Genomic DNA, 144,179 nt, shown 5'->3' with positions numbered 1-144,179 from the left:
ACAGATAGACATACGGACAGACAAGCAATTTACTTTTGGTTTCTAAGTTGAGAGGCTAATGTAATGATGATCTCTTACCAATACAGAAGTGTCTTTTGACTCTGTTCCATTTTAAATCTGTTGAACAAAAATGTCACAATTTTTATTAGGCTAGTATTTTAGGGAAAGGGGGAGAAATAGAAGCAGAGTGAGAGTGGGAAGGAAGAGACTGATATACACACACAAAGTCTTATCTACAACAGTCTATACTTTTCTCCCCAGCAAACCTTTGCATGATAGTAAATAATGCATCAGTAACATCCCACTGAATACTTTTGTCACAAACCATCCACACAGAAACATTTCCTTTTTGTCTTTAGTATGGATCAATATAGATGAACTCACCCTTATGAGGTGTTGAAGGGTAAATATGCTTGACCGTTAGACATTTGTGCTGCAGCTCACTGGGGCAGTACGTGTAGACAAAGTGACAAATTACTTATTGGGAACATTTCCCTCATTTCTTAGGCACTCTCTGCCACCAGTTATTTCAGGGCTACGCAAGGGCGAGCTGATGCTTCTTTGCCAAATCACCTTGTTTAAATCTCCATAAAACATTGCTGCCATCAGCAGCTAGGAACTTTGGGAACTAATTTAGGGCTGATATAATTTGCAAGTGATTTATCAATGCAAGTGGGTGGTTTTTATTAAATAGCTGCAGAGAACTTGTTTAAAAAGGACAGGAACAGAGAGGCTACATTACCTTTATCTAGCTTCTCTCTGGTCCCTATCCACTCCTTTTATTCCTTGCCTGATGCAGTTATTTAAACTCTATGTTGAAGAACATGAGCCAACACTACCCTGCGAGTCGGTTGATGAACTTCATTAATTTACATATCAGCTGGAAGAAACAGAAAATTCAAGGAGGTTTGGGCAGGATACGAGGGAATTTTTCAATGTACAGGAAAGGAAAAGGCCCGATTTTGGAGGGCTGCAGCCAAGTTGTGTAAGGAGTGCTTCCTGTTGAGTTTCATAATTTTATTTAACACTGAGCATGTGAAATGGGTATATCGGTAATTTTGAATAAATGTATATGTTTATGTCCAAGTCACCTCAAATTCCCAAGACATAACCAGGTTGCTAGTATGTCCTCACTACTAGGGAGGTAGGAGGAATGTAAGCTTGAACCAATCTGTGTCTTTCAAGGAGGGCACAATCAGTCAGGGTAGAGGTTATTCTGAGAAACACAGCAAGACTCAAAAGGTTGAGGACATAGTTCAGGGGAAGAGTTCTTTTACAGCATACATTACACCCTATATTCAAATACCAAGACTGGAAATAAACCCAAAGGCTAATACTTGTTCATTTTTCCAACCATCATAGATATAAGCACCAATATTTTAAGCAGCTTGTTAAAGATTCGTAATACAAAGAAGACTACATCAAAGCCTTGCAGAGGCGAACTGCATGATATTTAACATATTACTGGAAACTAGTGACATAGTTGTAATGGAGTTTTGTGTGGAAGTTTTATGTGGGTCGAAAGTCTGAGGAGTCTTGACAAATAGGTATCATTTTAGGCTAAAATCAGGGTATTGCATCCTCATCCATGACTTCACCTTTCAAATACCAACACTCCAGGTAAAATTGCTTAAGAAAGTAGGGAGGATGGAATCAGCTTGATGGAGCCAAAGAAGCTTCCAGGAGCAATGAAGGCTTTAAATGTCACCAAGTTAGTGCATGCGGAATGATGATCATCTTCTGGGAACATGTTCTTTACTGTTCACATCAACTCAAGGAGATTTTTCTATGGTTGAATTCATGAGCTTCATAGAAGCACATTTTCATCATAAGTGATTACTTTGGTTAATCATGGTAAATTTTTAAAAAGTCACATTTTTTTGGAATGAGCCATTTAGCGCTTCACTTTTAGCACCCAGGCTTATGTAGGACTGTTATCTTTTAATACCCTCAGATGACTGGGCATTATGGTAGTAATCTTAATATTCAGAAGGCATGGATATCATGTTTCCAAGGTTGGTTTTGACTACAGAGCAAGTTCAAGCTCAACCTATATTATATGAGACCCTGTCTAAAAAGAAACAAGAAACCAATAAAGGAAACAACATAATGAAAAACCAAGCGAGTAAAATTCTCAGATGGACACTGTAATGAATAAGATAGAGTCCAAATTAAAGTCAATTGGGAATTATTGATCCTGCTATCATGTTAAGTCATGAACTCTGTGATGTATGAACTGGATCATGGGAAGAAAGCAAAGAAAGGAATATAGAAAGTATTTTAAAATGTTTTCATTCTATCAGAGATTGTGTTAACAGCTGGCAGGGAGTATATTAAACCCATATTAACTTGCTCTTTAAATTTGGAGTTATAATAGCAATCTGGTAGGAAACACCATCAAGAGAAGAGTTGTGACTATAATTTCTGATCTTTAATTGCTTTGAGATTCAAGTCAGAACTTAGGTATCTGGCCATTTTTAATTTCTTTCTGTGGTCAGTGAAAGTAAGATTTCAGTTCAATAGAAAATGGATTTAGCATTGATTCTCTGTACATTTAAGTCTATGATAAAGCACATAAACAGAGAAGCTGCTTTCAATAGCAGAAATTAATATGAATTATAAAGCAACTGAGTAGGAACTAAATAAGTAGATTTCTCATTTGGAAAGAAAAATGTTAGATGTTTGTTCCATAGAGTTTACTGATTAAAAATTGGCTCTATGATCAGATAGCTAAAAACTCTAATGGGAACCACTCTAGCTTATCAGAAACAACTTCTCTGACCTTAAATTTTCACATCTTAAAGTAGATATTATTCTAGAGTCTATCTTGTTATTGTAATGAGAATCGGAGGGATGCTACCCCCACACAGAGCTTAGTCTCTGCCATTGTATTCTAATCCCTTTAGTGATTTTTTTTTATCACTGTGAATACCATTGAGCCAGTGCATAAAAGATAACAACATATTTGAACAATTCAAACTGAGACACTTTTCCACTGTGCTTTAAACACATTCATATACCATGAAAAGTTGTATAATGGAAAGGCTTTTTAAAATAAGAAGTCTTCCATGTTCACTTTATATTAACCTTAAATAATAGTACAATTACCGACTCTCTTATTCAACAGCTTTTTCCCAGGAATATGTCATCAAGACATACTTAATAAACTGAGTGGATTTTTCTTTGTATTTTTGCTCTCATGGAAAAATAGGTAAGATTCAAAACGGACGGCACAAGATGCACAACTGGGACTTGTGGTCCTTAGATATCTGCAAATTATTGTCATAAAACTATTTAATGCAATGACAATGATTATATTTTATCAAATGTTGGCACTCCCATAAAGTTTTAATGTGTCAGAATGGATGTCCTGGCATTGTTTTATGACTGAATGTTCATACTAGAATCAAGGAATGCAGCATTAATATGCTGTTCAAAATGTCAGGGCAGAAGTAGACCAGATGTCCCAAAGTTTTGTTACCCCTGGAACAGAAGGCAGCTATTTCTTATTTGACAAGTACCTATTGAGCCTTTCCTGTATAACAGAGAATGTTCCAGATATATGATTATAGAGATAGAAATTTATACTATATTTTCACTCTCTGGACTTACATTCTGCTAAGCACAATTGGAATAAAATAAGCAAATAGTCTACAGAGTAAATCATGTCATAAAGAAAGTAAAATGGAAAATGCTACTAGATAGTGACCATGATGAATCATGTCTTATCATGAGAACTTGTCTGTGTAATAGCTAATTGCTCTTGAAATTGCCTCAATTCACATAAAGAGCAGAGGAGCAGAGGAATACTAAGAAGTAAAATAAAAGACTTGTGTTTGGGGTGTAGAACACCTTCAAACAACTGGATTTACTGTACGATTTGAGTAGACATCATAGCCTTGAAATTCCCTGTACTTCCTTGCCTGGATGCATCCAATTCTTTGATTGTGTTTGTTCCCTAAAACTTAGATGGTACATCATCTAACCTAGGAGACATCCCTGGTCTCCCAAATATAATTTCATAATCCCTATGTGTGCTACCCTAGCATGTCTGCATACCTCTCCTTTGTAATACCATAGTAAAGAGGATTATTTATTACTCATACATAAAATGGTAAGCTTTTTTTCCTTTTTAATGAAAGGCCTCGTTTTAGAACTCATGTGATCACAACGTGGCACAAGGACCACTTGTCTTATGCTTTCCTAAGGATCGCTTACCCCATATGAAAGGGAGAAAAAGAAAATATATGATATTTAAATTTCATTGCTGCTAGGGCACTTACTAAGCATCTCCCCTTCTTATTTATATATTTTCTTATTTCCATTGCTTTTTTTTTAAAAAAAAACTACCTCATTGAATTTCAGAAACAACATTTTGTTGTTGAACCACCTTTTCCTTCCTTCCTTCCTTCCTTCCTTCCTTCCTTCCTTCCTTCCTTCCTTCCTTCCTCCCTCCCTTCCTTTCTTTCTCCCTCCCTTCCTTCCATCCTTCCTTTTTTGGTTCCATTATTTCTTTCTTTCAATCTTTGGGATTTCAAACTAATCATGAATGTCTAGCAGAATTATTTAACCATTAAGTGTTCACCTGAGAAATATAGTTGATCAATATTTATTAAAAGTGACTCATAGTTACTAAACAGAAAACCTACCTTTTAGCATTTCCCCACCATCCTTTGTATCAAACCAGTTAACAGTTCTTTTTGTTACTGATCCTAGCATTGATTCTTCACTCAAAATAATTATTCCTTTCTTCCTTAGCTCATATTTGAGTCTTCTTGTGAAAAGTGTCTTGCTTTGCATGTTTGCAATCACAGAAAACTATCTCTGGGGCAGGTGTGCTTCAACAGGTAGAGCTGGTGCAGGAGAGTTGGTTGGCAAAAATCAAATTAAAAAAAAACAAACAAAATAAAAACCCCCAAAAACCTATCAGGGTGGATTTAATTTACCAACAAGAAAGTGACTTATTGCCAGTATTTCTAGTATGCTCTCAAATGGAAATGTTAAGTGAAATCTTTAAATATGTTCAGCTCAGAGGGCTTCAAAAATCTTTTACATCAAAGGTATTCATGACAATTTTGAATTTTGAACATTTTTGTTCAAAGCTCCAGTGCTATAAAATTCATGTGCAGATTCAAGGAAAAAGTATCTCTTTGAGGAAATTTGAGGGGAGTTCTGAAGTTTTACAGAGATATTCTCATGGTGCTATATAAATTATTAACTATGTATGCTTTTACAATAGAGGTGTGCTGTTTGCTGCTTTCTGATTTTCTATGAGAATACAGCAGCAGGGTTAAGTCTTCACATATATGAGGTCCCAATAACTGTTAGTTACCAGTTGGCCAAGTGTAAGCTACAACCAGGTGTTGTGAAGGATATAAATGTAACCGGTCTATACTCTGACTGAGGCTAACTCACAGGTTGTGTAGCGAATCCCTTAAAAATTAAAATAGAGCTTCCTGGAGGGAAAAAGATTTCTCATGACAGTCAGGAAGTATACAAAACTCACAAACCTGGGAAAACTCAAACTTAACAATTTCACAATGCCCCTCTCCAAAGTTTGGAAGCATATCTCAGAGAGCTCTGGAGTTGTAGACTCCAAGAATTGTTGCCTGCGCTGGGGTGTGTTTTGTGTGATGTAGCTTCCCATGAGGCTTCTTGCTCCTTTATTTAGGCTCTTCCTCATGCATACTCCTGTAAGTAATGACAACAAACTAGTTGGTTTGTCAAGACGGACTTTGGTAGAATCAAATCATTGCTTTGTTGTGTCAATGGTTTCTTATCTAGGGTTATTAGATGTCTGCTTCAGATCACCAGGAAATGTAGCCCTCAACATCATAATGCTAGTTTCCTTGCATGTTAGCTTTTTACCAAGACAAAAGACTGTGATGCAGCTGCACAGGACTTCTGCATCTATGTCATCAGCATCATAGTAGAGGGGGTGGAAATATTGAGAGAGCCAGCATATCAGACAGTCTGCTGTGAATGTATCCTAAAAATGACTAAATGAACAAAATAATAATCAAATAAAAGAAGATATCAAATTGAGGGTGGGAGGCATGGGAGGAATTAGAGGGAGGCTAGCTGGGAGGGCCTGGAGAGATGGAAAGAGGAAGAAAAGTGATGTAATTCTCTTCTAATGAAAAATATCTTTAAGGAATTAAAATGTAAGGGAAATTCTGAAATGACAATTTTAAGCATACACACTCACACCCATAGACACAGTTAATTAGTTTACAGTACAGCAATTCCTTTTCCTAAAGATTTTAAACTTTCCATAATCAAGCTTGCCCTATGCTATAGGTAAAACATTGATCAATCATCATAAATCTACTGAGGACATAGTGTATGACTCTAATTCCCTAATTCAATCAACTGTTAATTCCGCTGATTCTGCCCACGTCTTCTGTGTGCTTTTCCACTTACCTTCAGTGAGTTTTAAATCCTCCACAGTAGAAAACATGTAGCCAATACTTTATAGTTTATATTTTTTCAATTTTTAAAAAAGCTTATGTATTTTTATTTTTAATTTATTTAATATGAAAATTACATATTTAATAATATTTAAAATAAATGTTTGATGTGGGATTCCCCTCCATATGCTATGATTATGTTTATTACCATTGATTGTTTTTTTTATTTATTTATTTATTTATTTTTTTATTTATTTATTTTTTTTTTGGTTTTTCGAGACAGGGTTTCTCTGTGGCTTTGGAGCCTGTCCTGGAACTAGCTCTTGTAGACCAGGCTGGTCTCGAACTCACAGAGATCCGCCTGCCTCTGCCTCCCAAGTGCTGGGATTAAAGGCGTGCACCACCACCGCCCGGCTTTACCATTGATTGTTAAAGAAGCTGTTTTGACCAGTGGCTTAGTAAATAAAGCCAGGCAGGAAATACAAACAGAGATAGAAAGTAGGCAGAATCAGTGAGACCCTGTGTTGCTGTCAACAGAGATGCCAGATCCTTACCAGTAAGCCATAGCCACAGCCATGTGCTAATATTCAGATTAATAGAAATGGGTTAAAGATGTAAGAGTTAGTCCATAAGAAGCCTAAACTATTGGCCACGCAGTGTTGTAATTAATATAGCTTCTGTGTGATTATTTCAGGTCTGGGTGGCTGGGACATAAACAAACAATCTCCACCTACAAAATGCTGCTCATCGTATAGAGGCATAGATCCACATAAGACCTAAAACAAAGGTTAGAGAAAAAAGAGGGTTTCTAGACCCATCAAAATGGAAACCAAGCAGTTTCTTGGAACCTGTTTTTATTTTATTTTCTTTTTTTCAGATAGGCTCTGCTTGCTGACAGTGAGCAGAGGCTCAGTTACTCTAAGAGATTGCTGACACCTGAACTGCAGGGCAATTTAGGGAAGACCAGGGTTCCCAGTCAGCCTGTGTGGCATCTGGAAGTCTCATGCCTCATTAGTGCCCATGAAAGGGTAAGTCAGATACCGTCTTAGGCTTCTGTTTTGAACCCATTGTCACTGGGAGTGTAAGAGGGAATTTTATTATCTCCACACATTTTTTGTAATGGTGGTTTTGTCATATGCCCAAGACTGTTACACACACATACTACATTCACACTACCATCATTTCACACTGACACTGCCGTCATCATATTCAAAAGAACAAAAATAACAACTCAATAAAAGAATTCTTAGAGAAAACACTGGCCTACATCAGGATAAAAAAAGGGGATGTGTGAGCAGGGAGAAGATTAGTAGCTAATAGCCAATATTATCTTATTTTATATAAAATAGAAGATGGAGAGACATATCAGCATGTAAAAGCATGTATTGCTTTTCCAAATCACTTGGGCTAAATTCCCAACACTCTAATGAAGAAACTGACAACTACCTATAATTTCAGCTCCAGAAAACCCAAAATCTTCTGGCCTGTGTGGGAAACTGTACACACACACACACACACACACACACACACACAGAGAGAGAGAGAGAGAGAGAGAGAGAGAGAGAGAGAGAGAGAGAGAGAGAGAGAAAGGGAGGCAAGAACACACACAATAAAACAAATGTTTCAAAAATGAAGTAGAATCCACATGAAAGGAAGGTACATGACAAATAGATACAGTTGACAGTACCTGAGACATTTCTGATCATCCAAATAAATAATAACAACAATTTTAACATTTTAATTAAGAATTTTAGGTCTTTCTTCCTGAAACATGAGAGAGAAACAGAGTATAAAGAGAGAAAGAAAGAGACGGGGTATAAGGAGGAAGCGAAAACAGGGAAGTTAGAGCTCTTATAACAAAATCATAACATATACGGAAATGAAAAAATAAATGGCAATGAAAAAGTTTAGTGTAATAAGGAGCACAAGATTTAGCTATTTCAAAATTTCTTGCATTGTTTTTTATTACAAAGAGGGAAAGAGTAACTTTGCAGTGAACAACCTAGTACACAACACTTTCATTAAATAATGACAGCAGGAAATCCCCATGCCAAGGCAGCATGGCCTTTGTCAGATGATAAGTTATGGATGTTCTCAGATAAATCCATAGCTCTGACCTAATTCTGAGGGATAGTTATACACATCACCTAAACTGAAAGGTGGTTGGCTAAATAACTGCCATAGAGATTAAAAATACTATTTATTTTTATACTTACATCATTTGCCCCTCCCTTACCTCCCTCCAAACTTTCCCATATATTCCCTTTATGACCCGTTTTTCATTAATTATTGCTATACATATGTATTTATGAAAGTTGGGAAAGAGACAAAGAGAAGCTGAGGAACTATTTACTTGTTGCAGAGCCTGAGTAATCACTAAAACCAAATGTGATATATTCTAGAGTGTTTCCTTACTGGGGGAAATATCAACAATGAATGTCAGCAGGAAGAGTTGGTAAAACACGAGCTGTGGATGGTGGTTTGTCCAGGGACTGGATACAATAGGGCAGGAGCTAAACGCACTCCAGAGTATGTTTTTTAAAGATGTCTTTTAAATGATTTTTTAAAACAATAAACACAAATAAATAAAATTTTAAGCCCATCAAAGCCTAAAAATACTTATTATCTGGTTCATTTTTACTGAATTCTGGACTAAGCCACTAGTTCAGATGTCTCTTATTTGTACTCTTAGGTCCAGCAAAATAGATGGATTTTCACCTTTTCTTGCCCATGAGGTGGCTACCCCCCTTTGTTCTTTAACCCTGTATATTGGAGTTCCTACACCTGCACACCGAGGTTTGGCCTTACACCAATGGGACCACAACAGCTTGCTTCTGCATTCCTCTGCTTGTTTTCAGGAAAAGATTGGGAGGCCAGCTTGGAAATTCCCCCTTTATCTTTTTCTTCCTTTGCAGAACTAATAAAGAAGGGAACTGTCAAACAGCCAGTGCTTTTATGTTCTCTAGGTGAGTCTGACTATTAATTACCACTCTGCTCTTGAGTCTACCTGCTAGCACAGACACTGCTTAAGCTTGCGAGGTCCTTTCTAGAACTTACCAGTAACTCAGATCCTGCCTGTTATGGCTGCATGTGTAGCCATTTTCCATTTGATCTGGTGCATATGTTTCTGCAAATGCCATTATACACTCCTCTCTTCTCAGAAGAAGTATCGATGGAATGTGTCCAGTGTAATTAAAAATGGATTCAAAATGAAAATGCCAATTCAATGAACATAACTAATAACACTGAGAGTTCATATAATTACTTTTTAAATGGCCTAAAGATCAGATAAGAAAAAAGTCTCCACCATCATATTGCATTATTTCATAAATTTACATTTATAGAAAATTCATAAAGCAATCCTTGTGGGAGGACAGAGCTGAGGGAGATAAAAAGAAATCACCAAAATGGTCTAGAGATATGAGCTTCTGCCTTTTAGATTTTGTCTCAGTGTGTGTGTTAGCTTTCTGTTGTAATATATAAATACATATATGAGATAATTAACTTAAAGGGAGAGGGTTCATTTTGGTTCACAGGCTTATAACTTTTAGTTCATTATCTGCTGAAACCAGAGCATTGAGCATTGAGCCAAGGCTGCATGCATATCTTTGTCAGGAGGCTGCATTCATCTTGTGCCTGCATTAGGAAAGAGAGGAAGGGCTAAGACCCTAGCATTCCCTTCAAGGGCTGGTTACCAGAGACAAAGGGCCTTGCACAAGGCCCTACATTGTGTGTCCTACCCTCTTCCGATTGTGCCACTCTGAAGGACAAGCCTTTGATGCATGCTTTAGGGGGCCCTTCCAGGCGCACACACACTGTAAATTGTCAGTTCTCCCTTCCACACATTTCAGCAAGGATATGCAGTGTGTATTGTACACTGTACTGTGGCAGGTGCCACAGAGAAATGTCATAATACAGCACAGCCTCTGCCTTTGAGGTAATCACAAGTAGTAGGAGCAATCTCACGCTACTCAGTGGCCTCTAATGAAATAAGAAAGGCTGCTGGGGATGGTGGTCCCTACTTCCTGCTGATGGGATTGGATGGAAATCACTGTGGCTACTGTGGATGTGAATATAAAGGCTTTAAAAATTAAAAATAGAATTCAGACACCTGACTTCTGGATATTTACCTGGAAGAGCCAGTCAGCTTGTTAGAGAGGTACCTGCAAACTCAGGTTCATTGCAGCGTTGGTCACAGTGGTCAGTTTCTAGAAGTAACCTATGTGCTGAGTAAGGAATATATAAAATGTGGGCACATGTACTCAGTTCAGTTTTTAGTAGTTTCCTTTGCTGTTGATTTCTAGTTTTATTCCACTAGACCCTGATAAGTAAGATACAAGAACTATCCTAATACAGTGTGTTTGTTGCTCTTTGATCTAAAATGCCATCACCTCTATTTTTAGAGAAGGATCTAAGTTCTGTTGAAAAGAATGCGTAGTTTCATTTCTGTTACACAAAATATTTTGTATACATCTGTAAAGTTCATCATTTATGCCTGAAGTTTCTTAATTGATTTTTCATTCAAATGGATATCTAAACATAGGAGTCGAATATAGACATCACACTCTATCACAGTATCAGGAATGATCAGGTACTTTATTTCCATTAGTGTTGCTTTATTGGAGCCCCCCATGTTCAGCACATAAATATTTGTAATCCCTGTGTCTTCTTGATAAATTTTTCTGTGTCTTAGTATAAAGTGGTCTTCCTTATTTTTTTCTGACTGATTTTGATATGAATTTGGTTTTTTTGGTTTGTTTTTGTTTTGCTTTTTTAATCAGAGATCATATTACCTGCCCCTGTTCGTTTCAGCTTCCATTCATTTAGTTGATTCCCATGCCTTGACTCTTAGTCTGTAAGTGTTTTCTTCAGTGCTGCATGTTTCTTGGAAAGGGCACTGTGTTTGTCTTTCTCCCTTGTGCTCTCTCTCTCTCTCTCTCTCTCTCTCTCTCTCTCTCTCTCTCCCTCTCTCTCTCTTTCTCTGTATGCATGGTGTGTACATGAATGTGTGTGACCGCGCACGTGCGTGCGTGTGTGTGTGTGTGTGTGTGTATACACGGTGTGTGAGGTCCATAGATGTGTATTTGTGTTTTGTTGTGGGTGGTGAGTATGTATGTGGGTGGGTGTGGGTGAGTAGATGGTGTAGTGGATGTATGTGTATAAGCACATACATGCATTCAGAGTCAACATGTTGTACAAAGCCTTCTTCCATTGCTCTCCACCTTATTCCTCTGAGCAGGGTCTCTCAGTGAGCTGAAGCTCACCACTTAAGCTAGGCTGGATGACAAGAGATCTCTTGTAATCTACCTGTTTCCATTTCCCAATGCTGAGCTAGAGGCACATGGAATCATACTCAAATTTTTACGTAGACTCTGGACACTGACACTCGGGTTCTCATGCTTTCAGAACAAGTGTGGTTACACACTAACCGTCTCCTCTACCCGTGAATCTATTTTTAAAATTTACCCCACCTGTCTGTCTGTCTTCTCTCTCTCTCTCTCTCTCTCTCTCTCTCTCTCTCTCTCTCTCTCTCTCTCTCTCTCTTTTTACTTTTTGGTTTTTGTTGTTGTTGTTGTTTTGTTTGTTTGTTTTTGTTTTTTCGAGACAGGGTTTCTCTGTAGCTTTAGAGCTTGTCCTGGAACTCACTCTGTAGACCAGGCTGACCTCGAACTCATAGATATTTGCCTGCCTTTTCCTCCCGAGTGCTGGGATTAAAGGCCACCACGGCCACCCAGCTCAATCTGACTCTTTTTTATAAATTGAGATTACTTATATTTAAGACTCTCATTGGCTATTTTTCTAGTTGCATGGACTATTATTTGTTCTTTATCTTCCTCAGTACCATTAGACTTTTGTTGGATTTCTGTGTCAGACATGGTAGATTCCTCATTCGCTCACATAATCTTTTGAAGTTTATTCTTTCCCAGCTCATAATTAGAACCGTGTTTTTTCCTCCACTGTGTGCAGAATTCCTTTAGTGTCTTCTGCAATGTGGACTTGGTATTGTGATCTTCCTTAGTTTACAATCATCTTGATATGTTTTAGCTTACTGTAACGTTAAGAAGACAGTTTTGCTATAGATCACCATCTTGACAGTTACATTGAATTCTTGAAACACGATGTTTTATCTTCTCATAGCTCTTAGGGCTGTTCAGTGGCAGGTCTTATGTCATATTGGTATATTTGCCTTTACAAATATCATGACACCTTGACTTGCAGCATTAACAGTGTTATTTTACCTTGTGGTTTAAAATTTTTATTTATTTTTCCAAAGACTTATTTTTCATTTTTAAAGCTATATGTATATATGTACAAGTTCAATGTCCTAAAAGTCTGGGAGAGAGTGTTAGAGACTCAGAGTCCCAGGAACTAGAGTTATCAGTCATTCTAAGCCCCCTGCTGTGGATACCAGGCATTGAACTTGAGTCTTCTAAGAGAAGAGTGTATGCTTTTTACTGCTGAGCCACCTTTGTCCTTTGTTACCTACAATATGTCATGGCATGATTTGTTTATATATATATATATATATATATATATATATATATATATATATATATGGACTTATGCTATAATTTAATTCATTAAACTATATGCCTTTAGTTTTCTTGCAACTACTATCCCGTGTATGATTAGGTAGGTCCTTTTGATAGTGCTCCAGAATTTTTGGATGCTGTAGCCGCACACAGTTTGTTTTTCTTGTGTTTGGCTGGAGCCAAACATAGACCTCATGCACCATCTCTGATAGTATTAGTAATGCTTTATTGACTCTTTTGGTAATGCTTTCTGCAATGTTATTAAATATTGTTATTTTAATTTTTAATTTCCAAAATTTTTAATTTTGTGGTCTCTTGGGGAAGTCGGGTTTTCCTGTTATTCGATAGTTTGTCTGATCCTCTGATGCATTGTGCACACCTGTGGGTTTAGATATCTACCCCACTTCTATTTTCAGATCTTATTCAGTAACCGATTCCCGGGGACTCAATCTCCAATACCATTGACTGAGCACAAAGCAAACTCTTCTAATAGCAACAGTACCAATCTATGTAAGATACAGAAATTCACTTCAAATCAGTTAAAGTCCATTCATACATCACCAGTGACCATTGGCCAGAAAATGAGAAAACTATTACAGACTGTTCTGTGGAGTTAAAAATTACTTAGGGATACGAAATGGCAAATGAATGAGCAGAAGGACAGAGACTGATAAAGGAGAAGGAAGGTCAGATAACTGGAAAGAAGACTTCAGCAGCATGCATCTCCAAGATTCAAGGGCGTTTTACTGGGTACAGATTGCCAAGTTAGACATTTAGGTTATTTATGTTCTTCATTTATTTACTTGCCGTCCAATTAATTTATTGGCTAAAAATGTCACTCAGTTAATTGATTGTTTACATTTTTGTTCCCTAACAAGCTGCCGACTTCATGACTTTCTTTCAAATAAATTCTATTGTGTATATTTGAAACTTATAGCATGATATTATGGGAGATATACAGATAGTAAAATGGTTGATATATGCATACATATATATGTAGCTATACATTTTATCTATATATGTATGTATAATAAAAGTTGGCAAATCAACACATTTCATCTCATATAGTTGTGTTTTTATGTGGTGACAGAGGCAGCCAAAATCTACTTATTTGACGAAAGTCTCCAGCTTGAAACAATTTTATTGTGATTTTTATTTCATAAACATTCTAAACTTGTTTATTCTACATGTATGCTATAATATTCAGAATTCTCAAAAAAAGAGGACTCATTTATTAGAAATTAGACTGACTTACAGGCTGTGTTCCAGCTAATCCAGCAATGTTTGTTGCTGGATGGAAAGTTCAAGGAATCAATAGTTGTTCAGTCCACAAGGCTGAATGTCTCTGAGGGTCTTCAGCACTGGTTGTCATTCCTCAGTATCATTTGTATTTTGAGGATTTCTGTGTGCCTGATTACGCTAGTCTGGTTGGCCAATAAACACCAGGGAACCAACTGTGTCCACATCCATGGTGGTACATCTTTATAATCCCTGAACCATGGATAAACATAGGATCTGGGATATCAAACTTGGATATGTATGCTTATGAGACAAACACTTTATAGTCTATGTTATCACCCCTGCCCTTTCCCAGTCCTTTCCTGTCCTACTTGGCCCAAATTCCACCTAGAACTGTGGAGTATGAAAGTAAGGATTACTATAAGAACACGTCATGTAATGGATTCTCTTAAGAACAAGATCTTCCTGGAAGCTGGCTCTGGGAAAAATTTCCCTCGGTTCTAAAGAGGCAACAATTCCTCTCTAGCAGTAAAGGTGACTCAGGTGACAGGAGATACAGGGAGATTGAAGCTATCAGAAATGAATGTGATGATGTCCAGTGAATCTAGAGAGCTATGTATTCTAGGAATGGTGCAGGAGGTCCTTCTGTCTATGTGTTGCTTTTATTAGTCAATGACTAAAGAAACCGACTTGGCCTGTTGATAGGGAAGAATTTAGATAGGTGGGGAAAACTGGACTGAATGCTGGGAGAAGGAAGTCAGAGAGAGAGAGATGACTAAATCTATGTACAACCTAAAAGCTTGAAAAGGAGCTGTAGACACAGAAAAGCAAAGTTTAACCTCATTTTTTTTACCTGGTGGCATGCTGCAGCTGCCTTACTGGAGGCTTTCCAGATTCACTGGTAGTATAAAAAAAGATTCACCTTTTAAAAAACAAGCTTCCTGGGCCATGCTGCCAGCACAAACTGTGGCTGCGGAGCATTTGAATGGCATTTATGGGCCCAGGTGTTTGTGTGCCCCCTCAGGCTAGGAGGAAAGTATCTGGTACCAGCTTAGCGCCCCTCAGAGTTAAAGGGGAAATGGTGTGGGAGAGCTTTCTTTCTCTGCATTGCTTTTATTGGTTAATGACTAAAAAACTGCCTCAGCCTTTTGATAGGGCAGAACTTAGGTAGGCAGGGAAAACTGGACTGAATGCTGGGAGAAGGAAGGCAGAGAGAAAGAGACACCATGGATCTGCTGTTGGAGATAGACATGCTGAAACTTTGCTGGTAGGCGATGACTTTGTAGTGATATACAGATTAATAGAAATGGGTTAAATTAATATGTAAGAGTTAGCTAATAAGAAGTTAGAGCTAATGGGCTAAGCAGTGATTTAACTAATACCATTTCTGTGTGATTATTTCTGGTCTAAGCTAGCCAGACAGCTGGAAACCAACAAGCGGCTCTCCCACTATTTAGGAATTCTTAAAGGAGGTCAAATTATAATGTATTCTTTTTTTTTCATTATGAATCTGTTGCAGAAAAAATGATTTTTCAGAAAATTTTCTTAAATGGATACTAGAGGATGAGTCATAATTGTTATTTGGAAAAAATAAATCTTGACATATTATGGAGGAAACAATATTTTTAACTGTTTTCCTTTGTAGTTAGCTAGACTAAATAACCTGAATAATAGTATGTGAGGGACCTCATATTTTTGCTTTTGTAGTTTACTCAAAAATTTTATAAAAATCTTATTTTTTTATTTTTGTTTATATATCTGAGCAGTGCTTTCATTTTATGAAATAAATAGACAAAGTTATCCTAAAACAAGAAGTTTGATCATTTCTAGTTTAAAAAAATGTTTGTATGACTTCCAAACCATATCATCTTAATTCCTTTATCGCTCTCAACATTAGTGTTGAGAGTTCATCGTCTGACTTAGATAGCTTTGGGTCTCTAGGCTATGGTGACATATGCTGCAGCCTTCTCAAGCAGGAGGACTTGATATGTTACTGAGGTCTCAGAAAAGTTCAAAACTGGACTCAGCTAGGAATTCACTGTGTGCTGAAGCTTGAACCTACTTGGGTTTTGGTACTTAATGGACCATTCTGTTCTCAAACTGGTTCTTATTGTGGATGCTCTGGGCTACTGTTTCTGGAGGGAGTTTCCCTTCCTCAGGTAACTGACCAGACAATGCCTTTCCATAGTCCTGTTTTGCACTTTAGTGAAGGATTAGTTTAAATCCATAAAGCACCCGTTCCCAAATACTTAATATAGACAGGTGCTAGCTAAACCATTTATAAAGTCAAGACGATTTCCCCATTACAGTTAGAGCCTGATGGCCACTGTGAAACTTGTAGGACCTGAGTTTGACTTCCTGTTCAGATCAGGGCTGGAAATATTCTAACAGACCCAGGGTAGAGGAATCTGCAGGCACTCAAGTATATTCTGTTAGAAGGCATTTTCACCAAAATCCAGACTCATACCTTTAACACAAGATGCTACGAAGAAAAAGATGTAGCTTCATCCACATTTCCTTTTGTGCACACACATGCTCAGTCACTTTCTTAAGCATGGACTAAAATAAATACTGGGTTTATTTGCTTATTAGAGTTTATAAGTGTTTTGCCAGAATTTATGTATGTGTGCCTGGTGTCTGTTGAGGTCAGAAGAGGGTATAAGGTCCCTGGAACTAGAGTTATGGGTAGCTGTGAGCCACCATGTAAGTCCTGGGAATCAAACCCAAGGTCCTCTGGAAAGAGAAGCAACTGCTCTAAGGCACCAAGCCATCTCTACAGCTCCTTCATTTTATTTTTTTTAATTTTTATTTAATTAAAATACAATTACATATTTCCCCCCTCCTTCCTCCAATCCCATGTCCCTGCCCCACCTTACTACGTCTCAATTTTATGGCCTCTTACTTTTAGTATCTTCTCTGTCTCTCTCTCTCTGTGTTTGTGTGTGTGTGTGTGTGTGCGTGCATGTATGTGTGTGCATTATAAGTATATGAATGCAATCTGGCAAGTTTGTTTGGTTGTATGTTTGCTTGTGTGTATGTTTCTAAGACTGACCTCTTGAGATTGGATAATGATTTGGGGGCTCATCTCTGGGAAAGACTAACTTTCCTTTTTTCAGTAGTCTTTAGATGTCTGTAGCTGATAATTAGGGGTGGGGCCTAATGTGTCTTCACTTATCTACCTTGATATGTAAACTTGTGCTTATTCTTTTTTTTTTTTTTTTTTTTTTTTTTTTTTTTTTTTGGTTTTTCGAGACAGGGTTTCTCTGTGGTTTTGGAGCCTGTCCTGGAACTAGCTCTTGTAGACCAGGCTGGTCTCGAACTCACAGAGATCCGCCTGCCTCTGCCTCCCAAGTGCTGGGATTAAAGGCGTGCGCCACCACCGCCCGGCACTTGTGCTTATTCTTAAAACCAAATAGTGGTTGTACTATTTTCTTTTTTTTTTTTTCTCTCATTTTGATGTAGCATTAACTTTATAGGCCACTATAGACTCAGTGGCTTTGTTCTGTTTTGTTTTTCTTTACTTTCTGCATGATTTAAGTAAGTATTCCTTTGACCACTACCTTTTAACATCCATGAGGAAAATTGTATATTTTCTTTTTCGGAGTTAACGTAAGAAGACTTTTGTGACATTAGAAGTGCACAGAACTTACAGTTGCTTTAACAGGGAAATTACTGAGGTATAGACTTAGCTTTTTGCGTTCCCTTATCTTGGGGAGGTTGGCACTTCACACAGGAACATCTTTGGCAATGTCAAAATTTGATTTTATCTCCATAATACTTTACCAATGTTTCTACATCAGCCTCTTGCTTTTGTCTGCTCAACCACTCTTCTTTTGCCAAAATTGGAATATTTCTACATAAAAAAGCTGGTATTCTGTCCATATCAGTAAGTGGCACTGTTGTAAATTGTCCTCATGAATCATAGCTGTGATTTTGTTTTTAAACTGTCTTCAAACCCCCCCCCGTGTGTGTGTGTGTGCGCGCGCGCGCGCGTGTGTGTGTGTGTGTGTGTGCATGCACGTGCACACACACTCCCATGCTTGCTTAGGGGGCTGGAGAAATTAGTTGCCATGGAGAACCACCACTCTATTATACCTTAGATCAAAACTATTTCTACCCATACATTATTTTCAGCATTGGCATGAATGTCTAAATTCATATTATACATCAGCTTCAGAGTTTTAAGCTTTTTCCTTTCAGTTAAGCATGTTTCCTCTAATGCACAGGCACCCTTCTCCACTCCATTGCTCCAGCTTGGGTCATTCCTGTCTCCTACTTGCCCTCTGGAATCATTTATCTTTCAACGGTTACAGCATACTATAGAATAATATGTTCTCGGTCTCCATGTAACAGTGGAAGAAAGCACTCTCAATGGAAATAAAAGAAATTTTATTTGACCCAAATCAATTTATATAATAGAAAATTTCCAGTATAGGCAAGACACATCTATAAAATATTATAAATACATTAAGTGACTGCTATGCAACATAGTTGTAGCGAGGGATTTTAACTGGCTAAAAATTAGACTAGCTACATGCTCTTGGGCACAATAATTGAACTAACTGCTGCTATAATGGTTTAAATCATAAAAGTAAATATAATCTCAGCTTTATAATTTTTCAGTTATTCTCTCACTCACTCAATACTTACTGCAAAGCTACTCCTTTCTAGACATGTAAAATCAGTGGTAAATTTTTATTTTAGTAGAGTGCTAAATGAAGAGAGAAACACTTAAGTGGTAGATAATCTTAAGAACTTATTGTAGGTATGACAATGCCTCCAGAGATCTCCATGTCCCAGTAACTTTAGTCTGTGACTTTCTTACTTTATATAATAAATAGAAGATTATAGCTGCCAGTAAAGTTAAGAAGTTTGAAAGTGAAAGAAATCCACGCGAAGATCTTGAGTCCAAATCTGGCTATTTAAAACCTCAGAAATTTAATGAGTACCATGAGGTAGATAAAGATTAACTTATATTGCTGAATTTTAAGATGTAGGAAAGGGGTCAAGATCTAATGACTACAGATGATCATGAGAAATTAAAATTACTGGAGTCTCCTCTAAAGCCTTGGAAAGAAACACACCATGCTTGCCCATTGGTTTTATTGCTCCTAGCTGAATAACGTACTTGAACTTTGGTCCACAGAATTGTAATACAGTCCAATTGTGCAGCCATAAACTGAGAGATTTATAGTAATTTTTAGAATAGCAATATCAAGTTAATAACATTATGAATAGAATAATACAGATTAGTGAGATGCAAAGTGGTGTTGGTAGTAGGGTGACTCCAGGCATTGGAACATCTAAGGAAATGTCCACAACAGAAACATGGTGACTAAGCCAATACAATGCTGGGAACATTTGTCATGTGAGCACCCCAAAGAATGTTAACTGAAGGCTAATTAAGAAGCAAGATATGTGACTGGGGGACAAGAGTAGAAGACCAGGGATGGATAAGTCACAATACTTGCAAAGGAACTAGGTGCTGAAAAATATGAGACATCCTGGGTCCTAAGTGGGAGCCCAGGATGTGGATTCATTCCACCTTGACCAAAGGTCAGAGAGTTCAGGCCTATTCTTGCTCCTTCAAGGTTATGACAGGAGGTTTGACCCAAGGTGTGACTACAAGTCGTGTTTTGATCTAGAGTATTGTTACTTGATGATTTGGGTATTGACAGGTGATTATTTTGTTTGTTCTTTGCATCTTGGTAAAGAAGTCTTTTGTCTTCCCCCTCCTCTTTGAATTGGGTCAAATAAAACCTATGAGAAATAATCATGGGCAGTATTCACTGGGTAGCCCTCTGGACTCTATTTTCTCTGTCTCTCTGTCTCTCTGTCTCTGTGTCTCTATCTGTCTCTCTCTCTGTGTCTCTGTCTGTCTCTCTGTCTCTCTGTCTCTGTCTCTTTCTTTCTCTTTTGTATTTATGTCTTTTCTATCTGCTGTTTCTTAATCTTCACATTTCCCTCCAAGCATAGACAAATAAGCCAGATAGGACCCAGCTGATGTTGTTTTCCAGACACATAATATGGCAGTCTTGAAAGGTTTAGGTTTTATTCATTATCTTCAGAGGGAAATTCAAAGAAGAATATTGTGATTTTATGTGAATTCTTGAGTGCATGCCTAGAGAAACCGGTTTATTAGGCTTATGAAGGACTGTGAGGATCTATATTTAAATAACCATCCCAAGCAGCTCATTTTTGTGATGAAAACTGCTCAGTGTCTGTACCACTTTTGATAATTTTACTCCTGATTATTTAATTATGTTCATATGTATCCAAATCCCACCCTTTTCTTTCTTGATGACACTCTTCAAATGTATCAACTCCAAAAGCATAGTGTGTATATATATATATATATATATATATATATATATATATATATATATAATATATGATATGGATATAGATATATATTTTCCCATGTTGTTGAACCTAATTAAGAACACAAGAAAGTCATCTCAGTGCAAATTTATTTAATTGAATAGAGCAGTAATGGTGTAACATAAATTCTAAGTCACCACTTTTCCATGCTAAATATACATGTGTATGCATTGAGTGTGTATCTTTAATGACTCTGTGAAAATTTAACCTTTTTATATCTTCTCACTGTGTCTTTTAGTATGATATTTTCTCAATTCTTTAACGTAAAGAAAATCTCTTTCTTTAAGGAACAAATGAATTCCATGTTTTAATTTGGTATAAAATTTGAGAACCATAAGAATGGAGAGTTAGGGCAAGGGAAAAATACATAACCCACATAACCCAAAAGTATAAGTAGGGTTTAGAAAAAATGCACCATATTTTGGTCACCATGAAATCTGAAGATGTTTTTACAAGCAAGCAAAAGTTTAGATATTTTCTTCTGAAGAAGGAACTTGATTGGACTTCTTCCTCTTCAAAAACAACTTCTCAGAACTCTCATTTTTATTTGATGCAAACATCCTTATTACAAGTCCTAGAACCAGGAAGAAAGCATAGAGAGGAAGTCTTTCATTTTTAACCTCAGTTAAAAATTGTTACTTTATTTCATTTTTTGAGATCTAATATAATCACATTATTGGCCCTTTCCCTTCCTCCAAAGAGTCTCATACGTTACTCTTTGCTCTCATTCAAATTCATTGTCTCTTTTTTCACTAATTGTTGTCTCACACAGACACATGTACACATACAAATACATATATATTCCTAAATAGCTAAGTACATTCTGCAGAGCCTTATAATGTTTCTTCTACATATGTTTTTAAGGTTATGCACTTTGTATTGGATTACCAATTGGTGTGCTCCTTCCTTGGGAAGACTCTATCTCTCACTTTTATCTCTAAATTCATGTTTTGTGGTATGATTGAAATCCAGCAATCTTTCTTTCAAATTGGGAATCTTCCTTGTGTCATAACTGCATGAGTTTGTGACAACTGATCACCTCCTGGCAAGCTTCCCATTCTACTAGACTTCTTTCCAGGTTGCAAATTGTCTTTGATGTCAGGCATAACTCAGCAGGTACATGTGGGATTATTTCCTGACTTCTCAATTAATCCTGTCTTTCATCTCTAGCACTTTTGGATTGTGTTTGTAATTTTTTTAAAGAAATTACTTTTGGGTGACACCATTAAAAATAGATGAATGTTCTTAGGTAACTTTCTTGAAGATGTGACTAGCCAGGGGATAACTGGGGTAATTGTTCAGATAATTCCAGGTTTCTGAACATTTTCTCTCTTGAATTGAATTAACCTTAATCTGTTTTGATGGCCCCCTTTTATGAGTAATAGCTACTTGATTAGAGTATTTACAGTCAAAATCTCCATTTCTAGCCTATCTGCAAACTTACTAGTTAATATGTATTGCCTGCCACTCAGTTCACACATCCCCACACCTTCTTTCACTGTGTTTTAGTGTCCATCCCAGCACTAGACAGACTGTACTTTCCCAGCTAACTCTGGTACTGTAAAGTGTATCTGTGGGTTAGCTGTGGAGTACATTCACATTCATGGTTAGAGTCTACATGTTTGCATGGTTACAAAGAAGAGGACTTGAGCAAAGAAAATCACTCTGAAAAGTCTCTAGGTGCATTGTGAGGTGGTTTCCCATCCTTCATAATTCTAGTGGTATCCCAGAGGAGGATCCTCTCTCTCTTTCTCTCTCTCTTTCTCTTTCTCTCTCTTTTCCTTCCTTCCTTCCTTCCTTCCTTCCTTCCTTCCTTCCTTCCTTCCTTCCTTCCTTCCTTCCTTCCTTCCTTCCTTCTTCCCTCCTTCCCTCCCTCTCTCTCTCTTTCTCTCTCTCTCTCCCTCTTTCTTTCTTTTGGTTTGTTTGAGACAGGGTTTCTCTACAGCTTTGTAGCCTGTCCTGGAACTAGCTCTTGTAAACCAGACTGGCCTCAAATTCCCAGAGATCCACCTTCCTCTGCCTCCTGAGTGCTGGGATTAAAGGTGTGCACCAGCACCACCCGACTGCATTCTTTTTTTTATTGCTCTTTGAGTACTGGCTATGTCTATTTTACATCATATGAAATCCCTTTGAGATACTAATTTATAATTGTTTCCTCACCAATTTGTCCAGTTTCAGTGTTTTTTGAAGTTTGTGGATAACAAATTCTTATTCAAATCTAATGAATAATTTGTCCTATCAAAATCTGTGTAATATACTAATAATCTGAACTTGACCCCTACTATTAGGCTAAGGGGTTCAGGGCTCATACTTTGATATGTGATTGTTTTGTCTGTGTTGGCAGATTAACATCAGATTCTTGTTATCATTCTCCTGTCCTAGTAACTCAATAAAACAGACTCTCCCCTTGGGAATGAAAACCTAGTTAAACACATACCTGCTGCTAAGATTATCATCTTGACTTCTAGACAGAGCCCTATCACTGCCAGTGCGAAGGTCACTGAACCTCAAATTGGCCATCTTTCATCTTTGAAATGAAAAAAAAAATCCTAAGTTGCCTTCTAACTGAAATTCTAAAACTCTATAATTGTTTAAAAATGAATCACCTTATCTTTCAGGGAGCAATTAATATTGGGAAAGTGTCTGGACAAAATAGTTTACTTTAACAAGATAAATTCTTATTTTGATTTGTTTCTTTTTACAATTAGCATACAAAACAATAGATTTTTTTATGGTATGTTCAAGCTGTTTCAGGGAGATTGTTTCCCCCTTCTGTTCTCCTGTCCCATTGTCCAGCTTCCTGCCACTGTTCTGCTTGCATCTTTCTGACCCAAGTAGACCCCATTTTTATCATGCCATATACATTATTTTTAAGTTTTTTTTTAAAATTATAATCACCTTCCCTTTCCTTTATCCAACCTTTCCATGCACACCACTCTCTTGTCCTCTCTCAAATTTATTTATTGCTTTTCTTTAATTATATGATATATACATATATAATTATATCACAATTAATTATAATTATATATCATATATTCTTTAATTATATGTGTGTGTGTTCTGTAATGCAACTCTTAGTCTTGTTGACTTTTCTATTGCTCTCCTGATCTCCTTTTGGTTGCTATCTATTTTGGTTTTGATTTTACTTCTCCATGTAGTATCTTCAGGTTTAATTTTGTCTTTGTTTTCTAGTTTCTAGTCTATCTGCTTTAGCTGTAGCTGCTAAGTATCAATACCTTATGTAATCACTTTCATTTGTCTCCAAGTATTTTTGTATTGCTTGTTTGATTTCTTCATCCACAGAGACAATTAGAATTGAGGAGTATTTGATTGTTAGGATGGAAACTGAGAGCAAGGTTCTATTGTTGAGAACAACACCTACACAAGTCATTAAGCCTGGAGAAATTGAGCTTACTTCTATAATCCTTCAGCCCCATCTTCTATTGTCTTTGGTAATGGAAGGTACTCTACATGCTACCAATAGAGAAACTTAAACACCAAGCCAGACATAAAATCTTTGATGTATGACGCTGTCCTGACTGCCACACGTGTTAGGACAATGGCAGCACAAAGCTTATGGAAGCAATCAACCGATGTCTGATTTGACTTAAGGTCCACCCATGAGACACAAACCATACATTACACTTCTTGAGTGACCGAGAACCAGAGACTAGACAGACCAGAGACCTAAGGCAAAATGAACTACTACTGGGGGAAAAAAGTAGTGATAAAATGACCCCTAATGCTATTCTGCTGTATTTTAGATCAGTGCCTTATTGAGCCAAGGTCAGAAAAACTTCCTTCTACAACAGATAGGAACAAATATAGAGAGCCACAGCCACACATTGTGTAGACAGAGAGACCTTGGAACACACACTCTGAATGGGCTGTCTCCACCAAATCTTTCCTCTCAGAGCTCAGGGAACTGCACAGAAAAAGTATAAGAGCCAGAGGTACAGAGATCACCAGGAAAACAAGGCTCTCTAAAACAACCCAGCAAGATTTGCATGAACTCAGAAAGACTGAAGTAACAAACACAGGGCTGACCTGGATCTGCACTGCATCCCTATGTATTTATTATAACTTTCAGTGTAGTAATTTTATGGGATTCCTGCATATGTGAATGAGTGGGTGTCTGACTCTTGTGCCTGCTCTTGGGCCTCTTTTGCTTCTGTTGGTTTGCTTTGATGTGAAGTTTTGATGTGAAGGCTTTTGTTTTCTCTTGTGAAGTTTTATTTTGTTATGTTTTGTTGTTATCTCTTAGAACTCTGTTCTTTTCTAATGAGAGACAGAAAGGGAGTAGTGGATCTGGATAGGAGGGGAGGGGAAGAGGAACTAGAAATAACAGACGAAGAGGAAACTGTAATCAGGACATACTGTATGAGAAAAGAATCTATTTTCAATAAAAGGGAAAATTAATATAAAAACATGTCTTAGTCTTTCTTTCTGAAGGAAAACTCAGTGATGTTCTGAGCCAGGGAGATTGGTTACAGCAGGCATGTGGGCGAACAGTTCTCCTGGATCAGATGTGGCTTTTCACATTCATCTGGATACAGGAGTCTCTTAAGGCTTAAATCTTTCTAGATTTCCCACAAAGGAAATCAGTCCTTATACTGTTGCTATTTTATTTTACACCTAGTCAGTGAAAATAAAGTGGATAATTTATGTTGACCCTGATGCACCTCCTAAATCCCCAGTTGTGTGTGTTCTTAAAGGCTGGGACTGCATATAATTTCCTTCTATGTCTTGCAGTTCCCACATAGTTAATCCATATCATATTTGATGGATGGATGAGAAGAAGGATCAAACTAGTGAACAAATAGTAATAAATACTTCTAGAACCCATTGCTTATTTAGGCAACAAGAGGCTTGGCTTGAATAATTTCAGAAAGACACTTCCATTGATCTGCTATTTTGTCAAAGTTCAATTCATGAAAGAAACAAAACAGAAGAAATGTTGAAGTTCCCAGGTTTATAGAGCAGGATCGACTTAAAAGGGGGTTGAATTTTTACATACCCATGTCACTGACTTCTTTTTCAGTGAAGAAGCCACAGTATTGTTTTGTCAGGAATGCATATCTCTCCAGCTCCTCCCTCCTTTTATTTTATGCTCAAAACATGCTCCACCCTGGGAATTTAAGAGTCGTTCAGAAATCTTGCTGCTAATTAGAAGAGTAACAGATCTGAGAAATAACATGACCTTGGGTGCAACTCCTTCTACTGTAACAACCTATGTCTCCAGTCCAGAATAATTAGGAAGTGTGAGAAATGCCTCCGAATGTTTGAGTACAAAATGTACTTCAAAGGTAAATTTTGTATTCAGAGATCATTATTTCTGATCTCCAGCTGTGAGAGAACAAGGCTGCCTCCAACTCCAGTGTTAACAGATGTCTGCTAAATACTTACTACCAATAATTGAAATAGTAACCACAGTATTGAAATTACTCTGTAAGAAGGACCACATGCAAATTTTTCTGTCCTCATTTGTTTCAAGCATCTTAATGGGTCTGTGTAACACCTAGAATGGATGTTCTTAATGAAAACATTGAGAGTCAGAAAGCTTAAAATAGAGCACCTAATCTGCTGGGAGATTAGTTTTTGCCACTTAAAAATCACTATCTGTACTGTGCATCTAAGTCAAGGACTTGGGGAAAATATACTTTTGAGAGCAAACAAATAGAGCAAAGGTAACTTCTTTAGTTTTTTACTTGCATTGAAAAAAAATGACATAAGATCATGAGAGAGTATCTTCATGAGGAGCTCTCCTGACCTCTTCTTCACTATCAAGTATGACTGGGGATAGACTGACTCATGTCTGAGCTTGATTAAGGTTAGATATCTAGAAAAAATTATTTTCTACTTACATATTAGTAAACTAAATGAATGATTTGATTCCATGGAAACTTTAAAATATGAATAAAAGTAACATGAATTTTTCATTATATACAAAAAATTTAAGTTTTTTGTTATGGTATTTATTGTAAATGGTACTATGTTATCTAAGGCTATTTTTGTACAGGTATGCATTTGAGACTTTAAAACTACCTAATAATATGTCTGAGGAAGTGATTCAGTGGTTAAGAACACATACTGCTCTTGAGAGGACACAGAACCCATATCAAGTGACTACCAACCACCTGTAACTCTAGCTGTAAGGCACGCTACACTTCTGGCCTCCACAAGGCACCTGAACTTACACATGCATACACATAATTTAATGTAACTTGTCTTTAAAGATGAACAAAAAGGGGTTGTTGGGATGACTCAGTGGGTAAATATGGCTGCTGCCAGGCATGAGGGTCTGAGTTTGATCATGGAAATCTATGTGACAGAAACAAACAACAGACTCCTGCAAACTGTCCTCTTTCATTACATCTGTGTGTGCACACATGCACACACAATAAATAAATCAAGTGTTAAAAGGATTAAAACAGCAACATCATAAAAATCTGATAATTATTTTAAATTTCTATTTTAGTGAGAGTAAGGGGTTAGAAACCAGGAAACAAGAAAGAGCACAAAAGAGAGGAAAAGGACATTTTAATGGGGCATTGGGAATGAAACAGTGGACATGAAAAAGGAAAGGGATTACTGGGGACAGAAAAGCACAGAAGGGAAAGAGGGAACATGAAGACAATGTTGAGGTGGGGATACCATCCAGACAGATCGCATGCTGACAGTTCTCTTATCATTTCCTCAACATCACATTTACAGAACATATACATTTTAATAGATATCTCAGATAATAAAACACTAAGAGAACTGACCTACAAATAAATTATATAACTTGCACAAGGTCAGAAAAAAATCTATATTTTGAAGAGTAAGACTGATATCTAAGAATCTGGCTAGGGAAATGTACTCTTGCTTTCTATAATATGCAGCCTCCATCCCATGAACTACATAGAAAAACTTGAGAAGTTAGGAAAATAAAACAGTTGCCCTTTCACCCACTAAAATCATAGTAATGCAAAAATTACTGTAATGTTTCATGAGGTTTTGAAAAACAGCAAAGACCTTTAATGAGAAGAGGAATCCCTGAGATCTGAGGTTAAGGCCATCTGGTAAAGAGAAGTTCCTTTGTCGCTGTTGTTTCAACTTTGTTCTTCTACATGGAGAAGTAGAAACACTATAAACCTACACATTCCTCGAAAGGTCACTTACAGACACAGACCAACACACAGCACTAGAATACATCTAATTAAACAGAAACCTTTGTTTGTAGGAGCAGTGTTAGACCCAGATCTCTGGAAGGATGAAGTGAACTCAGTTTAAATCTGCAGTCAGGAATTGCCAGGTTCCTTGAAAAAGAGAACTAGTGCATGAAAATTACTTTGATATTAATGTGTTTCTAGTACTTGCTTTATATATTACAGTGATTTCAACATATTATGAAATCAATGTTAGTATAAATATTTGAATAATACTAATTGCTCCTGTTCAACTTTAATTATAAATAACCTAGGTTCAATAAATTCCCATCTTTCCACTTAGTTTTGCAGAGGGAAATAATTCTAAAACTTCTCCTAACCCTGAAAATAACCTATAGATCTGTTGTTCAAATAAGAGCTCAAAAAGAAACTCTGAACTTTTTGTCTGTAAATTAACCTGTGAGTATATTATTTATCATGACATTAAGGGACTTTTGAAGACCTTGAAAGAAAATCTGTAAATTCTGACATTAATACACAGAAAAATCAATTTGATGAATGCAGGCTTTGGATTCATTTTATTTTAGGGTGAAAAATATGTGTGAGATATAAGTTTGAGAGTTTTATTAATCCTTTGATCCTTGGGTTGCAAAGGCTGACACTCCTCCATTAGACAGTTTTGGAATTACAGTGATGGACAATCTGTCAGTAAGCCTCTGGCCATGGACCTTTCCAGCAGCCTAGTGGCCCAGTAATCGATAATATGACCTAGTGGAAGGCTCCTGCTGGAGCTGTCCTCATACCAAAACTGGAAAAGAATACAAATATAGCTTGTCAGTTTTGCTGTGATTTTTAACCTGATTTGTTCTAAGATTTTATGTTCTTGGAGCACCCCGTCATTCTTTAGCTATGTCAGGACCTTATTTTGCCATTTTATTTATTTATTCTGTATAATACTAAGTTATAGTGATTAAACAATTCAAATATCTCTATGATCACAGAGATTAGGAATGAAATGAGTCATGTTTAGCTTGTTGGAGTCTAAGCAAACAAAGAACCAGACTACTTCTACAATTCCTATGTGTACAACGCTTCTTCCTCTCAAAAAATAAGAAAGCTTGTGCATCTTGTGAAGTGGACCTTTTCTCAGTATTTGGAATATTGTTTTTTTGTAGTGTGAGATTAATTTAATGATGCTCATAGATGCAGCAATGACTTGTTAATGAGATATTGATTCTTAGAATTAGAGTGTGTCTAGTGCCACATTTTCAATCCATATTAATGCTTCATTAGCCTAATTAATATCATAACAGTGACAACTATTTCTATAGACAATAATTAATCATGATCAACACTGTTCCCATAGTGCCCCATAGGTATCATGTGATCTTTTATAAACCAGAGGAGCTGTCCACACCAAAAGTAGGCTGTTTCTTGTTGTTTGGTGTTGTGTCATCTCTGCAGCATGGTTAGAACTGGTGAAATATTCAGACAGGGCTACATTTCATTTGTGTAGAAGATCTCTCCCCTTCCTTTTTCCATCCCTTCATTACTTTCTCCTGACTCCTCTTTTCTATCTCCTTACTTTTCTTTTCATCCCCTGATTTTCCTTGCCTACGCAGTCTTTAACAAACTGCTACCTCTGGCATAACAGTTCACTTCATTGAGAAACAGAAGAGTTCTAAGAAATCCTCTAATATCCTTTATATTTATAAATGCTCTTATTTTTAAAGATTGTCAGAAAGAAGGTGATTTTATATATAACCTTTGATCTGTTTATCAATCACATACTTAGAACTTTAGTTTTATCTTGATTTCATTCCACTTATTCAGCCTTTTTGTAAAGTTATCACTTGGACATTCCAACGTAGACGGGTATTGGGGCCCAAGGGGAAAGTTGGCTCCCACTGAACTCTTCATTCTCCTGATCAAATATATTCCTTCTGAGCATCTCAGATGAGTCAATTATGCCCCAATTCATTCACTCAAGTAAAAATGCACGGTGATTATAGCCCACTCAGAGCTGTAAGTCACAGGTCCCAGCTATCTCCATAATATGTGACCTTCCTCCTCATTGCCTGGGATCAAGTGCTTCTACCTGGGCTAAATCCATCTCACTTCCTTCTCTGCCCTCTGTGATCATGCATTTACATTTCTTCTGTTCACTCTCTTCCAAGTAGGCCTTCTGAAAGGCACATGCTCTTATATGAGTGTTCAGATTAAGTTCCTTCTCAAATTTACCAATCTGTAGGAGCCCCAAACATTTTTGCTTTCCTTCCAAGTCACCATGACTTCCTCTGGATGCTGATTGAGCTCAATTATATATTTTACCAGTTTCATAGTTTTCTGCTACTTTGATCCACGACTCTTTGTCTGGGCCTAACAAGGTAGATTTCTTAGTTCAATTATATAGCGTTAAATGAACATGTATTGGTGCTCATTTAGGGCAAGTGTTAGCAAATGTAGGATTAGCTATTAGGGAAGGATTTATACAAAGCATTCAGAACAAGAGAGGATAATGTGGCTCGGGTACCAGCATTTCTCCTTTCATTGTCTCAGTTGTAGCAGAGGCAATTTACAGCCCATCGCAAGCTCAGAGAAGTCCCTCTCAACGCCCTCCACAAGCCAGCTTGTGAGATGACCCATTTCCAGGTCTGTGACTGTCTTTCACAAGGAAAATGCACTGCCAAGCATACTCTGACATTCTGGGTCAGCAATCTCATTTTCATCTTTCTTTCGTATTTTAATTCCACTGTATTTTACATTCATCTCCATGGGCCACTTGCCATAGTGATATTGGACAATGAGATGCTGTTGTTCACTGCAGATTAGAGCTATGGCTGTAAATACAGAGGTCAGTCCCTTCATGATGAGGATACTTATATTCAATGATTTGTGCTATAGATTTGGGATGATTAAGAATGACCCTGCAATTAAGATATGATTATTTTAGCATGGTTCAATGTCCATGTGGCCTGTATACTTAATCAATTCACCTGATCTTGCAATATTGTGGTTTCTCTCTGATGAGTCTAAACGCATAAGGCTTCTGCCTCTGAACAGCATGTTTACCGTATTGTTGCCTTGTGCCTGGACTTTCCCCCTCATCCATAAATTGCCTCTTTCATCCTCATCCTATTGAGGAAAAGGGGCAAACAACTGAACTCCTAAGTATACTTCCTAAGTGGCATGTTAAATTGCATGTGGACCTATTCTCTGTACATAATTGTTTAGGACAGATAATGCAGTTTCATATTATTGATTCAGGAGCTTGGGCTTTTAAAGGACAATAAGAAAAACAAAGTGTATAAAAGCCAATTGCTTTGGAAAAAGAAAAAAAATGCATCATCATTAAAAAAAAAAATCTTGATGGTACTGAAAATTAAAAGGGTTTTCCAGACTGAGATAAAATATTTCTGGGAAAAAGATTTACCTCTAAAAAACAAATTTATTGCATAAAGATCACGTCTGTGGAGTGAAGAAAGCCTCCGTGGAAGCTCTTCACTTCCTCCTCCAAGTCAGACAGTGATGTTCTACTCAGGAAAGCAGGTGACCGTGGCCTATATTCCCCAAGGCACACGTGGCCTCTCTAAGGGGAACAAATTCAGGAATCATTTTTGGGGGAACTGTAGGCAGGATAGTGATGTGGGATTCTTGTTTGCTATGTATTTGTTTTATTATCATTGGTTAATAAAGAAGCTGCTTTGGCCTATGGCAGGGCAGACTATAGCTAGGAAGGACAACTAAACTGAATGCAGGGAAAAGAATGTGGAGTCAGGCAGATGCCATGTAGCTGCCCAAGAAACAAGAGGTAACAAACCCCAGGCCTTGTGATAAAATATTTAATAATAGAAATGGGTTAATTTAAGATGTAAGAGTTAGTTAATAAAAAAAACCTGAGCTAATAGGTCAAAGAGTATGTAATTAATTCTAAGCCTCAGAGTGGTTATTTCATAAGCAGCTGTAGGAGCTAGTGAGTGGGACCCAGGGGTGGAGAGAAACCAGTTTAGGGGTGAAAGACCTGGATAACTCCGGGTATCCCCAAAGAAAGCCCTGGATAAATCCAGGTTTCCCCACCCCACCCCCAGCAGGAAGAAAATAGCCAAAAATCCAAGCAGGAAAAGTCTAGGATTTAGCTGAAGATAAAGTTAGATTGTGATCTTGAGAAATGGAGTTTCCCCCTTGTGATTGTCATTGTACTGTGTTTTAGGAACTAGCTGATTATGACCTTGGGAGTGGTCCTGAGAGGCAGGGAGTTGCCCCCTTGTGATCTTCACTGGTATTTTCAGAATTTTCTGTGACACACTCCCTGCCAATTCCGGATCACTGGGCTGTGGTTTCTTCTCTTAAAAATCGGTTCTCCCGGTCACTGGGGTCGAACTCTCCCCCTGCGTGGGTTATGAGTCTCGGCCCCAGTGCACTGGTTCCCATCTCATCTCATCATTAAAGCCTCGTGTGATTGCAGCAAGGACGGTCTTTCGTGAGTTACTGGGGGGTCGTGTTATCCCGAGACTTGAGTGAGAGTCTCCCCAGCACTGGGGGTCTTTCAGGGGGACCAGCTGAATGGAGAATATTTTTAGCTACAGGGCAGGGGGAGCTGCACTGAAGAGTGTTTGGGGAAAGCCAGAATGCTACCAGTTAAATAGACTTGTAAGGCAAGATCAGCAAGACCTAATTGAATCCTTCTGTGACTCGAGGTGCTCAAGGTACGTGAACTAGAAACACATTCAGCTAAGAATGACACACACACACACACACACACACACACACACAAAAAAAAAAAACCATACACTTTCAAGTTGAAAGAAAGGGAAGAAGGAACGGAGGGTTCCATATATAGAACACAAAACAAAGGGGTTGGGGAGAGCTAGAGCAGAACATACTGTCCTGGGAGTTTGGAGCCTTCAAACCTGGCTTTTAGTCTCTCATCAGATTCAGGTTTTGTTGTTGTTTGCCTGCGTTATTTGTCCCCCCCCCCCCCTTAGGCCAGTATTTTTACCCTGAGTCTCAGTTTTCCCTTTAGAACTGAGACTATGAATTTCACTATCCTTTACATGTGTCTTTACATATGTCATCAGACATATGTTTGTGTATTCAGGCTCTTGGGAAGAACAGTATTCCTGGCAAAAGGGCGTCCTAGCGTTTTTTTTTTTGTTTTTTTTTTTTTAAATAAATTGTTACAGCAACCTTTCCCTTGTAGTCCTGTTATCACTCACACTACACATTTGGAATACAGCTTCGCCAGGCTCTCTTATCTGATCAATGTCATTTTATTATCAGGGAGCATAAGGGAATTTAAATGGCACATGTCTTCTGTAAGATGGTGTTTTCAACCACAGCATAATTTTATCCCCTCTAAGATTTAAGATTTTCATACTACTGTTGTTCTTTCTTTCTTTCTTTCTTTCTTTCTTTCTTTCTTTCTTTCTTTCTTTCTTTCTTCCTTCCTTCCTTCCTTTCCTTTTCTTTTTTTTTACATAGCTGAAACTACTGAGTGTTCAGTATAACCTAAGGAATGTAATTTGATGTAGATTGATATAGAATATAATTAGATGTAGGTCTATATAACTATGATGCAGAAGATATATGGATTTAGTACTCTATTTGAGTGTCTTAATTAATGAAAAGAACAAGGAAGCAATGTCCATGGTATTCTGTTGCAGTAAGAGTTAATGAAGGGAGTTGTTTCTACTGATCAGAAAAGATTGATCATCAATCATTAAAATGTATAATAAACAATTGAGTATGAAGACACACTTGCTTGTGCCTCTAAACAAGAATATTAAAAGAAAATCTCTCTAAGGTTAATGGTGCTTTAAATAGACAGAGACAGCTATTTTATTAATTTATTTTGACAATTGCATTAGCAATTCAAGACAAATGCAGAAAAAATCTGAGGAAGAGTTGTGTGCTGTGAAGGAAAATACCCACAGCAGTGTTTAGGAACTTTCTCCAAAACGTACACGTCATATCGCAGCACCGTCCCATCATCACCATTATCTTTGTATTCACAGGTGCTTTTCTAACATTCCACTTAGTGTATCAGCTCTAATTTATAACTCATATTAATTTTATTTTTGTCAATGTTATTAAGTACCAGTTAAAGGTGTCTTAATATGAAACATTAAAAGACAAAGAAAAGTGGTCCTATGTTTATTTAGAATGACAAGAGTCCTACTCTTACTGGCTTCAGCAAATCCAAAAAAAGAAAAAAGAAAAGAAAATTAGAGAAAGAGAGAGATAAGGAAAGGTAGAGGAAGGTATGGAGGGAAAGAGAGAGAGACAGAGAGACAAAGAGGTTTTATTCAGAAGCTTCAGAAGTATAGCTATCTTTAGTCCCTGCTAACTCTAGGAAACTGAAGGGTATGGTCTCATCACTTCCTTCTTCTCTGAATCAGTACTGTGTGGTTCTTACTTTATTTAGTTTTATTCTCTGACAATATCCTTCTATGACATGGGAAAGAATCATCAGAAGTCCATAGTATTATTATAGCTTATGATACAAGAACAAAAACTGTTTGTGAGGAATTTTGGGTTACTGATTCTCTGCCAGGGGCACATGCTTTATTATTATTAATATTATTATTAATTATTATTGTCCTAGTGATTGATAACAGGTGGAGAACTACAAAGTGTGGCAGTAGAGTTTGATGCAAAAATGGAAGTGAGTTGACCAAACAAATGGGGTATATCCATTTTATCTATCTATCTATCTATCTATCTATCTATCTATCTATAGATAGATATTATTTGTGAACAGTTTCTGTATTTTCACAAAGCGTTTGATGCATGCGACATGTCATTGAAAGTAAGTAAATTTGGGTAAAGAAAGTAATCAACTGTGAGGAGAACAGAACTTATTTTTAGAAAGTTAAAGCAATAAGAGTGGAAGCTGGGGGAGGGTGGAGCCAGGCGATTTCCTTTCACCTGTGAGCCAACTACCGACTTTAATCTATACTGGAGGGTGTGGCAGAAGACTAACGTCAGCCAAATCATCCAAACAGCAAAGGACAGCACATTCTCTCCATGGAATAAACTCACCCTCCCTCTCACCATCTTTGTCATTTTCATCAAACGTATTCAATCTAGCTGGCCTTGCCAGCATTCACAATGCCGCTTACAGAAACTAATTTCAAGACATGGATACCCCCAAGGAAACATGAAGTGCAAATGGTCCTGGATTAGGATCAAGTTTGTGATTAATATATTGTCACGGTTTGGTTGTAAGTGCAGCCAACCAAGTTCTGCCCTGTCTCCTTGCCGAAGATGATGCTGAGGATAACTATGTCTTGAGGTGATGAAGATCTGGATGCTGATGAAATGTGAAAGGCCGACTGAGTAAAAGGACTGCAGTTTTTCTCATTAAGAAAACAGCTTTAAAGGCCCCATTACTTAAGCAGGTTGCCACTGTTAGTGCTATTGTGTCCTTCTCAGAAATGTTGTTGCTCCTAATTTGAAACAAGTGCTTTCTTTAGGGCTAATTAGAGAGATGAATGTCACCTCCCAGGACCACATGGTTACCATGTTCAGTGTACAACAAATTCAGAACTGCTGGATAAGAGAGCAGGAGATTTGTACCCAAATAAATAATAGTCATCTAAAATTTGTCTTTACTTTATTCATCATACTTGTCTGTTGACTAAGATTTTTAGGTTGAAATTTCTACTTTGTGAACATAGGAAGTGGAAGTTCTGATGGTTCTTTCTCACCTCCCAGGGAAGAGCAGTAAATATCATTTATTTCTAGCAGGGCAAGGGGGAAATGAGATGCCTAATGAAAATCACTCATTGGAATTCTTGGGGCCCAGTGAGCTGTGCTCAGAGGGTTAGTTTTATAAAAAAAAATTGTTTGACTGCTTTCTACATGGAAATCTAAGACACCAAATTTGGGCAGATAACCTGAGCAGGCTGTGTTTCTTGCAAAGTGAGAATGACTTCAGCAATTATTTTCCCTCACAGATAAGTAATGTATTTTCATTCCAGAACAGTAGGAATCTAAAGGATTACAATATTGGTTTTCTCCAAAAAGTGGTGCTGGATTGTGATTCATACAGCTAGAAATCCTCAAGTACCCTTACTGGGGCTGATGTGCCCATAACAGGGCAAAGTTGGTAACAGTATCAGCAAAAGTTGAAAAACTTCTAGATCATAGGCTTTTAAAGAGATCCCTCATGATACTATATTCAAAATTGCATGCATCTTGATTTCTATATCAAGTTCTTTGACAATCCATCTGGTTCTCACAAAATTCCATCAAGACAGAACAGTAGCAAACCACAAAATAGCAACTATTATTAGATCAAAGTGATATTGCATGAAATTAGCATATCTAAAATCCATACCAAAGAGCATAATGCTTAGAGACTTTCCATGTGCTCTTATTACTCATTCCTGTTCCTGTGTGCCTATCTATGTCTAAAAAGCGATTAGGTATGCCTCTTTAATCTGTTTGTGTATCTGTGTGGTTTTACATAGTATTTGTGTCTCACTTATACTCTTTGTGCTACAGATGTTCCTGCAATAATACATTAGGCAAATTGTGCCAATCACACAGTAAAGTTTAAAATGCTTTATTGTTGAACTATGGTCATAACTAAGGAAGCCTAAAATTTTGACTGTGAACTAAATATGTTATAAGTTTAAAGAACTTGCCCTCAGACAACCTCCTTTTCATTCTACAGACTGACAAAGGCCCTACTAAGACATTCAGGAAAATATGTTCTTTCATCCAAAAGAGCCTTCCCACCCAAGGGACTCATTTCTTATCTCTGAATGGTGGAGTTGGACTAAGAGACCTTTAATGTCTCATTTAGGTCCATGCCAGTGTGTTTTAGAGAAAATGAATTTCCTCCCTGAAGACTCATAAAGAAGGAATGATGACTTTTGCTGCTGGAGTCACCCACACTCATCACAACAGGCAAAATATTCCAGGCCTTAGTAGTTAGAGCCAGCCTTCACCTCCAGACACCGTGGGAAAGCTCTAAGTACGTTATTCATGTAAAGGAGCCAGGGAATATTAGCTGTTACCACTCCCTTGGTGCTTGTTCAGTACCCTTTACCTTAACAGGAGCTTACATGTACCATGGATAAAGGATTCCTGTGTGTTTGGCATCATCTAACCTATTTTGTGATGCTAAGCATCATACAAAGAACAAATAGCATGGACACTGCCATAGAGCAGTTTCTGTCTATCTGTTGTTCTCTGTAACCATGTTGTTCTGTGGAGTCTTTTTATTGATTGATTCATCCAGTTCCTTGGTCCTAACCTTCTTCTTGCCCTTGATTTATCAAAGAGAGTATAGGAATTTGTCATGAGATTTCTGACCCAGGCTAAGGATGTTATCTTTGGCTCTTTAGCACTGTCTATGTTGTTTCTGCATTGTGCTCCTCCTGGAATTGGATACCACAATGTTTTCCTTTATTGATACTCTTGAAGCTATTGCTTGAACATAAAGAACTATAGAGTTCTAGGTTAGGTGTACCTTAGCACAGATTCTGAGTTGGTAATTAACTCATTGAAAAAAAAAGTTGGCTGCCACTAGAAGACACAGTGAGTGTCTCTCAATGAAGCAATTTGAAATGTTTCTCTACATGAAACCCATAAATAGTGTGTGGTTTGGGGTGAGTTATATAAGATAAGGATCCCAAGTTCCATCCTCTATAGTTCACCAACACTGCTTTTATTTCACTGTTTTACAATGCACGAGACGCCCCTTGTGTTCATCTCAACCTCTGCCTTTGAACTGACACAGATTGTTTATACTTTGAGTCATTGCATTCTAATATCTGTGAGCACAATTTCTATTTATTCAACAAGAAGTTAGTAAATACAACTGTATGCCAGGCATTGGAAGTGCGATAGCAAGTAAGACAGATTTCTCCCAGCACGAAGATCACATTCAAGAGAAAAGACAGATGGCAAATGAACAGAGAGCCACAGATTTACAACATAGTTTCATTCGGTGACAAAAAGTCGAAAGAGAAATAGAGTCAGGCTGGAGGTTAGACATTCTGTTTAGAAAGAACACTCACTGAAGAAGCCCTTTTTAGAAATATAAAAATTATGAGTCTGATCTGGGGGTAAATATATTTTAGAGTTGCAACAGAGAATCAAGATTTAGTAGGTTAGTTGAGCTTCACCTATATAAGGAATGAGGGGCTCACACAACGGGATGAACAACAGAGGATAAATGAAGCCTGTGTTGAGGATGAGATCACAGAGGACTCTGAGGCTACAGTGTGAAGTTAGAGGAAATTGTTGACTACTGAACACAAACTACATAAGAGACCACGAAGGGTATAAACTAACTGTACAGTTGTAAGCAAACAGCATTGCCTAACCTTTGGAGGATTTGGGTCAGACACAATCACCTATATATGTGCGACTATATAATATTAATTAGTGGTAAGCTGTAAGGAGAAAAGAACAAAAGCAGGAATATGTGTATTGGTAAAAGGCAAAGTAGATTTTAAAAGAATAATAGGATGAAATTAAAGTCAAGAAATAAAATATATAACTCTTCCCCAATGAAAGAGGATGTTTAATGGAAGAACTGCAGAAAGAAACTGAGAGATGAATGGGAAAGCCTGTTTTGCTGGATGTTGGGAACTAGGGGGAGGGAGAGTAGTACGAACTAAGCTTGGATCCAGTAGAGTTCCACAGGTACAGTTCATTATTTGGCTATTATTATAAGCTAGATGGAAGGGTCCACAGACTAGATAGTGAAGAGATGACTGACTAGAAAATGGACTAAAAAATGCTGAGGTGATGGAGAATCCATGACAGTAGTGGCCCAAAGAAAACACAAACCATAAGTGAGCCAGCGTCATATGTAGTTTTATGTTTTTATGGTAGTCACATAAAAGTCAAAACAACTAGGTGATCTTAGCACTAGTAATGGATTCTACTTAGACTAGCAATACACTTTATGATGTTTTCCTATGAAGTATTTCCCACTATGTATTTTACATGTGGCATATCTAATTCTATCTTCCAAGAGCTCTGGAATTACAGACATCTAGGAACTGTCACAACAAACTGACATCTGGAAATGGAAGGTGGATGAATGATGAGAAGGGCTCTATAATACAGAAGCTGCTAGTTAGTTTTCAGCTGCTTAGCCCCAAAATAATTACACAGAAGCTGTATTATTTAAATCAATGCTTGACCCCATATCTTCTTATTTGGCTAACTCTTACATCTTAATTTAACCCATTTCTATTAATCTGTGTATCTCCATGTGGCAGTGGCTTACTGGGTAAAGTTCTGGTGTCTGTCTCCAGTGGGGCTACCTGGCTTCTCTCTGACTACTCTCTTCTTTCTCCCAATATTCTGTTTAATTTTCTTCACCTAGCTCTGTTTCCCTATAGCTCTGCTATATGCCCAAAGCAGTACCTTTATTAACCAATGATATTCACTGCATGCAGAGGGGAATCCCACATCAGGGCTCAGATTCTGGATATATTTCAAAGAGAGGGCAAAAAGTCATGTTTAAGGGTATATAGGAACAAGACTGAATGATTATCAAGAGTAAAATCTTTACAAGGAAATTCAATAGTTACAATAGAGAGTAGCTTGGTGTTAGGAATGGCAGAAGATTGCTTAACTCAGAGGTTGTTGCCAATAATGTCTCTCTAAAAGGAGAAATCCTCATAATTATTTTATAATAATTTAATTTTAATTAGATATAAAGAAGAAATAATGAATCAGGATTCAAATCAGACCATGAAATTTTTCATTCTTTTACTTGTTCATGTGTTCAGGATATTTTTATTGGTTTCTAAACTATGTCCAGGTGGCTAAGATAGCTAATAAGCATCCACTCATCCCTTCATTTGTTCCATATTTCAGACAATGAATTTTGTTGAGCACAAGCACTATAAGAGTTTGCAACAACTAGTGAAGGAAATAAATATTGCGAATGATGACAGCCCAAGGTAAGGGTTTGATAGGTTCAGGTATGATGTTATTAGAAATTCAAACTGATGCTGAGTGTCAAAGTGTCAGTGCTGGCCTAGAACTTGTGAGAGAAAAATTCAGAAGAACTTGGAATTTAGTACTCATCAGCGTAGAGAGTAAAGTGAAGGATTTGGGAAGGAGGGCTTCCCAGAGTGATAAGTGTGAAGGAGTAAAGGATCATTGATTGAGCATGTGAGCCTGTGGAAGGGCCAAGTAGCATTAAAAAAAAAATCAAGGAAGTGTGTTCTTCTGGAATTTACTGGATAAAAATATGGCAAGTTGGTAGAATAATAAAATGTATAAAATGTTGTCATGAAATAAAGTCAAATGAAGACTAAAAACACACTCTAAAGCCAAGTAACATGGAAGTTATATATCGGCTTGCTGTAAGAAGTTTCAGCAAAACCTGGTTGGAGTAGTTTGAAGAGAAAATGAGAAGAGAGTAATTAGAGAAAAAGGTCATGCACACACTTCAATCAGAGATTCTGGAAGACAAAAAAGGGATGGACTGAAGGCTTACAAGAGAAAGTAAGTAAATTCAGACAATGCTATCGTATTTGCATAACAATGAGAATAACGCAGCAGTGAGTTAAAAAATGATAGTGTGTTGAGGGTCAATTTCTGCAGAGATGTTTGCAAGTAGATGGGAAATCTTAAATCTTAAAACAGCAGAACAGTTTGCAAAGGAACTTGAGGAATTTTGTTGATAGATAGCTACCAAACTACTAAAGGCAGACTTTGGATGTTGGTATCAATGGCAAAGTATAAAAAGGACATCCGTGGGAGATTTTTCATCACTTTAATTTTCTCACTGAGGTCATATGCATGGTGAAGGGTCCAGTTTAGTTAAGTAATTCAGTGACATTGGAGGTCGGTATCCTTCTTTGTGAAATGTGAGTGAAATCTTTGTCTCCAGGTACCTAATAATGCTTAATTATGTATTGAAGACAAGAATATTAGCTTGGTGGCTGCACCATCAGTCAACACTGGCCCAGGTAGCAGTACAATTATAGATGGATTACAAGTGAGTATCATACGTCACCTGGACTTTAGAAAGACTTGCTTCAGTGTAGGGAGGTAGCTCTGAGCTAATATCAACCCAATACAAAGAGGAATTAGCTTAATCATGAAGAAGAGCATTTATAAAGAAAAAATGTTACCCTGTTTGCCGTTTGGCCTTTAACCAGAAAGAACTCAGGAAAATGATTTATCTTTAATTTTCTCCCTCCACCTGTTGAACTAATCTTCCCCTCTCGCTTAACACAGCAGTGACTCCTTTGAACAAGGGGAATAAACAAATGTCAGTGTTCAGTCTCCTGTCACAGCCTCAGCGATCCAGGCATGTGAGATATCACCCTGATTAAAGTGTCAAGCGGCCCTTAATCACATTAAAATGAAATGTGACCAGAACGAAACAAGAAATGGGACATTCCTGTCACCTTTTCTCTCTTCCCCATAATGGCAATATCTATCCTCTGTATTCAAGATAATGTGAGTGTCTATTTGCATTGTGGGGACATTGAGATGGCTTGCATTTGACAGATCTTATTATGCTAGAAATCAGAAGTTCCAAAATTAACATAGGCTCTTAGTAAAATGATTATGCAACATTACCCCAGTGCTTAGGATATTTACAAGGCAAATCCCATCCAGTTCCTTCTTCATTTTTTCATTATGCATATATTTTTCAATTGCATAATAATAAGGGAATATAGTATGGGTATATAAATGGCAGACAAGTTAAGCTTTTAGCGTCTTATGAATGCTTGCTCTTAGATATTGCATCCTCATATCAACAGCAGCGTCCACAATAAAACTATGGCACAGACTCTGAGGTTCTTTAAAAAAATAACAGAAAACAAAACAAAATTAAACCTATTTCATTTTCTTATCTTTGGGTCTAGAAAGTAAACTTGTTGGGAATAAAAGTTTAGATCAAGGGTTGGAGACATTTCACCATGATTTAGAGTACTGACTCTATATCATGTAGAGTACAGGAAAATGTTTTGAGTTCTAAATGGAGCATACTGACACAAGCTTTGTCTAAAAGTATACAACTAAAAAAAATCTAAGCAAGCAATACACAAACACACACTTATATGAATTAAACCCAGAATTAATCATTTTATATGACCAAGAGGAAACCAGAAATGAACCAAATAAGACTATTGTAGCAATGAAATTATTTGCTTAGAGAGAAAGAAAAAGAATGTCACATATTCATTCCCCAGACCATGTGTTTTAACTCTCAGGTCTTCTCCTTATGAATGGAGATAAGTTTTGTAAAAGCCCCGAATCCAGAAAGTGTCATTCTTTTGCCCTGAGAGAACCCCATGCCTAGTCACAGACTGCCATGTTAGAAAGTATGTGCTTGTAAAGACATGAATAATGAGGGAAAATGCTCTTAGTGGTAAGACACAGCTAAGTGTCTGGGGTTTGGTGGTAAATGAGAAAGGGGAAGTCAGAAATAGAAACATACAGAGAAAAGATTTATATAAGCTCTCTAAGATTCAACTGCTTCGGGGAGGTATGAAAAAAATAAAACCCTTAGTGGAAGTACATGGGAAGTTATGTGAATACTTTGTTGTATGTTGGAAATATGCAGATGTTTTTAAATGAGACACTTCTTACTTTCCTACACATAGACAATCATGTATGTGTATTAGGGTGGAAATGTTTACACACACATGCATACATACAAAAACATATATACACCACACACACACACACACAACAGCAGTCCTCTTCTAGAAATTTGATCACCTAAATATATTGTAGGTTTCAGTTTTTAAAATGCTCTCAGGGGCAGGCTGGAGAGATGGCTCAGAGCTTAAGAGCATTGCCTGCTCTTCCAAAGGTCCTGAGTTCAATTCCCAGCAACCACATGGTGGCTCACAACCATCTGTAATGGGGTCTGGTGCCCTCTTCTGGACTGCATTCATACACACAGACAGAATATTGTATTCAAAATAAATAAATAAATAAATAACTCACTCCCAGGGGGGCTTTCAATGTAAGTGGTTAAGAAATTTTTACTTAGAAGGCACTTTGAAGGCGTGTGGTTCCCCAAATTGCCTGAGCATCACCTTCCTCCATATTTCAGAAGTAAAAATTAAAGGAAAGCATGAAAAGGGGAGGAATAACCTCGATGGCAATGATGGTGTATTTAGGGATAAAGAAATTGAAACAAGCTTTAAAGTGACTGAAATTATATACTCATGGAATTTAGGAGAAAATAGTGTGTAAACATTTGGAGGAGTAAGACAGGAATTCATCTGTTTATTAAAGAAACACATGGACACATATTATTTTATGTTTACCTATAATATGCATAAGTACACATACATACACACATCTGTACACATATATATAAAATCATATACACATATAAATTATATATACATATACATATATATATATATATAATTTAAGTAGAATTAAACCACATGGGAATCATTACTCTCCCTAAGAGCTACAGATGATCTAACAAAAAGAGTGACAGGCATGGGAAACCTTGCTTCAAGTTGTTAGTGAGGGGAGTCTGAAAGACCCACAAAATAATATAGACTACTGCCTTTGCCCTCGGTTGCCTCCCAGAGCTTGAAGTTAAGATCTGCCTGCTGAAGACCCAACATACTTCAGACACAGGACTCTCCCAAGAGTAGAATTGGAACCTACCTTTCAGCATGCTCCCTGAGTACTAACTCCAATACTATCTGAAGGTGCTATGGAAACTGCCATGGAGGAAAAAGCAATCAAAATCCTATGTACTGTCAAACCTAGAGTTGCAATAAAGACCAGCCTGACAAAATATCCCCAGCGGAACAGCAGTGGCACCTTTATCTTACAAGTAACCAACAACTGTTTAATCAGATTTAAGACCTGTTCAATAGCAGATAGTTCACATCATATACTGTAATTCTAGTTAACTACCTATGCCTGTTGAAGTCATAGACCCCAGAGGAGTAACTACTAGTGCCAATTTCTTAAGCCAGTGTAGTTTCTGTCCATATTCTGAGTCCTTCTCCATATACCAGCAGATAAGTGTAGCTCCCATCTCTTATCAAAGAAGTTTCCTTTTGTGGCAGATGGAAACCATAACACAAATCCGCAAATTGTCAAGATATAGATTTTTTAAAAAGGAATGTAGGGATTTCTGTTCTCAACTGACAGATCTACAGTGTAATTCCGACACCTAAGGCTCCGGGAACATTTTAGAAGACAGATGAAAAGGTTTTAAGAACCAGAGAATCAGGACTTCTGCTGGAAGATAGTGTCTTCTATAGAAGACAAGTAAGATGTACTCATTAAGCCTCAACAACACAGTCACCAAAATAAGGCCTGCATTATGAAAATGCCAGTTGGCATGCCAATGCACATGAGAGAAACCTCACAAAGCCCCAGCATAGATGGAGAGATCTAGATCGCCAGTGACTTCTGAGAGAGGTAAAATTGATGTCCTCTAGGGACATACTTCCTTAACAAGTTCCAGCCATAAACACGTAAACACATGGGCAATACTAAATGGTCTCAGCAAATTATTCATGTATATATATATATATATACATAAATATGCAAATATATATAACAGTGATAATTAAATAAGAGGCCATGAATGTGAACGGGGAACACGAGAAGAATTAGAGCAGAGAGAATATTAAGGAAAGGTTTTAAATTCATTACCCATGTATAGGATTCTCAAAAAATTTAAGGAAAAGAAATTGTACCATAAATAAGAGAAGTTACCTAAAAACCCATTTTAAAGATCCTGGTTGACATAAGGAACTAAGTAAAACTACCATTCAGAAGCAAAAAGCAACAAAAAAGAAATATGTATTTAGACCTAACTTAGATGATGACTGAAGGAATTAAACTTCATATGTTTGAAGCTTCCGTTCTCCATGAAAATGACGAAGAGATTTTGATTTGTGTGCTAATCCTCGTTGGCACTGGCTGCTGGGAACACCACATTGACAGATTGCCCAAGAGACCACTTGGCCTCAGAAGTAAAGCATGTAGCAGTCAGTGCTGCCTGTCATGGAAACAAATAGGAAAGTGTTTGCACTCATGAAATAGACTTTCTCCTCTGAAGACAGTCTAACTTTTATGTTTGGAAAATGGATCGACAAAAATAATGTCTTCATTCTTACCTTCTATGTGTATGCATTTTATTTGTCCTGGCATCCAGAACAATTATACATATTAGAAATGCTAAATAACTTATGTATACTTAAGTTGATTCCTTCATGTTAATACTTTATGGCAACCATAAAATTTCTCCAAGCTCAATCCTGTATTGAAATATTCTGGAGACAGAAATACAGGATTGACAATGCACCTTAAATAGTAAAGGTTTATAAATTGAACAAAGTAGATTTTTTAATACTTAATTGAACATCATTAACATTATGGTAACTTTTAAAAGGATGGTTGAAATAGATGAAGGAGAAAAAGAGAACTAGAGAGATGGAGAGAGACAGACAAACAGAGAGATAGAGACTGAAGTTACTTTTATGATTGAAGGCAAATCATAGATTGGATCCAAAACCACAAAAACAAAGAAAAAGTCTCAGGCAAGCCATTGCCCTTACTACATAGATATGATATGTATTTATAATAGATAAATTTATATTACTATGGTATGCATTATAATTTAATATGAATTTATTATACATATATTATCACCATATTATCCATCAGATCTGTTGCCCAACAAAACTTCTAATCATAGACTGATTGACATTTTCTCTCACATCTCCTGTTGTCAAAGCAGATGTTATTTAACCCTTTGAGTGACTCAGAACTTAATATGTCTGCCATTCAAAAATCTCAGTCTTGTTGCTTGTAGAAATTCAGGAAAATGTTATGCCAGGGTGAAGGGTTATTTCACCTCTGATTATGTTTAATGTATTTTGAACTCTAGGGAAGTAGTTATGCCGCTCTTCTCTAGGTGCTGTCTCACATACCTATTGACTTGTGTTGCATGATGCTGTAACAATTAGGTGTGCGTATTTATACACAAGATTAAGTTGTGTCTTACTGAGTTACAACATTGGATTGGATTTAATCACACTCTCCAGACTCAAAGAGAGGTTTAGTTAGTTAAAAAGATTGCTTTTTAAAACCTTATCTCTTTTTCTCATGATTATATTGTTATTTCAAATTAGTAATAATATTGAATCACTTACAAACTCCTTGATCATATTTTTCAAAGGACAAAAGTCGAAAAGACAGTTTTAAAAAGGTACTCATTCAAGCAGTGCCAACTAAATCCTCTGTGATAATCTCCACTAATTCAGACTCACTGGGAGCCTAGTTTTAAGTATTTTTCAGGGAGATGCAGCTGGGTACCTAGTGTGTTCTTTCTAGCTAGTAAGAAATTCACTTCTCTGTGTGGCACTAGATTACTCTGTGAAGAAAGCCAGGAGAAGCATGTTTCGAACAGGACATTGGCATGTAGCTCATCACTGTCTGTTTCCAACAGGATATATATCTGCTCTGAAAGTCATGCTTAAATGTGAGCAATAGCAACAGAGGACTAAAGAAAGCCCTACACATCATTAGAAGGATCTGTAGCATCTCTTACTTACCAGGGACTAGAATTCAAAACATTGTATCTAGGGAACTTAGAAATGAAAGAATTGGAAACAATTACATAGAAATGTCAAAATTCTATTATAATCATTAATAGATGTTAAACAGTTCAAATAGTAAATCCAGATTGCCAAAAGATTTGAGACTTTCATGCAAAATATCAGTGGAACAAGACAAACCTCAATATCCAGGCACAAAATCTGTGCCTGGATTAGTGATCTGGAAAATTGCTTCTTCCTAGAAGTTCTGAAGACAACAGCACTTGGTATCATTTCTGTGCTGGACCAGAGAATCACCCACAATCACAGTTGACTTCTGAGACAGAGGCTGAGCATCTTTCCAACCAAGAATTCACACAGTGGTCCTTGGACTTCCCACAGGGCAGGGAACCCGGATTACTCTTAGGGATGATGAGGGAGGGGGACTTGATGGGGGAAGGGGAGGGAAATGGGAGGTGGTGGTGGGGAGAAGGCAGAAATCTTTAATAAATAAATAAACAATAAAAAGAAAAAGAAAAAAATAATAAAAAAAAAAGAGTGGTAGAGACTATAAAAGCTAGTTTGAATTGTGTGACACCGGGAGGTGGGTAGCTCCTTTTGATGCCATTGGCTAATTAAAAGGCAAAATGCTTTTCTTTATCTTTCTCAGGGTGACTAATTGGAAAACAGTAAGTATATGATAACATGCCCCTGAAATGTCCCTAATCACCTTCTTTATTATTACAATTAGGTTTATCTTGAATTCAGCATTCAACTTCATCTTAGATCTTACCAAGTTGTTCCTTCTTGAGCTTGGAAATCTTCTCAGAACTCCAGGGATATGCAGTGACTATCTGCCCTGAGTGACGATTTCTGTCTTCTCTTCCCTAACACTTGTAGCTAGTCTTTGCTTCTTTCCTCTTCTGTAGATCTGCCAAATGCTACAAAAATACTAGGACTGGAACAGCCTACTAGTACTAAATTATAATTATTTTAAAAAGACCTAGCTTCAGAACATAACATCTAAGTCCCCTGCACTGATTTCACGTGGCCACAGTATAGATTATTCTGTCAATACCTTATGATAGCACTTTCATTAGGAGTCTTGCTCATACCTACTAGCTGTGAACATCCTGGATGCCATTCCTTAAACTGGACTCTGTTTTAGACTTTCGTTCATTATTCTCATTTGTATTCATACTTTACTGCACTGTCATGAAATTCAAATAGAGACATTAACGTATGCAAGCGAACGTGTAAATTTAAATGTAGGGGGCATCTGAGAGGAGTTTGGGGAAGGGAGGCCATGATCAGATTATATTGCATAAAACATCTATTTTCAATAAAAGAAAAATGGATACAGGAAATGTGGTACATTTGTACAATGGAGTATTACTCAGTTGTTAAAAACAATAGCATCATGAAATTTGCAGACAAATGGATGGAACTGGAAAAAATCATCCTGAGTTAGGTAACCCAGACCCAAAAATACAAACAAGGTATGTACGCAATTATAAGGGGATATTAGCCATTTATTTAATCCACATACCAAGAGTGGCTAGGTAATAAGAAGTGCTCAAGTAAGGACATATGGTTCTCCCTGGGGAGAAGAAATAGAATATATTTCATGGGTACGCTGGATGGGGTGGGTGGGTGAGGGAACAAGAGGGATGAGGTAGGGGTGGTCGGAAGGAGAGAGTACTGGGAGAGGCAACTATAATTGGGGAACAATTTGGTGGTGATGTGGAAACCTAGTCAATGAAAACATCCTGGAATTTATGAGGATCACCTTAATAAAGGCTACTAGTAATGGGAGGTTTAGAACCTGAACCAGCCATCTTCTGTAACCAGGCAAGGCATCCCATGGTGAGACTGGGACAACAACCCAGCCATAAAACCTTCAACCTACAATTTTTCCAGCCTGCAAGATGTGCTGGGATAAAGGTGGCAGAGAACTTGTGGGAGTGGCTAACAAATGTGAGGTTCAAATTAGGACCTTGAAATGAAAGGGAGTCCACACCTGACATTGCCTGCATGGCCAAGAAGCAGAAACTAGATAGCCCAGAGATCTAGAATAGAACCAATACAACTGGCCAAAAAAGGAAGTAAAATCCTCATGATATTCTGCTACATGCCTAGACAAGAATTTAGACCAATTGTCATTAGAAAGGCTTCTTTTAGCAGTTGATGGGAATAGATGTAGAGAAGCACGGTCAAATACTAGTCAGAGCCAGGGGAACTCTGTTGAATAGGGAGAGAAAGGATTGTTTCTACAGTGGGGTCCAGGACATTAGAAGAACTCCAGCCACATAACCAGCTAATTTGACCCCAAAGGGGCTCATGGAGACTGAGGCAATAATAGGGTACGTGTGTGGGTCTCTGTTAAGTCCTTTCTATATATGTTATGGTTGTGTAGCTTAGTGTTCTTGTGGGACTGCCAACAGTGAGAGTAAGTGTTGTCTCTGACTCTTTTGCCTGCTCTTGGGACTCTTTTCCCTCTTGCTAAGTTTCCTTATCTAGTCTTCATATGAGGGTATGTACCTAGTCTTATTGTAACTTGTTATGTTCTTTATGGTTGATATCACTGGAATGCCTGTTCTTTTCTGAAGGAAAATGGGAGTAAGAGTGGAACTGGGGGAAAGGGGAGATGGGGGAAGAGGGATTGAAAGGAGTGGAAGGAGAGGAAACTGAGGTTGGGATGTAATATATGAGAGAAGAATAAACTAAAAATAATCCCTGCAAAGTACATTTGTAAGTAACAAATGAATATATATGTAAGTGTATATTAAAATATAGATGCATGAAAGTTTTTATTTCAATTTGCAACTACTTGTGTCTATCCAAAGTAGAGCCAGAGAACTGATAAGGGGACACGTCCTCATGCTTATATTCCTAGGAAGAGAATTATTCAAATTCTTGGACTGCCTCACACACATATATGCTTGTAGCAGGAACTTTTGTCTATGACCTACATGAGATGCAAGAACCACTGGATGCATGCAGAAAAATCACTCCCATTAACAAACTGCCATTGTCTTCTTGAACATGCCCCTACAGTCAATGTTTTCATCTTATATCTGTACTCATTTTGTTTTTAAAACCCTGCTTCCCTTTGTCTTACTGAATACATCCGTAAGATAAGGGCATCAGCACCTCTGTAAATCTTCCTGAGTAAATGCATTATTTCTGGAGAATCTCCCCCTGTGGCAATCAGGCTGATAGTGGATACATTTTTAGACCTAGTCTCATCACATGTTAACTGTGTGAATTGGGGAACTGTTTTTACCTTTGCCACCACTGTTCCCTTTTCTTGGAAAGATAGATGCACACATTCTATCCTGCTGATCAAACTAAAGGAAAAGGTGATTATTGTCACAGGATTATGTATTAAGATGAACCTCCCTTCTGTGAGTATTGCTCATGTGTGCATTGCTCTGAACACATTCATTTATTTACTTATGTATTTTATTCATTCGATAATACTTATATAAATAAAAGAAAGATGGATTCATTCAAAATCATCCATTAATTTTACTTAACTGGAATGTAATTTTCAAAGAAGTAATTGTAATATTACAGTTTCAAATACATGTAGTTTTATTTATGTGTGGGTTATTTTGCCTGTGTGTACATCTGGCCACCATGTGAATGCTCGGTATATGTGGAGTCTAAAGAGGTTGTCGTATACTTTGGAACTGGAACTACCGAGGGTTGTGAGGTGTCGTGTGGGTGCTGAGAATTGAACCTTGATCTTCTGGAAGAGCAGTTAGTGCTTTTACCCACTAAGCCCTCTCCTCAGGCATGTATTACATTTTTGAAAGGTAGTCAATTGGTAATCTTAAGTAATTTTTCTCACATTATATTTTCACCAGATAGTTGCATTAGATTTATCACCAAATTGTATATATCAAACTTTCACTTTATTTTGAATAGAAAGATTGGATTGTACTAGCAGACCTATCATTGGGAAGAACATTGACCTAAGTGTCTTAGGCATTTTCTCTCTGACTATGGTGTTTTTTTTTTACAAGCAACCACAGTCAATGGGGCTCTATTATTAATACATTGGTGTATGAAGAACTATTCAACATTCTTTCACTTAAGGATTTTCTTTCTAAATAGCATTCATCTCACCCATGATGGTCAGACATGCTCTGACTGTGGTGTAAGTACCATCAGTGATTGGGTCATCATACATTCTTTGGGAAAATTCTAGAACTTCTCTTAGAAGAGCTAGTTTGTACCATTGCATTATCTCACAATGCCTATGGATATTTGTGATTTGAGATATTTCCAAGTTGACAGAATGCTTGTTTTAACAACAACTTAATTGATTATATAATCTGAATGAATGTCTTAGCTCAGAAACTCTTATAAGAAAGGTAGAATCGCTAAGACTTTTTATTATTAAAATAATGAACAGTCTTGTTTTAAGTTACTTAACACTCAAAACATTTTTTCAGTTGAATATTTTTGCTCTCTCTGTTACAATAGCTCAAGTAGCCAGAATCTACCTAAAGTTTCTGAGGCAATTGTCCACTTTTCTTGATTTGACCTCAGAGTATTGAGAAAGTCTTCAGAAACATCTGCTAAAAATGTTTTGGTTGCTCAAAAATGAGATGCCAATAAGGCACATTGCTCTTCTCTCCTATATCTAGTAATTATTGAACAATTATTTAAGCCTACCATCACTATTGTTCTGTATAATAGATGTCAACTCTATTCATTTGAAGAAGTTTTGATTTAGAATGGCAACATAAGACTCTGACACTTGGCAGTCTTTTCTGATGCACACTAATTGTTATAACACCTTAGGAACGACTTGCCTTTCCTCTCTCTCAGATTCCCATTGTCTGAAGTTATGCCAAATCAATAAACCAATAATAAAAACCCTCAGCATTCCTTCTCCCTTTCCAAGTCTTGAATATTTTCATTTTGTAAAGAAAGTCAGTAGCATGTTCACCTAAGTTCATGCTGACTTTAGTACTGTGAAAATCCTGTGTTGCTAAAATCAAGTACCCTATTGGCCTCTATGCATTTACACTACCTCTAAACATTCTTAGAATCCATAGCAATGACAAGCACAGATTTCAACACTGGAAAGACTCTGAAGAAATAAGACCCACACATATAAACAAGTCATTGAAGAATTTGCCCATGTTCCTGATCCTGAAAAATGCTAATTATTTTCCTTAATTAATTATGAATTTATCTAAATATGTATTGTGTCTTCTTAGCTCCTTTTGTTATCTACCTGTTTATCACTTATTTGTGTATCTACACATACATCCATATACATTTACACAAAATTACCTAGTATCCAGCTGAAATATGGACAGAATATTTCTATTGTATCACTCTTATCTTTTCCTAGGATTTATGCGCCTCATTCTTGCCAGAGTAAAACTTGTTCTTTTATGTCTATAATTCATGTTTCTCTAACTTCTACACTTACTTTTTTTAGTTAATATACTGTCTTTCTCAATGTTAAAGCAAAATTCTAAACACTTACTCATTTAAATATCCAAACTTAAATACTTCTATTTTTAGAAGAAACTCTCTGGGGACTCAATAATAAGTGTTAATTGATCTGTAAACTTATATATGATATAAAAATATCATGTATGACACATTTTTTTTAATAACTGGCTTGATTTTTAAAATATTGATTGTAAAATTTAATTTAAGCCATCTTGATCTTTCCCCTTCCATTGAGGAGATTTTCTTCTTTATCATCATCAAGCATTTTTTCATCCTCATAAACTCCCCAGGGGATATATTAGAATTATCTCAATTCCAAATCCAAGGAGTGTACACTGCAGAGACTGAAATAGCCTTCTCTTCATTTGGTTATGCTATAATTCCCAGATATTCTGGATTTAGGTGTTCCATTTAATCATTCCACACTATTATGAAGATACTAATGTATGAGAGTTCCACACATTTGGAACATCCTGTAACCTATACTGATGCTCAGGATGTAATCACTGATGCTATCTGGTCCAAGATTAAGAATTTTCAAAATTTATCATCTCAGTGCTCATCTTAGCTCCAGTAGTGCTTTTCTGTCTCCATATCATTCTTGCCTATCCAGAACAAACTGGTGTCAGCATGACAATGACAAGAATAAACAATTGTGACTCTAAAAATCAGTCTAGAACCAATTAAGAGTCATGTCTCCTCTTATTGTTCCAGTTGGAGGTGTCTACTTAGGAAACAAAGATGTCTTTTTAGAGCTATCGCTTCCAGTTGGAATTTTGTCTTATGAAGTAGATTAAAAGATTTCATGCTCTAGGACTCATCCGTATTATTTCTGTGTGAATTTTCTCACTTCTCATGTATCTCTAAAATGGTTATATTTTTAGGTAATCTCAATTTTCTGATTAGGAACACATTTAATTTGTCTTGTATCTATCAGATATTGGTGATATTATATAGACATTATTCCTTTCCTTGCTTTTCTTTGTCATTGTTTCCCCCCTATTATTTTCCACACTTTCTACAAAAGCCACCCCTTCACTAGATCAATTGAGATAAGTAATAATGTAGCCTTGAGTTACTGCACTTTGGTGAATCTCTGTCCTCGGATACAGCTGCAGTTGCTGGACCCATCACTCTGAGTGAGCCCTGAGACATGGAAATCATTATCTTTATTCGCTCTTGACTTTAACTGAAGGAAATCCGAGTAAAAAACTGCCTCTTAATCAGTCCTTGTCAGGGAGTGTCACAGTCACTAAACACTCTTCTTATTACTCGTCTTATTGAGAAAAACTCAGGGAGGCTTTGAATCGTATCCACATCTGACACATTAGTCCCAGTGTGATTTCAAAAGAACTTCACAAGTTACAGGGATCACAATCCTCAGCATAAAAAAGCATTGAATCCTATCTTTTCAAGGATAAAATGGTTCCCCCATGCAGCTAAATACACCAACATCTCCATCATACTTTAAAACTCATTTGAAAATTCCATTTAACATCTGCTAAAACAAACATCAAAATCACTGGAGGTTCTGGAATTTGAGCAAAAGTCCCCACATGGGATTCCATATGTTCCTAAAAGTTGAATGTAGCTCTGAAATTAGGATTAAGTACTAGCTGAAGTATGGATAGAAAGAGTGCTTTCTGAAACTTATTACTTCAATAGTGTCAAAGATTGATATCACATCAAAACTAAAAAGGTTATGGGGTATTATCAGGTCAGGAAGTACAGCCAACTGTTTAAGAATGTTTTAATCAGATACATTTCATCTTTAGGGCATTGGGCAATATGTTTAATAGTTTTATAAATTTGGTTTCTCAGTCTGTAAAACAGTGCTGTATGATATTACCTTATAATGTCATGTGTTGCATTACACAGTGTTCAGCACAACACCTTCCACGTGGAAAATTTTCTAATGTTTCAGCTGCTTGCTTCAATTCCAACATAATCACCATGGTCATCTCTTCTAGACTGGAGGTCAGAAAATGACACCTTGATTACAATCAACTTTAAAAAGAAACTTTTATTGGACCTCAGTCACATCAAATTGTTTGCATATTGTCTGTGGCTATTTCCTTGAAATAGCAGAGAAATAGTCCCCTACTGTGGGGACCATAGAATGATTGCTTACCCTGACTAGCAAATCTGAAGCCTCTGGGTCATAATGGAAAGGTAACAAAATCAAAATCATGTCCTTACACAGATCATGCATTAGAGTTTGCATGTTTTTTTTTTATTTTGTATAAATATTGAGGAAAAGCAAAAGTAGAAGGACTAAGGTTGAGCAAGTTTGGCTGATACTGAATATTTTTTTTTCTGAAGACAGAAGACAAGTATCTCTGAGCCAGTAAGTTATGGGCAAGGAAAAAGTCAAATGGGTGTGTTTGGCCTGTGACTTATGAGTAGGGCTGAGATGGAGTGTCTGTGTTCTTCCTTGATGAAACAGAAAAGTGTGGAGTTGAAACATTGTAAGATGAATGTGTGAAACCAGTGGAAGTTAGATCATGATTGACAGTGTTTGGTGCTGTCCTAAAGGCTGAGACCTGGAATTGTAGAAAGAGGGAAATTTGAAGAGTGGGAGACAAAAGTGACATTCTAAGTTTTCTTTGAAGTTTTGTTGGCATGAAAGAATATATGAAAAATAATTGACAGCTAAAAAACAAATACAGTAAGTACAGCTGGGAAGGAATATTGATAATGCACATAATATGCATTTGTCACATGTAAATTAGCAATGTATTGACAGAACTGAAAACTTTTGAAAAACTCATGATGGTTATATAGTTGATACAATTTATTTTCAGATTTTAACTAGATCATTTTAATTGTTAAGAACAGCTTCAAATGATAGGAACTGCCATTTTTACAGAGACAGAGTATTCACACACATGTCTATGGATGTCAGGCCCACATAACATTGATAGGAGCTTCCAGCCTGCACTTACTGACCTACAGATCGTGGACAGGTATATGACATCACTTTCCTTCTAAGGATGCTAAGAACATTTCTCATCATTTGTGTTGTTCAGGTCAGGGTACTTAGAGGTAGAAAAATGAAGCAGGGTGCCCAAAGTTTGAGCTGAGATTTTCACAGGTAACACAACTCTCTCATCCATAGAATGAATGATTCAGAAGTACAGCAGACTTTATGTTCTTCTGATCTCAGGTGAGTGATCCTGTTCTGATCCTGTCAAGGACTCAGAACAAACATTTGTTAAATGGTGAATAAAAAATACCTTGCAAATTTATGTCTGTGACCTCTGTGAGATTAGTACCTCTTCTCTGTCATACTATTCAATTTAGTGGCTATGATCAATTATTCAATAAAAGAACTGTATCTTTTCTCTATGTCCATAATTATATCAAATTCTATTAAGTTCACCTAAAATATTTGGGAGCTTTAAACTGTATGGTAAAATGTATTTATAAGACACTATATAAATTGTCAAGAACTTTACCAACAAACATCTCATTTAAACTTGAACACAACTTTATAATTTCTCTATTTTACAGACAAAATCTGAAGTTCAGGGGGGCTATCTGACCAGGGTTACACAAATAATAGTACTGATCTCTGATCTCTGTGTTCAATTGTGTTTCCTTTCCACTGTATTAGATTGCTGCCTATGAAGATGAAAAATATCACAGATATGCAGAAATTTAAAAAATAAGTATAGTTTTCATTTTCATCAAAGTATTGTATATATAATATTCACATTGTAACTCATTATGAATATTAATACATATAAAGCAATTAACAAACCATAAATAATGTAGTAACTTTTCATACATCCATATTGCTACCATGTAGATCAATGACCTAAATAGATCCAGTGTAACAGAATCTTCTGTGTTCCCTGCAAACCCTTCACCTCTCTCTACAAGGATAAAGTATCATATCATTTTCTATTTGAGTTTTTATTTTGATTTTGACTTATAGTGACCATACATATAGGATGCAATATTATGTTCTGCTATATTAATACATTGTTTGATAACCAAACCAGGGTAATTAGCATATTTATTATCATAAACATTCATTATTTCTCAGTAATTATGAATGTTTTTCCAGAGAAGGATGGTTATTATTCTGATTTCTAATAGCATATATTGGTATTACCTATTATGTGATTTATATAAATGGAAGAAACTGGTCTATATGCCTTCCCATCCCAGAAACAAGTTTAAGTGCTTACTTAAACTCGGGAAATGATAGTGTATAAATTTTGCTATCTAGAGCACCTGGTTATGGTCTACATATTCTAGTATGGTTTTGTTCACAACAAATTCTATGTCAGAGTCAAGGCTGAACAGAAACTTTGATCAATAGGATGTTATCTCCATCTTCTAGGAGTAAGGTCCCACTAATACCTAATAGGGCCGTGTTGATGGTAAGTATACCATGTATTCTAGTGATGTCTTTACTACTGTGGACAATATTGAAGATCATACTTGAAGAGAGGAGCCAAAGGGGTTTCCATTTTAGCCCTTTCTATTGATGTTACCATGTTTGTGATGAGTGTGAACCATAAGAACTATGACAACTCCCTCAAGAACACTTAAGATAATTAGTAATGCCTCCTACACCATGAACTGCTTACTGACCCCCTCCCCCAACATCCCTGCATACATCTAAAGTTCACTCATGCCAACTTCAGCACTGTGGAAAGACTCAGGAGCAGAGTCCATGACATTACCACCACTTGGGAAACTGATGCCATAGTAGTGAAGGTTTTAAGAGCATCAACACTGTATCTCCTGGTGCTGACAAGGTTTTGGGCAAGATCATCTCAGAGTTGAACAGGAAGCTCACTGACAGAGTTTTTTACATTCTTACCTCCAAAGTGCCCATCAGGGATCTGTCCTGTGCCTAGAGAAAGCTGACAAATGTGGTGACACCAAGGAATCTGTCATATATCAGAGAGCACTTTAAGAGGCATCCTGGTCTCTACTGGGGACCAGGTTGTCTCATGGGATTCTACCAGCAACAACTACCCTTACACATTTGGTGCTGGTGATGATACTTTCTTTAGTTAACATTTTGTCAAAATGTTTTCCTGATTTTGGTTATGGCAACAGCATGGTGAACTTCATAGTCTACTCAACCTCCAAGGAGTTAGAAACCCTGGATCACCCAAGCCAGAAAGAATGCAAGAGGAAGAAATGTCCTCAGGTGATGGGGAGGCCAACATTCACCTTAGCAGCCAAGACATTTTGCATTCTCCCTCAGAGTTTCCAATCCTCTACATTCAGAAGTAGAAACACTTAGAGAACCCTGTTCTCTTTCTTATCTCATCAATAAAGTTTCCTACATTCATACAGGGCTACAAAAGGACTCAAAAATCAAAAAAAAATCATGGAAAGGATCTCCCTAGGAAGGGGAACTAAACTTAACAGTTATGGATTGATGAGGAATGGAGACTGGAATGGGAGAATCAAACATGGAGTAGGAGGGAAATCAGGGACAAGGCAGAGAATATGAAAAAGGATAGCTAAAAGTAAGGGCTATTTGAGGGTTCCTATGGAAACCAACCATAGTAAATGCCTCCTAGAATATATACATATATGAAGGGGATCTAAATAAAATCACCAAATATACAGGGAACTAGAGCCCCAAATGGACATCTCTTGTCACCAAATAAAGCTTCGAGTATCAGAATGGGTTACATTTAATCAGTTCCCATGGGGATTCCCAGATAGTTTATGCTATTGCCAATACTGTTGGTACCTCTCCACAAATGGACAGTAAGGCCTTATTGCTGATAACCTACATAAATCATTGAACAGAGAGATGTCCAGCCTGCACCCCTACAGGATGGAAGGTACTCTGCATGTTACCAAAGGAAAAAGGGAAACAGCAGCTACAAAGCCTTCGCTCTCTAAGACTGACCCACCTGCAAGGTATACTGAAGAAACAGTGTTACAAAGCTTTTGAAAGTAATCAAAAAATATCTGATTTAAATTAAGGTCCACTCCATAAGATGAACCACATACCAGACATTCCTTTGGACACATACAACTAAGACTAGATAGTTCAGAGACCTAGGGGAAACCCGAACACTACTGTTCTGCTAAAAGAACACACTACAATGACTGTCAGATGCATTCTCCTATATGCATCTATCTGTGCACTGCTCAGTCATCATTGGTGAAGCTTCCTCCTACAGCAGATAGGAACAAATACAGAGACCCAAGGTCGTATAATATTCAGGGAATGAGAGACTTGGAACACTAAGTCCAAAGAAAGGATGTTTCCACCATGTCTTCCCTCTCAGGGCTCAGGAAACTGCAGAACAGGAGGCAAAAGGAGTATAAGAGGCACAGGTAACAGAAGACACCAAGAAAATAAGACCTTCTATATACAGCAGGGCTGCACACATATGAACTCAAAAAGATCATACACAGTGTTTACATGCTCTGCACCAGATGGAGTTCTAGAGCTGAAAGAAGAAGTGGACACACACCTTCACCCCTAACCAGAAGCTATCTCTTATTGATAACTGCTTGCAAATGAGAAATTTGTTTTCTGAAAGGAAGTCTCACTGTGGGAACAATCCACTTTTAAGGATAAGTCCCATGTTCAGTGGTAGATGGACAGCAAAATGAACTCAGTGGCATCTTTGGAAATTCTTTGTCTCATAATGTGAAGTCAGGGCATTTTTGTTTGGGTTTCTTTGTTCTCTATTTTTTCTCCCTGACTTTGGATGTATACTATAGCTTCCAGTTTGTTTGTTTTCTAAGGAGAAGAGAATGGGTGTGAATCTAGATGGGATGGGGAAGAACTGGAAGTCGTGGGGGGAGGGCTACTCTAATCAGAATATACTTATGAAAATAAATCTGTTTTCAATAAAAGAAAAAATTACTTGCCTAGAAGAATGGTTAGGAATATAAGATGTGTGCTACTATTTATGATTAAGTATGAATTTAAAGAAGTTACAAAGGAGTCTTGTGATCAATGAGGAAAAACATCTAGATATCAAAGACATAAAATATGAAATTAAGAGATTAAAAAACAGGAGGTGTAACACTATGCACAATATAATCTCAGTTTCTTAAAACATTTTTTTGTGTGTTCACACATTTGGACATATACACAAATAGGTTACTACAGAAAATATCCAAAAATACATGAGCCAAAGTTCTTATTGGTAGTAATCTGGGGTTATGATCAATTTTAACATTGTTAATACGTTTAACAATATTTAAGGACTTTTCCAACACTTCTGTAGTGTATGAGTTCTGATTATATGTTAATTATCTTATGAAATTATTAAGTCATTCAGTACCCTAAATATCTGATGAATGATTAATGCTAGGGGGTAATGCGATGATAGCAGAATAATAGCACTATGATTAGAAACAATATTAATTAACATCAAGTGTGCTAAGGATGTGGTAAGTATTACATAAACAGCATGTCAGTTGACCCTCATTAAGTCCCTATGAACTGAGTGCTGCTTTCCTTCATATTTTATAGATGGAGAAACTGAAGATCACAGAGGTTGATCAACTTGCCTAGAGACTCCGAGAGCAAGTGGTAGCAAATCTGAGTTAAGCCTGCATCTCTCTGCATGTAAATGATTCTCATTTAATTGCCACATATACTGTCTTATGAACCTCTTAGCAACATCATCGCCTCATTGAAAGTTCTGCTAACACTATCTATGCTGTACAAAATGCATAGATTACTCTACAAGCTACCCAAGTGTCCATTACATTAGGAAATTATTAAACCCATGTGCAGAGAAGTTTGGAAAGTCATGAAAAATTTACGAAGAAATGTCTTGCTTCACTCTCAATCAAGTGAAATTTTATCACTGTAGAGAAAATTCCAATATATTTATTTATTGGAGGATTCAATTTTAGTGTAAGGGTAAACAAATTGAAAACATTTTTTGCAGTACATGACTATTCTAATAAACTTTGTTAAAATATTTAATACCATTTTATACAGATGCTTATATTAATAATGATGAATACTTGTTGGAGAATGAATGTGTAGATAAAAATTTATTAATGTTTTCAGCAGATAAGTAAAAACATGAGCTGGATCTTAATTAAAGACCTTCATAAATATGCAGTAAGTATGCTTAAAAAAATTTCACGTATTCCCTTATGGTTGAAAAGAATTGTTCCAGGAGACACATTTTACAGAATCACATATATTTCATGTATGTGTATAATTTCATTTTAAAGTTCACTGAGATTTATGCCTCAATTAAACTTAATTGAACAAAGTAACAGTATACAGAAAGATCAGCAGATATGGAATGCTAAGGGAAAAATACAATTCACATTAGATACTTTTCTTTAAAACAGAATTAAAATGTTAGTGATTTGTCTTCCACTGAAATAAGGAAAAAAATTACTGTTCATACTGAAATTTTTGGTTCAAGATCAAGTCAGAAATAATTGCTGATGGTGGAGGAAATATTTCAGAAGTATAATAAGGGTGTAGAAAAAGAAGGCCGGTGTTATCTGAAGCTTAGTGTAAACCACAAAATTTTAATATTTTAATATTTCTGACCTTTTTTGAATCATTTAGAGGAGTGGATATGTGGCTTGCCTGTTTGTATTGTATTTTGGTTCTCTCTATCTCTTCCCATCCCCTCACATTCTCTCTCTCTCTCTCTCTCTCTCTCTCTCTCTCTCTCTCTCTCTCTCTCTTTCTCTCTCTTTCTAGATATTCAACTCAAAGCATGTGCATAACAGACATGAGCTGTGTCTCATATCTGAGATTATATTGATTGCAAAGATATGGGAAAAGAGATACAGAACAGAAGTTTTCCACTTAGAGTAGTGTGGGGTCCCCACAGGTGTCATGCAGGGAAGCCTGGGAAGAGAGGAGGATGAAAACCCACTGCAGATTGATTTCAAGAGCCTGCATCAGACTTTGGGGAGTCTAATTCTAGGTGGTTTGTTGTCAGCATATTTAAACCACAGTGCAGTTTTTGAAAAGGTTTCAACAATCAGTACATTTCCAGGTGCACAATAAAGCTTAAGGTGTGACGACATAGAGACTCCTTTACAAAGTCCATGAGGGTGGGGTCTATAGCTCAAAGGCCTAGAATCCAGTGTGGTCTCTGACCAATAGTGTAGAGGTTAGCAGGCTATAAAGTACTTGTGACATCTCCATTAAGAAAGGGTAATGGTCCAGGGAGGAAAGAGTCTGGAATAATCATTCTGGGGAACTAGGGTGAAGTCTGTCCTTCAAACAACCAAGTTCATCAGGTTGTTAAGAACGTTCACTCTGAGCTTTCTGGATGGAATGCTGGATTTTATTTGGGTCTCCTCCATTGAAGAGACACCCCTATGTGATTAACATTCCTAGTTCTCTTAGTGCTTTTCTATGAGTAGGAGGACCTCTGTATCCCTAACAGGTAAAATTGTTTTTCATGTAAGACTCTTTACTGTGTTTCTGAAAGAAACACTGATAAAATTTGGAAAACAATTAAAAATATTTTCACTTGTCTAAATTCACATGCTGTAGAGACTTTCTAAACAAACAAATAAATCCCCCAGCATAGACAGTGCTTTATATTTTGCAGTTTTGTTTTTTTTTTTTTTAGGTTTACAAAATGGTGAGTTTAATTTTAATATTATCAACCAGCTTCTACGAATACAAGCCTTCCCCCATCCATGGTTTGATCAGACCAAGACAGAGTTCATATATGGGGGAAAAAGGCACATTTTGTTCTTTACCGGTTTTCAGAACAATAGCTTCGTCTCTCATCATCTTCTTAAATGATTGTTGAGGTGCCTGCTGCGTTTAGCAGCCTCATGGGGTCATTCGCTCATGCTGCTGGGGCTGGGTGGGAAGCAGAACCCTGGCAGGTGACAGCACTTTCCTGGGGAGGAGATGGAGATGCCGCCTCTTAGCACCCCAGCAAAGGTGAGGTCATGAGGAGGGCGGAGTCATAGGAAATGGACAGTAACTATCGCCTGCGGCTGGAACGTCTGGTCCTTGGCAAGGAGCACATTTCAAAAGGTAAAATGCCTTAAGATAATGGGGACACACAGCCTGGCTGTTGTTTAAAAATAATATTTTCCAAACAAAGAAACTGTTTCATCATTCCTGAAATTTGTCCTTAATAGTTAAAGTTAAAACTGCATTGTATATTTTGCAGTTTTAACTTTAACTATTAAGGACAAATTTCAGGAATGATGAAACAGTTTCTTTTCTTTTCTCTTACCTTCTGAAAATTTTCTTCCTTTCCAACCCTCTCCCTTCCTGATGGGGACAATTCACTGAAAAACAAAACAAAACAAGACAAAAAATCAAACAAACAAACAGTATTACCTTGTTTAACACTAGCAATTCTTTTGAGGCCAAGGGTTCTCCTTTATTTTTGAGATTATAATACGGTTGCAGCATTTCCCCTTCCCTTTCCATCCTCTAGACCATCTCATACACCCACCTTGCTCCATTCAAATCCCTGGCTTTTTTTTTTCGTTGTTATTTAGAAGTTATTTGAAAATAGCAGTGCCTAGGAGTGAGAAATGGAGATATTCAATCCACTCAGTTTCTATGTGTAGTTAACATTCTTAAAGCTAACCCTAATGCTACCCTCAGCTGTCACCCATGAGAGAGAATATCTCCACCATATTTAGGTTTAGCCTTCTGGGCTATTTTCATTAAAAAGAAAACATTGAAAGCATTCCTTTCTCCACATAAAATCATGTTAAAAGTGATGCTGGGACTGAGTGCTACACATTGTGCACTAACGATTCAATGTAGAGTTTCATGTCAAGTTAGTCAATGATGTGGGATTCCCCTCCGTATGCTGTGAATATGTTTCACTACCATTGGTTAATAAGGAAGCTACTTTGGGCCTATGCAAGGCAGAACAGAGCTAGGTAGGGAAAACTAAACTGAATGCTGAGAGAAAGAAGGAGGAGTCAAGGAGAAGCCTTGGAGCTGCCAGAGAAGAAAGATATTATTTGCCAGGTGGGATTGGTCCTTCATGGTAAAATATAAAATAATAGAAATGAGTTAACCAAATATATAAGAGCTAACTAGCAATACTCTTAAGTGATTGGCCAAGCAACGATTATAAATAATATAGTCTCTGTATGATTGTTTTGGGAGTCTGTGTGGCCAGGAAACAAACAAACTGCCTCCAACTACAAGTGAGTGCTGAGTGAATGCAGTCCTGCGGTTGGCAGGTACTTAGTTGGGGGAGGTTGTGCACAGCAAGGAGAACACAATAGTGCAGGTTCCTGAAGTACAATCTGAAAAGTCTACCAGTTTATTTGAAATGGGATATTGGGAAAAATCATTGTGCTTTCTTACTTTACCCTTTAGTATCCATTTTATAGGATTTTAAAAGGATTGAATCAAAATAAAAGCCCTACGAATGATGTGGCAAATGGTATGTATGGTACATCATTGGGTGCTATTTTCACAAATGTTCATCTTTGCTGACACATCGTGTTGCTTTGCTTTGCCAATCACTGTTTTTCTCGGATGATTTCATACACAACTGAATCAGCCCAACTGAATCTGTTAGTCATTCTAGCCTTGTGATAGACCAACAGTATTCAGAAAATAGTGCCAAATTATAACAATGATACTATTTTCTATTTTATGTCTTCTTCTAATTATATCTTAAAACCCTTCGATTATTTTCAAGCACATAATCAGAAATGAAACAACCAACACAGCCCTCAGATCTGAAATTACCCCTTTTAAATTTTAACTAAATGAAAGATAGTATGGTAATAAAATCTTATCATGATGGAAGTAAATGTGCAAGTTCCTATCTCCAGTGAGTCTCCTTAAGCTTATGAAAAGAAATTCCTACTATTGTAGGTATTTTTTTTTCATGATTGAAAGCAGAGAATTTTCTGAAAGAAAGACCTAGGGAAGCATTGATCAGATATATGGTGTGGGGTGTACAGAGATTCAGCTTGATCAGGAACATGAATCCATGAATCCCTGTTCAACTGCTCCACCACTTCAGCAAGCGGGTGATGTTAATGTACAGGGCAAGCTACAGAATGAGCCACTTCTCTGTGTTTGAGAACTTGTTCGGGTAATAGTTCCATGCTTCAGAAAAACAGGGGTATCCCCTCAGAAATATCCAAAGAGGGCAGGATTGATAAAGGACTCCCAGGAGAGATTTTTAGCTAAAGTACTCTAGTTGAGTTATTGAAAATAATTGTTCAGTCAATAGAGAGATGTACACAGATGGGCTAGACAATTGTCTGTCTAGCAAACATTAATGCCAACTCATTGCAGGCCTTCTTGAACTGAAGGATAAGCCTGTGAATTACTAAGGCTGCTTCCTTCAGTGGTGTGACTTCCTCTTCTTTACCTTTCTTGGCCTGGTTTATATGAATTGAATTAAATGGATCAGCAGGAACACATCAATATTCCAGCCAACCATATTGACTGGACAGTAAGAAGTACCATCAGATCACCCCACACCAAATGTTTAAACTGGGTTGTTTTCTAGTACTCTAACTTAATGTAAAAATAATAAAAAATCTTGAAAAAATAGTGTGGTAGTTTGAATGTAATTGGCCCCCATAATAAGGATTTGTACTATTAGGAAGTATGGATGTGTTGGATTGGATACAGCCTTGTGTGTCACTATGGGAGTGGGGTTTCCTATGCTCAGGATACCACCCAGTATCTCAGTCAACTTCCTATAGTCTTAACTACTCCTCCAGCACTATGACTATCTGCTATTGTAGCCTGCATTTGGGTGACACCATCAGCCTGGTCCCACCAGGCTTATTTGTCCATGCTTGAAGGGGAACATAAGAATTAAGAAATGGCAGGTAGAAAAATCAGAAATATGGAAGAAAAGACAGAAACACAGGATAGCATCAGGAAGGAAATTCAGTGAATACTGAAAACTGCCCATATTTATTTTCCATACGCTTATATACCCCAATCCAAAAGGGGGAGCAGAGAAGGAAAAGGATGTTAGCATGATACAAGGAATAAACAGAGAAATTATCTGTTTAAATACTTGAACCTTCAAACAACTATATCCTTAGTTAAGTACTCTGTCCTTTAGACAGGACATGTAGCAACCACACCTGTAGTGGCATCCTGTAGGGAGCCACCCCCTGAGTCAAACCTTCTGTGATCTCTTTGAAGGAGGAGAAATAGGTTTGAATATTCAGACCTTTGGTCACAATGGAGTGAATCCACCTCTACGAGTCATCTTAATACTCAAAAAACCAAGTAACCATACCCAAGGTCAGAAAATCTTGTTTGTAGCCACACCTGTTGTCAATAACTTTGAAAGAGCAAGAATAGCAGAGAAGATCCATATCTCTGGGCCCCCACAGTTTGCATACTGATGTGCTCCCCATTGAGATGATAATGAAGTGAACCTCTGAAACTGTAAGCCATAGCCTTAATTAAATGTTTTCCTTTATAAGGGTTGCTGTGGTCATGGTGTCTCTTCACAGCAATAGAAACCCGAAGTAAGACAGACAATGCCTTCTTTTCCTATGTAAGAAAAGAAAACTCAAGAAAAATATTTCTATACTTGATCTTAGCCAAAGGCCTAGAAGCCATGAGAAAATATTTAGAGCACTCAATTGCTATAGGCAACCATAGTGCTTGAAAATATAGAGGCTAAACCCTAACACAGAGCCCATGGCTCCTATGAAAGTTTATCATCTTACAGGAAAAGATAGCACTAAAAGATTATGTTCATTGTTCTGAAGCTAAAAATAGTGAATTTTTATATTGTACCAAAGCTAAAGGGGAAAGTGCTCTCTGACCAGGAGGTAATTCAGAAATGGTGATTGTTTCTTAGATTAAAAAAAAAAAAAAAATAAGATGCTTTCCTGCTCCCTCTTTTTTGGGAGAGTTCATTTATATTTGTCTGTCTGTATGTATGTAGGTGTGTGTGCATGTGCGTGTGTGTGGTGTGTGTGTGAATACAGATAGCTGAAAGAAAACAGTGATAATATAAAACTAAAAACTGGCAGATTCTTTCCTGAGAACGTAAGCTAAAGAGCAAGAATATGCCCCCAGCTCTTCCTGGAACAGTCTCCATTTTAAACAAATTCTTGAGAGGTCACCCCCACGTACATACCTGGTGTTTAGAATTACTCCTAGCACTAGAACGTACTATTTGTAAGTAAGTAGCCAGCTCAAAGTGGTTCTTTTACCATCATCTTGTTGTTCAACCCAAATTTAATTTGGCTTTTGAAAAAAAAAAGCCTCTATTCTGAATACTTGGAACACAGAGGTTACAGTAATTAGTCTTTACTTGCAGTCTTTGAGTGAGGAATTTGTGTTAATCTGCCTTTGAAGATGTGGGAAAACAGTATCTTCACCCAAACCTTGTTATATTGCTTTAATACTAGGCTGGGCTAAACGGAGGAGCCTAAAGCAGTTGAGTCTGAAGAAAACAGAGAGAGAATGCATTCAGTTGCTAAGAGACCTCTGGGTTATCTAATTCTGATAACCCCTCTTCTGCGTTCAGCTGCAGTTAAGATTACTTTTCTATTCATTTTAAGTTTCCCTGAATTCTTAATATACAGAGCTGAGTGCCAGGGAGGTGGCTCAGTAAGCAAAATTGCTTCTCATGTCAGACTAACAACCTGTGTTCAGATCCCTTGAACACATGTAAATGGACAGATGTAGTAGGTAAGAAGGTTTAGCAGGTAAAGGCATTTTCTGCCAAGCTGATGAGCTGACTTTACCTCTGAGATCCACTTGGTACCCAGAAACAACCACCGCATGCAAATTGCAGGTTATCCTCTGACAGCCACCTCTGTGCCATGGGTTGTCCCTATCATTGCCACCGTACTCACATGCTCACATGCATATATACACACACAGAAAATAAATACATAAAGCAATTTTTGCTTCTTAAAGAAATGGAATGAGTTGGCACCCATCTGTCGTCTTTAAGCTCTTATGCTGAGATAGGAAGTGGAAACAAGAGAATTGCTCAGAAGCTTAGGTGCTAGCTAGCCTGGGCTACATGACACAGCAGTAAAAATAAAAGAGACCCCCACTCAACAAGAATTGATGACTGCAAGTGGTAACCTCCATATATTCAACACGGCATGAGCATACAGCACTTACACACACATGCACACACACACACACACACACACACATACAAACACACCTCACATTCAGATACACGATATTAAACTAAATTCAAAATTAAAAAAAATGCTCAGAGAAAACTCCTTTATCATCTGTTTCTTACAATCGTTTTGTGCCCTCTTTTGCAATTATCTTGAATACTTGTCAGTTAATTCTGATAGCTCTTGTGGCTACGTCAACTAAGTTACTATAGGCATAAGCCACAGATAGGAAGTCAGCACCCCAAGTTAGTATGTCTTTATGTTTATAGTATAACACAAAACAAAGAATTAAGGCTAGTCATCCAGAGGCAGGATCAACAACGTAAGAATATATTCATGTCACTTTTGAATGCACAAGTTACTAATGTCCCAGAATGTCAGTGATGACATGGTTCACACAACTGTATTCTCTGCTTATTTAACCTGGGTTTCAAGGTCTCTGAAGAGAAAGAGCCCAACTAGTTTCATGTAAGCATGATGCCAAGTGCTGACTAATCCTGGCAAAACTGCAGTCAGCCCTTTTTAATTGACTCAAAGGATTTCAGTCAACTTTTACTAGAAGTATGTATGTGGATATGGGGAATTAGTAAAACATATCCATTGACAACCATCTCTGCAACGTATTTGTTCATTAATCAGAGCATCTATAAGAGATGCTTAAATCAGCACATATTCTGTTACTCCTTCTGGCAAGACCCAAAGCCAAGTCTTGGTGCCCATGCTTTTCTTATTGTGGTTTGACTATGGCCTCTGATAGTAGATTACTAGGATAGACACTACTCTAAGTCTTCGGTCTAAATGTCTGTTCTTCGTGAAGCTACAATGAGATGAATAGGTGAAGCCTACTCATTTGAAATGGCCTAGATCAAGTAATATTTCTCTCCATCTTTTATTTCTTTTTCAATTTTAATTTTCATTTAATGTTTGAAAACTTCATACAATGTATCTTGATTATATCCACCCATCATTTCTGCCTCCAATTGCCCACAGGCCCTACCATCAATCTCCCTCTCAACTCCATACCCTCACTGTATAACTTCACACTCATGTGCATACAATCAGTTCTAATTGGCCATTCTTGTCTCCTTTGTGTCAATTTTTCATGAAACATGATAGCAGTCACTTTGGGGTTAGTGTTTGCAATAATAGCACACACGCTAACATTCCTAAACCTCCAAGTTTGAGTCTGTGCCATTCTTCCTGTCTAGCTCAGCTATTTTGGCACTATAACTCTGCTCCCTATGGTCACTGCTTACTGTGAGACAATGGTCTTATACCCTGTGTTAGTTTAATAAAAATACTGATCGACCAGTAGCCAGGTGTGACGTATAGGCAGGGCAAACAGAATAGGAGAATCCTGGGAAGAGGAAAAGCTCAGTATGCAGTTGTCACCCAGACCCAGAGGAAGCAAGATGAGAATGCATCGCTGATAAAAGGTATCAAGCCACATGGCTGACACAGACAAGAATTATGGGTTAATTTAAGATGTAAGAGTTAGCTAAAAATATACCTAATCTATTGGCCAAATAGTGTTATAATCAATATAGTTTCTAAGTTATTATTTGGGCCTGGGCAGCTGGGAAGTGAACCAACAGTCTCCACCTACATCTGTTCAGTGAACTATTCATGCTGTGCCTTTGCCTACCACTTCTGCAATATTCAGAAACTGTACCTAGAAAAGAAGATAAGATCAAAGAGAAACTTCCCTGATGAAACATTTTTCTTATAGAAATTGCTATCATGTTGTTTGTTGTCCAATGGGTTCCTTTAAATGATTTCAAACAGTTTTAGACGTTGGGAGCAGAAAGATTGGTCTGGCCCAGCAAACCAGCAAGCAGAGAGTAGCATTAATAGTCCATATATTATAAGTTCTAAAACATAAATACACCCAATATTTTTCTACAAAAATACATAACAATCTTTAAAATACAAGCAAACACATGTAAGTTAAATGAAAACTAAGAAGCACATGACTTAAGGAAGCATGTACTTATAAGCAGTCAGGGTTTCATTACCCTGGATAGAGAGTTGCAGGTTATTCCTGAGATTTTACCTTTAGTGGACACTTCCTTTCCTTCTGAGAAGACAACAGGGAGGAAAAGGGCCACTGGAGATAAACACCTAGGTGACACTATAAGAAAGATGGAAGGCCCTAGACAACTTATAAAATGCCTAACCCAAGGTGCACCACCCCACCTCTACCCAACAGATGTCAGTTGTTGTAATAGGAGTGGCAGTGGTGCTGCGTCCTGCCACCTGGCTAGCTTTACCCGAAATAATTACACGGAAACTGTATTCTTTGTTTTTTTTTTTAATTATTTTTATTCTTTTTTAATTAAAATTTCCACCTGTCCCCGTTCCCTATTTCCCTCCCCTCCTCCCAAATATTGCCCCTCCCCCCACTCCCCTTTCCCTATCCCCACTCCTCTTCTCCTCCCCCCACTCCATTCCCCCTCCCTCTCCATACTGAAGAGCAGTACAAATTCCCTGCCCTGCGGGAAGACCAAGGTCCTCACACTTCTTTAAACACTGCTTGGCCCATTAGTTCCAGCCTTTTATTGGCTAGCTTTTACATATTGATCTAACCCATTTCTAATATTCTGTGTAGCACTGCGAGCTGGCTTACCAGGAAAGATCTTAACCTGCGTCTGTCTGGAGTGGGAGAATCATGACGACTCACTGACTCGGCTTTTCTCCCAGCATTCTGTCTGTCTACTCTGCCTATCTAATTTTCTGTCCTATCAGAGCCAAGCAGTTTTCTTTATTAATTAACCAATGAAAGCAACAGATAAATACAAGACCCACCTCCATCATTTCCCCTTTTTCTGTTTAAACAAAAAAGAAGGCTTTCATTTTAACATAGTAAAATTACATATAACAAAACAGTTATAAAGCAAGAATTACAGTTACAATATTTATATCTATTTTATCTTTTATCATAACTAAGGAAAACTATAATTATCTATCCATTCTTCAACTCCATCAAAGACTCCAGAAGGATATAATATTACCTAAGTAAACAAGAAATCCAAAACTCTAGAAATGACAGAGACATCTTGATGCCTGTACAGTCACCCAAAATTCCTCTGTACCATTGGGGCATCCATCTTTGGCCTACAGGCCCATAGAATCCAGCAGACATTTCCATGAAGCAGGAAATTTCAAAGACAGTTCAGTCATTTTCTGCTGTGTCCTGCAGAATCTATCAAACTCTATAAGGAGCCTCTTCGATGCCCATCTTCCTCTTGAAGTAGATTGGTGCTGCCAGGAGCAGACGTGTCTCATTGTCATGAAAAGTCCTAAGTTATTAAAACATTTAAATGCCATATTCTGCAGTCTTTGAAAGATATGAAGAATGCCTATCTAACTGAAATATATCTCTATATATCTAGAAAATCTAACATGACTACAAGCTTGACTATTATTGATGATTATCCATTAACCTATATTTCTTAATTATACATTACATTTTTAAATGAACTACACAATCACAATACCTTAATCAAGATCAGAAATACATATACACATAACAAAATTGACCTTATAATCCATACCAATGCAAATTATATCTATATCAGTCAGTCTGACTCATAAAGCTTTTTCTTCCAGCTCTCTCACTCTCCAGCTCTCACACTCTTTTGCTCTCTTTGCATCTTTGTCTGTTGTCTTTCCCAGACAGTCAGTTCTATGCCTGTTCAATGAAATAAAATCATCTAGCACCAGAATCTTCATTACAGTATCTCAGTTAAATTAGACAATGAATGCAGAAATTGGATCAATGAGATGTCTGCACAATGAGGAATATAAGCTCTTAATGAGGCCAGATTTGTAAAACTGCTTGTAAACTTGATGATTCATGTTTACTGTTTTGCTAACAGACAAAACAGCAACGTAGAAATGCCTTTATAAAAGGTTATTTGACTTTTGGCATGTGACCAAAAGTACTCCCTGAGAGAAAAGGAGCATCATGCTCTCCAGTGAACCATGCTGGCAAAGATACCACCACACGGTTTCAAAACTTCAGCTATGCTCAGTACTCAGGCACTAAATTTTATAACAGCTCAGGGCAGGGATTTTATTTATAATAACACAATCTAGCTGCCCATAAACAGTAACATGAATAAATAGCATGTAATAGATTTATATCTGAAATAATTAAAATGAAGCTATTAGAAAATAGAACAACATTAATAAGACCTTTAAAATACTGAACAAAGAACCATACATAAAAGAATACAAATGATTATTTGTATTATAATGGCTTTACTTACAATGAATTAATTTAGATTTAGAGCCCAAATGATAGTTACCATTAAAAAGGGATGTGGAAAGCCAGGCAGTGGTGGTGTACACCTTTAATCCTAGTTCTCAGGAGGCAAAGGCAGATGGATCTCTGTAAATTTGAGGCCAGCCTGGTCTACAAGAGCTAGTTCCAGGATAGGCCCCAAAGCTATACAGAGAAACCCTATCTTGAAAAACCACAAAAAGGAGGGATGTGGAATACATATATGAAAGGAAAGAAAGAAGCTGGGGGTAGCTGTAATATTTTAATCTAAATTCTTGCACGAATGATTCCTTTTGTGACAATTTAGTAATATGTACATTTATAACTGTTGAAATTATATGAATGTATTATACTTTTAAGTCCATGTTTGTTCTAAAATTAAGCCAGTAGTCAAAATTAAACAAATAGCTTCAAATTTTATGGTTTCTCTTCTTATTTTTAAGCAAAATGAGCAATGGGCTCTATTCAGTTTAGGTGGATTGTATAAAGGAGTTTTATCCATTTTTAATAACTGTACATATGACTTGCTTAGTATTTTCAGAGTGGCAAGTGTTCTTCTCTATCTGTTTAAAAACATGATATAATTTCAATAATGGCATTTTGAACATATTTCTCCTTGAATTTGGGGTACTCAAAATAGACGACCTTCCCATTCTAATAGAAAGAGTACCAAGAGAATTAGTAATATTATATAGGGTTAAAGTCCAAACCCAGAGTTTATTTTCCTTCCACACTAAATTTTAACTTGCTCAAGGTATTAAGTTACAGTTGAGTGGCACAAATTTTTCAGTATCTTGATCTCCAAGCACCCACTCACAGAGAGCATCCATAAGTAAGTGGAAGGGACAGTGTTTTGGCAAATACAAACGGCCTTACTCGGCCAGATAAGGGCTTTCCAAAGGCCCTTGACATATTGGACAAGGTGGAGATGTGCTTTCTGACTCTAAACTATCCTATTGAGCCAACTTGTCTAGAATGATATAAATGAACACAAACTTTTCTCAAGCTCCGAGGTAATATATCACAGACCCAAAACTTCAGTTTGAAAAATCTTCACCTGTCATTCAAAGTGTCTGCTTTCTTTGTAGATGACATTCCATTATACCTATGAGCAACAAATCATCTTGTCAAGAGGCATGCAGAAGCCACATCATGACTTTCCTTAATTATTTGCCCTCTACTACAAAGGAGGGCCCTTTCAGCGCATAGGCTGGTGCTTTATCAAATAAGTTACGGATGTCTTTAGTGTGGATTTAAGCCAAGATACATGTATCCAGAAACATAATACCCACAAGTAATACGAACTCATACTAACATGTTATTTCCTCCACTTTCAATATTGTATCTGTCTGGATCTCATTAGAAAATAAAGAACCATCATATACATTATCACAATAGGAGTTTAAACATACAAGTTAGGACTTACATACATATTCAGATATCTGAGAAACTTAAGATATAAATGACCGCATGTGAGAAATAGAAAAGTGTTCCCTTCAAACTAAGTGCTGGACTTAGCAACAATATCCCTAATACCTAGTATATTTGTATCTGGACAGCACCATGTCTGGAGAAGGAATTGGTGAAGTGATAGAGAAGTCTTGGGACCTTATCTTCCTCTTCTCTCAGACACCAGTATTTCTTGCTTTTGGGGCATTTGAACATACAGAGGGGACCTACATCATTGGCTCTCCTGTTTTCATTCCTTCAGGTATGGACCAGAGTGGTAATGCATCCTGAATGATGTTGTTACTGTTCTTCTCTCACAATTAGATTCCAAATAAAAATAGCACTACTCCGACTCTTCTCATCATGTCTCAGTCTCATATGATTGACTATATAAGACAGTTACTTGAAGACATACAAATTACCCAAAATGGTGGCCGCTATAGGTTTGATGCTTTTCTATGAGTTACAACAGTTTCAAGTTCCCCTCTTGATTTGAAAAACCTATTACTGAGACAAAGAGATATGAGAGATAAGACATCAATGACCAACTCATAATGAGGAGAGGTTTTAAAAACAGTTAAAATTATATACAAGTATATCACTATTAAAGTAACCATAAATTCATACAGCTATGATACTTGCATTTCTGAACTACTCACATCATTAATATTTGTAAATTTTTCTTTTGCTTTTCACTCCATGTTTCATTTGCTTTCTGGAATCTCAGTAAATGTAAAGCTTTAGAAACTAAATCCCCTGAGTTGGTAGAAGCCAAAATTGCAAAGTTGAATAAATTGCTAGGACTTAATACTGGCAAAAGAATGTTAATTGTGTATCGTTGTATTAGAAATCACCATAATCCTAGACAGTTAGATTAATATACATGCATCACCCCACAGTTCCCAGAGACAAGAAAGTCATATATGGTAGGCTGGATCTTCTATGTCGAATCTCAAAAGGCTGAAGTCAAGATATGTACCAGACTGCCTTGTCATCTGAAAGTTCAAATGGGGAATGATTCTTGCTTCCAGTGAGTTGCTTCCAAGCTGTCTTGAGTGTTGGCAGAATTAAGTTTCTGGAATTCATAACAACATTCTTCTTAAAAGGTAACATCACGTGAGTGAAAAAGAGAAAGGGGAAAAGGAAGGGAAATAATGAGAAATAAAAAGAAAGAGATAGAAGAAGAGGAAGGAGAAGAGGAAGAAGCATGGGGGAAATGCAGGAAAGAAGGAAGGACAGAGATGAGACCCTTGGGTGTTATATTATTGAGATACCCCTGACAAATAGAACCGAGAATTTGTATTATATTAAATAACTGACTCATGAAATCATGGATGCTGGCAAGTATTAATTCTCCAACAAGGGCCAGCATGCTAGAGATCAAGGAGCCAGTGGTGTGATTCCAGTCTAAAGTGCAACTGACTACAAGTCAGACAACAGACAATCGATGCTGTAGATGAAGCAGGAATGCAGTTTGATAGAGTATTCCTGCTTAGGGGGGGCCAATCACAACACTAGTCAGGCATTCCTGTTGTTGGTTGAAGTCCACCAATATTCTGAAGGGCAATATTTATGCACAATGTCCATCAGTTTAAATATTAATCACATCCAAAGCACCTTTGACACTTCTCAAATTTTCATTAAATAAATACTATTTTTTCTCTCTTTTGCAAATGATGAACTCAAGTGAAGAAAAATAAATACCTAGTAGTTATAACATTTAACAATGGACTTATATGTTACTCTAAATTAAAAATTTTTGACAAAGTAATAAAATATCTACTTTACTATTCAAAGAGATAATCATCATCATATAAATAACTTTTTATAAAAGTTTATCATCCCCAAATAAATGTGCGTTTATACTTTTATTCAACCTATTAAAATATCAGACCACATTACTTTATAGACAAGTCAAGTGAAATATTTTTTTAAATTATTTTCTTTTACTATCATTGAGTGTTTCATGATCTGTTTCCCACAGTTGGGTTTAATGTGTCAATGGGAATCATGTATGTTATGTCCTTGCAAAAATCAATTTATTGCAGGCATGTCTTCCAAAGCTGTCCTTGAGAATGGTCAGTGTATCTAAATCTCATGGACATAGTTGCATCTTAAGTGCTTGGTTGAGTTGAATACAGTGTTGCAAATCAGAATGCTGTCTATCTCCACACAATGTTTTTAAAATAAAAATCTAAATTGGGGTTAATATTGACAACACTTTTACTATCAACTTATGTTATCTACTATAAACTCTAAATGTCTCTGTGTAAATCAAGCATTCAGGCCCAATCACCCAATTCATCATATATTCCCAACTCCACTTCTTAAACATACATAAATAAAGATAAAGTCACTTCTTTTGTCCTCTACAGGGACCATTTGATGTTTTTAAAGAACCATAGAAGATCTATTATCAGAGTATGCACATGACTTTTTGAGAAAGATTTACTCTGATGATGTAAAGATAGACATTTGTATGGGAACATTTTTCTGCTGTCCACCAAACCCCAAACAACCAATACAGAATATTAATATTATATATAAATACTCAGCCGATAGCTCAGACTTGTAATTAAGTAACTCTTACATTTTAATTAACTCATATTTCTCATCTATGCTTTGCCACATGACTCATGGTTTGTTACCTCATTTTCCACATGTTCTGCTTCCTAGGTACCTGGCTAGAATCTCCCCTGGCTCCTTCCTTCTTCATCAAAGAGTCCTCTCTGTTGGTCTTCCCTACCTATACTTCCTGCATGGCTACCAGCCTGTCAGCTTTTTAATTAACCAATGGGAGCAGCACATAGTCACAGTATACAGAAGAATTCATTGGTTATCATCCCTTCAGCATCTAACTAGTTTGAATGTAGATGAAGATTGTGAGAGCTTATCAAATATATTGAAGCTGTGAGAATCAAAGAGCATCATGCTAAACACAACAGATTAAAAGACATAAAGAACTTTGTCCCCCCAAAATAATCACTGAATCATAGAATCTAGGTCATAAGGGATATTTTTCATCTCTTAAAATATTTCTAATTGAATACTGGCTACTCTTTTATATCCTAAGTATTTCCTTGGTGCTTTCAGATTTATCTTACAAAGATAATAACATATTGACATTAGTGGAAGTTGAAAAATGGGTAGTGTTTGTTACCATAAAGTTCTAATTTATTTTAGGCTAATAACGTATTCAGTCCACTTAACAACTCTACAAAATAACAATTAGTATTGTGATATCACATTTCTCCTCTGAGAAAACAAAGTGAAATCTACTTGAAAGTCACATGACTAGCATTCAAACATAAAAGTCATCAATGCAAGAAAATATGCCAGGATGTGGGGCACAGATTTAGAATTATGCCTTTTTAATGTAGTATGAAGAATTCACCCATGTACCAAGTGTGAAATGATTATGGTGTCAAAGTGGCAAATCAATCAAGAGCATAGTCAGTGAAGTCAGAGAGATCATGGCTTAAATCTAAGCTCTGCCAATTATTAGTATCTGATCTTAGGTGCATATCTCTAAACATCAATCTATAAAAAATCCCAGGTGTGTATCTTTTCTTTTTTACTTAGGAGAGAAAAATAAAAATGCATTGAATTATTCAGCTTGTGTTTATGTTCAAAGTCTCTTACTATTGTACTGTCATCAGGGCTGAGCTCCTACTGAATATGAAGTTATGAAGTAGATAGAAAGCAACGTGCTTTATGTGAAAATGTCATATGATCCTCACATTACCCCAGAGAAGTAGCCAACATTATTTATGCATCTTATAGAAGGAAAATTTTTGATAGCTTAACTGTAAAGTGATATAGACAGGTTCCTATTCTAGTAAGTATGTTTTCAAATTTTGAAAACTTTAGTTATTTAATTGCACATGCCTATGGGGTACAACATGGTAATTTGATATCTACATAAATCCCAGTGACCAATTTAATGTTATCAGTATTTCTATCTTAATACTTTATTAAAATACAACAATTAAATTTCATTATGAAATATGATATTTTGGTGCTTATAAATTGGATGGACTGATGAAATAATGTAATTGATGCTTCCATTTCCTTAGAATTACTTTGTTCAGGGATTTTGACTTCCCCTCTTGGAGTTACTCATAAAATATCTAACAATTAGCTATTGTGAACTGGAATTACACTAATGTTTATTATTTCCCTCTAACTGTCTGGGTCCCTGTTATCCTTCATGTTTTGATCACTATGCCTTTCTGTCTTCAATAGGAAATAGAAACACGAGTAACAACCAAACTCCATTTTCCTTGAGGAAAGTCAGAACAAGACCACCAGGAAGCAGTATTTCTAGCAGTGCTCCATTAATGCAGAAGAGTGAACGGTAAGCCCACTTTAATCCTCACATATACCCTAATACATATTTTACTAAGACGGTATTACAGCACAGCATGTGGGTACATGCAAGGACATTGCTAATGCTTTATCAATCTAATGCTCTTGCAGAATAGCTGATATGCAGTGTTTCCCAGGCTATGTCTGCTGGATAGGACTGGATGCTGTCATTTGGAGCAGAGCAACAAGGCAGGTAAGGGGTAACAGGCATGAGGAGGAGGAGAATTGTGGCCTTCTATTTCAGTCAACTTCTCTCTACCCTTGGAATCAGAGTCAAACTGGTTGTGTCCTTGAATAAAATAAAGTAAGACTGTAAACTAGTAATATTAAAAATTGTAGTGGAACATATGCTACCCTTTCCAGGAACTCCAAAATGTATTGTTCAAAGATTTAAATTCCCTAAAAGATCATTCTATTCTGTTATTTCAAGACTAATGAGCTGAATATGAACAGTGGAGCAATAGAGAGAAGAAGAAATAAAATCAGAATCAAAGCCAGCTTCCTGGATTTAAGTCCTAGACCCTTCCACTGAGATATGACAGTTGTCATCTGTCTCTTAGTATACAGTATAACTCAAATTATTATTCTTTCATGACTTTAACCGTATTCTTCAAACATGGAATAGCAGGTTCTACAAAGGAAATATAACAGCTATTTTGAAAATCTCTTGGTAATTTGGAAAATTTTAGACAAATAAAAGTGAACATTATTCCCAGGCAAAATATTAATAGGAAACTATGGAACAATCTGTCTTTACAGAGCAATTTGAGTGCATATGGTAATGCATTCAAATAAAAGGCCACAGTCAAGGTTGAAACAGCCTTTGTGTAATGGGGCCAAGCAGTAACTCATCATTTTTTTCTCTTTCTCTAAAATGCAGCTTCAAGCTCTTTTTCTGGCTTACTATTTTGTAAATCTACACTGGGGGTGGGCAGGGTTGGGAGCAGATAAGAAGGAATGCTAGATGTATGCTTAATGTTATGATGCAAACCAGATGCTTCCAGGTAATTTAACCTCCTCTCTTCTGTCCCTGTCTTGTGATAAGTAGCTTGTAAAGACTTACAGTGTGGAGATGGAAGCAGCTTCATCATAAACCAAATTCATTCATTGTATAAAACGTAAAACACTAGCTGAGGGTCACTATAGCCTAATATTGAGGGAAGGATTGGTCCTCTGGGAAACCTTAAAGTTTTGTCAAAATAAATTGTCATACAAAACTATTCTTCTTTGTAAATAAATGTACATCTACAGTTAATTCATAACATAACAAGGCTTAACTCTACACAAAATGTATTGGAACAGATATCTGATGCCACATGATGTCAAATACAAGAAGCAGACTTTAGCCATAAAATTTTCACTTTTCTAATTGTCTAGAAATAATGTTCTGCTATCATTTTTTTTTTGTCATTGGAAGTTTTCCAAGATAAATTTCTTTCTTGGCTTTAATAGGTAGGATGTACTAAAAATATTTTATTGTTCTTGAAAGAATGACTTCACTTGGCTTATTTATATATTTCATATTTGATTACTTATCCTAAATCTAATAAATATTCATTAAGCATTAGCTGTATTCCACGTATTATGAAAGAAGTGAAATCTGAAGTAGAAAATAAATTGAATATGGCTACTGTCATGCTAGTTCCTTGAAATTGGATGTCATAAAAACTGCAGAAGAAACATCAAGTCCAAATTTTCCATCTTTTGTCAGGAAAATCAGAAACTTCCTAACAAAAGATAGAAATGAAAGCAAGAACAAGAGGGATGAATGAGTAAGTGAGTGAGATTTACATTTCAATCATTGTTGATTTCTAGGTAGATAGGAAAATTGTGATGGTACAAGAAGCATACTTCCCAAACAAATAGGGAGCTATGAACAAGGTTTAGACACTATGTTTAGACACTATGTAAAATAAAGTTTGTAGAAGACTTGTGGACTTTTTAATATACATTCTTTGAAAACTTCATGCATGAGCACTGCCTCTACAACACATCTGGCCCTCCTCCACAAACCTATCCCATGTTCAAACCCCCAATTTGTCTCTTCTTCTATTATTATAGAAGTCCATAAAGGGGACTGATTATAGTCTCTGAGCAGTCATTGAATAGCTGTAGCTAACTCTTCTTCTAAGGGTAGGAACATGTGAAATTTCTACTCTCCATGTTGGCATGTCAACATCTTATTCATGTTATTTAGATTTCATGGGTAAATTTTTCCTGTCATGTCTAGAGATATTATCTAGCAACAGGCAAGCTGAACCTCCAGTAATTATAACTTCCACCTTCTTTTTAAATTTTGCCTCGTCTTTGGATATGGGGATGCTTTTCAGATATATCAGTTGGTATTGAATACCCCACAATTTCTTTATTGTGACTCCTTTTAGATCTCTGTAATAATCTACAAATGTTTTAAAAAGAATCCTCTTTGATGATGGGTGAGAACTACATTCATCTGTAGGTATGATAATAAGTACTTAAAATATTAGAAATTATATCAGTTTAGGAAATGGCACTAACATGTTTAATTCTCAAGTTTATGACTACCATGAGTTTTTTACTTGGTTTATAATACCAGGCATGAATTTCCTCCTATTAACCCAACCTTTAGATCAACTAGATAACTGTTAGTTATGCTAAGATAAAAATGACAATATTGCATTGTTAAGGCTATTGTGTTGAGACAGTTGTGATTTGTAGGTTTTTCAGCTGGGTAGAAATATTGTTTGTTCCCTTCACTTGGCATCTTACATAGCATCTTCCAATACTTTGAGAGACAGTCCTCAGAAGAGAAGCTTCCAGGAGACTGTGGGCTTGGATCTAGAATAGTGTAACTGGAGGTTTCTTGGCCAGTCTGGTCCCACAGCTGCTTTTAAAAGAAACATTCAGATGCTTAATATTGATGACACAGTTTGGTCTGTTAGCTCAGGCTTATTATTAAATAACTCTTACAACTTAAATCAACCCATTTCTATTAGTCTATATTTTACCACAAGGTCTGTGACTTGTAACCTCACATTTTACTTCTCTGGAAGCTGCTGGCATTTCTCTCAACTACACTTTCTTTTCTTCTAATATTTCATTTCGCTTTCCTGCCTAGCCACATTCTCCTGTGCCATAGACCAAAGCAGCTTCTTTATTAACCAATTGTAGTAAAACATATTTACAGCATGCTGGGGGGAATCCCACATCGTCACAGTAATTCTCAACCTGTAGATCACAATCCCAAAGATCATTGGAGAACATATATTTACATTATGATCCATAACAGTAGCAAAATTATAGTTACAAAGTAACAACTAAAATAATTTTATGTTTGGGGATCACTGCAACATGAGGAAGTGTATGAAAGGTCACAACATTAGGAAGATTGAGAACCACTAATCTAGAGGAACAGAAGGGGAGGAGGGGAAGATCTACAAATAGTCTACCTGCATCCCTGACAGGAGTTGTCTATGGGTTAGTGGGGAGTGCCTGCTGGAGTTGATAGGAGAGAGCAACTAGTGAGGAATGAAAAGGTAGAACAAGTATGTAAGTCTGTAGGATCCACAGGAGACAGGAGCAGAGGTGGAAGGAAGGGTGGGGGATTGGGTTTAAAGAAGAGGAGGGAGTAGTGAAGGTCTTCAGCTAGCTTACCTCATCTTAACTCAGGTGCTGTGTTCACAGGGAACACCTGCTGGTATCGGAGGCTGGGATACTGGTATGATTTGCAGGAACGAAGGTTTGTGGTGAAGATCTCTGTAATTCATTGGGGATGAAGTCCGAGAGGAATAGGAGACCACAGCAGATGTTCTGCGACAGAGCAGGGGATGAGCTGGGTAAAGAGGTGGAGAAGGGATCTGGAGGAGCAGAAGGAGAGATGGGGATCAGACTACCAATTGCCCTGGCAGGAACCAGGGCAGTTTCAATGGAAGGCAGAAATTGAGGTCTCTAGAGGGGTTGGCATGGTCTAAGACTATGATCAGTGGAGCAAACCCCTGAAAGAGTCCCCCTCATTTTATAATACTCTGAAAGACTGAGAAGAATGTGCTTTAGGGTTTTCTTTCTGCTCATCCTTTTCTTGGTTGTTTTCTTATCTGTGAGTCTTATTTATCTAAAATCCTCAAGCAGGCTTCTAATTTACACTGCTGCTTTGATGGATGAGGCAGGTAGAAGTAACAGAAACAATGCTTTGGCAATAATCCTGATAGTAAATGCAGAAACAGAAAACAACAAGGGGAAAACACTTGTCACATAAATTATACTCTTAGTGTGGTTCAGAAACAAGGAAGCTAGAATAATGTTATGAATATTTCCCATAACAATGGCAGATTAAAGAGTTGTAAACTAGAGGTATTAATAATTATGACATAAAATGAAAAAAAAAACAGAAAAGGGGAAAAGAGAGGTATGAAGTAGAGCTACAAAAAGTCATAAAAATGGGTAAATTAAAAAAGCATTATAAAATTTATTCAAGAGAGAGGGGGTGAGGAAGAGGGAGAACTATATAAAACAAACGACTAAAACACAGACATGCAAATCAAGAAAAAAGTAGTGTAATGTTATGAAAAATCTGTTATAAGAGACTGGAACTTTTGCTGGACCTCAAAGCCAAAGTTCACAGTTCACATTGGGGTCCCTTAACACTTAAGATTGCTACCACTGAGCACTCTGCCTTTCTGGTTAATCTGATTTTAAGAGAACAACCTTACTTGTCTTGGATTCCCCGTGTAATCAGCTTTTACAACCTAGGCTAATGAATAGCTGTGAGTTTAAATTATATATTCTTTATTCTTCTGAGTCAGTGACTTCCTGACTCAGAGTAATGTATGTGTACTAGTTTCTACAGACAGAAAATGTAGAGGTTGAACACAATCTTATAAAATGAATATTTCCCACAGCATGTTGAACATAACATTACAGAGAATGTTAAACATGACATGTGGATATTGCTTATGAACAGTGATGTTTATAATACTGTTTGCTATTGAGGTGAGATGGGGTCAGTTGAAGTCAATAAATATTTTAAAGATTTTGCAAAGCATCTCATCTGATGCTTTCTGTGCTGTTCAATAAAGACAGAATGAGGCTCTTTGTTAGGGATAGACACACAAGAACTGATGGGGACACAGGGACAGGCACAAAGGGACAGAGCCATATCATAAGACAGCCTTCAGACAGGCACAGATTCAGATTCATACAATAGACGGACAGGGGATGGAAGACATGGGAACACAGAATAGAGAGTTCAAATCTGGGCCAACTCTTGGTTAATTTACACCAAATGGAAGTACTTTAATTTCTTTGTTTTATTTACTTTATTGAGCTATACATTTTTCTCTGCTTCCCTCCTTTTCTCTCCCCTCCCCTTCAACCTTCTCCCATGGTCCCCATGATCCCAATTTACTCAGCAGATCTTGTCTTTCTCTACTTCCCATGTAGATTAGATCTATGTATGTCTCTCTTAGGGTCCTCATTGTAGTCTAGGTTCTCTGGGATTGTGATTTGTAGGATGGTGTTCTTTATGTTATGTCTAAATACCATTTATGAGTGAGTAGATCTTAATATAATACTGATGGTCATTGGAGACACAATCACTAGTGTGCTTAATCCACATAAACACAAAACAAAATAAAAATTTATCATAAGTCGATATTTCTTATTTGATGAGTCTGTTTTCCTTAACTTACATTATTTTTTTGCAGGTGGTTCTGTGTGTGGGAAGAGATCTTTCAGTCTCCATATAAATCAAAATAAGTTTGTTTGGAATGTTTCTCTGGTGTATTAAGTTGCTGTCTCAGGATCAACTATCTGAGAAGTTTCTTGTCCTTAGTGGGGTTTGTTACACTTTAGTAATGTGCCCCCACCATCAGTCCACTTCCAACTAGTTGTAGCCTTCTCTCTGGTATAGTGAGTGATTGAATTTTCTGCCCATGATCCATTTATTTGTTTGTTTGTTTATTTTACATTCCAACCACATTTCTCTTCCTTTATCTCCTCCAAATCACCTGCCACTTGCCTTCTCCTCCCATACTTTTCATTTCTATTTCTAGTCAGAAAAGAGAAGGCCTCCAATGACTACCAACAAAATATGGCATATTAAGTTGCAGTAAGACTAAGCACCTTCCCTTGTATTAAGGCTGGGCAAGGCAACCCAGTATAAAGAGTAGGGTCCCAAAAGTCATCAAAAGAGTCAGAGATAGCCCCTGCTTCCACTCTAAGGAATACCCCCCCCCCAAAAAAAATAGAAGCTACACAACTGTCATATATATAGAGGGCCTAGGTCAGTCCCATGGAGGCTCCCTGGTTGGCTGTTCAGTCTCAGTGAGTTCCTATTAGCCAAGGTTAGTTGACTCTGTGGTTTTTCTTGTGATGTCCTTGACCCCTCTGGCTCCTACAATTCTTCCTCTCCTCAGCAGGGTTTTCTGAGCTTAGTCTAATGTTCGGCTGTGGGTCTCTGCATCTGTTCCCATCAATTGCTGTATGAAGCCTCTCTGATGACAACTGAGGCTAAGCACCAATCTATGAGTGTAATAGAATATAGTTATTCATTATTACATTGGCATTTTTTTTTCTCTCTCCAGTAGTGGTTCTATCCCAGGTCTCTGTCTGTCCATGATTCTTAGTATCTGTGTATCTAGGGCCAGGCAGAAGATTAATACCCATGTCTCTATTTACTTTTGTTACTGGGAGCACTTCTCTTATCAGGGCCAGGGCTGTTTCTCCACTGATAAGCATGCTTTTTTGCCTGAATATATTTGCATTTGTAAATCTGTATCAGGTCAGCCCGCTTCTCCTATTTACATCATTGTAGGATTTGCTTCCTTGTTGAAAGAGGATTTGGAGACAAGGTAGTGCTCTAATGTCCTACTTCCCTAGCAGACTCCTTTGGCAACAGTGTCTTTCTCTCTAGAGTAGGACCCACCTTCATTTCATCCTAAGAGAAAATAAAAAACTCAGAGGAGGTAAGTTCCTCTGAGAATCTACTTCATAGACCTCACTCAGATCTCCTGATTTGCTTGATGTTATAGACTTTGCTCTGAAAACCTACTTTCATTCATTTCTCTATATTCTGCCACCACAGAGTGTAGTGTGTGTGTGTGTGTGTGTGTGTTGTATAGGGGAAAGCTCTCCTTTCATTGTTATTTTGTTCAGCATTGAAAATTAGTCTATGGTTTACTTTGTAAATCCAATGTTAAACATTTCTGGACTTTTTATTACATGTTTTTTTATTCTTTGTAAATTTCTAGCATGTGTATAATGAAACATGATCATCCACTCCCATTTTCCTCCTCCAGCTTCCCCTTGTTCCTCATAATATGACCTTCTCACAAAATCAATGTCTTGTTCAATTTTTGTTGCCCATATGTGCATGGGTATAAGGCCGTCAATTAGAGCACCGAGAAACCTGCCTGTGACCGCATCATCAAAGTAGAATTATTGTCCTTCCCCCAACAGATCTGGACTAAGAGCAGTTATTTGGTAAGGAATAGGGCATGTGGAACATTTTTTCTGTCTTTGCTGGTATTTTGGCTGTCTTGACTTCATGTGATGTGTGTCTTATTCAGGTAGCCATAGCTGCTGTTGGTGACTGAGTTCCATAGCCATGTAATTCTTAGAAGATAGCATTTCACATATCTCCTCTCCATCTTCTGCCTCTTACTGGAGTTTATATATTTCTCAGCTTCTATATAGTGCCAGGAAGGCCCCATTCTAGAGAGAGACTATATGCTTTATGATTCATATCTTTGGGAATTTGCATTTCTATGAAATTTGTATTAAAATCTGTGAATAGTAAAAAGTAAACAGATATTCTGCCTGTGTGTAATGTCATCATTTTGTGCCTCAAAACATGACTCTTTTCCCCATGTGTCATATATAGAATCTCTAGAAATAATCACAGAATGAAGTCTCTATATTTATTATAGAAACCCTATAGGAAGGCAGGTCCTTGTTGTTTATGTCATGGCTTTGAAATCTGATATATTTTGGGAGTGGACACTGGGAAGCTAGCTATTCCTTTAAATTTTATTGTCTTTGAATGTCATAGGAAAGAATGGTTTGTGCAATATATCAGGCTTATCTAGGGTATATATTTGATCCATTGTGAATTATATCTTGCAACTATAAAGGTCAAATATAAAACATGGTTCACAGAGTTTGTGGTTGTTAAGCTGATAGATATTCTGTTCTGTAAATTTTATGAGTAAGAAAGAGAAGAATCTGGAAATAGATCTGAGTAGATGAATAGGAATTGCCATCTCTTTCTGAGCTCTACCATACCAGACCTTCTAGAGTATTACTTCAATAGACTTGACTCAGTGCTGCCACATCACCTTCAACATACCCCAAACACATCAGAACTCTTAGAGGCAAGAATTGCAAGTACATATACACAGAAAACCTGAATAGCCCAGGCTTTTCTTCTTTTCATGTTTTATCTAAACCCATTATGATCTGAAGTTTTATGCCATATGTAACTAAAAGAGCCATAAAGATGATTTCAAAAGTCTTCTTACTGTTACATATACATAGCCTTTTAAAAGCTAGTACTTTAGCACAAAGGCAAGACATGAATAATGCCATCCCAAGCCCTGCAATTCACCCAGTACACCTCCAGTAACCAAGGGTTCTTTGCCAATTTTTTGATACTTTTTCAACCGTGTAGACTTAGGTCATAATTTCACTGTTCTTGTTAGTTCTAACTCTACCAAATAGGTGTTATGCCTTTTCTGACATCTATATAATCACTCTATACTTTAATTTACTGGAGCAATTTCCATACTTTTTGAAACTTGGCTTATTCATTTATCTAGGCGACCAAAATACTGCAAGCTCATTGATAGTATAAGTAGCTATGTTTTGATTGATTTCTACAATATTGGACTGGGCAGAATTTGAAATTACCTGTAGATATGAATATATGAATGATGACAAAAATCTCCAAGTGGTGAAATATACAGAAGATTGAGAGAAACAAGAACATAAAGTATTGCTAGAAAAGAGGCTTAAAATGCCAGCCATGATACTTTGTTATACTAATGCCAGTCTGGTTTAATTCACTTTTCAACACTCATTGAGAGGAGTCTTAAGCCACACTGGCAAGTAGTAGTCCCATCTTTGATTAGCAGTATTTGCACTGGAAAAGAAAGTAAGAATTAGGACACACAGTCTACCAGTCATGATCCATATTTTTCTGTATGAGTGGATAAAAATTTTGAGTCTGAATTGCTGAGGAGAGGAAAAAGTAATCAACTGTACACCTGATAGGACTTCCAGTGTAAAACCATACACATTTGAGTAGATGAGCATGAGTATTCTGCAATCTGAATGCATCTCAGATACCGTAAGATAAATGGTAAACTTATTTCAGCATTGTGAGATACTTTAGGGATTTATTTTTGTAGTTGTATTGTATGATTCTCGAGTGTTAACTTTGTAGGTGAAAGCAAAGGTTCACAATGTCCAAAAATTGCATATACTTGGTAGAGAAAAAGTTTTTCTTGGTATTAAGTAAGGTGGAATCTTTTATGACAATTATCATAAAGTAGACATTTGATATAAAAAATCACACATGGCAATATTCCAAATGGGGATATACTGACAACATTTTACTTTGATTATAAATTGCAGACAAGAGAATTACACCTAGTTAATTTCATCAGAAGTAATTCTGAATGTGATCAAATATAGCCTATTTATAATGTTTTTCTCCCAGTAGGAAATGATACAGGGGAATGGGGAGGCTGAAGAACTCAAGTCTGCCATGAAAGTTCATGCAATATCATTGTTTGATGCATAAATCCTTTTATTCATAAAATAGTCAATGTATCAGTTCTTTGGACACTTCTAAATCCAGCCAAATTGGAATAAAAAACTAAGTGCCATATAATTAATGGCCATTATAATAAATGAAAAATCTAACACTTACTAAACACACTTTGTACTCTAAACTTCTCACAGCTCTTTGCTCATATTTCAAATATTTTTGTCAAATAACTTTGACAAAAAAAATTAGAAACTCTAGAAGCTATCAGTTGCCAATAGGTCCTATACTAGAGGTTCGTGCAGAACTTTGTGTTCATGTCCTCTCTCTATATTGCAATTTTGTCTGATTTGGGCTTGTGTGTAGTTTTTGCATGCTGCCTTAACTAATGTAAGTTTATATGTAGAGTTACTCTGCTGTGTCAGTTAAGCTCCGTTTCCTTGTAGTCGATGAATGGTCCCCTCTTTCAACAATGATCCCTGAGCCTTAACAGGACCACATATGATAGAGTTGTTCTGTTGATCATAGGGTTGATCATTTAATAGTCTTCTCTATTCTTTTCCTATTGACAATTTGTGGGTCTGTATTAATCACCACATCTTGCAAAAAGAAGCAGCTCTGATGAGGGCTGAGGCAGTCACTGATCCATGAGGATAGTGTAAGCCATTAGTAATCAAGCTAATACTATTTCCATCAAGGAGGGTGATAACAAGTATGTTCTTCTTTAAGGGACCATGACCTGTCTAGTCACAAGTTACTCAAGAACATAGTAACAGTGTCCCTACAAGACACCACTGGCTAATAAACAAAAGGTCAGTGGTGGGAATAGGATACTACTTTTGCAGTTTTTGACCACTGAGATACCATCGACCCTCCAACATTAGAGGCTATTTGGCAATGCTCTTAGGTACCTTCTATAACTTGACACTAAGACCCTTTTGTCGAGACACTATATATTTGTGTCATAGAACATAAAAAAATCAAACTGGTACTCACCTGGAATCTTTATCCCTATTAGCTAACTCTCATAAATGTGAAAGAAGCCATGCACATCACAAGAAGAAAAAGGAATCACTAATCTTAACCACCTGTGAATCCTGTGAGCTACAACAATGACTTTCCCAGTAAGGCCTGCTCGTTGATCCAATAATGGTTCTTGGGAGTAGTCAGTCAGTCTTTGATTTATTTAAGAGCCAATCCACAAGTTCAAACCCCTATCTGAGGCTAGTAAGAATTATTTTTGAATATTTATATTAAGTCCATGGAATATGAATTGGTTTATTCTATCTTTATGCTATCTCCATATTCTCAGTACCCAGCGTAAGGAAGTTCTCAAAAATAGGAACTACTTAATTACTGAGTGAGTAACTAAATGAAGCAATTAGAGAACAGAAATTACCACTGGTGCACAGAAAGAGACATTTGGTTGCATATTTTTTAGTCAAAACAAATTAGTTCTGCACATATCTGTTAAAATTTTAAGATATTTTTAAGTGGGATATATTTGGTTCTATTAGTTCAAAAGCATTGAATAAACACATAATTCTTTTGCTTTCAGTTTTGTAGAGAAGTCCTCTCATCTTCTGCATTGGGATACAAGGGTGTCTAATAAGGCCAGGGGGGAGTTTTACACTTGGGAATTCATGAGGAAGTATCTGAGTGCTCTCTTGACAGTGATGTACAAGTCCACAATCAATGCCAGCATATATTGGGAGCTTTGTTTTATTATCATTTATTATCATTGTTAAATGACTCAACCAGTTAAACATGGACCCAGAATTCTAATCAGAGAATTGAAGAAAGAATTTAGAAACAAGAAAAATGAGACTATTTCAAATATGTTTAATGGCAAAAAATTTCAAAGTTGAACTCAGACTTAAATTTTCATTTTAATAAATTAGAAAATTATCACTGGTCTCTGTGACTAGAAACAAGCTACTTCAACTCTTCTTTGTGTCATTTTCAGAGACGGAATCCTAGTTTTTCTTTCCATCATAAATGACCTGGAGTGACAGTTTCATTTTTTTATTTTCCTCTCCTCCTGCTAGAAACACTCCAAATTTTCCAGGGATGTAGGTTAATGGAAATGATTTTACTCCCTTTCGCATAACTTCAACACATGTGATTTTCCTAGTCATAGCCATGACATAAGCCATTAGTACAAAACTCAGAATAGGTCACCCGGAATCAAAGAGGCACAATCAAATGTGCATGCCTAAATTATTTTGCAAATGGATTTGGGCAAAGACATGTGGTACTGTTATCCACTGTGGCTTGGCTTGAAATCATGTGAACAGAGCCTCACCGAGAGAGGACCAATTCTGAGCAAGGACGGTTGAGAAATGCTGCAGAGTGGGAGAATGAGAGCAGAGAAAACCCAGAAAGTCAGTATACTTGTTAAGATAAAGAGTTAGAAGGAAAAAAAAAAAAACAGGGTTAGGAATCTTATCTGAGGTTTTTTTTTGTTTTGTTTTGTTTTGTTTTGTTTTTTAGCTATGTTGAAACTCCTTAAGCCTTAAGCTGGGAACAATTCTCCCTCCCTGTGTGTGGTGTGTGTGTGTATGTGTGTGTGTGCATTTGCACACACATGTATATGTGTGTGCTGCATCTGTACAGGTGAGAACATGGAGTACTGTACTTAAAGGTTGTAATTTTTTATTTTAATTTTGAGATCATAATTATATCATTTCTCCCTTCCATCCTTACAGCCCTTTTCTCTTTCAAATCTATAGATGTTGTCTTAGTTAGGGTTTCAATTGCTGTGAAGAGACATAATGCCATAGTAAATTTTATAAAGAAAAACATCTGATTTAGGTGGCAGTTTACAACGTTAGTGCATTATCATCATGGCAGGGAGAGTGGCAACTGAGAGTATGGTGGCATGCAGGCAGATTTGGTTCTGGAGAAGTTGAGATTCTTATATCTTGACCTGCAGAGAACAGGAAGTGGTCTAAGACAATGGGTGTGGCTTGAACATAGATGAGAACTCAAAACTCACCCCCAGAGTAACAACACTTCCTCCAACAAGACCAAAACTACTCCAAAAGAAGCCACACCTCCTAATAGTGCCACTCCCTTTTGGACCATTTTCTGTCAAACAACCTCAGCCATTTTTTTCATTATTTATTTTTATGTGCATATGCACACACACACACACAGACACACACACATATATATATCCATGTGTAAATATAACCTACTCAGTATGTATGATATTGTTCATGTGTGTTTTTTTAGGGTTAATCATTTTATATTCATTTTAAACTTTCATGTTTATCATTAAAAGGAAAATCTAATATGGAGGCCCACTTTTTTACTTGAGTTTAAATGAAAATAATTTCATTTTAACCCGAAGGTTCACAATGTAAAATCTGTTGCTATTTCTTCCTAATTTTTCTGACAAATCATTAAAAGCCGTATTAATATTCACTAGTGTTTCAGAAATAGAATGTCAGAATGTTTGCGAAGCCAACTCCATTAAATTATCCTCAGGATTCTCCATCAAGTAAAATGATAAAATAAGTCTTTTAAGGTCCTTTCCTCTTTCTTCTTTGACACTCTTTAGAAAGACAATAATAACAAACATAACAGAATTCTGTGCACAAACATGCAAATGACTCCAATTTTATATGAAATGAAAGGTTAGGAAGGAAGAAACTAATGAAATACAGGAGAGGTGGCTGCTACAGGCAAATTTGCCACAATTAGGACATTGTCATTACTTTAAATTCATAGAAACATGAAAAATCAGTCAGATTAATCTGTTAAATATATTACTTTTATTTTTTCTATGAATTTTCTTAAATGATGAAGAGAAAATTCTTCCAAATATAAAATAAAATTTAGACCACTGCTGATGGAGTTCATTATGAATACATTTGGCATACCAGCCTGCTATATTAGGTGGATGTTATCTGTAAATGTGGGAGGTAAAGTATTCAATGTTGTCAAAGTGTGTGTGTGTGTGTGTACATCAGTATAAAGATTCATAAATCAGCAGCAACATGAATGAAAGTATTCTTTTTAAGAAGTAATTTTTACTATTCTATGGGAATATCCATTTTGGAGACAATCCAAGGAATATTCTAACCTTAACTCCTATAATTCACACCTGTGTGATCTACTTGTCATCCGTCAACTAGGCAGGAAAACAGCCTTTCTCGCATATCGCTGTACTAAAGGTTGAAAGTGATCTACTTCACAAATCTCCAAGATGACATTCTCCCTGAGTTCCACAGTCCTCTCCTGATGAGGAGAAAACTCAGTAAGATGAACCACAACTTCTCTAATTTCAAGGAATCTGGTTTCTGGTCTATAATGGATACATTTTAAAATTGAATGAAAGCAAAAAGCACAACATACTAAGAAGCGCAGAGGACACAATAAAAGCAGTTCTAAGAGGGGAAGATTTTAGCAGTGAGTGCCTACATCAAAAAACTAGAGAAAATTCATTTTGCTAGCATAGTAATATACCCAAAGTTCTAGAACAAGAAGAAATATTACGTCAAGTAGGTAGAGAGAAATAAATACCCTCTGCACACATGTTGCAGTTGTGTACTTGATCTTCTTGTCTGATTCCTAACAGTGGGAACAGGGCTGTCTCTGACTCTTTTGCCTGCTTTTACGACCCTATCCTCCCACCAGACCGCCTAGGCCAGCCTTAATAGGAGAGGAGGTGCCTAGTCTTCCTGTAAATATGCTATGGTTGATTGATATCCATGGAGATCTCCATTTTTATTTTTCTGACTAGAAATGGAGAAGATGTGAATGGAGGGTGAGGGAAGGTAGAGGAAAGAACTGGGAGGAGAAGAGGGAAGGGAAATTTTGGTCTGGATGTAAAAATAAATAAATAAATAAATAAATAAATAAATAAATAAATAAAATAGAAATAAAAAGAATCAATTAAGAGAAAGAAAGTTGCCATGCAGTGGTGGTGCACACCTTTAATTCCAGAACTCTGGAGGTAGAGGCAGGCATATCTGGTCTACAGAACCAAGGCCAGACTGGTCTACAGAATGATAGGAAGATTTAAAAAAAAAATGGTCATCACAATGCATGTAGTGATAAATTTTTGTGCATGATATTTATAGGTATTTGTAATAAACACAAAAGTGAGCAATTGTTGAATATTATGATAAATGAATATTTATTTTTAAAGGAATATAACAAACTGTTTCCACTGTGTCTCATCATTATAATTTCAAAGTGCATTAAGTCATTTACCAGTTCCTCAATATCTTCACCTGAATTTGGCACCTCATTCTTTTCTCTTTTAGCCATTCTCTTAGGTTTATTTGTAATTTATGTAGATTTTATTAGTAACTATACCAGGTAATTTTGAGCCTGTTTCTTTTTGTTTTTGCATTTATATATACCATTATGGATAATGTTCTTTCTTCAAATAATTTTCCTATGTTTAGAATTGTTTGATTTGTTTAACTGTTAGTTCTTACCAAATTAGCAAACTTTACTGCTTCCTAACAAGACAGAGGAGCAGATCAGAGCTCCAGTATGGCTGTCCTCACACTCCCTGCATCCTTCCATACTGTTGATGCTTTGTACCGCAGCAGCACAATCGATAGTCAATGAGCATACTTTATGTACCAATATGACCAAAATCAATAATTCACCTTTGGGATTATACTTGGCACAACATATTATGTGGGTTTTAAAAAATGTGTAATGCTACTCACCTAAGGTCAGGTATAGTGTTACATCACCCTGAAAATTCTAGTGCTTGGACTATTCAACCTTCTTTATCTCAAACTTGGAAGCCACTAAACTTTTTGCTCTGCCCATAGTCTTGCTTTCGAAAGAATCATGTAGTTGGAAATTATATGGCATGTATTTATCCTTTCAGATAGTTCTTCCATGTAAGAATGTGTTTTGAAATCTCCCTATATATTTTCCTGGCTCCATAACTCTTTTGGTTTTGACATTGGATATTAAGTCATTCTGTGAACATTCCATAACTTATATATCCCTCACTCACTCAAGAACATTTTTGTTGCTTTCATGATTACACAATTTTCAAGGAAGCTAGGTTTGCCAATGTATCTGTGAAGTTTCTGTGTACAGGCAAGTTTCCAACCCACTTAACTAGTTGACAAAAAAAATGGTTTTCTGAATAGATTTGGAAGAAAAGCTGAATATTTTCTGAATAATTTCTGCAGTCACATCAACAAGAATAAGAGTGGCTGTTTGCCACATCATTTCTAGTACAGCACTTCCTCCATATACCTGATTTGAGTTTTTTTTAATAGGTATGTATTAAAAGCACATTGAAGCACTGTAAATAAAAACTCAGGGTCAGAAATTGGGGTTCAATCTGAAGATCTGAAAAGCAAAACAACCAGCCAATGGATCTTACCTTGACTTCAGTCTGAAATGGCGATCCTGCCTCCTGGAATCTCAGAATGAGACTATGTGTTGAGAGCTATTTCCTCCCATTTTATAATCCTCTTTAGGGCTGGGATTAAAGGCATGAACCACCATGATTAAAGGCCCGGTTTCTATGGCATCTGGTATGGCTACTAGGATTAGGTGCATGATATTATGGCTAGTGGGATTAAAGGTGTGCGTGTTACCATAACCTGGTCCGTAAGGCTGACCAGTGGGACTGTTTTACTCCAAGAACTTCAGGCAGGCTTTACTTATTAAAATACACTTGAAATGCAACTACTGCACATTTTAATTTATAATCCACTAATGGTTTATGATGTTGATTTTTTTGTTACTTTAAAATTTTTCATGCAATATATTTTGATCATGTTTTCCCCCTTCCCTAGTCCTTCCAGATTCCTCCCAGCTCCTTAGCCACCCAACTATAGGTTCATACCCTCCTCCCCAAATGAACGTTTTTTTTTAATATGCTTACTGGCCATTTTTGTATCCTTGGTGAGTTATCAGTATCATCCTTCACCTATTTTTTTAATCAGATCATATTAGTTGTTTCATTTGGTCTGACACAGATTACATAAAACACTCAAATATGTTCAATACAATTAGTCACTTACCGTTTATAAAATATATGAATTATAATAAATCTTTTTCTAGGCACAGATAAATGTAATTTATATGCAAAACCACGGTCTCTAGAATACATAAAAGAATCTTTAGAAGGAAGAATTAAAGGACAATGCTTTTCTTGTTGGTGATTGTGTTCTGTACTAGATCAGTGCTAGCAACAGGAAACCCCAAAATAACTCCAAGTAAATCTTTTCAACACAGATTTAGAAAATGTGCTAAAGCCATTCAAATGGAGAAGGCAGTTTCCCTAATATTCTCTAACAAAAAATGTTGGAGAAACTGGTTGAGCAGGCAAAGCCTTAGGGTCTCTCATTGACAAAAAAGGCTGTCTGGATCAAATCATTCTCTATGAGTGTGCATATTTCCTACTTGTTAGCCTATCACTTGGGTATTTCTCAGTAGCAGAAGGAAGTTGTAGGCCTGGCATGGAAGAAGAGCCTGTTATCTGGTTTACTTAGCATCTTGTTTAATAGTGTCAGATTTTCCTGTCAGGGGCCTCTTCCTGGATCCAGCAGAGTTAGCCTAATTCATCTTTCTCCAGTTGCTGTGTTGAGAACTGGGCAATTCTATCTCAGGTGTTTTCTTCTGTTGGAAGGGAGTTCTTGGATGTTGTGTTGCTGTATTTTTCCTTTTGTTCTAGAATCCACAATAGATTTATTTTCTTGATGCTTTTCAGAGTTCCCCATTTGGTTGTCTCTTATAATTTCTGTGTCATGACTCTGCTTGACCAAGAAGTACTAGATGAAGTTGGTACTCATCAACAGAGTATATTCTCTTAACTTTGATTTATGTCTTAATGGAAACCCCTGCCCTGTTCTTCTCCTCATATCTCTGACTTAGTGATCTGAATTCTTAGCAATGTCAAGAAACCCAACTTTAATCAGCACCTAGTGAAAACATGGGATCCACAATGATTAGTTGGCTTTAATGTACCTTAAACTTTTGTTCTAGAATTCAGCTTTGTTTTTGTCCTGTGTGTATTTGCTGCTGTGTGAAATATCCCAGTCTGTTGTAATATGAGCGGCGGGGCTGCGTCCCCAGCACCCAGCCGCCCGCATGGCTAGCTTATGCCCCGAAATAATTACACGGAAACTGTATTCTTTTAATCACTGTCTGGCCCATTAGTTCCAGCCTCTTATTGGCTAGCTCTTACATATTGATCTAACCCATTTTTAATATTTTGTGTAGTGGCTTACCAGGAAAGATCTTAACCTGTGTCAGTCTGGAGTGGGAGAATCATGGCGACTCCCTGACTCGGCTTCTTTCTCCCAGCATTCTGTTCTGTTTACTCCGCCTACCTAATTTTTGTCCTATTAAAGGGGCCAAGGCAGTTTCTTTATTACTTAACCAATGAAACAACAGATAGAAAGATGACCCACCTCCATCATTTCCCCTTTTTCTGTTTAAACAAAAAAGAAAGGCGTTCACTTTGACATAGTAAAATTACATATAACAGTTATCAAGCAAGAATTACAGTTACAATATTTATATCTATTTTATCTTTTATCATAACTAAGGAAAACATAACTAAGGAAAACTATAACTATAACTAACCATTCTTCAACTCCATCAAAGACTCCAGAAGGATATAATATTACCTAAGTAAACAAGAAATAAGAAACTTCAAACTTTAGAAATGACAGAGACATCTCACTGCCTGGACAGTCACCCAAAGTTCTTTTGTACCGTTGGGGCATCCATCTTTGGCCTACAGGCCCATAGTATCCAGCAGACACATTTTCATGAAGCAGGAAATTCCAAAGACAGTTTAGTCACTATCTGCTGTGTCCTGCAGAATGTCTCACAGACTCTTTCATGAGTCAGGAACCCCGAAAGATCATCTCACCTTTAGGCAAGTTCAGCAGTCCTCTCTCTGCGGGTTCTTTGTATCCAGTTTATGCATCAGTCCATGCAAGAGCAGTTTCTTGTCCAAATGGCTATCAAACTCCTTAAGGAGCCTCTTCGGTGCCCATCATCCTCTTGAAGTAGATTGGTGCTGTCAGGAGCAGACGTGTCTCATTATCATGAAAAGCCCTAAGTTATTAAAACATTAAATGCCATATTCTGCAGTCTTTGAAAGATATGAAGAATGCCTATCTAGCTGAAATATATCTATGCACATCTAGAAAATCTAACTAACATGACTAAAAGCTTGACAATTATCGATGATTATCCATTAACAACCTATATACATTACATTTTTAAATGAACTATACAGTCACAATACCTTAATCAAGATTAGAAATATGCATATACATATAACAAAATTGACCTTCAAATCCATACCAAAGCAAATTATTCATATCTATATCATATCCCCCTTTAAATGTAAAAGAACATTTATAAACAATATTTGGGAACATGGGCGCAGTTTTTTCTCTCCAAACTGCTTCCTGCTGAATGGGGGCGCTGTATTCAGATCTTTCATGGTATAACCTGTGTGTCAGGGTCATCTCAGTCGGCAGTTGAATGAAGCAATTTTCTGAAGGTGTTCACAGCAACCTTTTAGGAGGGCGTGGTCTATCATACCATATTGGGATAGACGCAATCCACAGAGTCTCATCCTCTGTGAAAACAAAAGAAGACCCTCTCCAAAGCATCATATCCTTAGACCCATATTCTGAAATCATAATACCCTTGTATCCATTTTGGTTTAGCTTGGCAGCCCATATAATGAAATGTCTCTCTGTACTTAGCTCCTTTACAGTCAAAAATTTTAAAGAAAACACAATAATACAAAGAATCCAGACTCTCCGTGAATTTTCCATTTTTACGTGGCTTATTTTTCTTTATTTCTTTTAATTTATAACTATCTGTACTCTGTCTCTTTAAAGACTTTACCCTTTTTTTAAGACATTAACTTTATTCTTTATATATTTTTTTCTTCTCTCTCTCAAGCCTACGTACAATCATTCAACACTGTGACCCATAGAGGTCTTTTATGTCTGAATCTGTTTTATTGTGAATCTGTAATTTTTTTTTTCCAGGAGCATTTCTTAAAATGTTAAGCAGTTCTTAAAAACTTAAGTTGCACCATGTAGGGGTAATACGGTACCACCTGTGTCCAGCTCAGTCTAAACCTTAACTGCGCTGTTATTATGGTAATTACGGTAGTTCCTGCCTGAGACCAGCACGGAGCTGAGCCGCTCCTGCATCAGAACCATTTGGTGCCCCTGAGTCACACACAGTTCCAGGCACACAGCAGTCCACATTGCCATCAAGCAAGCCATAGCACTTTACCCCAAATGCTCCATTCAAAAGCTCTGTCTCCAGCAGGAGCCAAACAGAGATCGCAATGGCGGCACAGCCCAGAAAGCAGGCATTTTAAAACAGCCAGTTTTTTCCTGTTGCTGAGTCAGGACAATTTATTTGCCGCACGCAACCCACAAACAGCAAAAAGCTGTCTTAAATTCTCTCTGTGTCCTTTTTAAGCCCTCTCAGGTTTTATGTGGAGTTCATTAGCACGTTGGGTGCCACTCTGTTGTAATAAGTGCGGTGGGGCTGCATCCCCAGCACCCAGCCGCCCGCATGGCTAGCTTATGCCCCGAAATAATTACACGGAAACTGTATTCTTTTAAACACTGCTTGGCCCATTAGTTCCAGTCTCTTATTGGCTAGCTCTTACATATTGATCTAACCCGTTTTTAATATTCTGTGTAGCACAACGAGTTGGCTTACCAGGAAAGATCTTAACCTGCGTCTGTCTGGAGTGGGAGAATCATGGCGACTCCCTGACTCAGCTTCTTTCTCCCAGCATTCTCTTCTGTTTACTCCACCCACCTAAGGGTTGCCTATCAAATGGGCCTAGGCAGTTTCTTTATTATTTAACCAACGACCTTCCTCCATCACCAGTCAGCAAACACTTTTTATTTCATTTTATTTATTTTTTTAAATCATAGACCTTCAGCAAAACTATTGTCACATGAAAGATTTAGAAAAAGCAAGCAAGCAACAGATATGACAGCTTAGCAACAATTCTGGAACTTTGAAATCTGTAAAATTATCAATGTCACATCAAAACCTTCAGCCTTGCCTTGGATGTGTAATTGGTTGTGTGTACACTTGTGAGGTGGTATCAGTTACAGTAAAGATTACAGTAAGCACTTTTCTGTTTACTCTCATCTTCACAGTTCTTATTTATAACAAGGTTAAACCATTGTCAGTTTAAAGATCACACTTCTCGTCATGCCTTCAGTAACCAGGATTCATGTATTCTCATTGGCCTGTTGATCCTTCCCCACCCCCTCATCCTCTAAGGAAAAGACCAGGTGGTGTTCTGAGATAGTTAAATTCCTGTGGCATAGGATTCTGGTATGTCTGGAGGCCCACCTGAGTTTACTTCCAAGCTGGGAATCAGAAACATGAAAAACACTTACGGAATATCATACTCTCAACATACTCTCAACAGTAAGTCTACTTACCTTTCAGTTTTATCCACAGGTAAATTCTCTAACAAAGTAGATTTGGATCTCAATGATTCACTCTAGTCCAAAAGAAAGCTTTTCAGATTGCCTTGGTTGTCCCAAGTTCCCAGGAGAAGAGTATGATAAAAGGGCTTGTATTAGTCAGGGTTTTCTAGGGTAGTTGTTCTCAAACTCCCAAAAGCTATGACCCTTTAATTCAGTTCCTCATGTTGTGCTGACCCCAACCATAAATTATTTTCATTGCTACTTCATAACTGTAATTTTACTACTGTTATGAATCATAGTGTAAATACATGCATTTTCCAGTAAATGTTCTTAGGCAACCCCTATGAAAGTCAGTCAACTTCCAAAGGGCTTGAGACCCACAGGTTGAGAACTGCTGCTCTAGAGGAGAAAAGGAGTGAGAGAATGCTTACAGGATGTGATCTGAGTCATCTAATAATGACTGTCTCATGACAGAAAGGCCACCAGGAATCTGATAGTTGTGCAGTCACCAAACTGGATGTCTCAGCAGTCCCAGTCTGGCCTTCACTCTAAGCCGGAAGTCTAAAGAAGGATTTAATGACAGCAACAACAGAGATGAACCTGCCAGAAAGAGTAAGGGCAAGAAGCCCTAAAAATTAAAGTTGCCTTCTTCAAAGTCCTTTTATGTGGGCTGCCACCAGAATGTGTGGCACAGATAGAGGGTGGGACTTCCTTCTTAAAATAATCTGAATAACAGAACCCTTCACGGGAGTGTCTGGCATCTTGTCTTTTAACTGATTCCAGAAACACTCAAGTTTACAACTAAGATTAGCCATGACAACACCCTGTACATTCTTCAGTTCATGGAAGAAGTTAGTGCGCACTTCACTCACTGTGAAGGTTTAAGGTGACACATTTTTCCCATGATTCTTTGGAAGATATGTTTTAATTTCTTATTTAGTCTGAAAAAAAAAAAACCCTTCAATAAGGACTATTACAAGTCACCCTGTAAGGACTATTTTTCACCTAGCAGATTATCTTCTATGTTAATGAATTCATTTGAATTTTTAAAATTTCTTTCATCTAATATTTTCTCCATTAAAAAATGTATTTAATCCCTTCATTTTACAGGGGGCTATATGTCTCATGAGTAACTCTGAATCTGGACTTGGTATTTTCAAATTCTCCTATGGAACCTAAAGGCTTTAGTATCCAGTGATACAGAACTGCTGTTTGAGTCTCTACTTAAGTATGGAAATGAAGAATGTGGGTACTCATGTCCCCCCAACTCTTGGTTATGCATTTTGTAGATTGTATTATAGTCTCCCTTCATGACTTTAGTTTAAGATTTTAATTTCTTGCTTAGCAGGGCACAGTTGCTATTCAATGTTGTACCTTATTTTGGAGGGGACTTTTTATGTTAACATAAATGTAATTTTAGAATGCATTTTATTTTAGATACTTTTTAGATTCACAGCAATATTAGACAGAAACAAAGAATTGTCTCATTTATACCCTGTCCCCGACATAACCTACTACCTACCCTACAATGTCTCATGCCATTATTGGTTTGTTTAGAGTCAGTAAGCCTACAATCAAACATCATCAAGAGTCCATCAATCACTGTAAGTCTAGGTCACCTTTGATAATCTAGACAAACGTGCAATGCACACATCCACCGTTATAGAACCATGTAGAACAGTTGCACTTTTCTGAAAATGCTCCGAGGATTCTCTAGGTTCTCCTTCCCAGACCTTTTGTGCTGTCTCCATAGTTTTGCCTGTATCCTTTGAAAATAGTTGTGAATATTGCTAGCAATTGACATGTTTTCTTTCTTAAGTGCTTTCTAGAAGTCTATTTTTTATTGAATCTATCTGGGGTTGTTGCTTTCAGTTTAGAAAATTATTCACTATCATCTCAGAAATAAGCCTTTGAAAATTTCCCACTGTGTCTTGTGTAAGTTTTGGCAGACTGTGAACTTTTTAAGGAATATGTTCACTGCATCTAGGCTATCAAATACGAACATAAAGTTTTTCTATAATTCAATTTTTATCTTTGTAATCATATTCATATCACAAATGATGTCTCTCTGTCATGTATTCCTTTTTGTTAGATAGTGTAGAAGTTTATCAATTGAAGTAATGTTTTGAAACAAATAGCTTTATTTCTAGTGCTTTTGTTTATTGAGTTCCTATTTTTAATTTCATAATTTTCTTTCCTCCTTCCAACTATCTCATTGCACCTGATTACTTTGGAATTAATTTTCTTCTCTATGCCTAATTTACTATGATAGACTCTTATTGTTGTTGTTGGTTATAGCATTTATTTTCATAAATATTTTGTGCTATAAATTTCCCTCTAAAAGTGCTTTTACTGATTTGCACAAATTTTGGAAGATGAATTTTAACTTAGCTTAACGTATTCTTGAAACTTATTTTACTATTTGTTTTGACCAATGTGTGATGTAGAAGTGTGTTGCGAATGTCCTGGAGTGTTGAAATTCTCCCAGATAAGTCTGAGTGTCAGCCACTACCATTCAAGTGAATTCTACTGTGTTCTGATAGCAGACAGTGCATGATCTCTCTTCTTTAAAAGCTTGGGAGATGGCTCAGTGAGGAAAGTGTTGGCTGTACAAACACGAGGAAGGGAGCCTGGATCCCCAACAGCACTGTGACCTGTTTGTATTCATAGCCAAGAATTCTCAAAGCAAGAAAACAGCTAGACCAGGCAAGTTAAGAAGTTCTGGGTTCAGGTGACAGATCCTGGTTTAATAGATAAGATGGATAACAATTCAGGAAGATGCCCCATCTCAGTCTCTTCCTTCATGCCCGCACTCACACACATATATGCACTCACACGTATGTGCGACATTACATATATGAATAGGCATCACACAAACAGCAAACATACACCACAGTTTTCTAAAGATATGTTAATGACACCTAATGTGGTCAGTTGTGAATATCCCAGATTGAAAAGAACATGTATTCTGTACAATTGAATGAAGAAGCTTTATCATATTAGTTATATTCAGCTCATCATTGGAGTTATAGAGTTCAAGCATGTCTTTATGATTTTCTATCTGCTGTATTTATTTCTGAAACAAATGTGTTATAGTATCCAACAGTAATGGTAGATTCTATTGCTCCTTTGCCTTAATGAGTTTGACCTCACAAAATTCAACTCTCAAGTGGGAGGTACATATGTATTAAGATTACTTCTTAGAGAAGCAGTTTGGCCCTTATGTCATAATCCTTTTCAGTCCTAATAACTTTGATTTTGATATGCTCTGTGATATTAATATAACTACTTCCTTTTTATTATTGCTAGCATGATATAACTTTCTTCATATTTTTATTCTTGTTATCTATTTTCTATCTGGCTTGTGCTTATAGTAGACAGATTAGGGTTTTCTCTGTATTTCTTAATAGGTTGTGTTTAGATCACTGAAGGTTAAGGCAATTATTGATGCATTTGGATTAATACCTAGCACGTCATAACTTTTTTTTTGTTTTGTTTTGTTTTTGTTTTTGTTTTTTTCGAGACAGGGTTTCTCTGTAGCTTTGGAGCCTGTCCTGGAACTCCCTTTGTAGACTAGGCTGGCCTCGAACTCACAGAGATCCGCCTGCCTCTGCCTCCCGAGTGCTGGGATTAAAGGCGTTCGCCACCACCACCCGGCTGTCATAACTGTTTTCTATGTTCTGTTCTTGGCTCCTAATTTTGTATTCTGTACTTTCTGCAACTTATGGTTTTGAGTATCCTCATTATTTCATCTCTTCTTCCTTTCTCTTTTCTTTCATTTTACTCCTGTTGAGCCCATTCACTTAAAAACTAAAATTATAAGTTGCAAGAAGGCCTCAATACAATTCTCTGTATAAATATTAAAATCAATGCTTTGCATAAAAATTCTATAATTCTAATTTGAGTTAATAAAGAATTAAACTAAGAAACAGGCCTGAGTTTGTTATCTATATCATTTTTGTTCCCATCAAAGACTTTATTTTTAGCATTTCTCAAAGACACTTCTACAGGCAAAAATTCCTTCAATGCCTATCTAAGGAAATATTTTTCTTTGATGTTAGAAGAATTGTGAACATTGTATAAATGTAGGTTGATGAGGCTCTGTAGAGGGCACAGAGGTTTTTTTCTTGTGCTCACAGATAAGTGCATGGTAATCCAGGCATGTTAAACAGGCAGGGTGTCTCTTCAAAGGGAAATATATTTAACCTGTTTTCTTCCCAGAAGGTTGGGGGGAGGGGGCAGAAGTGGTTTTACAGTCTGGTGACCTTTGCTTTATCTGTATGATCCAGATCACACCAAATCCTCCCCAGACCCTTTAGATGTCACACACAGTTAATTAATCTATAGTACCCATCTTTATGGAAGATGTCATATATACTTTACAAAGAGGAGCTATGTAGTCATAGTTTATTGTGCTATTGTGCACACAGGATTGTTAATTATCACTAGGAAACTTCACCAATTTGTGTTGTACTTAAATATGCCCATAATAAACTGCCCAGTGACAGACTTTCAATGTTTGAACCTTGGTCATCACAGTGACACCCCCTCAGACACATTAAGATTTTTTTGTGTCAGTAAATATTTTATTCCATTCTCATTTTACTGTACTGTTTCTAAGAAGAAAGAGAGTGAATTTTATTTATTTGCTTATTTATTTAGTTAGTTGTATTTTATGTGTATACGTGCTTTGCCTGTACGCATGAATGCACACCATATACATGTCTGAGACTCACAGAAGCAAGCCATGGGACGCTGGATCCCCTTGGACTGTATTTACAGACTGTTGACAGTTGCCATGTGGTTCCTGGGACTTGAATGTGGGTTCTCTCAAATAGCAACCAACGTTCTTAAATACTAAGATATCTCTAATGTTATTTTTTTCTTTATAGGAATGACTCCCTTCTGTTTCTATCAGAACTTTTAAATCAGATACTTAAATTTGACACGCTTACATGTTTTAGTAGCTTATTTTTTATATTTATCTTCCATGGTATTTTCCATGTACCCAGAATTTGCTTTGCTATTTGACATTGACATGAGAAAATTCTGTTATTAATTTGGGATTCCACTCTGTATGCTGTGAATATATTTTATTAACATTTGTTAATAAAGAAACTGCTTCAGCCTATGGCAGGGCAGAATATAACAAGGTAGGAAAACCAAACAACAATATATAGAGATCGTAGGCAGAATCAAGGAGACACCATGTAGTTGCCAAAGGAGAGAGACAGCCCAGAACCTTACCAGTAGGTCACAGTCTCACAGTGATTCGGAGATTAATAGAACTGGGTTAATTTAGGATGTATGAGTTGCTAAATAGGAAGCCTGAGCTAATAGCCAATAGGGTTGCAAGTAATATAGTTTCTGTCCATACTCCCATTCCATCCATCTGACCCTGAAAGCTACCAGTCTCACTCTGCCCCCAAACCCTCCAATCCCTCCCCGCCCCAACCTCATAGGAATTCTGAAAAACAAGCTGCAACTACACAGAGAGGACCAAGAGGGGAATTCTAAAGCACAAACTGTGACTGCACAGAGTGGAACAAGAGAGCGAACCAAGAGAGCAGGCCCATAGAGAGGGCCAAGAGAGACCTCAGTGGCTCCCTGAGACACAGGCATTGACAGTACAGAGCAGACCAAGAACAGTTCCCAAAGACACAGACAGCCACTGCAAGGGTTGTACCAAGAAGCAAAGACACTGCCAGCACCAATTGACGGAAAAGATAGGTAGGTGCCAATGCAAGAATTCATCCAACAACCTAAAAAGCAACATGGTAACAGCAGAACCTAGTGGTCATACAACAGGAAGACTTCAAAATCCTAACACAGAAGAGGCAGAAGAAAACAAATTTAAATGTAACTTTATGAGTATAATGGAGATCTTTAAAGAGCAAATGAAAAATTCCATAAAGGAAAAGACAAAAATGGAAGAAATCAATAAATCTCTCAAGGAAACTCAAGAAAACTAAGAAAAAACGATCAAATAGGTGAAGCAAATAGTTGAAGACTTCAAGATTGAAATAGAGGCAATAAAGAAAACACAAACAGAGGAAATTCCAGATATGGAAAATCTGGGTAAATGAATGAGAAATACAGAAGCAAGGATAACCAAAAGAATACAAGAGATGGAAGAGAGAATCTCAGGTGTTGAAGATACTATAGAGAAAATACATTCATTGGTCCAAGAAAACATTAAATCCAACACATTCTTAACACAAAACATCCAGGAAATCTAGGACACCATGAAAAGACCAAATCTAAGAAAAATAAAGATAGAAGAACTCCAGCTCAAAGGCACAGAAAACATAATCAACAAGTCATAGAAGAAAAATTTCCCAACCTAACGAAGAATATCCCTAGGAAGGTATAAAAAGCTTACAGAACACCAAATAGATTGGACTAAAAAAATGTCCCCTCACAATATAATAATCAAAATGCAAAACATACAGAATAAAGAAAGAATATTAAGAAACGCAAAGGAAAAGCTCAAGCAACATATAAAGACAGATCTATCATAATTACACCAGATTTCTCCATGGAAACCATGAAAGCCAGAAGGTCCTGAGTAGATATGCTGCAGAAAATAAGAGACCACAGATTCAAGGCCAGACTACTATACCCAGCAAAGCTTTCAATCACCATCATTGGAGAAAACAAGATATTCTATGACAAAACCAGATTTAAACAATACCTATCCACAAGTCCAACCCTACAGAAAGTTTTAGAAGGAAATAATTCAAACCCAAGGAAGCTAACTGCACCTACAAAAGTATAGGCAACAGATAACCTCACACCAGAAAACCCCAAAGGGAAACACACAAACACTACCACCAAAAATTAAGAGGAATTAACAATCACTGGTCATGAATATCTCTTAATATCAATGGAATCAATTCACCTGTAAAAAGACACAGGCTAAGAGCATTGATGTGAAGTAAGGGGAACACGCCTTCATTGTTGGTGGGAATACAAGCTTGTGCTACCTCTCTGGAAATCAGTATGGCAATTTCTCAGAAAACTGGGAATCAACCTACCTCGGGACCCACTCTTTGGCATATACCCAAAGGATGCTCAATACAAGGACATTTGTTCAGCTATGTCCATAGCACCATTATTTGTAATAACTCAAACCTGGAAAATAATTTAGGTGCCCCTCAAATGAATAATAGATAAAGAAAATATGGCACATTACACACAGGAGTATGACTCAGGGGAAAAAAAGACAGCTTGAAATTTTCATGCAAAATTGATGGAACTAGAGAAAACCATCCTGAGTGAGGTAACCCAGACCCAGAAAGATGAACATGGTATGCACCCACTCATAAGTGAATACTAGCTGTAAAGCAAGAGATAATGAGCCTATCCTCCATGATCCTAGAGAAGCCAAGTAACAAGGTGAACTCTAAGAAAAACATATATAGAGCCACCTGGAAAAGGTAAATAGACAAGATTGCCTGACAAAACTGGGAGCACGGGTGTGGGGAAAGAAGGGAAGTTGGAAAGGAAAGAGGAGGGGAGAAGGGGGGGAAGAGGGAACAGGATAGTTGAGATGGAGGAAGATAGAGATGAGAACAAGGAAAGAGATATTTTGATTGAGGCAGCCATTATGGGGCTAGTAAGAAACCTGGCACTAGAGAAATTCCCAGGAATCCACAAGGATGACCCCAGGTAAGATCCTAAGCAACAGAGGAGAGGGTGCCTGAACTGGCCTTACCTGTAATCAGAATGATGAATATCTTAAATGTCACCATAAAACAATCATCCAGCAACTGACGGAAACAGACAGAGACCCGCATCAGAGACCGGACTGAGCTGAAGTCTCACGATCCAAAGGAGGAGCAGAAGGAGAGTGAGCACGAGCAAGGAACTCAGGACTGCGAGGGGTGCACCCACACACTGAGGCAATGGGGATGTTCTATCGGGAACTCACCAAGGCCAGCTGGCCGGGGACTGAAAAAGCATGGGACAAAACCGGTCTCGCTGAACATAATGGACAATGAGGACTACTGAGAACTGAAGAACAATGGCAATGGGTTCTTGATCCTATTGCACGTAATGGCTTTGTGGGAGCCCAGGTAGTTTGGATGCTCACCTTAATAGACCTGGATGGAGGTGGGTGGTCTTTGGACCTCCCACAGGGCAGAGAAACCTGCTTGCTCTTTGGGCTGAGGAGGAAGGAAGACTTGATTGGGGGAGGGGGAGGGAATGGGAGGTGGTGGCGGGGAAGAGGCAGAAATCTTTAATAATTAAATAAATTAATTAATAAAAAAAGAAAATGCTATTGTATTATATTGACTAGTACATACAATAAAATTATATGAACTGAAAAAAAAAAGTGGAAGGAGTGAGAATGTGAGCGAAAAGATCAAGACCATAATGGATTCACCCACTGAAACAGTTTACCTGAGCTAACGGGAGCTCACCCACTCCTACTGGACAGGAAAAGGACCAACAAACCACCAAACTAGACTCTCTGAATGGGTGACTGTTTTATGGTTGGCGAAGACTGTGGGGGTCACTGGCAGTGGCACCAGGATTTATCCCCACTGCTTGTGCTGGTATTTTTGATCATTGTTCTACTTCTTAGTGATTGTTAGCTTTCTTACTTCCCCAGAAGTTGCTTACTTGAAGGTGGTAGATACTTGATAACAGTCTGATTCTTAGGGGTATAGATTAATAAATGTATGCCTAAGTTACAAAGTATGTGCGACCCCTGGCTTACTTCGCTGTCATGAAATTTAAAGAATCTGTAGATACCAAAGGATGCAGAGTGACACTTTTCCATAGCCACTAACCACTCATCTGATCTGACTAGGGAGGCACCCTGAGATCATCTTGCCCACCTGGACACAACTCTTGGGTTTAGAGAACATTATCTAAGGCAGTTATCTGTGTCTCTAATCCTGCTCAATCATTTCTCAGTTTCGGGAAAGACACAATTCACCTATTATAAGACAATACGAGGCAGGCATTTATAGCAAGGATTTTTATGTAATAGAAATTTTCCTTTCTAAGAAGAAGCTTTGATCTTAATGGTATTTTGATATAACAGACAAATACCAGTCAGGATAAAAATATAGGAAATGGTAGAGGGGGAAATGAAGTTGAAATGAGAAATAGGGCAAAGGACTCTTCCTATGTCCTTCAATGTGATCCTGGTTGCACCAATCCACAATCCAGAGGAAAGAGCAGCATTTTTGTTGTTTTTCATATCAGTCAAAGAGCACAGAGTGCATGTGTATTAAAGGGTGGCTGTAACTGCCCTGGCTTCTGTAATTTGGTGATCTGGTTTTTATTTTGTCAGAGATTACAGACATTAATGACTACAAAGTTATAGGCATCCATACCTGTCTGCAGACTAGATGATCAGAGGGCTAACATATTCTGACTTTGAAAGAGACACTGCTACTCCATTAGAAGACATTCTCATTTGATGGTCATAGAAGCTCCAGAGCAGTTCTCTCAATGTTTCTTTTTCAGTGTTCTTTTGGAAGAGTAAAACATGCTTTGTTCCTTGGCCAACTAAGACAATTAAAACATTAAAAATAAAAGGCCTCTCAGATGCTGGTATGCCAAACAGCAATACTTACAACCGAAGAAAAGGCTCCTCTCTGCCACCTGTGCACATCGGGAACAGATAAAGAACAAGATCAGAACAATGCAATTGGGATCAGTTACTAAGTCAGTGGTGTGGCTTAATTAACGTTGGAATATGAAATTAACATACTTCCCTGCTCGCACTTTCAGCATCGTATGCAACACCCTATTCCATAGATAACTCTGAGGTAAAAAGTAAACGTGTTGGAGGCAGAAACAAATTAGTGTTTTATTTGCAGATGTTAACACCAGAGTCCTGAGGCTGCACTTCTTCCTGTTCTTCATCCTGCAGAAAAGCCAAGTTTTCTTGTCTGGTCGCTCTTGAGTCTAATTCCTGGCAGACTCTGATGTAGTTTCAATACAATTGCAAACGAACCTCCGAATGACTCTAGATATGTGTAGTTTGTTGGTGTATCTTAACCGTGAACACAGTTCCACATTGATTGACCCATGCTGGTTATACTTCTGACCTAGAAATTTTTGAACATGATACGGTACAAGTGACAGGGCACTAGACCTCATTTTGTTTGCTGCCAAGCATTTTGACAAAAGGATTGTTCCGTGGTTTGGTAGAGAAGGCATGTTATGGTCAAACAAATACTGAAAAAAAAAGACTATGGTAAGGACTTTCAGTTTCCTAGCTTGGAAAAGTAGATTGTAATTTTGCTTTGGAGCCACTGGGGACATTGGACTTCCACAGAGCATCTAGTGTAGATTCTGGCATATTGAAGATGCACAACTTGAACTTCAGAAGTTAAATAAGTTTATATGGGAAAACAGGTATTATCAAAGTTGTAGGGTATGTATCAAAAATGGCGAGTCTGAAAGAAGAGAGCTGATGTTTTAAAGGACATTCTTGGTTAGCAAGACCTGTGCCACTGATTCAGTATTTTAGCATGCAACCTAACAGATCACATTATTCGGAATAGATTAAATATCTTACTGATTGCTGATACTTCATTTCTCTGTCAATTATTCAGAATAGTGTTTATGTCAGCATGGGTCCAGCATAACATTTTTTTTTTCCTGCCCCTTGAATTGTATCTTTTTTTTTTTACTTATTTATTTATTTTTATTCTTTTTTAATTAAAATTTCCACCTGCTCCCCATTTCCCATTTCCCTCCCCTCCTCCCAAATATTGCCCTCCCCCCACTTCCCTCCCCCTATCCCCACTCCTCTTCTCTTCCCCCCACTTCATTCCCCCTCCCTCTCGATACTGAAGAGCAGTCCAAATTCCCTGCCCTGCGGGAAGACCAAGTCTCAATTTGGAGCAACGGTCTGAGCTCTTAAGGTCCAAATGAGGAGCAGAAGGAGGGAGAACATGAGCAAAAAATCAGGACCACGAGGGATGCACCCACCCACTGTGACAGTGGAACTGATTTATTGGGAGCCCACCAAGGCCAGCTGGTCTGGGACTGAATAAGCATGGGTTGATTCCGGACTCTCTGAGCATGGCGGTCAATGAAGACTGATGAGAAGCCAAGGACAATGGCACTAGGTTTCGATCCTAATACATGAACTGGCTTTGTGGGAGCTTAGCCTGTTTGGACGCTCACCTTTCTGGACGTAGATAGAATGTCCTTGGTCTTCCCGCAGGGCAGGGAATTTGGACTGCTCTCCAGCATAACATTTTTAAGATTTTGCTTGAAGATGAACATTTATTACTTTGTGAACTTGCCAAGAATTTTTCTGACCATTTAAAGTGGGCGGGTAATATTTATCAGGTCAACCTTTTCATTAAAAAATAAAAGCTATGTACACTTTTTTAATTGGGTATTTTTCTTAGAAACATAGTCATATGTGTTTCTTTGTTTTTATTTCGTTCTCTGTAACCACCACCTTTTTTACAGAATGTGTATTCCAATACTTGGCCCTGCTTGCTCACATATCCCTTCATTTGCAGGGAGGCTGATAGAATTGGAATATTGACTCTCTCCTGGTGAGCTGAAGGATGCTCTGGCCATTTTCAGCCGACAATGTCCATATCTGCAGGGCCTCTTCTAGGAGCTTCTGCATAGACAGTTACATCTTTTGTAAGACTAACAATGCGATGGTCACCTAAAATGGGAACCTAATGTTAAATTTTACAGGAAAAATGCCTTTTCAAAAGTCACAACGCTATTGACAGGCCATTCTAAAGACACCATTCTAAATATGTGGGTATAAAATGTTGCCTCAGAGATTTTACTCTGGGATATGATTCTGGAGTGGAAGTTGATTTTCAGGCAGTTTCTAGACTCAGACATGTTTTTACACTTGCTTCTGGTTTATCATCAGTGACTCAATAGGAACTGACCCATGGATATAACTGCATTGTTCCTAAGCAACCTCTTGAATAAAAAAAGCAGTGATATTTTTCTATGATTGTGGGGGTAAAATTTGATAAGAAAACAGATGGCACTTTTTAGCTTCCAGGAATTTTCAATAAACAAGTTGAATTGAAAAGAAGATTGCCAAAAAACTAGCTTCTCTATGCACTTTTTAAAAGCTGAGTGCTGCCTCCTGGTAGAAACAACAACAATGTCAAAGCTCACAAACTTCAGCATACTGTAATTCAGGATGCATCATGGCATCTCCATAGCATCCAGAGCTTGTCAATTTGATGTCACCTTCCTGTGCATTGACATAGCACCCTCTCTAATGTGGAGGACTAAATATCTCGCTAATTCCTTAACAGGTGGCAAACTCCCACTAACCAGTGACTCAGGAGGAAAACACACTCAGAACAAATACCGTGTAGGTTGCTCCAGCTATGAGGTGCATTTAGGGAGCACCAGTATTTTCAAATGGGGGCTCATTTTGCACAAGTTGTTGTGAGTTTTCCTAAGAAAATCAGTAAATAAATAAAGTGTCATCAAGAAGTTTTTAGCACATACCCGTGAATACACATGAACTGGTCTCACTCCCATGATTTCAAAGTCTTCTAATTTTGTACTTTCTGTTTAAATTTTCTCTTCTTTAGGATCACGAATTATAGGCTCAACGTCCTTTATTTACGGCTAGAAACCAAATATGAGTGAGTACATCCCATGTTCCTAGGCAGTTTGGAGGCTCACCTTACTAGACCTGGTTGGAGGTGGGTGGTCCTTGGACTTCCCACAGGACAGGGAACCCTGATTGCTCTTTGGGCTGATGAGGGAGGGAAACTTGATCGGGGAAGGGGGAGGGAAATGGGAGGCGGTGGCGGGGAAGAGGCAGAAATCTTTAAGAAATCAATCAATCAATCAATTTTCTCTTCTTATGAAAACTTTATCTTTTCTCCTTATTAGAGTTTCCCCTCCCTCTACCTCTCTTTGTTTCTCCCTCTCTTCTCCCATACAGATCTGCTCCCTTTCTCTCTCTCTCAGAAAACAAACAGGCTTCTAAGGGATTTTAATATAATAAATACAATAATGTAATACAATATAATTAATATGATAAAACAAAACTGCCAAATCATAATTGGGAGGAAACAAAGCACTGAAAAATCCCAAGAGAAGGCACAAGAAACAGAGCCATTCATCACACACTCAGGAATAAAAACAGTAAACTGGAATTCGTTATACAAATGCAAAGGAACTGGTGCTGACCAATGAGGTCATGTGACTGCTTTCTCAGTCTCTCTGGTTAGTATGAGATTTGCTCATGTTGGTTTAGAGCGACTAGCTTTCTTGGTGTCCTCTCTATCCTTCTTCCTCCTTGGTGGCCATTGCAGTCCTTCTTCCTCCTCTCTCACAGGTTTCCTAGAAATTCTCTCTATTTGTCCCTATCTGATGGAAGAAGAAGATTCTCTAACAATGGCTGAGAAAGCCACTGATTTATGAGTATAGCAGGCTGTCATTAGGAGTCATTTTATTGTGACTGTTTTAGCAGAACGGAAGTATTTGGTTTTAACCTAGGTCTCGGGTTTGTGGTCAGATATGAGTTCCATCTCACCGAGTTGGCCTTAAGTCAAATCAAATATCTGTTAGTTACTCCCACAAATTCTGTGCCACTATTTGCCTTAGCACATTTTATAGGCAGGGCACCATTGCAGACCAAAAGGATTGTGTCTGGCTTAGTATTTACATTTGTCATTTGGTACTGTGTAGTAGACTTTCCTATGTCAAAGATGCTAGCACACTAGCATAAAGAGGTGAAGGTTCTGTGTAGACACAAGCTTAATTTTTCCATATTCAGTGAGTTGTATAGGTGTTGTTTTCAGCAACAGTGACTTGCTGTCAGTTTGTGGAGAGCAACCTATACTCTTGAAACAGCTTGGGTTGCATGGGGATTTCCATTGGAATCTTTGGACAATTCAATTACTTGTAATACAATCTCAGTACTGAAAGTTTTGTTTGATGACAGGAGATTGTCAGTTGGGGCTCTGTCTCCCCCATTGTTTAGTGTTTTAATTTAGATTGCCTTCATACATATGCATATTTTAAAAAACTGTTGTATTATTTTTTTTACTAGCCCCCAAATGACCCTTATTTTTAGCTGTCTCCCTTATATTCCCTCCCTTGATCCCTCACCCCTCCTTCTCCCCACTTGATTCTCCCATTCCAGCCCCATCCATTCATAATTACTCTAGTTCACTTTCCTCAAGAGTTCTATCTGTGCCTCATAAACCCATACTCTGTACCCACTCTCTGAGGTTCTCTGGACTGCAGCTTAGTTATTAGTGATATAGAAGTTACCAACTACATTTAAATGAATATGTATCATAATTGGCTTTCTGGGTCTGGGTTATCTCACTCAGTATGATTTGGTTCTAGTTCTACTTGTTTACCTGCACATTTCATGATTTCATTCTTAAATGGATGAGTAATACACTGTTATTTAAATGTACCATGCTTTTTAAATCCATTCTTCTGTTGAGGAACATCTAGGTTGTTTCTAATTCCTGGCAATTATGGATAGATCAGCAAAGAACATGGCTGAGCAAGTGTCCTCCTGGTAAGATGGAGCATTCTTTGAGTATGCTCATAAGTGAATCTTGTATCTTGAGGTAAGAAATTCCCATCTTCCTGAGGAACCACCACAATGATTTCCATTGCAGTTGTACAAGTATTCACTCATACCAATAGATGAGTGTTTTCCTTACTCCACATCCTTGTTGATATGAGCTGTCACTTAATTTTATTGATCTTAGCCATTCTAATGTGTGTAAACTAAAATCCCAAAATAGTTTTGATTGGCATTTCCCTGATGGCTAGGGATGACTAATATTTTCTTTAGTGTTTCTCAGTCATTTGAGTTTCCTCTTTTGATAATTCCCTCTTTAGATAAGTACCCCATTTTTGATTGGGTTATATGTTTTTTTAATATTTAGGTTTATAAAAATTTCTTTGTATATTTTAGATATTAGCCTTCTATCAGATGTATAACTGACAAAAAATAATTCATCATTCTCTAGACTACAACTTTGTCCAAATTATGGTGTCTTTTGCTGTACACAATCATTTAGTTTCATGAGGTCCCATTTTTATCAATTATTGATCTTTGTTACTGTGTTACTGGTATTCTGTTTAGAAAGTCTTTTCCTGTGCCAACGAGTACAAAGCTATTCCTTACTTTTGCTTCCATCAGGTTAAGTGTATCTGGTTTTATGTTGAGGTCTTTGATACATTTGAAGTTGAGTTTTATGCAGGGTAATAAGTATAGACCAATTTGCATTCTTCTACATACATCTGTCCACTTTGATCAACATCATCTATTGAAGATACTGTGTAAACAGACATTTTCTATTCCTTCCACCTGTTCCCAAATACCTGGCAGCCTCTTCTCAAAATTACCACACAGAGACCTATATAACTTCTAAATGGCTGGCCAATAGCTCAGGCTTATTACCGGTTAATAAAAAATGGATTAATTCAAGATATACGAGCTAGCTAACAATACACTTAAGTGATTGACCAAGAAGTGATTTAATTAATAAAGTTTCTGAGTAATTCTTTCAGGTGTGAACAGCTAGGAGAATGGCCTACAACTACACATATTTCTTATTTATACTTTGCCTCATGGTGGTACCTTTATTAGGATGACACATTATTGTCCTGCTCCATCTGCTTCAGACTGGCAACCATAATTCCTCCATTCTCTTTCCCATCATCCTTAGTTTGGTCACCCCACCTATACTTCCTCCCTGGCTACTGGCCAATCATGGTCTTATTAAATCAATTCAAGTGATAAATCTTTGCAGTGCACAAGATGATTATTCCACAGCAATCCTGTTCCAGTGAGTTTTTTTTTTTCCTGGTTTCATTAGAAAAAAAATCAGGTGTCCACAGGTATGTGGATTTATGTTTGGGTCTTCAATTTAATTCCATTGAAAAGCATGTCTGTTTTTGGTGCCAATGCTATGCTATTTTTATAACCATACCACTTTAATACAAAATGTGGTACAGCAATACCTCCAGCAGTTGCTTATTTTTCTGAAAATTTTAGCTATCCATGTATGTGTGTGTTTATGTGTGTACACATACATTTATATATATGTGTGTGGATGTGGTTGCCAGATGAAACTGAAAATTGTCCAATAAAAATATATAAAGAATTGTGTTGGAATTTTAATGGGAATTGAATTAAATATGTAGATTTCTTTTAATAGGATGGCCACTTTTACTGACTGATCTATGAGGATGGGAGATCTTTCTTCTGATATCTTCAATTTCTTTCTTTAAATGTCTTAAAGTATTTATCATACAAGTCTTTAATTTGGTTGGTTACAGTTATCCCAAGATATTTTATTTTATGTGAGGATATTGGGGAAATCGTTGCTTCCCTGATTTCTTTTTCAAACCATTTATCATTTGTTTATAGGAAACATTTTTAATTTTTGTGAGTTAATTTTGTATCCAGCGACTTTGCTGACAGTGTTTATCAACCATATAAGTTCTCCAGTGGAGTAATGACACTTCAACTTCTTTGTTTCCAATTTATATCCCTTTAATCTCCTTCAATTTTCCCATTGTCCTAGCAATACTTCAAGTATTATTTTAAACAAGTATGGAGAGAGTGACCAACCTAGTCTTATTCTGATTTTAGTGGACTTGTTTGAGTTTCTCTTTGTTTAAGTTGCTACTGTCTCTGGACTTGTTGTGCACTGCCTTTAATCTGTTGAAGTATGGCCCCTGCATCCTTAATCTCCCCAGAACTTTTATCATGAAGTGGTGTTTAGAGTTCCCATTGAAAAGTTAGATGTCATTCTAATAGGTCTGCATTTAAATGTTGCTTGATATTTTCCCTTTACAACTTTTAATATTCTTTGTTTTATTTGTTTAGTTTTGATAATTATATGCCAAATGTACTGTCTTTTCTAGTACAATCTACTTGGTGTTCTGTATGCTTCTTATACCTTGATAGACATCTCCTTCTTTAAGTTAGGAAAAATTTCTCCTATGATTTTATTGAAAATATTTTTCTGTGCCTTTAATCTGAGTTTCTTCTCCTTTATCTGTTCCTATTATTCGTTTATATAGTCTTTTTTTAATCCCAGATTTCTGGATATTTGAACTATTTTATTCATTTCCTTCTACCATTTGTATTTTCCTATATTTCTTTAAGGAATTTATTCATTTCATCTTTAAGGACTTCTGTTATTTTCATAAAGGGTAATTTAAGGTCCTTTTCTTGTGCATTAGCTATGTTACAATACTCAGTATCTGCTGTAAGTTTCTAGGCTCTAGGGAAGACATATTGTCCCGGCTGTTATTTACTGTGTTTTTATGCTTGTGCCTGGTCATCTGGGTTTAGGAAGATAGCAATTTAAGTGTTGATATCTGGTCTTGTTTCTGTTGGATGGCATTTTGTTCCCTGATTTCTGTTGCCCTCTCTTGTTTTTGCAAGAGTGTGGTAGCTGTGTGTTATTTCCTAGAACATTTTTCTGGGATCCTGATGGTATGTCCATTGGGGTTTCAGATAAAAATGTATTTCTAGTATTAGATACTGACACTTAAGAATGGGGCTAAACTAAGTGGGGTGCTGAAAGGGCCCACAGGAGGATTAAAAGCAAGCTCTACAATTCTACCATGATGTGCTTTTTCTCCTGGGCAGAGAGTGAGGAGAGGCTACAGCAAGTAGTCTGCTACATAGCTGAGGATGAGACCAGGGGATTGGACTTGGAGGAAAGGAAGAAACTGTAAAGATGTGTACCTTTCTTACTTTCTGCTCTGGCCATAGTGGCCTACAGGTTTCCTGGGAATGGCTGCTGAGATCGGGGTTTTGGATAAAGCAATGAGTGGGGAAAGACTGCCAGGAGGAGAGACTGTGTTTGAGCGGCTGGAGAAAGAAGCAGAGAGGAAGGGGAGGCCACAGTAGGTGTTTTGCTCTAGAACTGGGATGAGGCTGAGTATTGGACTTGGAACATCACAAGGACAGCTGAAGATCTGCATTTAGCTTACCACCTCCTTGGCCAAAGACTTAATTTGATATTTCATTTCTATGCTTCATTGTTTCTTCTGTTTTACCTTACCGACTCAACATGAATATAGGCTACAGGCTGAATATAAATCCACTTCTGTATGTACTCATGAAGAATTTTGAGACATGTGCAGAAATGAAATTTGTATTTTTGCCTATGCATTGAGTTTAGAACACATACAGATTTCCAACATTAAGTTACAATTATTGTCATCACCTTGTCCTAACTTACTCAGTCTCCACCACCTCCTATTTCTCTGTCTCTTACTTAGAATCTCCCCATGAGCTTTGGCTTCTGAATCCCCATTCATTTATTCTAATTAACATAAACTTATATGTGAATTTCCTTTTTCAGAGTATACCCCTACATTCATATATGGGTTGTACTATTTAGTTTTGAAGTTTGATTGCTTATGCTTATTATCTTCATCTTCTTTTATTCTTTTATTTATGCTTCCTCTTTTAGGCCTGTGTTGGGTAGCAAGAACATTACATAACCCTATGGCTACTCTGTTTGTTGTTATTGTCTGATCCTGAGGAGGTAATTCCTCCTTTTTCACCAGAGCACGTGGTCCTCACTAGGTCAGCCCCTACTTTCTGAGGCTCCAAGAAGGCTGGATAAGCTCCGTGGGAAGTCTGTTCAAATGACCAAGGGTTCATGGCAGGGCTAAGAAGGATGAAGACTCTCATCAAATATTTTAGAAAGGTGATCATGATTATGAGCTTTATAGACAAATGCCTGTCTAAATACAACTGCTACTGTTTTTAAGTGGCTAGAGTGAAGTAAATTTGTGTAGGTTCAAAACATCTTAATCTTCAATAATAAGACTCAATTTATGGCTGTATGGGAATGCAAATGAATCAACACATTTAAGTTGCTCTAGGAAATTCTTACCTTGCACTAAGTATGCTTGAAAAGTATCTTGCTATGACATGTATGTTAATAATGATGCCAATCTGACAAGCTTAGTATTTCCCATAACCCTTCATTGAATCTATTTTAAATTCCATATTTTCAACAATCTTTTGGGAAATACAACTGAGTAGACAAGAAAGCTCCAAGAAACTCAAAGTCAAAATTCAAAAGTTAAAGAGAAATAGTCAAATGAATGAAGCCAAAATATTTCACTATTGTTCTAACCACCCACACCCCCTTAATCCAGTAAAATTTTCCCTGGATATAGTTCCAAATGTATAGACTAATATGAAATTCAGCAGGAGATAGTTTAGATGGAAGGATCATGCCAGTAGGAACTGTGTGTCTCAGGAGCTGGAGGTTAGCGGAGGGGAAACTCCACAATCTGACTCTGAGGTTGAAGGACTGTGAGGAAATGAACAATTCCTCAGGAGTTCTGAAGGGATGATATATAGTCCATATCCTCAGTGGGAGAGGCTTCAGAGAGAATGAAGCCATGAGAAAACAGGGGAAGATAGGATAAAATAACATTAGCCTGCTAAGGTCACCAATGACATTTCCAGTTTTGACAGTGACCTGCCTCATCAAACTGATTGCTATATGTGGTAGGAGTAATTGCCCGTGGGTTGCATTCAGAGATCTCCTCCAATGCCTTTTGTGATGAATTTTCCTATTTGTTTTCAAGTGGTTTGTTTATTCGTTGATTTATATGTGGGCATGTGCCCTATGGCCTGTGTGTGGAAATCTCAGAACAACTTGCAATTATTGTTTTATTCCACCCTGTGGGTCGAAAGGAATGTACTCAGGTAAACAAGCTAAGTGGCAAGTATGTACCTTTATTTCCCTTCTGAGCTAGCCTACAGGTCCTTGAGTTGTAGTTTCTAAGATAACTTCATGTTTTCACCTACCTTGGGATTTAAATAGCTGAGGTCAAAGTCAATACTTCCCACAAAACAGCAAAATTTCAGCTATCCATAAGGACAAATTTCTTTTTTTGTTGTTTTGTTTTATTATTTATTTATTAGACTTTTTAAAAAATGGCAATCCCAAATCTCACTCCCCCCTCCTCCTATTCCCTCCATACACCCTTTGACCCCACCCCTCTAATCCTAAGAGAGGATAAGGCACTTTGCTTGGTGGAAGGTCCAAGGCCCTCCCTACCACGTCTAGGTTGAGCAAGGTATACATTTAAAGAGAATAGGATCCCAAAAAGCTAGTATTTGCAGTAGAGATAAATCCCATTACCATTGCCAGTGGCCCCTCAATCTGCCCCAGCCATACAACCCTCACCTACATTTAGAAGGACTTGTTTGGTTCTGTTTGTTCCTTTCTAGTCTAGCTGGAGTTGGTAAGCTCCCAATAGCTCAGGTAAACTGTTTCAGTGGATGAACCCTTCATGGTCTTGACCTCTTTGCTCATACTCTCACTCCTTCTACTCTTCAACTGGATCTTGAGAGCTCAGTCCAGTGCTCTGATGTGGGTCTCTGCCCACATTTAAGATAATCATTAATCTGACTACAGGGCAAGGTCAGTTCGGGAACCCTCTCTTCTGTTGCTTAGGGACCTTAGCTGGGGTCATCCTTGAGGATTCCTGGGAATTTTTCTATAGCCAGGTTTCTTGCTAACCCCATAATGGCTCCCTCAATCAAGATATCTCTTTCCTTGCTCTCATATCTGAAGAAAAATTTTCTTACAACTGACCCACATGAGAAGCAAGAACAGATTTTTATGTTCTTAAAAGTTTTTTGAAAATTTTAAATTGCTTATATTAGTATGCTTGTTGGAACACTGACAGATGCTTAAACTATTTACATAGTTCTTCATTAAAACAGTTTATTTGTCACAATGAATTCAAATTTAGGTAATTTATAAATACCTTTTGAAAACAGATCATTTAATTTTCAAAGTAAAATTTTTACTTCTGTTATGGTATTATTCTTTAAAAATCTAGGTGTCCCCAAAATCACTTTATATGGAACTATATATAAAACTGATTCAGTATTTTCCTGAGCATTGGGCAAACTTTTAAGTAATGGAACCAGAAACAACAGGTATACTGCTCATAGAATCCAAACCACCAGGATAAATGCCAGAACTTACCAAAGCAGTCAAACCTTCGATTTTTCAGTGTCAGCAATGATGCTAGAGTGCAGTAACAACAGGGAACCAGAGATATTTCCTATTCGCAGAAAAAGCTGGTCGTGAATCTGGGAAATAAGTGTTCCTCTTAAATATGGAGTTTACAGAGAAGTCTTGGGCATTATCAGTACAGAAGTAACATAAGGTCATAGAACTGCCTGAGAGCAGCAAGGGTAGAGATCTATTTTTCATTCAGTTTTCTGTTGTCCTGTTAACATATATCAGTTGTGCTTATTAGTTAGGCTCAATGTGATAGTTCTATAACACACACAACATGAACTGATCAAATCTTATCTCTCTTCTCCCTTGTTTCCTAACAACTATTGATGACTGCTACACCTTTGAGTCAGTCCTTTCCCACTTTCCATATGCATGCACATGCTGTGCTTGTCTCCTTGTGTCTCATGGATTTCTGTTAATGTAATGTGCTCTAACCTCATCCATTAACTTTAAGTGACAGGATTTTATTCTTTATGAACGAGTGTAAAAGGAAGAGTTCTCGAGCCATTTCCTAAGTTCACTGCCTCCAGTTGTTTATTTAATAGTCAGAACTATTTTCCCCACTTCACAGACTTGAAAAGTGAAATTTAGAGGGCTCATGTAATTTTCCTGAAATGGCATAGCTTTATTGAACATACATTGTGATAATGGAAAGTTCACAGTAAACCACTGCATTTTATTTGTAAAGCTTGAAATTCAACTTGTGAAGAAGAAAAGCATTGAAAACATAAATGGCTGCTTGGATGAAAAGGCCAACAAACCCACATCTTGCCAGGGATAACAGTAAAAGATTTTATTCAGTTCTTAAGATGCAATGTGGCCGGGTGATATTGGTAAGTGCTTTTAATCCCAGCACTTGGGAGGCAGAGGCAGGAAGATCTCTATGAATTCCAGGCTAGTCAGGTCTATAAAATGAGTTCCAGGATAGCCAGGACTACACAGAGAAACTCTGTCTCAAAAAACAAAAAACAAGTAGTAGTATAGAAGTAATAATAATAATACTTAAAAATGTAACATAATTAAGAAATATAGGTTAGTAGATAGTCATCTACAATAGTCAAGCTTGTAGTCATGTTAGTTAGGTTTTCTAGATGTATAGAGATATATTTCAGTTATATAGGTATTTTTCAAATCTTTCAGAGACCTTCAGAATATGACATTTAAAATGGTTTAAGAAGTTAGGATTTTTTCATGACAATGAGACACATCTGCTTTTGGTAGTACCAATTAATTCAAGAGGAAGATGGGCATCAAAGAGGCTCTTTATGGAGTTTGCTAACCATTTGGGCAAGAAACTGCTCTTGCCTTGATTGCTTGTTGGTATGCTGTATGAACTAGACATGCAGATCCTACAGAAAAATGATTTCTGAAGTTGCTTTAAAAAGGCAAAGCAGTCTTGCAGGGTTCCTGCTCCATGAAAGAGTCTGCCAGACATTCTGCAGGACACAGAAGAAAGTGACTCACAATCTGCCAATACATGCGCCAGAACTGTCTTTGAAACTTCCTGCTTCATGGTAAAGACTGCTGGATACTATGGGCCTGTTTACTGAAGATGGATGACCCCAATGGTACAGAAGAACTTTGGGTGACTGTCCAGGAAGCAAGATGTCTCTGTCAATTCTAGAGTTTTGGAAGTTGATTATGATATACTTCCTGTTTACTTAGGTAATATTATATCCATCTGAGGTCTTTGATGGAGTTGAAGAAAAGATAGTTATAGTTTTCTTTAGTTATGATAAAGGATAAAGTATATATAAGTATTGTAATTGTAATTCTTGTTTGATACCTGTCTTGTTATATGTAATTTTACTATATTAGAGTTAAAACCTTCCTTTTTATTTAAACAGAAAAGGGGAAATGGTGTAGGAGGTCTTTTTGTCTATGTGTGCTTTTATTGCTTAATGAATAAAGAAACTGTTTTGGCCTTTAGCAAAGCAACTTAGATAGGCATGGAAAACTAACCTGAATCCTGGAAGAAAGAAGGCAGAGTCAGGGATAAGCCATGTAGCCCTACCAGAGACAGATGCCGGAACTTTACCCAGTAAGCCACAGCCTCATGGTGATACACAGATTAATGGAGATGGGTTAATTTAAGATATGACTTAGCCAGAAATATGCTAAAGCTATTGGTCAAACAGTATTGCAGATAATATGGTTTCTGTGTGATTATTTCAGGGCTGAGCAGCCCGGAACAAACAAGCAGCCTCATATAACACTCTGTGATCTCAGATAAGCTTTGAAGAGTCTATGAAGAAATGGGTATATGATAGACTGAGAACATAGGAAACAGTCCTCTTAGTGGTAAAAAATGAAAGATCATGACAAATAAACAGGTAAATTACAAACTGTAAACAATCTGTAAGAACAGGAATGTGGTAGTGAATGACCAGTGATGGGAGACCTAGTTAAGTAGAAGACAAAGGAGTTTTAGAAGGAGTCTGTATTGGTTTGAATGAGAATGATCTCCATAGGCTCAGATGTTTGAATGTTTGCTTCCCAGCTGATGAACTGTTTAGGAATATGGCCTTGTTGGAGGAAGTATTTCACAGGGGGTGTGCCTTAAGGTTTCAGAATCTCACAGTAGAACCAGTCTCCATCTCTTTCTGCAGTATACTTGTAGATAAAATGTAAGCTCTTAGCTACTGCTTCAACCCCATGCCTGCCTGCCTACTGTCACACTTCCCACTCTTATGGTCATGGACTAACCCTCGGAAATTGCAAGAAAGCACACAATTAAATACTCTGTTTTATAAAAGGCTTTGGTCATGGTGTCTTTTTACAGAAATAGAATAGTAACTGAGACAGGTGAAATTCAATCCAACAGTCTAGTCGCGAGCAGGACACATCAATGCAAAGAAGAAACAAACATATGTCCCTTCTAGTAAGGACAGCAAAGTTTGAGAAGATATGAGCATCCAGGAAGATTTGCTTTTACAAACAGCCTGGACACTGCATTTAGAATAAAAAAGTGTGAATAAACTAGGAATGTTAATCTTTATTTTTTGCAGTAGAATATAAGAATCTGAATTCAGCCGGGTGGTGGTGGCGCACGCCTTTAATCCCAGCACTTGGGAGGCAGAGGCAGGCGGATCTCTGTGAGTTCGAGACCAGCCTGGTCTACAAGAGCTAGTTCCAGGACAGGCTCCAAAGCCACAGAGAAACCCTGTCTCGAAAAACCAAAAAAAAAAAAAAAAAAAAAAAAAAAAAAAAAAAAAAAAAAAAAAAAAAAGAATCCGAATTCAGCTAATTTAAAATGACTTAGAATCTGCTTCTATAATTCCATTAAGACAGACTAAGATTACACTAACCCAACAAATGTAATATATTTTGATAGAATAAAATATATCAGTTTTGAAAAGGCTACTAACACTCTGGCTATATTTTCTTATTTGAAGTGACTATGCACTTGATTTAATTGTTTGGGAGAAGTATTCTTCTGCCAACCTTAATAACCAGTCTAGATAAGTAAGTTGAATTTGGCTTTAGACTGTTGAACTGATGAGCAGACTAGAACTAATCTTCTAACCTTTCGGACTGGACATGTAAAGATTTGATTAAGTCTCTTCCTCATCATATGCAATAATAATATCGATAATGATAACAAATCCTTTCCAAACTATGTAAAGATCCCAAGATCTCAAGTTTTCCAGTAAAAGAAGGAAATTTAAAATTGTCTTCATCTGTCTTCTGATTTTCTTTTTGTTGCTGTAATAATAATTTTAAAAAGCTAACTGAAAGCTTCTTAGAGAAGGAAAGGATTTGTTTGACTTAACTTCTTGGTCATAGTCCATTATTAAAGAAGCAGAGTAGGCTCCCTCTCCTCAGTTGCCCAAGGAACTAGCTGGGGAGAGGGAGCCTACTCTGCTTCTTTAATAATGGACTATGACCTAGAAGTTAGGTCAAACAAATTCTTTCCTTCCCAGCTCACTAAGGCCAGCTGGACTGGGACTGTAAAAGCATGGGATCAAAACGGACTCTCTGAACATGGCAGACAATGAGGGCTGCTGAGAAGCCAAGGACAATGGCACGGGGTTTTGATCCTACTGCATGTACTGGCTTTGTGGGAGCCTAGCCTGTTTGGATGCTCACCTTCCTAGACCTGGATGGAGGGGGGAGGACCTTGGACTTCCCACAGAGCAGGGAACCCTGACTGCTCTTTGAACTGGAGAGGGAGAAGAAGGGGAGGGGGAGGGGGAGGAAAATGTGAGGCAGTGAGGAGGCAGAAATTTTTAATAAAGAAAAAAAAAAAAAGCCGGGCGGCGGTGGCACACGCCTTTAATCCCAGCACTTGGGAGGCAGAGGCAGGCGGATCTCTGTGAGTTCGAGACCAGCCTGGTCTACAAGAGCTAGTTCCAGGACAGGCTCCAAAACCACAGAGAAACTCTGTCTCGAAAAACAAACAAACAAACAAACAAACAAACAAACAAAAAAAATGAAGCAGAGTAGGAATACGAATGAAATTCAGAGGCAGAACCATGGAGGAACACTGCTTGCGGGCTGGCTCTCTGGTTCACTTCTGACTCCCTCACATTTACCTAACTTTTCTGTAAATCCCACAATCACCCGCCAAGAGACAGTGTCACTGGCAGAGGGTTGAGCCTCTGTCATTAGTTAATAATCACAACTACTCTTCTATAGACATGCCCACAGGCCAGTCTGATCTAGACAATTCTCTAAAGACTTCCCTCTCAGATGACTCTAGACTGCATCAAGTTGGCCAAGTTAACAAGGACAGTAACTGAAGACATTTGTAGGACAATTGTGCCAGTTCAGGTCTTTATATGGCTGGAAGCAGAAAATAATGTGAAATGAAGCATTTTTTGTTATTCTGATATTTTTACTGTTTTTGATGGCATTGTAGAAAGAGAAGAAATATGAAACACAAGAGGCCTTGAACAAATCTTTAAGTAAAGATAACATCAAGTTATTTTTTTCTTCTATGTGTAGTCATACCTTATTGATTTATGTAATCCATTTTGTAAAAATTCACTAAGCACTGACTTAAGGCATTGGTGGTATTCAAGATGGATTAGCTCTACATATGAGAGTTTAGCAATCTACAAGACCTCACGACTTTTTTTAAAAATTAAGGCAGAGTTTAAATTAAAAATAAATTCATACATGAATAAATCTCAGATTACAAAACTCTTTTATGTGCATTTAGATAAATCTAATCCATTCTATTTAACAAGATTTACAAAGTATTATATTCTATTTTGACTTCCTTTTTTATTACTTTAGGAACTAATTTCCTTGAGATCATTTAATTTGATTTATAATATTATATTAGCTTGGTAGGTTCGGGATACTGCTAATGTATATCATTCTGGACTGTCATTTTATCCCAGAATTACCAGATTAAATAACTTTTCCTGTTTCTAATATACAGAAATAAACATGGCTAAGTAAAAATTAATTGTGTTCTCTAAATCATTCTTTGAAACATATCACTTATTTTTTTGTTTATTAATTCATTTATTTGCTGAACTGGGGATTGAACCCAAAACTTTGTGCCTCTATCACTAAGCCAAACTTCAGCTCTAAACCATTATTAAAGAGGATTTTTGGAGCCACATACGCAATTCAGTGGCAGTAATTGTGCCTAATATGTAAGAAGTCTTAGGTTTAATCCTTAGCACCAGAAATATGTAATATTTTTGTTCTCTTAAAAGCATTTAAACATTAATGCTAACTGAAGGGAGGAAATGATGACAAATACTTGTTAAAATAAAATATAAAAAATAAAAGAATTCAATGAGAAACAAACCAAAAAATGCTAAGAAATCAGGGAGAAAAAACCACAGTGGCTTATGCTTGGAACATAAAAGACAATACTTTGAATAGTGTGGTTGGGCACTTATCTGAAGAGACATTATTAAGTCAAGGTGATATGGCACTTGAGGTAAGAAACGTGAACTTTATGGAAACAGAAGTATAGGTTAGAAAACTCTAAAAAGAGAAGCTGGAAAATCATAAAGATGCTAAAACTAAAGTGAGCAAAGTAGGCAGGAAACACATCTCACCAGGAAACTTTCTGTTCAGCTTGTAAAGGGTCCTGTGTTCTCTCCCTGGAACCACAGACAAAAGCAATTTTAGAATAGGAAAGGGACCAAGACTACCCTCAGCTGGATGGGCAATAGAACCAGCAGCAACACTGAGGTAGTTAGACAGGGGTAGGTCTTTATTGTACTTAGCAAGGAGTATAGGTGTGTTGTTAGTGCTACTTTGTGTCAGGACTCAGTATCACCTTCAGACACACCTGTGAGGGGATACCTTTGTGTTCTGGGAGTTATCTAGATTAGAATAATTTTGATGTAGTGAGGAGAGTCACTCATTTTAGGTGGCCTCATGCCCTGAGGTGGGCTTCTGGGCTGCATACAATTGAGAATGCTTTCATCCCTCTCTGGTTCCTGGTTGGAGATACAATATGACATCCAGGATCTTGCAGTCTTGACTTCAGTGCCAGAGAAGACTGTCCCCTTGAACTGTGAGTTGCAATAAACCCTTTCTCCATTGAGTTTATTTTGGTCACAGAAACAAGAAAAGAAACTTTTATTTTAAAGAAATGTTATCTGGGTTTTGACACATAAAGATTTTAGGCAAAAATAAGATTTAAGTTTTATTAGTGTCACTGTAATGGTGAACAGCTGTAAATGCCTAGGAGGGGAAGCAAGGAAACTAACAGAAAGGCAAGTACTTTTTATACTTTACTGCTGTTTGGACTCATTTAAACACTCTAAGCTGTCATTAAACTGGTCAAAATATGATATATTTGTATCTCTAAAGGTACAAATAGGGTAGGAGGGACTTGCTAATGCATTGGATTTGGGGAGTCAGAAAAACAGACTACAATTCATACAGGAATTCCTTGAGTAGATAGTTGTTTGGGGTGTTGTATACTTAGAAGAGAAAGGAAAGGGAAGTGGTTTTGAGAACAGTGCTCGGCAGAAATCAGGAATCTGGTTCAATAAACCCATAGATTGTACGTGGAGTGATTATAGACCAACTACAGCAATGAAAGTTGGAGTTATAAGAAGTCTACGCTTAAAATAGAGCCCACGGACACACACACAACACTGTAAATCTCTTAGCAAGGAGTGTAGTTGGGGGCAATTTTTAAGTCACGTGCTCTTGCTAAGAAAATGAACTAGGAAAGAGAACATCCTTTCCTGTTTAAGTAGAAGATCCCTCAGCAGAAAGTTATCTCATGCTCCTCATGTCTTACCTGAGACACTTACTAGAAGATAGAGTAGTGTGGATATGTAGTGAAAGCATCAGCTATTCCAGGGACAAATGTAAAAACGACAGTTAAAAGGTGGAACATGCTTCACGTCAAATTTTGGTTATTTCCATGAGACAATATTTCCTAAAGCATTGTATTCTCTGTGTTTTAATATTATGGATATTTTATTGAATACCAATCTTTACTCAAAATATACACTCTACACACAAAATATTTTGGGAGAATGTCATTATGGGTATCTCTCAAACCCCAGACACATTAGAAGTCTATGGAGATCTTGGTGACACAGATGCCAGTTTCTCTTTGTGTATCTCTGGCTGTCCTGGTACTCACAGGCTTTGTTGACCAGACTGGCCTTTAACTCACAGAGATCTGCCTGTCTCTGCATTCCTGAGTGCCAGCATTAAAGGCATGCACCACTGCTCAGTGCTTGGTTGTTTTTAAGCAACTGGAAGAATTGATTTTCCTAATATAAACTGAACAACATTAGCAGTTAAATAACTGAGGCAGACACCCTGTCTTTTGTTCTGAAATACACATTCTGTTTTTATCTTATGCTATAAACAGCTTCCTCTGTCCCCGACTTCCACATCTGTGGGTCCAATCAACCATGGGAAAGTGAAATTACATCTATATGGAGCATGTTCAGACTCTTTCCTTGTCATTACTCCCTAAATAATGCAGTACAGCAACTGTTTACACAGTGTTCACTTTATATTCCTTATTATAAGTAGCCTTAAAACAATTTAAACAATTCACAAGGCTGTGCAAGGCTACTTACAAGGACTTCATTATCTGGGGATTATGGCATGTACATGCACGGTTTCCTGGATCGAATCCCTGAGGATCCCATAGAATGACAGTAGATATATTTGATATAATATTTTCAGATATGAAAATGAATACACTGCACCCTGCTATTAACACCTCTTCTGCATGATGAGATGAACTATTGAATGAAATGCATATTGTGGCCCTTATTTTTGTTCTTGATTCTTTATATTGTTCCCTAGTACACAGTGTGTGTGTGTTTGTGTGTCTCTGTATGGATTTGCTTGTGTGTCTGTGCATGCATCTGTGTGTTTGTGTCTGTGAGTGTGTGTATTTGTGTCTGTGTCTGTGTCTGTAGATTTACTGTTGCAGATTTTGAACTTGCTATTATGTCCCCTTGGTATGTCAATTCATATTTAGGACAATAAATCCAAACATCTAATCACACCTGTAATGAGGGCAGGGATCGAAAGACTCTTCTAGAAACTTGGACCAGAAGGCAAGTATAGAAGAATTTCCATGAAATGTTCTCAGAGAGCTACACCACTATTTTCCATTTTTCATAAAACAGTTATTGGTGAGTACCAATCCTTGTACTAGGCCCCAAGGAGAAATAACTAATGCACACATCTGCGCTGATCCCTTGTAATAATTTCTGTATAATCATTTTGTTGGCATAATTAAAGCATAGTCAAAATGATATTCTTAGGTATTAGATATCAAAGAAAATGAATGAGAATAAAATACACTTTTGGCTAGGGAATATACTTCAGAGCTAAAATAATTTCCTGTGCTCTCTTTTCATTTCATGCAGAGCCACGGGCAAGGCATTCCCAATAAAGCATTTCTATTCCCACAACAGGCTGTAACTTCCTCTGCCGTGGCATAAACTCCATTGCTTGTGTGCTAGGCTACACTATTTTCCAAAGCTCAAGCTAATTATATGAGATTTATCTGTGTGGAAACAGGGATTAAGCAAGCAGGGGAAATGAGGAAATTTTCTTTAGTGGCTCTGTTTAACAAAGGGTAATGAAAACAAAGGTTACACAAAATGAAATCTTTCCTGAAATAAATACCTAGATAGCGAAGGCAAGTATTCTGTTGGCCATTTTCTCGGCTCTCCCGTTAGATGGTTGCTGATAACAGAGATGGAAGAGAAAGGCTTGCCCTCCAGCCAGGAGCAGGAACTACATTACACTTATCTCTTTGACAAACTTGTTACTAAGCTTCCATGTTCTTATTTTTTCTTATTCCTCAGAATGCTTGCCAAAAAAAAAAAAAAAGAGGCAAAGAAAAACATCCTCTTTATGATATGATCATTTTTCATGGAAAGCACATTATTTAAAATAATAATATTAGCCTCCAAATAATTTTTCATAATTAATTGTTTTTCCCCTCAAAGCTCTAATTTCACTTTTCTCAACGTTTTATCCCAGAATTAGTTGTTTTCCTCCTATTTTCTAATTGCACATTGTACCCTGCTTCAATTTCCGTAATCACAATTATTTCATCTGGAGGAAAATAGTCTCCAGTATTTTATGTCCCTTAGTGTAGAGTTTTAATTTCCTCAAATTACAATCTTACTATTTATCTTTTTTTCATAGACTTAGTTGCAATATTTGTTCACTGTTCTGACCCAAATCTTTCAATATGAGATAAAAATAAAAGTGTTGCATCACAGCCATCTATTATTTATTTGGACGGCAGGATTTTGTAATACATCAAGAGGAACACAGTATCTATAAATTTGTTTGGGCTGAGGCCAATGAGCACATTGTTGGAGCTTGATTAGCATCAGCCACTGACTTTTTTTTCACCCTCCTACTGGAAAATCCAGTTCTTCAGGGGGAGAGCTGAACTTTGTGCTTTCAAAGGTGGGTCTGCAGCAGCTGCCTGAGAGTTGAGGTGAAGTGGAATCATCCTGACCCAGGGCAGACTTCTTCCTTGCTGAAGCAGCATCCCAGACTTGCAGTTATGGCTCCAAAGGGACTGAATATTTGGGTAGGCTCCTCTGACCCTTAGGTGTTTATGTGACCTTTCCAAGAGACTTATTCCACATTGGGTTTCCCTTGACTCTTCTAGGTCATTGCTCATCTCTTATAATTTTCTTGCGTTTTTGTATTGAGGAATAAAAAGACAAAGAACTGTCTTTTTAGAATAAGTTGACCAAGAGCAAGCTCAAATTTGAATTCTTTGCCTTTCTTCCTATGTTTCCATCTGTCTGTAGTCTGTGCTTTAAAGTCTGTTTGTAGCTTATTGGTTGTTCCTGTGTGTCTGACAATATGAGTGTTTGTATTTCTGGTATGCCTGTTTCTAACATAGAGATTTGTCCTGTTTGTTAAATAGCACAGAAAACATGGTGTAGGAACATAACAAGTAATTGTTTTCAGAGATATTAAACAGAACTTCACAAAGGAAGAAGTTACTTCAGTGATCCCAAAGGACCCAAAATAATAAACCAAACTGCAAGCGTGTTCTCAATCTATATTTACATGTTGCATCCAACATTTGTGGTGGATATTCTGTCTAAGGTTGCTTTAAACCCTTTCAGCCAATGATTACACACACACACACACACACACACAGAGAGAGAGACATTATTCTGTATAAAGAACATAGAAGAATATATAATTTAAGATTAAAAGTATGTATTTAAACTCGGGTTTTAAAAGCTGCTTATACAGGAATTCAAATGCATAATAAATGTGGTTACTTTGCTTTCTTTTTTTTATATCTTTTTTTTATTCTTTTTTAATTAAAATTTCCACCTGCTCCCCGTTTCCCATTTCCCTCCCCTCCTCCCAAATATTGCCCCCTCCCCCCACTTCCCTCCCCCTATCCCCACTCCTCTTCTCCTCCCCCCACTCCATTCCCCCTCCCTCTCGATACTGAAGAGCAGTCCAAATTCCCTGCCCTGCGGGAAGACCAAGGTCATTCTATCTACGTCCAGAAAGGTGAGCGTCCAAACCGGCTAAGCTCCCACAAAGCCAGTTCATGTATTAGGATTGAAACCTAGTGCCATTGTCCTTGGCTTCTCATCAGTCCTCATTGACCGCCATGTTCAGAGAGTCCGGAATCAACCCATGCTTATTCAGTCCCAGACCAGCTGGCCTTGGTGGGCTCCCAATAAATCAGTTCCACTGTCACAGTGGGTGGGTGCATCCCTCGTGGTCCTGATTTTTTGCTCATGTTCTCCCTCCTTCTGCTCCTCATTTGGACCTTAAGAGCTCAGACCGTTGCTCCAAATTGAGACTCTGTCTCTACCTCGATCCATCGCCAGATGAAGGTTCTAAGGTGATATGCAAGATATTCATCAGTATAGGATAGGGTCATTTCAGGTTCCCTCTCCTTAGTTGCCCAAGGTACCAGCTGGGGACATATTCCTGGACACCTGCGAACCCCTCAAGAGTCAAGTCTCTTGCCAACCCTAAGATGGCTCCCTTAGATAGGATATATACTTCGCTGCTCCCGTATCCATCCTTCCTATATCCCAACCATCCCAATCCCCCGAGCTCCTCCCATCCTCCCCTTCTCATATTTCTCATCCCATTTCCCCTTTGCCCCATGCCACCTCACCCGCAAGTTCCCAGTTTTTGCCCTGCAATCTTGTCTACTTCCCCCTCTCCATGCGGATGACTACATGATTTTCTTTGGGTTCACTTTCTTATTTAACTTCTATAGGATCACACATTATATGCTTAATGTCTTTTATTTATGGCTAGAAACCGATTATGAGTGAGTACATCCCATGTTCCTCTTTTTGGGTCTGGGATACCTCACTCAGGATAGTGTTTTCTATTTCCATCCATTTGCACGCAAAATTCGAGAAGTCATTGTTTTTTACTGCTGAGTAGTACTCTAATATGTATATATTCCACACTTTCTTCATCCATTCCTCCATTGAAGGGCATCTAGGTTGTTTCCAGGTTTTGGCTATTACAAACAATGCTGCTATGAACATAGTTGAACAGATACTTTTGTCATTTGATGTGGCATCTCTTGGGTATATTGTTGGTATAATTAGGTCATGAGGGCTCTGAACTAATGAGTGGATTCATCCATGATGGATTCAAACTTTGAGAGCTCTTTTGAGAGGTGCTGGGCTGTGTTCACACAGTTGTGTCATTAGAGGCATTGGTCACTGAGATTGTATCTTTGTTGGCCTTATGATGGCTGTGGTCCCTTTGGATTGGAGCTCTGCTAGGCTTCTCACCTACTGTAATGTTAGCTGTTCCAACACATTCTGTGAAATGATGCACTTAAACTCTGATCACAGTAAATCTTTCTCTTCTCATTAAGTTGTTTCTGTCGGGTATATTGGGTCCCAGGGATAATAGAAGTAGCACATCTCTGCTCCTTTGACCAACTTGACAAAATCTCATCTCCTGAGAGGGAGTCCTTCACTCTGCTCTCCTTTCGCTGCCCTGGTTCACTTATCTTTACTACCTTGGAAGATTAGAGGCGATGGCTACTATACCCAGATGCCATTCAGCCAGTAAACATTGCTTTGAATTGGTTAAATTATCCCCTGGACTTATTTTTGTTTTAATTTGGCTCCTTGGGCAGGCCCCATTGACATAGAATGGATTTTAATGATGCAAGTTAAGCCAAAATGTAGTTCAGTGGCTATGTCTGTCTGCTTCTCAGAAACTCACAATTTTTTTGAAATATATAAATATACAAACACTTAGAAAAGATACTGCAAGATCCTGAAGCTGAGGTCTCCACTGTAGCCCTAACAACCTATACCCGCCCTAGCTACCTGTAGTTGCCCACAGACCAGTGATAACCTGCGTTGCTGTGTTGGGTCAGACTTCTATTATCTGATACCTAATACTACACAATGTGCACCAACTCCTGTGCCTCTTCTCATCCCCTTTAACCTTCCTTCCCTTTTCCCTTTCCAGCACTTTTTACTCTTCCTGCCCTCTGTTCCCTCTCTGTTCTCTGTACCCTTCTTTCCTTCTGTTCCCTCCCTGTTCTCTATTCCCCTCCTCATCCTCTGTACTCTTCCTGCCCTCTCTCAACTCCCTATCTTTGTAATCTTCCAGCCCTCTGAACCCTGACTGTTCTCTGTACCATTCCTGTCCTCTGCCCACTACCTCTTCTCTGTATCCTTCCTTCTGTCTGTACCCCTCTCTGTTTGCTATATTCCTCCTCATATTCTGTACCGTTCCTGCCTTCTGTACTCTTCCCATCTTACTCTTCCTTCCCTCTATCCACTCCCTGTTTACTACATTATCCCTGCCCCCTCTTACCTATCTAGTTTAACGTCACTCTTCTGTTTACATTATGCCATTGTGCTTTTCATTGGCCTTGGGATAAAATGAAGATAAATGAAGTTTTCACTACATTATGGTCATTATTCCGTGCTCTGGTCTCTCCTTGAGCAGTGTGTCATTTTAAAGTCCCTGTGGGAATAAATGGCATAAACCTCTTAACCTATACCATACCCACAGATGTATTCTGTGGGAATTAAAAATTCAACAAAAATAATAAAACTTTATCGTCCATAAAAAAATCACATTAGAAACTATTTTTGTGAACTTTCCTTGGGAAGTGGCTACAAAATATGGTACAGGAAGCACAAAGTTTATGGTAAATATATACAAATTTGAATATATCCATTAAAGTTTATAAGGAAGTCTTATAAAAGTTAAACAATGCTTAAAGACTAGAAGAAGACTTGGACAATACAAATAGCAAACAAAAGTCAATCTCTAAAATAAAAAATAAATAACATATTGATGTGAGAAATTGAGAGATTAATTGAATAGCAAATGTAGCAACAGAGATACAAGAAGGAAAAACTTAATACCAGAATAATATGAAATATATTTCACCTCTCCACTAATACATGAAATTGCATTGAAACAAATTTAGCTCTAGTATAAGCTCATTAGATTGACAAGGTACTTTTCTGTTTTAAAATACTGGTTTTGGGGGGAGGTAGAGTAAATGAAACATTTAAAATTGGTGTACTTACTTGGAGAACAATTTGGAAGTAGTCAATACAATTGAAGATATGAAACATTTGACAAGACCCAGCATGGTTGAGATGTCTACTCTCTTTGTAGCTATTTAGTTCCTCAGATATGATCTTGCACACTATTCTACACAGGTACACATGGCACTCGTAAAATGTTGGATAATATAGAGAGAAACATTATGTGTGACATCAGGGGAAAAAGATCTTCAACAAGAAAAATGGTTAGACATTGATTTTGCTTAAAACTGAGTATACAAATAAAATGTGATATTTTATTTAAATTGAATCATGCCATATAGTGAAATCGAACAGAATGATGAGCTACATAATATATTTGAATAAAAAACTAACTTCTGAAAAAATAAAGAGCAATACTACATGTGGATGTTAAGCAATATTGAATACTGTTATATACTATTTGGAGTAAACATGTAACACAAGTATAAAAATTCATGAAGTAATAAAAATTTATTTCTGTGTTTTATTTCTTTGCAGTGTAAGATAAAAGAGTTTATTTTGGGGTTGTCAGGCTATCTTGTTTATTTTAGGTATGTTTTATTTCTTGAGGTGTATATATATATATATGTGTGTGTGTGTATGTGTGTATGTATACATATTTAATGTTATAATTAAAAGTGGGGGAAATCAACTAAGGCTATAACTCTGTGTTAGAAAATTTGCCTAGCAGGCACAAGGCTGTAGTTTATTTTCCAGTACTAATACAGGGAGGGTGAAATATTACAGACTTTGGTGAGGATTATACAAACTTGACACATCAAATAATTAACATAATATTACACATGTGTAGGGCAGAGATTGAAAAAGTTTCTTCTTTGTCCTGTTCATTTTCTCAGTAGGAACAGTTTTCTCCTGCATCTATTCCTTTTGATCAAAGATAGTTGCGGTAGGAAAAAAGACCCCTAACAGAAAAGCAGGGTTCATTTGTGATGTTAATCAAGCATGATCTTGAATCATTTTCCTGCTTCTTTGTACCTCAATTTTCTGCCTCTGGACAATAACGCAGAGAAATTGTTTATATTGCAATTTCAAATCTATGTTGATGCACTCAAAATAAAATTCTTATGCACATAGTGACATCCATTATCTCTCTGTACTTATTGTAAACTAGTTAAAAGTTATGGTGAATAATGGCATGGTTATGTCTCCTAGGACCAAGTGCTATCGTTTCAGAGTCTCTGTTTTATGCTATGTTCTGTGACAAGTTGCATTTGTATAGTATTGTAAGATGTGGTACTCATGGCTTAGTAATTAGATGCTAAAGGACCTGGTTATAGTACTGAAATGGAAGCATATACCCTAATGGAGGCCAGACATAAAATAAAAGAATCTGAGCACAATCATCTCGTCTGCCATTTTTGTAATATTTCTGGGTCTTCACCAAGCTATGGGAAATTATTGGCCAATGAAATGATTATCTTCTGAAAGAAGCAATACCTTCATTTTTATTCCTACTATGTGTGAGTCAATGCTCACTCTTCCCCAAATGAGTGTGTACAGAGGTAATTACCAATAAAACCTACATTCCAGGATTTGAGCCACCTAGTTTATACAGTTCTTACTTTTGCATAGAGATTTATTTGGCATTAAAATATCATGAAAGTCTATTCAAAAATAATGCCAGTTCTTTGAAGTATTAAATCTTACCTAACTGGTAATTTGTTTGGTTTTAACTATTTTTGCTTTTTAAAAATAAAACACTACTTTGGGAATGTGTAGGTAGCTCAGTGGAAAAGAAGAAATATTGTAACTATTTTGCTTGATGCTGTACCAGTAAGTAACCAGCTGATAAAGTAAATCTGTCACGCCGATTTTGGTGCGGTGTAGTTTATCCTTGTGTTTATTCTGTGAAAACATTACACTGATTGAAAAGCAGAAAAATAATTTCTGGATGGGTGGTGGGGGATTTTTGCCTGTATGTTTAGGGAAAGGTACGTTTGCCTGTGTGTATGTGGGAGAGAGGATATGTTATAAGAAGAAAATGTGGTAGTGTTTCTTTCGAACTACCACCTCCACCACCAGTGTTCCCAAGATTTTATACAGGCACTTTTAAAGTCATCTTTAGGTCAATGGGATACCAGTCTTTCCCTCACCCTAAATCATTTAAGTTCCATATCAGAACAAATAATACAGTCAGTTGTTTATCACTGTTTTGAATTTCTCTAATTTAGGGTCAAGTAATCTTATGTATATTAATAGAAAGCAACTCCATGTATTATTAGCTTTTTAATTTTCAATATAGAGAAGACTTGCATAAAATCTAAAGTAAATGTAAAAATATGGTAGGATGACAAATTATGTCCAGGTTCTTTCTAGACTTTAGTTCTATGCAACGATTTCATTGTACTGTGGCTCAGCACAGTGGGCTGTTTTCCCTCTGGGTAGCCAGAGGTGTGTTATGTGGCTTGCTGGTCTTGTGAAACACACTGGTTGGTTGGTCAAGTCATCAGTTACTGTTTTGACGTTGCAATTACCCCAATGTTGCCTTTAAATGACATGAACGTAACACACGCATCCCTACTCTTGCTATTACCACAGAGTCTGTTTCGATTTCTCGAGACAGGGTTTCTCCGTAGCTTTTGGTTCCTGTCCTGGAACTAGCTCTTGTAGACCAGGCTGACCTCGAACTCACAGAGGTCCGCCTGCCTCTGCCTCCCGAGTGCTGGGATTAAAGGTGTGCGCCACCACCGCCCGGCCACATAGAGTCTTAAATAGTCATGGACATGATACACTGCCATACATATTATTTATCTCCTTTTGCTTATATTGTCTGAGTCCTGTGTGTTTTTCCTCTACTCCACAGATATAATTCTGATCATTTATATTTTAATGGTGTTATTCTTTACAAATATTTTACTCACATAAAACAGTGTCACTGAACATATAAATTAATATTCCTATAGATTGTTTATTATGCAGAATTTTTTGATCTTTGTTGGACTCTAGTTTGAAGATGACTAAATGAGTATCATCATTTTTCAAAGTTCTATTCTTGACATTCTTGTAAGATAATCTTACCAACTTGTTTGTGTTGTTGTTTGTTGTTCTAGTTGTGTGGGTCTTTTTCAGTTGAGATTCTTAGTAGCAGCATACTGTATGAATAATTTATTCAATCAACAGCATATTATGCTACGGACTATTGACCAAACAACAAAGATACAACAACACACAATATAATTCCCCAGAACTATGGAACTTCATATTTGTGAAGAAACAAGACATAAAAGTAATCACATTTATTTTTCCCTGGTTCCCTTAAATAATTCAGTGAGTTCACTGTTTTCCAAACACAAAAATTTGTATTACACAAGTTAGAATTTCTTAGCTTCCATTAAGAATTTTAATTTTGAATCTCTTTCTATAGCATGCTAAAATTCTAATTAAATGGGCTAAACATTTTGTTCATGGTCATAAATATATGGATAAACATAATGAATGGAGAACTAATTTTTATTTGACTGTTGCTCTTACATTTAATACTTTAATATTAAATATAATTAAAAAATAATAATGCATTATAAGTCATTAACTAGATCTTTTCCCAAATGTAATTATCTGACATATTTATAGCCCTCAAAAGTTCACAACATGTTTTTCAAAAACTGTTCTAGAATATATTCCTGTTGATTAAGCTTCAGTTGATTAGTAGAGATAAGTATATACTTCAGTAGTTCAACTGCTTGAATAAAACTGTCTATTGGCTATGGGCAAGGGCAATACCAATCAAAAATCTGAAACACTTTTGTTATGATCTTATGGATAAGGATATATCTATAGCAGATGGCAGCAGTGATTTACATGTATTTGCTACATAGGGGCTTTATGGATTAATGACTTATATCTTCTTCATATAAAATTGTTTTTGCACCCAGTCTAAAGAATCAATATATCAAGAAATATGGAATCTCACATATTTAAAGTGATACTTTGTAAATTTAACTAATAAATTGATATTTATAATGTAATCATTATCACTAATATATATCATAAGGACTATAATAGTGTCAAAATGAATCTAACTAAACTATAAAATTATTTTAATCATGGTGTGGGGGGAAATGTATCCTAGACCAGGGTGAGGTTTTCATGTTGAAAGAGATTTAGAAAAGTTGCTGCTGCAACACAAAACATTGACCTGGCGTTTCATTAAGTGAACTCTGTTGCTAATTTTTGTTTGTTTTTGTTTTTCTGAGAGAGGGTTTCGCTATGTAGCTTTGGTGCCTGTCCGGGAACAAGCGCTTATAGATCAAGCTGGTCTCGAACTCATAGAGATCCACTTGCCTCTGCCTCCTGAGTACTGGGGTTAAAGTCGTGCATCACTACTGCCCAACTGAACTCTGTGTTCTTAAAAAGAATGTGTATTGCCTAATTATACCTGTGACTAGGTTCTTGAATATTTATAGAATTATAGTAGAAGATTCATCAGTTAAATATTGAAAGACAATGTCAAAAAATGCTCTTTACTGTGGAAAATACTTGCACTGTTTAGTGACATAACCTCGGTGGAAGCAGTTGAACTATACTCCCATGAACTCACTAAAGAAACAGAAAGGGATGTATGTAACTGTACCAGGAAAGATGTATTTTGTACCTTTCTGTTTCTTTATGGGACACAGGAAAAAGTAGAATGCTGTGTTTCCCATTTCTTTTTCAGAGAAGGTAAAATTCTTTCTCATTTGTGTTCATACTTCAGGCATGAATCCCTTAAAAACGATTTAATAGTAAAAAAAGAGAGTGGAACAAAGAGAGTTGACTATTTGGCAGAAAATTCTTTCTCATTGGTGCCTTACATATGCTAAACTCAACCTATAGGCATTGTGCTCATCATAAATGTCCTATGGCCGAAAAATGGAAAAGGAAAATGTTGTACATTTACACAATGGAGTACTACACAGCAGAAAAAAAGTCCCCTTGAATTTTTCAGGCAAATGGATGGAGCTAGAAAACATCATTTTGAGTTGGGTAACCTAGACCCAGAAAGGTTATACTCACTCATAAGTGGTTTTTAAACATAAAGCAAAGAAAATCAGGCCAGAAATCACAATCCCTGAGAACCTAGACAACAAGAAAGACCCTAAGAGTGATGTACATAGATCTATTCTACATGGATAGTAGAAAAAGATGAGATCACCTGAGTAAATTGGGAGCATGGGGACTGTGGGAGAGGGCTGAAGGGCAGGGGAGAGGCAGGGAGGGGAGCAGAAAAAATATAGAGCTCAACAAACATCAATTAAAAAACAAAAACAGAAACAAAAGCAAAAAATTAAACTCTACTTGATGGAAATACCAATATGTGTAAGACGTATTTGTTGTATGAAATAGTGACCAACAAAATGTTCAGTCTTGTTTTTGTAGAGTTTGACATAAAACTCTTTGTCATCACACTGATAAAAAATTACTATTTTATTTTTGTATGTGTATCACTTTAATTTTAATGCTAGTGAATGCATTTTTAGTGTTGACAGGTGGTTTTGCTATATATATATATATCACGTATTTATTCCAATTAGTAACCTATTCCTACATATTTATAGACTTTCTAATGTTTTACCTTAAACTATTTTATACTGAAAAATGTCATTTAGTAAGTAGAAATTTTAATTACTTTTTCAGTGGTTTTTCACCTCAGATACAGCAGAAATTGTAGATGCAACTCTAGAGTAGGATGTGATGTCCTATCTTTCTGCAACAGATTAAAGCTTAGTATTCTTATTCTACTTAATTTCTGTATTCACATAGTTAATAGGAAAATTCACCCTTGAGTCCTTTCACTCATGAAATACATATTCGTTTCTTGTTGCTTTCTTAAAACAATGTATGATAATATTCACCCCTCTTACCCAACTCCTTCGAGATCTTCCCCAACCTCATCTTCCTACCGACCCAATGTTATGCTTTCTCTTTTTCTTTAATTATTATCACTGCATGTATATATACATATAATATATAAACAAAACATGTTGAGTGCATTATGACTAACCACTTGGTATTGGGTAGCCATTTATGAAGCTCATCCATGGGGAAGACGGATTCTCCTTCTCTCGAGAGCAGAAGGAATGTAAGAACCAGAGAATCAAGGCACCTGCTGTGAGATAGTTCTGTCTGTATAGGGGAAAGGGAAGCTGCACCCACAAGATCTCAAAAATACGGTAACCTAAACAAGCTCGGAGCAAGGATAACAGCAACTGACCCACCAATGCAGGTGGAAGAAACGCAATGGGACACCACACCTAGATGAAGGACCACAGGCCATCAATACTCTTTGCTTTACTCTCACTCTTCTGGGCAGATGAAGTGTTTTAGTGAAGACAAATGGAGCAATACTCTTTTTGTCATGGAAGGCTTCACTTTTCACAGACCACTGCCTCAGAGAATTTCCTGTTTGGTTAATGTGACAGCTGATCTCTGTCTCTACCGCAGGACGTTTCATTCACTTATATTAAAATGATATCATTCCTTTGAACTATGTTGGATGGATAAAAAACAGCGGGGATTTCCTTTAGAGGAAGTCACTAAAATTTTAAGTAGAAAGAATAACAATTTGAAGACCTTGTGCAACTTTTGTTTTAAAAATTCTCTAGACCCAAGATTATAACTAAGCACAGACCCCATGTTCTCTCAGCAGGATAGAATGGGCATATAACACAAGTTTACATTGAAACACAACAAGGAGAAATTGCTATAATGAAAATTCTAATCTTATTGTTAGACCATAATCACAAAATCAGTATTGTTTATTCTGCTTTTAAAATTATTTAGTATAATCTGAAACATACAAAATACCCTAAATAACTGAATCCTAAAAATGTATTCTATCTGGATTTCATCAGGTACCACTTTAAAACCACATTGACATAGTACATATGCAATTGGGCAACACAAGGACAAATAGAAGTCTGTTGTTTGAAGAATGAGAATATACTAAATGTAATAGTGACTACAATTGATAGATATTTATTTCACATAAAAGTGCATGATATTTGTCAAGATATACAGAACTAATACTTCAAGCTCTCAGAAAACCCAAAATGTGTTAATAAGAAATACTTATAATGATGTAAAAATTAAATATATATATATATATATCATAATTATATGACAACTTCATGAAAAATTAAATGTTTGTCATCAGTGAGCACACCATCATTAAAGCAAATAGCTTACTAGAAGTACTTGCCAATGTTTTTCAGTTTCCAAGGAGATAACTCATTTGAATTGGCACTAGGTTAAGCAAGTCTAGAAATGCTTTTCCTTTCATGTATGGAGGTATCCATGGAGTTAATTAATGACTTCAAGGAGATGTGTCTCTCCATGCGTGGCTTTGTTATTTCTCTTTTACATGCTTGTGATCACTTGGGCCCTTTCTACAAGGTCGTAAATGGTTACCAATACACGCGTGCAACCATATCTAGATTATCAGTTAGCAATTTCTCTCCGAATAGTACTTCCTTCTGATGATGAAACTTCTGTTTTTTCACTAGTTATTTGAGAATTTCATACATATCTTGACCAGATTCACCCCAACTCTCCAATATTCCCAGATCAAATCCCCTTTTGCTATGCATCCACCTTCATGCCTTTCTTTCTTAAATGTATATCCATCAAATCCAATTCCTGCACATGTAGCCTTCTGTTGGTGTATGGTTCACTTGCCAGGAGCTATACTGTTAAAACTGACTTGGTAAGGGTTTCAGCTTCTTCATTCATTGCTTCATGCAAGCAGCAAAACTCCTTTGATCATCAATTTATTCATCTATAAATCAACAAAACCAGACATACTTATATATGCCTGCAATCTGAGTACTTGAGCAGCAGAAGCAGCAGCCTGGGTTCAAGTCCTCCTTAGATTAACCAATTTGTGAGGAGCTTGGCTCTTCAGTTTTAATATACAAAGGAAACACTTGAGTTCTGAATATGTGATATAAATAACCAATTCTAAGAAAGGTTTTTGTGGGGGGGAATTTTATCTAATATTTTTCTAGAACGCACAGAGAAAACACACAGAGAAATTTGTATTAATATTCGTCATTGATTGGGTATTAAGAATGTTCTTTACTCCACATATATTAACTAAAGTTTTCTATAATAAATCTGACAGGTAAGAATTTTCTCTCCCTCTTGTTTTTGAGACAGTGTTTCCTGAAGAGTCAAGTTCCTCACAAATTGATCAATCTGATTTATAACAAAGATGATCTGAAAAAGGGTAAAAGGCTGAGTTTATTTTGGGGAAACTCTGTCTTCTGTCATCCAAAACTATTAAAATACTTTTAAATTTCATGACTATACATAGTTAATATAATGTCACATTAAAACCATTGCTCTTCTCTCATCCTCCCGTTCTTAACTGTCTGTAGGGCTTTGCACAGATCGAGACCTCATGGCCTGTCCCCTGGCTACTTTATTGTTTACAGATGTTGTTCTGTTGGCTACATCCACAAAAACACAGACAATAGGTGATCTTACAGCAGCAAATCTCAAAGAAGAGAAAAACACACATAATAACATTACCAACAATGAAAACTAAAATAACAGGAGATAGCTATCACTGGTCATTAATATCCCTTAATATAAGTGGACTCAACTCCTTACGTTTTCCTGCCCCCTTCTCCATTATGCTTCTCAAGTCTTCTAGTGGGTTATATGGAAGTCCCCTTTAATGCTGAATATTCAGCATTGACTTGTTCTCAGCATTATGGCCAGCTCTTATTCTCTGCATCAACCACTCTTTGTTATAAAGAAGGGCTTCTTTGATTAAGGTTAAGGACAGTACTGATCTATTGATCTAAACATAAATATCTAAGGCATCTTGAAGTTTATTCCTAGAGTCTTCCCACTCATAGCCCTTTAACAGTGACAAGAGTAGCAAGAACACAGCACTCGGGAGGCAGAGGCAGGCGGATCTCTGTGAGTTCGAGACCAGCCTGGTCTACAAGAGCTAGTTCCAGGACAGGCTCCAAAACCACAGAGAAACCCTGTCTCAAAAAACCAAAAAAAAAAAAAAAAAAAAAAAAAAAAAGAGTAGCAAGAACAAATTCCTCCTTATGGAGATAAGTTTAGGTACGGTAGAAATCAGTTGGTTAATGGCATTGCAGCCATGACACTAGTTCACCAAGCACTGACTGTTGCTGACTATTCTCCCTAACTCTCTGCATAATCACTTCCTGAACTCTTACCTGTAACTGGCATTGATGAAGCTGCAAACTCAGTTTCTGTATGATTTCTCTGTATTCTGAAAGCATGATTATGATATCTTCAAGAATAGGGCCTTGCTACCTAGATATGATGGATAATCAATGGCAATGATCATAAACAATACATTTTGGCGACCTCTGGGGATTTTCCTAACCAACAACTTCTAGGGAGGTGTTCCACAACTAGCATGGGGATTTTTGATTAATAACCCAGGGTTTCAGATATCAGGATTATACAGTATGCAAGGCACTTGGTATAAAGTCCTTTTTAAAATGGCTTACAAAATACTGAGCTTCTGTGCAACTTCTTTGTGCATATTTAATTGTGGCTACACCTTCCCCTGAAGACTATCTTATTTGGTAAATTTGTACAAGTGCATGAGTGTGTTTGTGTATGTGTGTATATGTTTGTATGTGTGTGTTTTTGTGTGTATGTGTGTGCACTTGTGTCTGTGTTTGTGTATATATATGTGTTTGTGCATATGTTTGTATATATGTGTTTATATGTGAGTATATGTGTGTTCATTTGTATGCATGTATATGTGCATATGTATATATGTGTATACATATGTATGTGTGTATATGCATACTTGTGTGAGTTTGTGTATGTGTGTTTGTATGTTTGTATATTGCTTATATTTATGTGTGAATGTTTAATATATGTGTGTAAAATTAATTTTTCTTGATTTTAGAAGCTTTGAATTTAAGGCAAGAATTGCATATTCAAAATGCAAGTTCTAAAATGGGTGTAATGGGATTTGATAGATAAATATAGTCAAATTTTTTTGATTATTAAAACATATTAATATAATAAGTATTTTACAACATGACAACTTATCACCATATTTGAGTCTTTCACAACATGACCATTTTGGTGGCATTCCCTACTAAGATTCATTTTACCATTTTCTGTAGAAATGTTGACCAAAATTCCAGCAAATTACCTTGTTCTCCTCGTATGACAGGCAGTCGGTGCCAGAGATATGAAAACACATTTTTCTCGTGTATTACATGGAAATGACTAGAAATTACTCTTGAAAATGATTTAATTTCCTTGTCACACACACACACACACATACACATTCACATACACGCACATACAAAGACTGACCTGTGATACATTTTCTTACTTTTCACTGAAAACAATGGAATGTTGATGTTTTTGTTAGGTCCATGACATTTTGAAGATCAGTTCTAGTACAAAACTGCTATATAGTATGACTATGTAGGCTGTGGGGTGACGTAAGGTTATAGAGCCCACAAATTAACACTGAACTCTAAAGCTAGATCAAGAAAGCTGATGAATGTATCTCTATTCATTCATTTATTTTTAACAAGTTCACAAACAACCCTTTCTCCCTTTATTTGCATTTCCATCTAGACACTTAGAAAAAGAAGTCAAATTGATTTACAGTTTGTGGTTATAATAACTTGATCGGTGTGAAAAATTAAGGATCAGTGTGGCTTTTTTAATGGAGTTCCATGAATAATCCACCTGATTGGTTTATATATTCTGTTATGGTAGAAGACCCATGAAGAAGATCCAGACTGCTACCATATACTGAAAAAAAATGAAAAATTTTTCCTTCCTCCAATGTTGTGGGACAATGGTCTTTTATCCTTTTAACCACTTGTATAATTTTTAATAAAGTGCTGATTGGCCAGTAGCCAGACAGGAAGTTTAGGTGGGACAACAGTGACCTGACAGGAAGTAGGGGTGTGGCAACAAGAATTCTGGGCAGAGGAAAGTTTCAGTCTTCAGTTGTCACCCAGACACAGAGCAAGCAAGCCTCACCAAAAAAGTACCAAGCCATGTGGCTAACATAAACAAGAATTATGGACTAATTTAA

Source organism: Chionomys nivalis, chromosome 14 (assembly GCF_950005125.1).
Source record: "Chionomys nivalis chromosome 14, mChiNiv1.1, whole genome shotgun sequence".
Classification (NCBI taxonomy): domain Eukaryota; kingdom Metazoa; phylum Chordata; class Mammalia; order Rodentia; family Cricetidae; genus Chionomys; species Chionomys nivalis.
Note: the sequence above shows the minus strand (reverse complement) of the source record.